A 124,483-nucleotide genomic window follows, 5' to 3' on the forward strand; every position below is an offset into this window, starting at 1 on the left:
GGTGATATAGGATGTTTGAATATTTTAAGAAGTTTAATAACGAATTACGATCATTCATCTATCCAAGCACAATGTTACATTTGTAATTTATGTTTGCGGTGCGTAATTACACATCGCTCCGGCATGAAAGTGTCAATATCGAGCTTTGGATCGGCGACAAAGACTAGATATGCTATTAGGGGGGGGGGGAAAAAATGTTTTGCACACGCACGAGACAGCCGTTTCCATTGTCCAACCATGCAGGGAAGAGGTGTTGTCTTAGCCGTCGCGTGGCAGATATAAAGATTGCTAATGATTACAAACTGCAAAAGATCATCTACTCCTGTTCTGTAGAATGACGTTGAGATGTTGATGGTGTACACGTTACTTTGTGTTGACCTTTTCAAGCTCTTGTATTCAGATATGCACGATTTCGACCCCATCACTAGTCTTAAGCTGTGCAGGAAATGGAGGTTTTATTCCTTCCTTAATCGTCAATCGTTCCGCTCCATATCATTGGATATGATCGTTTCAAACCTATATATAGCAGCCTCGATGTAGTAATCTCATTATGCAGCTTTTCATTAGGTAATATGGATTTTTTGAATAATATCAACAGCATCTTTTTCGTCTTTTACATCGACACGATCAGGGATGAGTTTTGTAAATATGCTGAAAAAAAAAGATTGATCAAAGCGATCCACATAAGACGGGGGAAAATTCTTTGCCTGTGTGTGCTAAGATGAATTTGCAATCACTTAAACTGTAATACACACAATTTTGGTATGCAACAAAGTTTCAATAATTGCACAATTTCGTTTCAAATTTGGTTGATATCAAAAAATAGCACCAGCAAAAAACAAAAACAAAAACAAATAAAAACAGACATACAAACTATATACATATATATATGTATATACATACATATATTTAGAAAGTAGCGTAAAGAACATATTTCTAATGTTATGTTAGAATCCATAGTATTACATATATATATATATATATATATATATATATATATATATATTTATGCAGCTTGGATGGCACCTTGTGGGAGACAATAGGGATGAAATTAATGCAATGTCATATAGTAGACACTAGACCATACGCAGACAACATTGTGTCCTCCTATGGTTTTCAACTATGCTGTATCCCATTCAATCCGTAGTTTACTGGTGACAACATAACAATCTTTTTATACATTGTCTCCGAAAGGTGCAATTTAAAGGTATATACAGTACATAAAGGGTTTATAGCTGCATATATATGTTTATATCATGTAGGGCCTACATGATGTTGAATATGCATAGGTATGCAAATATCATAAATTTAATTTTGTCATCGATTAATACTGATACTTTACGCTACTTACCATTCAGAAAGTCACAAGGGTATTATCTACAAGAGCTTCGCATTATAAGAAAAGATTTCATAGTCATAAAAGTGGGGGATTAGGTATCACCTTGATTTATACGCATCACTTTGACCTACACGTTTTTAACGCAGAGCTTCCTTATTGTACCATGAACGGAGACATTCATTTATTTTCATCTTCATTTTATTTCAACAGGGTAGCCCATTCAGTAAAAAGAAACAAAAACAAAAAACAAAAACAAAAACAAACCAAAAAAACTGCTCTACCAAAGGGGCCCTGAACCAAAAAGGAAAAAATACACAAATACATACATTCAAATACACACAATTACAAGTAAAGCAATATTGCACATAATATAACAAATAACAAAAATAAGCAAGATGTATCAAGGTTATACATTGAATAAGAAATACATCAAGAACAATTATGAATAAGAGAAAATGCAAGTAGTGAGTACAAAAGCGACAACAAATTTTATGAAGTACCAATAATACAGTAACACAGAAATGATATTGCACTAAGCTTTAAAAGATATTTGAATTTAGAAATTGAGATATAGATATCTACTCTTCTATTTAGACACCGCAAAATATGTTAAAAGGATTGTCTAGTTTTGGTTGAGACCTAACTCCAGGGCCCCATTTAAAAAAAGATGTTAGGATGGCAACTCTTGCTGGAATAACAACTTCCGATAGCAACAGCCAATCAGGAAGCTGGATTCTTGTTGTTACTATGAAAATTGTCATTCCACCAAGAGTTGCTATCATATCAACTTTTTATGAAATGGGGCCAAGATTTTTAACATTCTTGGTTGAGGTAATGAGAGACCTCTCATGAAATATGAAAGAGCATGTAAATCCAAGTGGAAATCAACATTTTTTTTAATGAAAATTGGTTTTGAAATTAATGAGGTACCCAAAACAGAGCAATCCTAATAAAAGTGGGAACCCCATTCTGCTATACGATTGCTTTGTTTAAAAATTTTTGATAGCTCAGCCATTCCAAAACCAATTTTCATCAAATAAACTTTGAATTCCTCTTAATATGGCATGCTCTGTACTATTTCACAAGTGTTTTCTTGATATCTCGCAAAAAGTGAAAAGCCCAATCCTCATCTCCACCAGTACTGTACCATCCCTTTAATTGCTTAGTATGATGTTGTTGTTTTTTCCAAGAGCTTTGACCCCTGATAGTGCAATGATTCTTATGATAGTCTGCTGGGTGTGACATTACGAAACACACACACGCACACACAATTATTTTTCTTTAAAGAAAAAACGTAATACTATACTATTTTTTTATTAATTTAAGCATGATGAAATTCTTCAGATATTGTCCCCTTTTGCCGATTGAGTTAGAAGAATATTCTGGATATTGATAAATCAGCACTTTCTTTCGGCAGACATGATAATATATTTTGTAGTTTTTGTATAGTTTCTTAATACCGCACTCTATATCATTCTACACTATATAGATTAAAAACTGTACTCATTATGTAGCACGATTGATGCGTTATAAACATAGACAAAATATTTTGTGGAACATTGTTCTTTAACTGTCTTATGTACCTACTCATTTTAGAAACCTTCGTATACCTTTCCAACGTGCTTGCTCTTTGAAAACATAATCTCCAATTCAGAACTTTAGAACCCATGAGCCTAGTCTGTCGTTTTATTTTTATAATTTACAGTTAACACAGTACAACTAACTTTTTGAATTCACTTCTTAATCGTAAGTCCACCCACGTATCTTCGTAAACTCCGTTCGCAATACAGTAGAAACAATATCTTATATGTCTGTCTTTACAAAAATTGAAATGACAGCATCATCAACATACAAAAACATAATTTTGTACCATTTACATATGAACATATATATAATCTATGAATATTAGATAAAGCAGGGATCCCAATATTGACCTTTGTGGAATATCATTTCGATATTTTTGAATTCTTACAGTATTTCCTGTTGAAAGATACACACTGTTGGCAACCAAAAAATTATTTTTTAACTAATTCGAGAGAACATCATGAAATCGAACCTTAATAATTCATCCAGTATAGGCCTATAATAACAAATGATGTGTGAGAATAAAACAAAAGCACGTTTGAGATCTAAAAAGCAAACATCCTGTCACATTATCTTCATTAATGTACTCATTTATATCCAATAATACAGTTGCTTTTGAAGGTGGTGGGCAAACGCCAGATTGACAATAACTATAAATAGCTTACATGAAGGAGGACAACATTGCTTGTTCACATACATCACATTGCCTTCGCTACATTCCACAGACTGGGACATCAACCTGATATTATTTTCTTGGAGACTGACATTGTTGGGGCGATAGGTGTCATTACGAGCAACGTTTAGAAGAATACATGGTTAAAGTGAATGACAATCATTATGAAGGCGTGAATGTGCTGTTCCAACTTGGTCTACACATAAAGCAATCGAGTAACCACAGCGACTCAGCATATCATGAATGCGTATCTGCTCAAAATCAGTGTACGGACGGTGGAGACGTTGTCAAAAGATGTGGCCTCTTCGTACGTCAACACCATGAATAATTCATACATATTTTCCCCTTTGATTTCTTGCGTCAGTTACCATGCTGACTTTGCTTCGCGGATACATGTACAAAAATAACTTGATTGTTATCAATGGCAATGCAATCTTTGTGTCGCAGTTCTAAGAGGAAACTGGGAAACAGTCCGAATAGCCCCAAACCAGCTTAAAGGAAGGAACCAGCTCTCATACCGGATAAAAACACATTCGCAAACATGAGAATAGACACCCACCAGTCCTATCATCTTCAGGGAAAAAATTCCAGGTTTACGATGATGAGCATAAGGAAGTGAATCAAGCCAACCGTAAAACACAAAAATAATGTCGTTCATATTATACGGATTTCCAACCGTAAAGAACAAAAATACTGTCGTTCAGTAGGATATCGTCACTAAAATGGACAAACGTTATAGCTGTCATTTCTTTGCGACAGAATTAGTCGTTGGCCATGCCGACATTGCATGAAGAGGCTACACACCAAAATCAATCATTGTTAAGGCATAAAATCCAAATTGATAAGTCATGATCTATCAGCCATCACCATAACTCATGTTATCAATTTCTATTCATTTCCATGTCAGAACAACCCAATTTTCCTGCTTAACCTCGTTCAACTGGAAACAGTGTCATGTGAGGGCAATTTGTGAACTGATCTACCTGATGACCTTATCAACCGTTATTTCCATAATGAATACGAATGTATTATTGCGTCAATCTCGTAATAATTGAGATGCATGGAATACAAGATAAGACGTTGGGGAAATACCTTAGTGATGGCCTAATTTGACAAACTCAGTATCAAAACAGATACTGAGAGATGGGGGGGGGGGAGATGGTGAAGATAGACAGACATGATAAAGTTATGTCTTGTAACATGGCTTGTCGCGACGTATAGATCATGGTCATGACAGTGAAATTGTTCTACGGTCAAACCCTCCATCATGCATGATATTTCTCGAACAGCTTTCGGGGCTTCGGAGAATTAGATATGTTGTAGAAAGCAATTTATCAATATCGCATCTTTGAATTGACTTATTTTTATAAAAGTTATGGAATTATGTATTACATCTATTTTTGATCTGTCGATCTTATTATTTGGATTTTGTACTTAGAGACTGCGGTACGGAGGGTGTTACTCCCCCCCCCCCCCCCCCCCCCCCACACACACACACACACTTCCGGCTCTTAAAGTGAAAATCGGCCTCCCCCCTCAAAAAAAAAAAATAAATAAAAATGATAATTTCACAACGAACGCCATGACGTTTCATATGTTCCGCCCTCCCCTCCCTCCCCCCCCCCAACACACAAACACATTCAAATCGGTGGTCCCTTGGTATTAATGATATCACTACATTTATTTCATTCTGATGGGTTTACTCTAAAATGTATGTAAATATACAGAGAGAGGAGAGACAGACAGAGAGGGAGTTGGCTTTTATAATTCGCACTAAATTGCACTAAATCGCACTAAATTGGCAAACAAAGTCACTTGGGGCGATCAGGTAACACTTCATTACGGTTGACTCAGTGTTCATGATACAATCCTTATTCGAACTTTAACTTTACTCATTCTCTCATGCTATATAAAACGCCGCAATTTTTGTGACATTGTTCAGTATAGGTTTTCCCGGCCAATTTCGCACTTTTGTCAGTCCATTTGATAAAAGGTTCATTCAATTTAGCGAAAATCCTCGTCACTGCATATTCTGTCATTCAAAATTGCAAGTTGGTCGTTCAATTTAGCATTTCGATCAAAGAAATTCGCACATGTGCCATTCGAATTCGTAAAACGAGCATTCAAATTGGCACGTGCTCTTCAGTCATTCAAATTCGCCAACACTGGCCGAAAGGGGTATTTCAGTCATTCAATTTCGCGTATGGGCAGTCAAATTCCTAACATGTTCATTCAAATTAACGTCATGTTATTTCTTTTTTTGAAAAAGTGATAAAATCTAAACGTGTATTTCCGTGTGACTTTTTGTTTCATCCACGCACTGTTAAGCAGTAAAAGTATTATATTCTTTACCATATATAACTTGAGTTTGTTGTTCTGTAACGCCCATTTTCTTTCATACATGTCATTTTAGGCCTACATGTACCAATACTACAGATTAACTTCATCTTCTTACAGTCATGACAGCACAAGTTAGATACAGACGTATTTCTCAAGAAGACAGAAAAAGAATTATAGAAACATTTGATGATCATAACCTTGACTTTCTAGAACTGGCCGACACACTCGGAATAAAGCACTCAACGGCCAGATAAGTTGTGGCCACATGATGCACTATATCTTCGGACTGGAAGAATCACTAATCACTAAGCACATTGAAAAAAAAAAAAAAAAACTGTTGCCAAAATCTCTAAAATAAGTACAAAAATATGAAATGTAATGACGCTTGCAAAACAATATCTATGTTGACAAAAAAATAAAAAAAGAACCAAAGCATAAACATGCGTGCTAAATTGACTGCAAAAGATGTTAAATTGGATGCCCAAAAATGAATTTGAATGAACGAGTGCGGCATGTCCGTGATCACGTGACTATATCATTCTAAATTGAATGAACGAATAACGAAATGGTGCTTGTTTTACGAATTTCAATTGAAAAAGTGTTAATTAGAATGAGGCTAAAGGTAATTTGAATGCTCCAAAATTAATTTGAATGAAGAGATCATAAAATTGAACTACCGAACATGTCATCTACGCTAAATTTTGCTAAATTGAATGCAGCAATTAGGAATTGGACTGACAAAAGTGCGATATTGGCCGAGAAAACCTATATTTATTGTCAACATACGCATCGGGAGGATTCTGCACATCAGGATTTCATTATCATTCTTGAAATAAGTCTGAAGTTGGATGCGTTGATTTTCAGGAACAGGAATACGCGAAACTAAAGATCGAAACGAAGTTTCTCTACCCATCTTCATCATAGTCATTAAAGACAGCCAAGTCGTTAGCAGAGCCTTAATAGCTATGGAAGCTCAATAGGATTTAGCACGGTTTATAGGGGATACGCCATACACGTCTTTATTCTGTCTACTCCGGAAGAGATGGAGAGGGAGAGGGAGAGAAAGGGAGAGAGAGCGCGGGAGAGAGGGAGTAGATATAGTCCATGGGCCAGGCCAGATATTGGTACCATCTGAGGTGGCACAACCTTTTTGGTGCCATTTTGTTTGTCGGGCATAGATATGCTTATCAAGCTATGATAGCATTTCCAAATGGGTAGCTTAGTCATCGTAAATGAATTTTTAACCAATTTGGTCTCGTTGTTATATCCCTATACTTCTGAATCGAAACTAACCGCTACACAAAGAAGAGCGCTGTCTTCTGTATGTTCCATAGAGCTGTAAAATGCAGCTCTATGGTATGTTCACAGGTGTTCTATTGTAAACGCGGTGCGCTTAGTCTTTATTCAAGGCAGCGAAGGGAATATCCAAAGGTTATGATGTCCACAGCGCTTAGTCTTTATTCTAGACGGCGAAGGGAATATCAAAAGCGTATGATACAGTGTATATCCTTTTATCTAAAAACAACAACAACAACAAAAGCAATTCTTCGTGAATTTTACCGTATCTTTCAATTATTTATCATTTTCCGGCGAAAACGCTACGGTGAAAACGCTGATACCACGCCAATGTCGCTTTATTTCCCTCCAACAATATAAGATAATGCAAAAACAATGTACCGGTACACAACGATACATTATAATGAATGATATTGTAAATGAACAAAGTGATTTTTGTTTAAAACTGATGTATTTGTTGATAGGTTAGTATAAAAACAGTATAGATAATCCCTTTTATGAGGAACTTTAGATATGATAACGGTACATTGGTCTAAATAAAGACTAGGCGCACCGCGTGACAGCTGTGGACATCATAACCCTTTGGATATTCCCTTCGCTGCCTTGAATAAAGACTAAGCGCACCGCGTTTACAACAGAACACCTGTGGACTTACAGAAGGCAGTGCTCTTCTTTGTATAGCGGTTTAGTTTCGATTCAGAAGTACAGGGATATAAAAACGAGACCAAATTGGTTAAAAATTCATTTATTATGACTAAGCTACTCATTTGGAAATGCTATCATAGCTTGATAAGCATATCTATGCCCGACAAACAAACTGACACCAAAAAGGTTGTGCCACCTCAGATGGTACCAACAACCCATTTTTCGGGTCTTGGCCCATGGACTAATAGAAGAGCTCTACGGGCCCTCAGCTCGGCGTGTCGCATCTATCAGAAGTTCTGCAAAATTTACCCACATAAAGTTTAGTCTTTCTCTGTGGCATCAGAGGTCATGAAATATATATGAGACAAACAACAAAACGCATTTACAAACTTTATGTCCGTTACCTTTTCCTTGACTTCATTTGCATTGCAATGAGCTCCATCTCTTTGAATAGAAAACCCCCACATTAAACGGAAATTAATATTCCGTGACCCAAGTAAGTCAAAAAAAAAACTGTGGCGCCTATCAACCCCCCTCCCCTCATGCACACAGACACAGACACACCTTCAACCTTATTTTTTTTTAATGTCTATTTTCTATCTTGACTCACACAGCTTGGGAGCCAGAACAGTCAAACTTTATTGAAATTTGGGGAATCCCCGTAGATCCCTATAGACAGAAACTCCTATATAGACCCGTCTTCTAGACTATAGGTACCTGCATGTTATTTCACAAGTCAATACTATGATAGCACGAACCTGACAATGTATCAAATACAAAATCAATACGAGGTAATGCCTTGGAATAGGTGCTTTTTCTTGATTCTTCCCAGGACATCTGGGCCCTATTTGATAAAAAGTTGATATAAAAGCAACTCTTGATGCTGAAATGCCAATTGTCATATTAATGACAAGAATCCAGCTTCCTGATTGGCTGTTGCTATGGGAAGTTGCCATTCCAGCAAGAGTTGCTATCCTATCATTTTTGATGAAATGGGACCCTGGTCTGACTTAAGGTCACACCAGACCCAGTGGCGACGAGGAAGCTAGGCCTACACGCTTCTCCTTCACTTCACCCCTGAGGATAAACCCTTCTGGCCCTCTTCCCAGTGACAAGATCGTAACGTGATTTAGAGCATTCCCAAATGTCTGCTATGCGAGGGTGACTACTGGTCGTTTTCCTGTGTCTCGGCGGAAACAGAAGTTGGAGTGGATTCCTATGCAAGATCGCCACGTTGTAATGCCCCAGTCACATAAACATCCCGGATCACCCCGGACCACCCCGGATCTGATCCGGGGAGAGATCCTTGTCGACGCCTTGGACATCCATGGACATCCGTGTATGTCCGTGTAGATCTGGGGACATCTGGGAGGCCAACACGGCAACTTTTGGAGGCCAAAAACATCTGGCGTCATCCGGGAATTGCCGTGTTGGCAGAGCAATCCGGGGTGGTCCGTGTGGCTGCCGTGAAGCTGCCGTGTTGATCCGTGTAGATGCCGTGTTTGTCTGTGTAGACGCCGCGCTCTTCCGGCCTTATCCATGGAGCTGCCGTGTGTTCAGTTATACCAACGCTCGTCGACACTCCATCGAGATCGAAACTATCCCGGGTCTCCCCGGATCTCCCCGGACCTCCCCGGACCTCCCCGGATCACCGTGTAGATCCTTGAGCATCCGTGTTTATATGTGACTGGGGCATTAACAGAAATGGCATGACTTTGGGTAATCCCCTATATCCCCAGTCACATATAAACACCGATGCTCAAGGATCTACACGGCAATCCCCGGATAATGCGTGCGATGATTCGGGGAGATCCGGGATAGATTTGCCCCAATGAAGCACCGACGAGCATTTATGACTGTACACACGGCATCAAAACGGCAGCTACACGGATGAGGCCGGACTAACACGGCATCTATACGGCATCTACACGGCGCTAACACGGACCATGCCGGACAAAGCCGGCATCTACACGGTCCATGCATCCAAGCACGGCGTCTACACGGACCAAGACGGCAGCAACACGGACCAACACGGCAGTCCATTCGTTGGAAATTACGGAAACTCCTTGAATCTTCGTTCTCCAATTCTTTCATCAGCCTTGCATATTGTCCCAGGTCTGGTCTTCTGGCGAGCCATTGACGAACCCACATTAGTCTCTTCTTTCGCACTCTTTTGACTGGTGTATAACCAATAACTCTACCTTTTCGTTTCCTTCTTTCAGCAAGTTTGGCTTTTACAATCAGAATACTGTTCTCAATTTGATTCTTTGCAGTTCAAGTTGGCAGCTCAGCAGCTTCAATCTCATGTCGTCGTCTATGGTGATTCAGCGCCTGTGGCAGCAGAGAGAAGTGAGATGATGTTGAAATTCTATCCCAATTTAAAGGGAAGTCGAGTGGGTCCGTGTGATCTTGATGTGAAAAAAGTGATGGACTGCCAAGGATACTCCTGGCACCTACACGGTCGTTCCACTCAACACGGACCTTCCCGGCATTTACACGGCAGCCACACGGACTACCCCGGATTGCTCTGCCAACACGGAAATCCCCTAATGACGCCGGATGTTTTTGACATCCAAAAGTTGCAGTACTGGCCTCCCAGATGTCCCCGGATATCCAAGGCGTCAACACTGATCTCTCCCCGGATCACTCCGGATCAGATCCGGGTTGGTCCGGGGTGATCCGGGATGTCTATGTGACTGGAAGACGCAAACGCATCGCGTGTACAGTGTATTCATCAATGATGGCGTTGATCTCATGTCAACTGGTCGCATATCAACGACTTGTGAATTGTGGCACTTGCGTCAGGGTAGGCCTATGTCTTTGTTACGAGACGCTCTGTCTTTCCCGCAAATCACGTCAGTTATACCTAAATGGCACTCGACTCAATTCAGAATGATGAACGCTTCAAAACAGCGTACTGGATAAGTGCTGCTACCAATTCCGGAAATTCACTTCTTTTCTGTACCGGAGTAGCTAGTAGCCAGAATTGTCAATACCTTTCCTGTTACGCTTGGCACATAATAAGCAGCAGTCTGATCTTCATCCCAACCCCTAGCAAAGAAAACTACGAGCGTTTTATAGCGTCCCTCAGCACAGTTCCATTACACGATGGAGGCAGAATCACTTTGACTTGCCGGCTTTTCGATTAGTACTAGACTGCTCTAATAGCTGTCTCCCTCCCGAATTGGATCAAACTTTTAATTTTGTTTTCATTTGGTTTCGACGGCTGTCAAGCGCTCCTCGAGTTCGTTTTGGCTTTCTGAATCTTAGCAACAAAACCAAAGCAGTTATATCGGAGTGTATTCACAGACTGATTACCTGCTTAACGACATTCCAAACCCCCCCCCCTTTTTTTTGTCGTCTTTTGGTTATGTCCAAAATATTGTGCTAAGAAACTATAGTAGGCCTACTACTAAAACTGAAGCTGCTGATAACACTGAAAAAATGTTATTCGCATTATTACTAATTCTTCATATTCATCATACACAGTGCCCCTTGTTCATTTCTTAAACGCCTGAAAGCGCTAAGATTTTCTACAAACATTCATAATCATGTACAAGTACACAACCTCCTTGCTTCTTCCTATTCACTTAAACATGAATACCCACTCATACGCAACTCGCCGTTCGTTTAAATTTTACCTTGTGAACCCAAAACTAGTTTAGCCCAGAACTTAATCAACCATTACAAATTCCACGTCTGGAACAACAAACAAGATCAACTCGAATATTGTAGGCTTTACTTCTTTCTTTCTCTTTTGACGCGCAACTGAAATACTTACCGAAATATTAACAAAGCAAAACGAGTCTCCTGATGCAATAGATTTTACAGGTTTTGGTCACTCCTCAACTACGTGTTCAATAGCATGAAATGTTATGTGATTTGAGACATCGTAGTCCGCTTTGTCCTTTATATACAATAATTGCTTGTAAAAATGCAATTTTTGCAAACTTTCATATCCATACAGGCACAAACTTTCTCATACATCGAAGACAAACACATCCAGAACTTAGAATAATATCTCGCTGTCACACTTGCACAAACATATACCTGGTACATTATCACATAAATTCATCGGAACATACACGTAATCGTAACTACATACCCTAACATCTACCTCCACACAAACGTAAACAAGATATCATTGTCCCACAATTTGTAGTTTCACCTTCAGTTGTTTATAATACATTGTTTAGCAACGTAAATGAAAATTGTATAAGATGGGTCTCATCCAGATCAAGCTCTGTTTATTAATGGGATTCTCCTGGGCCACATGCATGAAAGATGTTATGACAGCAACTCATTTCTAGAATAGCAATTTTCCTCAGCAACAGTCAATCAGTAAGCATGATTCTTTTCGTTTCCATGACATTTGCTCCTCCGGCAAGAGTTGCTGTCATAAAGCATTTTCTTTTTTAACGAAATGGGGCCTTGTATCACTTTCTCTCTGCTTGACGTTTGAATAAAGTAACGCAATGATGCCTATAGTTTCCCATATAGGAATAATGTTGTTATGGATTTGGCAGTACTTATATTGATTTGCGTCTTATATTTCCCTCCCTGAACACTTTATATCCAGTTGCTTGTACCTGGAGAGAAAGAGAGAGGGAGAAAAGAAAACCACCCAATCCATCAAACAGACAAAAACAAAAAGTGTGTGCAACAAACGCTACATTTTCAAGCTTCCGAATCTGACGATAGGTCGCGTCCAATATTTGGTTCAACAAGGATGATGCGGACACTGCCAGACGCCGTGCTCGGATTCAAGGCCTCAACGTGTAGATCAGCGATCCCCTGAATGGTCCTTCTGTGATCTGCCGTGCCTGGAAGATGAATTGCAGAAGCAAGTGATAACTCCTTAGCAGAAGTAACCGACAAGCGAGACCGGGACGAAGTCGCTCCTCTTAGAATGTCACCTCCGTGGGAGGTATGTCCAATGCTGCATCCAGCAACGCACTGGGGCTTCGTTTGCGTCACATCTGGCCGCCCACTGGTGATGATATCTGGAGATATTTCATCGAGATTTTCCAAACCTACCCTAGCGAGGTTCTCTGGTCGCATCGAGTCCACCCCATCACAGCCAATGTCGTCTGTGGTTATATTCATGTCGACGCGCTCTCTGCGCTGGTTGAAGGCGATGTTGATGTTCTCGACCCTTGTGTGAGGTCGTGTGGTGACCGGATTCGTTTGCTGGCGTCGACGCCGCCATTCGAGATCACCATTAATACTGAATTTCCACGGAAAGGGCTTCGTCCAAGTTATTTGCGGCCTGGCTTGTGTGAGGCCTCGTCTCTTTCTGAGCGACTCTACAATAAGAAGACGTCTTTGAGCGTGGCTGTTGAGTTCAAGATTTATGGTGACGGTGTAGCATTGACAAGCACAGCAGCAAAGGAAGGAAGAAACTTCATTTCTAAAATTTTTGTTGAAAATGTAGTATATGATCGGACTGTAAATGGACGACGTTTTGGCAAAGAAGGCCGGAATAATGACAAAGCTGTCAGGAATACTTTGGACTTGTTCAAAACTTGCCCACAAAGCGATTATAGTGTAAGGTGTCCACGTTAAGATGAACGCTACGGTGATGGCACATGCTGTCTGTTGGCCAAAAGAAATAAAAACATTCAGATTATCATTCAAGTTCAAGTTCAAGTTCAAATTTATTCGTTTTTCCACAATAAAGTAATATATATATACATAAATCTCACTTTCTTGAGCGACAGAAACAATGCATGTAAATTTGTACAGAGAAAACAATAATAGGAAAAACTAACAGTAGCGATACATCGCAATATAGTATTATTATCATTATTATTATTATTATCATTATTATCATTATTAGCACTATTATGATTACAGAGTAATTATGATTACAAAGTATCTGTATCTGATACAACAGCAACAACAAAAACAAAGTTTAATGTTCATCTGGACCCTGCATGTTCTGCCATGATTTCCTTACTTTTGACTTAATTGTATTTCTTTGGGATAAAAAGTCAGTCACTAGTACTCTGATGATTCACAAGGCAAAAAAGTCCATTGAAATATAAGAGAAGTAACTTTTCCTTGAAACTGTTTGTATGTTGGTAGCTTGTTCCTACCTTTATAAGACGCACTTCCAACACGATGTTGTTCCTGACATTGATGCGCCTATTATGAGCGATCATCCTCCGAGCGATGGCGGCGTAGCAGACAACGATGATGCCGAAAGGTAAGGCAAACGCGAGGATTACGATGACATACGTGTAAGCAAGGCCAGCGGCGCTGGTATCAGCAAAATCTACGGTGCACGAAACTTTGTACGGTTCCAAGACGTATCTAAAAACGCGAAAGATTAACATTTTGAGTGATACACCTTTGAGTCTTTCAAATTACCTTAAATTACCATAACATTATGAAATGTGACACAGCCACAAAGGAATATCAATGAGTATCATGACTCCTGTGTACATGAATTTCACTTTATTTGATAAAATAAATAATGTAGAAAAGGCTGTGTTAATGGAGCTGTGTGTCTAAGCAACTGATTCTCTGATTTTCTTCTTATTGTATGGAGCACTGCTATATTCATGTCAAACCTAATACCTTACCACGACTCATTGGCCTATGACGTATAAAATAGCCTGCCATTTTGTTCTTTTTTTTATTGAAGGGTATGTACCAATTTGATGTTATCATAAATCTCAGCAAGGGGTATTAGGCCTGTTGCAGAACGGAATAACGACGGGCCCAAATCGTCTGTACAAGTTTTTGCCCAAAGGTAAAGTCTGACATGATAAGGTGACGAAATGGGTTCGTCATGATGCTTCATATGTCCAGTTGATTTTTTAACGTTTCTCATCAGAAGACATCCCCTCAGGTCATGAAATCATGAAAATTCAGATACTTTAGACAAACTATGTGAAAGTGATGATGGTACAGTTTTAAACAGTTTCACATGATACAGCTCTGATTTACGCTTTTGCACAAATTTCTGCACAGGATTGACTTTTGTTTCACGTGCTTACATGCCAGTCGTCCATGCATTAAATTTGATATTAGAAAAGCTGATTGTATGCTGAAAATTCATTACCATGACGCTTTGATGCCTAATTGAACATGTTGACTGTTTAAAAACGTTTTGAATCTTTAGTAGAGTTATTGCCGGAAAGATTGAATTCTCATAAAGTAAATGATATTACAAAATTCAAGTCCTTGTCAAAATGGTGCAGCACCAATTTCGTTTTTATTGCCTGACCACTAGGACTATTTCTTCTTTGAAGAAAAAGAAAAACAAACAAACAAACAAACAAACAAAAACGCACATAACACAACGGTACTATACTATACGTCTTTTCTTCACTTCTTCACAAAGCGTTGTAACACAACAATTAATATTTAATACTCGTAAAATGCAACGTAAAACAACCAAAACAAACAAAACGTTAAAGAAAACACAAATTCATGTATCCAGAGTTGACAAAATGATACACAAAGGAGTCATTTACTTCTTGATGCGCCTACCTACTCCAACCCATCAACGGTGGGGTAGTGATGATGATGGCAATGACCCATATTGCCAGTACGGCACGGAGAACGCACTTGCGAGAATTATATTGGTCTGTACAAAGTAGAATATTAGCATAGAATATGAGTCCGACATCGATAAAGTACATTGAAATTCAGGGGCGGACCCAGGAATTTTGTAAAGGGGGGTGCGCAACTAATGTTTCTGTTGCCACTTCCAGGTTTCATTTCATTTTTTTTCTTTTATTCCTTTTGTTTTTAACAAAAAATAAAGGGGGGGGGGCGTGCGCCGCTTGCGCCCCCCTCTGGATCCGCCACTGAAATTCTAACTCAGTTTAAGTCGTCATAATACAAACTTATAGGTGCTATAAACGAGAATGAATACCCTGAGCATAAGACTACGTCACTGAAAATTGAAATAATCGAAACTTTAAAGATAATGTTCAGGGAGAAGGTTGATAATTCCAAAATCAAACTAGAATAAGAGAAAATGCAAGTATTCCAAATAAAAATTGTAAAGAAACATTGTATTATCAATTTATGCACTACCTATTCGCTTGCACACATTCCTATTGAGGTGTTTCTTGTCACTCTGGAAATAGAACCTAAGATATATCATCTCCAGTGTCACAACAATTAATCAAATGACCTTTCTTGACAATCAGAACCTGGCTACGGTATCTATTCATGCATCTTTTTGTTTCAGTCATCGTCTTCTTTTATTTTATTTTTGTTCGTTCTTCTGATAAATACTGATGATTACGTGAGTATATCGTCGCTGGGGCGACAAGACATCATATCTACAAAACGTCAATTGTTCAGGAGAGCTAAAAAACATGGCAGCCAATTTGAAAGCACTACATCAATATAATGGGATAGACCTTCCTTCGACATGCCTTTGTAACTTCATTTTTGGGGTAAGACAGGTAGGATTTGGACAGGACATATCTTAAATAATCATCTGACCATTAATCCAAAAAAGCCATTTTCACAAAAAATTCACATGCAAAGTCTTGTCACCCCAGCAACGATATATATATATATATATATAATCATATCATATCATATCATATCATATTATATTATATTATTTCTGTTTAGTTTTGTTTTGTTTTACCCCCTCCGTCTCTACAGCGGTGTTGAAACCAACCGCTCTGGGAAACAGAGAGTTCGCGATAGCTGCCAATTAGTGGCTTATAACTAAAATACATTTACCGACGTTTTCGCGGCATAGTTTGATGTAACGGAAGATGGCAATGGTTGACAGTGTTCCCATGCTTACGACGCCAAAGAGGAAGCCCGCAAAGCCGTACCACATACAACCAGCATCTCCAAAGTACCACTGTAAGCGGTTAGAAAAAGAAAAAAAGTTACACGTTTTCGTTATTGTCATTATCATGGATGTTTCTTTGGACAAGCTCAATAAAATTCGAGTATCAAAATCATGTGATGGTAAGAAGAAATGACGACAGTCACTCTGTCCAGACTTTTGAAATAATCGTGAGCAAATCTAGATTTTCAGGCAATTACGAGCAAATCATGGAATATGGAAGTGCAACATGACCTTTAGCTCATGAGTCAGTTATGACCATGTATAGCTCTTCATTAGTTTTGGCTGCAAAATGATTACATAGACTGTATGTTTCTGGAAGACATAAAGGTGACTGGGATGAAATAAAATCAATGCGATGTTGGGAGCCTTATATACATTTATTCTTCTAAATGTGTTGAGATTCATTTTATCTTCTTATGTGAACTCACCGCCGCGTACTAGTATATCATACTTAATATTATCTTGGTGCATGCAATAAGCGCCAGATTTATTGATTAATTGATTGAAATTCAACCAAAGAATATATGAGTTACCTACCGGTTTTGAAACTTTCTGCGCACTGACAGTTCTGGCAGTTATGGCTGGAAATTTATCAAAAGTAATGACTGTGGTCTTTGACTTTGAACTTTAAACTTGCACGTATTTTATATAAATGACGAAAATATTTGTCAATTGAATTGTACCCTCAAAGGTCATATTATTTTTGGCATTTGACAACACCTAAGGAGACACTACTAAGAAATGTTATTGTAGCCAATATCAAGCCATCTTTAACATCAAAGGATTTTCCCTAGCTCTGACCTTATACGGGTTGATTCGATAGGCAGCAAGATGTCGGTGACGATAAGTACAATTTTCAAATCGTCATTCTAATGACATACATTGCTATCACTGGCCTTCTCGGCCAAATGATTCAACCGCGTCTTTTTTGTTTAATTCTATAGAAAAAAAAAGAGAAAGCATCAATATAATGCTTGCGATAGTCAGTTAGCGATATCTTGACGAATATCTTCGCAACGTGCTTGCTGGTGGCTGCAACAATAGCATCGTCAGCCATGGCACCTGGGCAACAAATCGCTCCAGTGAAGCTTATCAACGTAAACATGGTAAACCGCAAATCTCCTTGTTCAAAAGCGTCATTAATTTGTCACAAGGCCTGCTGACGTTTTCATTTAGTCCACTCCCCTTTCAGAATTTATGACCATGAATCCACGGTGTGTGCTCATAATTATCATCCTTGCCTTTTTTTTTCATACTGCTCAAAGGAAGATCCATTAAATTAGTAAAGATGATCTGCAACGAGAAAGCATAGACGCCCTGCCAGAGATTTCATTGCTAAAACTCTGAAAACTGTGCGAAAAGAAATTCACAATGGAATCCACTCATCACTGACTGGTACATCGTATCTGCAAACTACTGCACGTCTGAATATTATTGGTAGAGTGATAAGGACGAGAGATGGAAGGTTAAAAGAACACACACACACACACACACACACACACACATACACGCACACACACACACACACTGATGTCTGTTCAGTGTATTGTGGGGAGACATGACGACAGAACCACAGTCGACGCGATACACCTATAAACTGCGGTATGAGTGGATTAGCAATATGAGTTAACGTCACGATAATTCTATATCTTTTTAGATTTACATATAGGCACGTAACTAAAGGGGCGTCCCCCCCCCCCCACACACACACACACTCGAGTAGGATCTGTTTGTGAAACAATGGAACAATCTAGTTTGTTTATTTTTGTTTTTGCAACTTAAATAAACATCGTATATTATCTTTTTTTTTGCTTGAAAATTTTCCAAATATTCTATTCAAAGTTATGTGCACCACATCATTAAATCTCAATTTCAAAAATACAAAAGCTCCCGTATTATTATGAGATGAAGGCGGTCCTCTCCCACATCCTCATCCCTCTTAGTCGCTGCGTTTAGCGAATAGATTTTCAAATAATTTGAGCAGTAAATTAGAAAGTTCTTTACACTTTATTTGAACATAACACATCGACCGTTTACAGACTAAGCAATAAGTAAATGCATGGTTTTTATAGCCCAAACTTCAAAAACTAGTCAGCGTGTTTGATTCCTTTAAAGTTTCTTACTTTCAGCACAGACATCACCTGCGTTAGTTACATCTTTAGATCTTCGGTAGATGATAATCTACTGGATAGAACACTCTTAAAACATCCGAGTCAGAACTGACCCAGAACTGGGTCCGTTGGGGTCACACACCGCTCTGGGTCAAAAATGAATTGGAATTTGGTCATGAAGACCCCGAATGGGGTCACCCTGACCCAATTCATGACTCTGAATGGGTCAAATCTGACCCCATTCCTTGTCATTTCTGACTTGGAACGGTGTGTGACCCCAATAGACCCAGTTCCGGGTCAGTTCTGACTCGGATGTTTTAAGAGTGAATCAACAAAATAATATTTGTCAATTGAGCCTGCTAAAAAAAGAAAATCACAGAAATTACCGACATAGCAATTATTACTAAAGGGGATTCTATAGTATTTGTTGAGGTGAGGATTCAGCTTTTAACTTTTTGCGAGATACTCAGAAAACACTTCATGAAATCTAACGGAACATACAATTCAAAGAGGAATTAAAAGTTTATTTGATGAAAAATCGGTTTTCAAATGGCTGAGCTATCCAAAAACAAAGTTAAACATAACGATCCTAGTGAAAGGTAGGTCTCATCTACTATTAAGATCGCTTGGTTTTGGATAACTCAGTCGTTTTCAACACTAATTTTCATCAAATAAACGTTGCATTTCTTTTAGAATCATTATGCTCTTTCGTATTTCATGAGATGTTTCTCATTATCTCAAAGTTGTCATTGTAAAAACAAAACAACAACAACACGTTGCTTATTAAGTATCTTGAACTGAAATTCTTTGCTTCTTGCATGAATTGACGCTTGCACTATAAGTTTACGTGCTTTACCTAAAATCCTGCTCTGTCATATCAAAATTAGACTGCATTATAAAAGTACTAACAGGCGTTTCATATTTAAATTCCACTAATAAATCATAAAAATGTCTGCTCTTTAATCGGGCACTCAGACGTAAGCGTTCCGGAAGAACGACAATATCTTTTACGTCTTGGTGAAATTCTGCACCGACTGATAAAACCTGTATTTCTGTGTTCTTTTTAACAGCCGACCAAATACCTTGTAACCTCAGATAATCATTACTATAAATACCAAACTCCACTTGTAAAACACGAAAATCTTTAAGATAACCTTCAGGGGTTATAATTTCATGTAGCAGACAGATACCCTTGTGCCACATTCTTCTGTAAAAAAAAAAATCATCTTTTTTTTCAATCTTAATATCGGTATTATTCCAAATTATCTGTGATCTGAAAGCTTGATTTTCCATTGGTATGGACATTGACAGCCATTTCTTCAAAAGAGAGGAGTAAAATCTGGGTATTCATCTAAGTAATATTTAAGGACTTGAAACCATACTTGTGAATTTTCTGGTTTCATCCTATTTATCCAAGTCAACTGTTGTGCATCGATAAAAGATTGTACATCTAACATCTTCAGACCGCCCATGATCAATTCTTGTATCATCACACTACGTTTAATTCGATCTGGGCCATTCCACAAAAAGTCATAAAACACTCTTTCAATCTCCTTTACTATTTTCTAGGGAATGATAATAGATGCAAAAAAAATGAATAAATTTTGAAATTCCAAAGGTTTTAAGAATAACAATTTTTCCGAACAGTGAAAGTTTTCTAATTTTCCATAAACTCAACAATTTTCTCAATCCAGACATCAGTTCGGCCATTTTATCATTTTGAAATCGCTCTGCATTATAACCAACATAAGTTCCCAAGATTTTTATCGTGTCCACAATACGAACTTCATATTTTAACATATTTTCTATCTCATCTTTTTCAACCGATCTTGTTTGCTTAACGATCAAAATCTCTGTCTTTTCTTGGTTACATTTTAAACTGGAGCATTTACGGAATTGATCAAGAATTTTAAATTAACTGTTGATAGATGAGGTATCGCGACAAAACGAACAGAAATCATCAGCATAAAGTGACAATCTAAACTCTTTGTCGTTAATGGTGATGCCGGCTAGATCTTGTGAGGAGCGCAAACGGGTTGCTAATGTCTCTATTACAATGATAAAGAAATAAGGGGACAAGGGATCACCTTGTCTGACACCACGTGTTATCTGGAAATAGCCAGTTGATGTCCCATTATTTAGTACACATCCTTCAATATTTGAATGTAAAGTTTTTGTCCATCTAATGAAAGACGGACCAAATCCAAAAGCGTCTACAAGTAATGCATGGTACATAAACTCATGGTCGATAAAATCGAATGCCTTGTGAAAGTCAATCGATACAATGAAACCATCTTTGTGTTCAGTACGCAGAAAATGAAACATATCATGCACATTACGTATGGATTTCCCTTCCTTTGATGAATGCCTGCTGATCTGAATGAATTATTTCATCTAACACTCGTTTAACCCTCGCAGCCAGTGCCTTAGAACATATTTTTGCATCTACACTTAGAAGTGAAATTGGACGATAATTTTGTAAATCTCTTTGATCTTTATTCTTTTGAGTATCAGGGTAATAACGCTTTGCTTCTGACTAATCGACAGTTCCATATTCTCATAAGAATAATTCAAAGAAGCTAAAAAGAGGTTCTGAAATGGTGTCCCAAAACTGAACATAGACTTCCTTCGTGAGACCATCATTGCCTGGCGATACTTAATAATATATTACCACTAAACTATAAGTTGTTTAAAATGAAGTTAGTATAATTATTCCCCTTTGTGTTCATAATTATGGATGTATTGAGAATGAAACGATTGAACACATTATGTGGAACTGTAAGGTGTCACAAACATTTTGGAGGGAAATAACATCTTTTCTTACGATTATAGATTTGCCATCCCTTGATGTGAAGACGGTATTAATTGGAGTTATAGAGATTGATATAAACAAAACACTGGTAAACCATATCTTACTTATAGGAAAAAGATGTATTTATGCAAGCAGAAGTAACAACACTATTCCCTGTTTGTCCTCTTTTAAGGCTATGTTATCAAAATCATATCGTGAAGAGTGTTATATTGCAAAGAGACAAGGAAAAATCAATATACATAACCGAAAATGGGAACCACTCAGCGGTATAATCGAGCTGAAGATATTGTGGGGATATGCTAATTATGAATGAGACATCAGCAACGGAGGGGCGCCCCCATGTGGCAGGCACCTCTCTGCTTGCTGTTTACAGGTGAGTTGATGGAAATGAGAATGTCGCAAATTACACAAGAATTTCAGTGCTTAGATGTTATGGTGCTGTATTATCACTATTGGTAATTGTTATGAAGAGTTTTAGGGGCCAAATAGGCATATTATGTGGAGGGAGAGTGTTTGTCATAATTTACATGAAGCCATTCTGTGTCTCTGGTTGATGGTGGTCTTGTTCAGTGGCACTGAATGCACGGTAACATATGTATGTACGTGCCTGTGTTAAGTCGGTCTACGGACGTGTGTTGTGTGTACGGGCGTATGTAGTTAATTGCGACTGCCGTAGCCTTGTACGCACGATGTATTCGTAGTGCAGTAGTACAATGCAAGGGCTGCAGGCCTGCGTAGGTTTGTGTACGTGACCAATTACGGTATCGAACAGTGTATTATGTAGCGCTGTGTAACAGTATAGGGCGTTTAGCGTGATCTGTGTACTCTTGTATTACATGGTGCTGTGTAGTACGGGGCGCCTATAATAGTGTGAGAAGATACCTAGTTGATGGTTTTTGATGGAAGCTATTTACCTATACTACATTTTGGTAATGCATTTATGGTGATAGAGTTAAGGAGGATTGAAGTTTAACCGAGGTGTGTAGCGTAGGCACATTATAGGTACAATGTTGCAACATTTGTAATGTGTTTAAGGTGAAAGAGATGATAGGAATCAAAGTTGATCAGAAGAGATGTGCAGCGTAGTAAAGGCACAATGTTGTTCAATAAGGGTTGTACAGTAATTCAGCTGAGGTTTTAATTAATAGAGGGAACCTTTGTATTGCATTCCTTAATGACTCGTGATGGTTGTGTAGGTTGCAGTTATAGTGCTACAGCATAACTTTTGTAGTAGGAGGGTCTCGGTGTAAGAAGTGGTGTGAGTTAATTATTTCGGTTAATTATAGGCTACAATGAGTGGGTTAGAGGTGTGTGTACTTAGTGTCGATGGTAACATTTGAGTTATGTAGAGGCTATGGTAAAGAAGGAGTTTGATAGAGGTGTCCCAGATGAGACATTCTTTCTTTTAGGATTCCAATTGTTGTAGACGTGCATGAATATACTAATTATTGGATTAAGCTAGGGTACATTTGGATATAGTACCATAATTATATATCTGACGTATCATATCATATACTTCTTATGTCATGTGATAATTCTCACAATACATTGCATGCAGTTCGATCCTTAAGGTGGGAGGTTATGAAAGACGAGAAGACTCGGTAGTAATGTTGGGACGTATTTTAATACTGTGCCTCTTTTATGGTACTGTATGCATATGTTTTTGAACAGTTGTGTCTAGTGAAATAACACGATGAGTTTTTAGGTTACATTCAGCTGTTGATGGCAGATGCTTCCATTAGTTATAAGATTATTGTTGATACCCCATTGTGGATTTTTATAGCTACAGAGACAAGAAAACTCACTTGGTATCTGTGTGTTATTATGAATGAGTTGTTTTGGTGTTAAACATGTGCGGATTTGATGATGTGCACATAGTGTTTCAAGGGTTCTCCTAAAGTGCATTTTAGGAGCTGTAATTGTGTTATGACTATATTATAAGTCAATAAAAGAGACCTCTCTGCTTGCTGTTCACAGGACTCCTGTCGAGTGCTTGTCTTTATTGACTGCACGACCTCCCACCCGAACCCACGTGCCGTATAACCATGTCTCCTTCATAGACACACATACCCACACACACCGTCTTCACATCAATCCTGCCTTCTCCATCTCTCTCATCCATCCGCCCCACTTTCGGCCCACCCCCTACAACTGGCGACGAGGATGGGATGGGAGGATACAGCATAGTCAGATGTCACTAGTGAGAGGACTTGGGCTGAGTTAATGCAGCCTGGATGCTCCTAGACGGCTTAGTGAAAGATGCAGCGGGAAGTATGGGACTTAAAGGGGGAGTTCCAGTGGGGTCCTTTCTGAAGATTTGGTGGTGATGTGCTCCAGGGCGTCTAGGACGGGTAGACAGGAAGAGCTGGTGGTGAAGGGGATCTAGAGATGGACAGAAGATGGTTCCAGGTAGCTGCAGGACTGCTTGCGGATGACGAGGTGGTGATGTAGAGGACTCGAAGTTCAGCTGCAGTGGATGAAGTAGCGGCAGACAGGCGATTTCGAGTAGACTGATGTGAACTTGAACTGGTGCAGCCTGACATTATTAGATACTAGAAGGGATGATGTAATAGATATTATCCCTGTTTGAACTGGTAGATAGCCTGTTTAGGTAGTTTTCACCACCTTTCATGGAGAAAGGACATGATGCGATTTGAGGTTGTTGTAACCTGCTGAGGTAGTAGACGTTTTTGTGTGATTTACATACAGTTTTGTCCTATCATGTGTGGATAGAGTTATTACCGGATTTAAGGGCAAGGGGAAATAGGTAATTGGTCGATGGACTCAGTTTTGAAGTGTCAGTCCTGAGATTTAAACTATTTGGGACGGTATTGATGCGGAGTATACAGAGTTTTGCAGACACTGCAAGTATACACAGGGGATTTTTTATGAATGTGGGACTTACTGTAGTGATTATACTGTGAAGGGCTATTGAAGTTAGACCTGTCATGTTTTGGGCAGGTTTGCTATTTTTTGATACATTGTGTATTACTGCAGTAGGTCATGAGGTAGTGTTGTACTGCTTTGATGTGGGTATTTGTGTCTGTATTTAAATGCAATCAGTGATACAAGTGTATTGGAACAGCTTTTTCAAGGTGTATTATTAGTGTCATTTCCATTCAGTGGAGTGTTAATGTTGGACACCACTCATTAGGATTTGGTTATAGAGCTGGTTTCCCTTATTACTGATCCTTCTCAGATAGGACTGTATAATCTTTTGGGAACTTTAATTGTATTTCAGAGATATTTGGCATTTACTTGTATATGCTGACTTCAATAGTGTTTTTGAGGTGTGTTCCTACATACACACTGATGCCTTAGTAGTTTTTTCCCTGCAATGTGAGTGGATATTTGAGACATATTGCTTGCATTGTTTTAGCTTGTGAGCATATGGTTTAAGCAAAAGCTGTCTGGCTTGGGATATTTGTGATACATTGATATTTATTCAGGATATGGCAAAGATGTTATTTTTGCAGATTGAAGACAGCCCAGGGGATGTCACAGAATATCCTTTGGAGAAGGAAGGTCATCTCTTGCTGGAAGTGTTACAAGCGGTACATCCTCGTGCAAATGGCCTGGTCTACATGGCAGAGGATGGAAGGAAGAGAAGGACAGTTGCCATACAGGGACATATCCGGCCGCCACCTGATGGCTGGGATGACAGTGTGGTGTACTCGCCCTCCACTCCAGCGGCAGATCAAAATGGCGTAGACCAGGAGCTGTCGGACCTGAAGACGCAGATCAGGGAACTGACGATGAGGCCCCCCAAACTGGTGATGGCGCCCGAGAAGAAAATGCCAGTGTTCGATGGGAAGGTAGGAGATGCAGAGGAGTTTATTTCCGGCATGAAGTCAGCCTTCACCCGCTATGGGGTACCGGAAGAGGAAAGGGCTTCTTACTTGCTAGACTACATTCGAGGAGTGCCAAAGATGGAGGTGAGAGCCCTGATCAAAGAGGGGAAGAAAGCGGAGGAGATATTGCAATTTCTGAGAGATTCGTACGCAGGTGTGCAAAATCTTGGTGAGCTGCAGCGGCTTTTCCTGGAGCGAAAGCAGAGGAGAGGGGAACCACTTCGTGATTTTGCGGTAGATCTAGAACGAAGGTTCAACAATCTGAGCGGTCGTGAGGCCAAACTATATGCTGACCCCAACGGGATTTTAGTTGAACAGTTCATCGAAGGACTAGAGGACCCTGTCCTGCGAAGTGCTTGCAGGGATCGGTATGAGCGGGATGGTAGCACAAACTTCAGGGTCTTACGTGAGTTTGCCATCCGTAGGTCAGGGCAAGAGGAGTGTCGCACGCAGGGCCATGAGGGTGCACGTCAGGCTGCTGTGCGGGCTCGACAGGGGGAACACCCAGTTCAACCGTCAGACGTCCTCTTGACAATTCAGGAGATGGGTGACAAGATAGTACGAGCCGTCCGAGATGCGATGCCTACTGCCCCCTCTGCACCACCGGCTGCGCGAACGTGGAACCCTCTTGTGAGACAGCAGAGAGGTGCCTGCTTTTCATGTGGGAGTTTAGGACACTTTGCCAGAGACTGTCCCACTAGAGATTACGGTAGAACACAGTTTCAGGCTGCTGATCAAAGTTGGCAGCATGGATTTCCACAGCCTGGTGCGCCTCATTTCAACGAGTTGTACAGGAACAGGAATTACTCTCCCAATCCACATTGGACCAATGGCAGAGTTAGTAGAGGCCAGGATTTTCCCCCGAGAGCAGGAATGACCTACCTCCAGGGAGGACCAGATGGGTATCGGGGTCATCCTGATTTTGCAGAGCAGAGGGGAAGTTCGCAAAGGCAAGACATGCCTGGACATCAACCCGGTTCCAGTAGACAGGAAGTCCCCCAGGCATCCTATACCCCAAATACCCAGAAGAGGGAGAGTCCGCCAGATCATGCAGGTGGTGGAACCACCAGACAAGGGAGTCCCTCCGCAGGGCCACATGGATCAGGTGCCCCGGTTGGACGTATGTCAGAGGTGGAGGTGGTCCCCAACGGTACTAGAGGAGATGATGGGTTCGTGTCCAGGGCCATTGGAGAGTGTTATTCTGTTGACGTTGAGTTTGGGGGTATCACCGTGCCCTGTCTCCTGGATCCCGGCTCCCAAGTAACTACCATAGGAGAGACGTTCTTCAAAGAAAAGTTAGAACCGGCGGGTATCCAGATGAAGGACGTTCCAGTGTCCTTCTCCTTGGTCTCCGCAAGTGGGGATGATATCCCATATGTGGGGTGTTTTGAGGTTGATGTTAGTGTCTTGGGACATCTGATCGCAGCCAGGATTGTCTTGGTCTTGAAAGACGACATGGCCATGAGGCGTGGTCAGAGTTCCGTGCAAGGGATACTAGGAATGAATGTACTGCAGGAGGTTTGGAGTCAGATAGTAGGTGTCGGGCAGGAACACATGAACAAGATACTCTGGCCCACCCCAGAGCCAGTATGGCAAGAGGCACTACAAGCTATTCATACCCGGCAGAGGGAGGAGCAGTGTGGCAAGCTACAAGGCCTTGAAAAGCATCATGATGCCTTTTCTCATGGTGACATGGACTTTGGTTACACTGACCGTATCACTCATCGCATAGAGACTGGTGGTGCACCACTGATCAGGCAGAGACACAGGCCCGGTAAGCAGAACCAAGCTCCTGATGCCCTCTCCCGTCTGGATCCTCTTGAGGGAAAAGGACAGATGATTGTGAGTAGTGACACAATCCGTGCCCAGTTTGACTTAGTTTCTCAAGGAACAGATATACCAGTTGTTTTGAGTACCTGCGTTGAGAGACGTCTAGGTGGAGAAGCGTGCGTGCCTGGGTTCTCAGCTGAGTATCTGCAGGAGGCTCAAGAGAGGGATGAACTTGTCAATCATGTGCGTTCCTTTGTGTCAAGGGGTACACCACCCTCGCGTCAGGAGAAGGGCAGCTGTTTACCGGGAAGTCTGGCTCTCCTGCGAGACTGGAAGAGGCTCGTCATCCGAGATGGTGTTCTTTTGCGGAGAAGGCGCCGCCCGAATGATGGTACAGAGCACCTGCAGGTCATTGCCCCGCAGAGCATTCAAGAGGAGGCTATCACCCGGTTTCATGACGAGGCAGGGCATTTCGGGTTCAGACGTACCTACCGGCTGGTAGGAAACAGGTTCTTCTGGCATGGGATGGAGAAGTCGGTGAAACAATGGTGCGCCAAGTGTAAGCGCTGTACTGTTAGCAAACCTCCTGTTCGGAAGGAATGGACGCTTCCCACGTGATCTGAGCTTAAGCGGGGAAGTGAAGCAGGGAGCTCACCGTGGTGCGCAGTCGTATATTTGACAGCATCAGTCCCGGATGCGAACAGCTTCAAGGGTCGCTCAAAGATGGCAGACTTTGGGGAGGAGTTGATCTCCCTAAGAAGTTTTCCCTTACAAAAAATAACCATGAAATTTACGGTATTACCATGGTAAAACCTCAATTGCCATAGTAAAACCATGGTATCGATGGTATTACTACGAGTACCACAGAAAAACCATGGTGATGCACGGTGATACCACAGAAAAACCATGGTAAAACCTCAATTGCCATAGTAAAACCATGGTATCAATGGTATTGCTACGAGTACCACAGAAAAACCATGGTGATGCACGGTGATACCACAGAAAAACCATGGTAAACTATCAATACCATGACACGACCATGGTACTGATACGTATACTATAGAATAACTGTGAAGTCTATGGTATTTCCATGGTTTTACCATAGGCGACACAAAATAACCATGGTAATAGTATGTTATAATTTTTATACCATAGCACTACCATGGTATTACTACCAGTACCATGGAAAAACCATGCCATCTACTGTATTTGCCTGGTATAACTATACAGGTAAAATAAAATAACTATGGTGATGCCGGGTTATGGCCATCATACCATGGCATCACCACGGTATTACCACTTGTACCATAAAATAACCATGGTATATAAGGAATTTCCCCAGTATCGCTGCACTAATTAACCATGGATATACCATGTAATAACCATCATACCATGGCACGGTTCTGGCACTACTAGGCCTACTTGTACCATAGAATAACCACGGAGATACCATGATAACCATCATACCATGTACTACAACCACAGGGTCTTTAATCGTACCGCAGCATATATAACCATAGTCTTTTTGTCATCTTCTGTATTTCTAAGGGTACACAAAAATAGCCATGGTGATACCATGGTTCAACAACAACATATCAATTATGATATTCTTATAGCTGAAAGGGACTGTACAGTAGGTACTGGTTGAGATGAGGATTCAGATTTACAACTTATTTTTTTCTGTTAGATGATAAACCTCTCATGAAATAAAGTGTATGAAAGAGCATATACAGCTGTAATTTCAAGAAGGATTCAACGTTTTGAAGAAAATTCGTCTTGAAATGGCTGAGATTACCAACCCCCCCCCCCCAAAAAAAAAATCAAAATGAAATTGACAGGCCCCATCTTTCATTAGGAGCTCTTTGTTTTAATTTGTTTTTAGATATCTCAGTCATTTCTCAGCCTGTTTTCATTAAATAAACGTTTGAGTCCTCTTCTGCTCGTTATCATTTCAAAGAGTGGTTTCTAAATATCTCGCAAAATGTTACAAGCTGAATCCTCATCTCATCCAGTACTGTATACTCCTTTTAAATGTCAAATAATGACGAAAAAAGGTACATTCTCTACTGGTATCACAAGGAAAAAATGGTCCCATTATAGCTATCCGTTTGACCCAACTTGTTCAAATAGTTGCAAACTGGAAGTAGGCCGATACTCGTTCACATTACCATGGTGTGAATTACCATACAATTAAAGATGAAAATTAATACCAACTCACGCCATTCCAGCTGACACTAAATTGAATGAGCTGGCACACTCTGAAAAAAAAAAAACCCAATCAATTCCAGCTGAATATTATGGCCTGGCTCTAAATCATTGATTATGAAGTTTTATTTGTACCAACTGGAAAACATGTCGTTCAACTGGCAGACTCACTAGTTGACTCCACTTAGACAAGTTGACTCCAAACTAACATTTCATTCCAACTGACAGACTGAAACAAATGAAATAAACTAGGCAATTGTCTACCAATTAGAATTCATTGACATAACCTACAGATTCACCACTGGATTCCAATTGCAAGAAACGGAATAAAGTGTCGTACTGAAATATCAACTACCCGATTCCTGTATAGATACAATAATTGTATTGAACTTGACTAGACACAACTGGCAGATTTACCAGTTGATTCCACTTGAAAGCGATGGAATGGACTGGTACACTGAGAAAACATAGATGACTCCAGTTTGAACAAATGGATCAAACTGTGATGAGTGAGTTACATGTGTGTAATAACAACATACCTAATAGTAGTAGCATAGTGGAACTGGTGATAATAATGATGATGATAATAATAATAATAATAGTAATAATAATAATAATAATGATAATAATAATAATAATAATAATAATAATGATAATAATAATAATAATAATAATAATAATAAGGTCTTATCCAGGAGAGCCTCTCCAGTGTTGTCGCTGCTCTATACCACAGGGCCCTGCCATACCACTAACAGTTGAACTGTTCTAATGAAAATGACAGATTAAAAAAATTAGATCTATTGTGTAAACTGGAACATTAAAGCCTATTGGTTGATTCCAGTAGGAAGAAATAGACCAAAGTATGCCCTTAGACAAAGTGGGATCAACTGGACACAACAAGCAGATTTTTCAGTTGATGATCCACTTGAAAGAAATTGTGTGAAATGGCATACAACAACCAGTTGATTACAGTAGAAACAATGAGTGCACATTCGAGTTCGACACCCACAAATCATACAGCCAACAAATCAAACAACCCATGAATTTGACACCTAGCGAACAAGGCCCACATGACTGCGACACTAGGTAAATAAGGCCCACGACACTTTTACAATAAGCCCCATGATGCAATGTCGAGCTTGTGGGCCGTATGACTTGTGGGATGACCCCGAAAAAATTGGACCAATTTGGTGCAGGTTGAATCGACTGGACACAACTGGCAGATTTACCAGTAAGAACTGGCATACTAAAACATCAACTCCATGATTCCAGCAGATTCAACTTTTTTGAACCAGGCTCTTGTATACCTGTTGCAAATGACTTGACACAACTGATACATTTATTCAACTTCAAAGCAATGCAGATTTAACCTACATGCACTTTGATAAAGTTTAGGCTGTAACAGTTAGTAGAACCCAGCCGGGTAATGTATCAAACTGGCATGACTGGGGAAGTTCATACCAGTTCATCAAATCTGGCAGTTTTACCAATTGATTCCACTTTTTAAACGATTATAAACGTACCAATACATTACAGTCAAAACTATTGGACCATTATGAGTATACTTGCAACGAATGGGAAAAATCAAAATATATATCAACCGATTCTAAAGGTAAACCCCTTAAACTCTAAGGGACGTGGCAGGAGAGGGAAGGGCGGAATCCACCCTCGATGTTTCGAGTCTGCGATGGAAGAGACCCTGTCATGAGACATTTTCCTGACTTTTTTTCAAGTTCAACTTCAAATTCATTGTTGTTTTTTCCACAGCAAAATAATCTATTTGGTGAACATAAATCTCGCTTTCTTCAATGAAAGTAGAATGCATGTAATTTGTACAGAGAAAGCAATAATTGAAAACCTAAAGTAGGGGTACAATGCAGTGGTTGCTGATGTAACAAAAGTGAAATAAATGAAATATGCATTGTGTGAAAAAAGCAGGGACCCACTAAAAAGACAAAGCTTGTGAAGTACGGTCCCTTCTCCGATTGAAAAAAAAAAATCGACGCAAAGATTGATTGAAAACAGCAACAAAGAAACTCTTTAAAAATCTGACTATTCTTTATCGGAGCAGATCCAGGAATTCCGTAAATGGGGTGGGGGTGGGGATGGGGGAGGGATCTGTCATGGTGCCACTTCCGCAATTAAAGGGGGCAGACACGCCCATTTTCATTTTGTTTTCTTTTTATTTATTTATTTTTATCTTATCAAAAATTAAAGAAGGGGCCCCCTGGAGCTATCACTGCTGTAACATTAATCACTGCGATTGATTGATCTTATGCTAATTATGGTATAAAAGTGGTCAATGAGAATCTCATAAGAAAACAAAGGAAACAATAAAAAAACAAAGAAATACATTTGAAACTCAAAAAAAAATCATATACATGATAAATTGGCTTTTGGAAGTCCTTTAATGTCTGATGCATGGTCTTTAAACATGTAAAAACAGACTTACAAATGATTAAGAAATAGACTCTTAATGCTTTTAATTAGGCTAAAATAAGATGATGGGCCTAATTTGCACAAATAATTAATTGATGAATTAAAATTAGAAATTGACAATAAAAAAAAATATTATAAGATATATAACACATAATTTTGTAGATTACAATGTGGTTGTAACTTGGGCCAAATTTCGCTACGATCGTAATACTAATGGTCGAGATCTTGTGGAGGGGGGGGGGGGGGAGGCGAAATTCCCTCCCAAAATGCAATTTTTAGCATTTATAGCCAAATAAGCCTGGCCCGTTAAAGATAAGCAAAGTTTTGGAACTAATGCACATTGTGTGTTATCTCATACAAATTCCAAGTACGACCCAAAATATTATACCGGTATGTTCATGTAATAAATGTACTACAGCCTGTATTTAGTATATGTGTGAATGTGTGTAGTGTGTGTAGGTGTGTATGTGTGTGCTTGTGTGTGTGGGGGGTGTGGGTGAGTGCAAACACCCGGTTAGTACTAATATATCCATGGTACCAAGAACTGACTTCTTCCCATGCAGTTTAAACCTCATTAACCCAACTGGAAAATGTAACACAAGTTGATTCAAGTTGCACGAACCATGTTTTGACTTGGTTTCTGTATCGCTCATGAATATTCATGAGAGAGCATCTAACATGCAAAAGGTGAGAAAATAGATAAAAGACATAAAAACCCAAAGTATATATTCTGGGTTTAAACTTTGAAGTATGTTGGGAAATTTCTCTTTTGTTACCAACTATTTTAACTTGTGTTATAACAATGCATATTCATATTTTGATAGGACTAATATTATGCATGACATGTAGTTAGTAACCATGCCTTAAACCTTTTCAGATATCAGCCCATATATAAAGAACTGATACACTAGCAATGTATCTAGGAATAGGATACATACTCTAGGTATACAGATAGGTAGACCTGTATAGATTAGGATGTAGGTCTTGTACAATAGTGTAGAAATAGGTGTATGTGATTCGAGGCCAGGTTATGTAGGTAACATACTAGTACTGCATGCTTGTATATACACGACCATTAATGTTATTTTTCTTTTCAAATTGTAAATACCATGGTAATACCAGGGTAATACCATGGTAATACCATGGTAAAATCACCTCAGAAATACCATGGTATTGTACCATGGTACCGGTACCATGGTATTTGGTAAGCACAGTAATACCATGGTAATATACCATGATACATGGTAAGAGCAGTAATACCATGGTATTTTGCCATGGTAATACCATGGTAATGTACCATGGTTTTACCAGGGCAAAATTACCAGGTTTCCATGGTTCATTACCATACCATGGTATTACCATGGTAAAACCATGGTTCTTTTTTGTAAGGGTTATTCGTTTTTGAAGTTTATCCAGTTTGGATAACAGTTAACGCGTAGTTATTGCATTTGTTATGAATTTTGTTGTGGCTGCCGAAGTCCAGAGTGTGGTTAGGACTTATGAATGCAAATTTGTGCGCGTTCAAATTATAGGATCACAGTGGTATACATAAAGTGGGACTCCATGAAACCAGATGGATGTAGTTATTGTGAAAGCTCAAGGTTAAAGCATTTAGCTTATGTTCAGTTGGTTTAACAATGTTCCTTTATTGTAGGATCGAACCAGCATTGTTTTCTTGAAGTGTTGAATATATGAGCTACTTACAAGTGGAGTAACTTTGCGTCCATAGTTATCCCATAAAGTACATGTATGTGTACGTACATATATACTTACATAATATGGTCATCAGGGACGATGACCTCTAAGCGGGGAAGAGTTGTGGGGATATGCTAATTATGAATGAGACATCAGCAACGGAGGGGCGCCCCCATGTGGCAGGCACCTCTCTGCTTGCTGTTTACAGGTGAGTTGATGGAAATGAGAATGTCGCAAATTACACAAGAATTTCAGTGCTTAGATGTTATGGTGCTGTATTATCACTATTGGTAATTGTTATGAAGAGTTTTAGGGGCCAAATAGGCATATTATGTGGAGGGAGAGTGTTTGTCATAATTTACATGAAGCCATTCTGTGTCTCTGGTTGATGGTGGTCTTGTTCAGTGGCACTGAATGCACGGTAACATATGTATGTACGTGCCTGTGTTAAGTCGGTCTACGGACGTGTGTTGTGTGTACGGGCGTATGTAGTTAATTGCGACTGCCGTAGCCTTGTACGCACGATGTATTCGTAGTGCAGTAGTACAATGCAAGGGCTGCAGGCCTGCGTAGGTTTGTGTACGTGACCAATTACGGTATCGAACAGTGTATTATGTAGCGCTGTGTAACAGTATAGGGCGTTTAGCGTGATCTGTGTACTCTTGTATTACATGGTGCTGTGTAGTACGGGGCGCCTATAATAGTGTGAGAAGATACCTAGTTGATGGTTTTTGATGGAAGCTATTTACCTATACTACATTTTGGTAATGCATTTATGGTGATAGAGTTAAGGAGGATTGAAGTTTAACCGAGGTGTGTAGCGTAGGCACATTATAGGTACAATGTTGCAACATTTGTAATGTGTTTAAGGTGAAAGAGATGATAGGAATCAAAGTTGATCAGAAGAGATGTGCAGCGTAGTAAAGGCACAATGTTGTTCAATAAGGGTTGTACAGTAATTCAGCTGAGGTTTTAATTAATAGAGGGAACCTTTGTATTGCATTCCTTAATGACTCGTGATGGTTGTGTAGGTTGCAGTTATAGTGCTACAGCATAACTTTTGTAGTAGGAGGGTCTCGGTGTAAGAAGTGGTGTGAGTTAATTATTTCGGTTAATTATAGGCTACAATGAGTGGGTTAGAGGTGTGTGTACTTAGTGTCGATGGTAACATTTGAGTTATGTAGAGGCTATGGTAAAGAAGGAGTTTGATAGAGGTGTCCCAGATGAGACATTCTTTCTTTTAGGATTCCAATTGTTGTAGACGTGCATGAATATACTAATTATTGGATTAAGCTAGGGTACATTTGGATATAGTACCATAATTATATATCTGACGTATCATATCATATACTTCTTATGTCATGTGATAATTCTCACAATACATTGCATGCAGTTCGATCCTTAAGGTGGGAGGTTATGAAAGACGAGAAGACTCGGTAGTAATGTTGGGACGTATTTTAATACTGTGCCTCTTTTATGGTACTGTATGCATATGTTTTTGAACAGTTGTGTCTAGTGAAATAACACGATGAGTTTTTAGGTTACATTCAGCTGTTGATGGCAGATGCTTCCATTAGTTATAAGATTATTGTTGATACCCCATTGTGGATTTTTATAGCTACAGAGACAAGAAAACTCACTTGGTATCTGTGTGTTATTATGAATGAGTTGTTTTGGTGTTAAACATGTGCGGATTTGATGATGTGCACATAGTGTTTCAAGGGTTCTCCTAAAGTGCATTTTAGGAGCTGTAATTGTGTTATGACTATATTATAAGTCAATAAAAGAGACCTCTCTGCTTGCTGTTCACAGGACTCCTGTCGAGTGCTTGTCTTTATTGACTGCACGACCTCCCACCCGAACCCACGTGCCGTATAACCATGTCTCCTTCATAGACACACATACCCACACTCACCGTCTTCACATCAATCCTGCCTTCTCCATCTCTCTCTCTCATCCCCCACATTTCGGCCCACCCCCTACAATATTTTCACTGAATGTTTACGCCATGGCACTTTTATGTTGTATTTTTTTTCTCTCTCTCTGTCGATATGGCATAGTTTTCAAATAATTAGATTATGTATATGCGCTTACCCAACGGCACTCTGCATGTCGTTGGCAACCTTCCGGCTATGTCAGCTTTTAACATTCCTTTCCGTTATAAACCCACACAGACAAGATGCCTCAAGAGAAAAATGTGCATGTATAATTAAGAAACTGAACAAAATGACATTGTATTCTTTGTCATGTATCTCTCAGCTGTGATTGCTTCAAGAATGTTCTATAATGAGTCCCAAATAAAACATCACTTGGATATATAAAAAAACAACAACAACACGTTGGAAACACGAAGCCGTCTCAATCGTAACTGTACCATCCCTTTAACGTGAACACCCCCTCCCCCCCCCCCCTCAAGCAGCAGCACTTACTTCGTGCTTGAAGCTGGAGACCATGGCGAGTGGGTAGCCCGTCACAGCCACGACCAGGTCGGTGATTGCCAGATTGATGGTAAGGAAGTCCAGGGGCTTCAGTTTGGATCGTTTCCGCACTGAAATGACGACCACCGCTGTGTTTCCAACGATAGAGATGATGACTGCTCGTGGAATAAAACAAAGAAATTTCGGTCAGAGATAGTAATAGTAACCATTTCGCTCTTACTACAGTGACCATACCCATACGCTCTGCAGCAAGGTATATAGCGGAAGGGAGGGCGGGGCACTCTTCCCCCCCCCCCCCTCAAAAAAAAAAAATCCCAAAAGTGTCTTTCTTTCCTTGGATACACGCGCTCTTTCATTTTGTGTCTATGTCCATACTTAGTTAATTTCGTCTTTCCTTCGTTTTTGTTAAATCTCATGAAGGGATTTTCCTTGCTTGGCTTATTCTTTTTCTCTTTTTTTTAACCTCTAATTAGGGAATACGCCAAGCAGAAGAAAAAAAAAGATACAAACAACAAAAAAAAAACCCTAAAAAGTATTGATCGGTATGAAGAGGCACATTTTAGGTCTATGGAGTTTGTTCCCCCCCCCCTTTTTTTTTTAGTGCAAGGACAGGCATAAAGCAAAACGGAGCCCTCTATTTTCCAATAATTATATTTAAGCGGCCCTTAACACTGCTTAAAAAGTCCTAAATTATCACAAGAGATAAAAGGTGTCTTTCCAAATGGAACTATTCAACGCCTCTCTTTTCCATCTATCTCTATCTCTCTTTAACATACACGCGTGTATACATATATAAATATATATATATATATATATATATATATATATATGACTACATGATATTAAAAAAAATTGTATGAATGTATAAATTTCAGGACCTTATTAAGGACCCAAACTCTTTTAAAATAGTTCCACTGTTACAAGGGGATGAAATGACCACTTTTTTATTACAAAAATAAGTTCTTTAGAACTATCACGCTGTCCACACTATAGCAGTTAGAAAGTACCAGCTAGGGCATTGCAGTACTAGTATACCAAACCAATATCTCCAAGGGATTCCATCCCTTCATTGAACTGAAAGAAAAAAATGGTCATTATACCGCATCATGAAGATATTGATGATGATATCATGTTGTCATGACAATCTGCAGTACGTCTTTAGCTCAAATGACGAAGAAGCTGTAGGTGGTGCCGAGGTAGTTAACATTTCCGCCTTCCCTTCATTCCCCTCCCTCTTGCTATATTACAATTGCTGATGGACAGATAATGATCACAGTAGGGCTATTACTAGTATGAATTAAGGCGAAAGTGCAAATTTCAGAGCTCGCTCGCTCTCATTGATATTGTACTAATGTCTATTGTCCAATTACCATGACAACATACCTAAACAGAAACGTGTGTCCAAATCTATATGATAATGGCTTTTCCTGTGCCCCCCCCCCCCCACACACACACAAACACACAATAATGTAATAGAGGGGCAATGTGGTCCCTGGTTAAACATTTTCAAAAATGGTTCAAGTCCCCTTCTTTGGAGGGTGTCTGTATTTGTCAGGAATGCGGTGATTTGGTTTGTCATCTATTCGGTTCGTCATCTATAGATAGCTTGATTTGTGACGTACCAAGACTACTTCAAAATAATTCTGGAACATATCATTTGAATATAATCTGGGTTTTCTTCAGTAGTCAAGCACAAGTCCATTACTATTCATTACAGCCAATATATGAAAACTATATAGGGCCTACACAAGGTGCTATGGATAACTGACACAGGGGAAATCAATTCCCGCCTCTTGGAGTTTCAACCTATCAAAGCAAGAACACGTAACACTTTGTAAACGAAAGAATCCTTCGAATTTGTCTTCATTTCATTTTCTCAATGGTCATTGAATACCTGATTGTCGCTGCATGATACCACAATAATAGCTGTTCATTCATTCATTTTTTCTTATTTATGATCAGATGTACCATTATTGAATAATTCAAAGTACGTGTGGAGAGGGGAATATAAAAATACATTTCTGTCGTGGTTCCAGGGACATCTTCCCTTAAAACCCCCCAAAAAACAAAAAACTAACAAATATATATACATGATTATTATATACATGTACAATATCTCAATTCTGTTAACTATGTATATTACGATCCACTGTATTACAGTCATGTTCGTACGCTAATGGATTATGCATTCTGGCGCTGGACAACGCATATAGGTTACATTACATTGATCAGGGCAATATTGATGAAATTCAACGCATCCCGGAGTGCATGTAATGCTGTATAGAATTCTTTTAACACGTGTGCTATACAACTACATAACTTCATGATCAAATTATTGGAGAGGAAATGTAAAGAATGTAAACAGAACGATGAACAAGATAACGTAGCCATTGCCTCTCCCAAACAAACGCATGGCAACGTCATGCATCATAACATCGATTCTGAGGAAATGAAACAATAATTATTATAGTAATGATAACAATAACGTCATGAATAATTTGCTTAGCGCTTATTGCAAAAATGTTTCTTAGCGCTCAACACTTAAAAATTTACCAACGAATGGCATAGTTTCTCATCTCATTTATGCTATAGATCAGGAACTCTTCAAATCGCACGTACAATGCACCCGTGAAAAGCGATATTCCCATGCAAAAGTACAAATTTTCAGCTCAGAAGACCTAAATTAGCTCTCTTCAAGAGTCCTTAAATGATAATGATAAACAACCACCAGTCAAACAGGTGAATTCCGAAACACACTGCAATTGAGAAAGGATAAGTTGACACGATGTGTTATGAGCAGTGGGTGCTTGAAGTTGTAACAGTCGACCATCAGCTCATACATGATAAGTTATGCAATGATTACGATTACTTGGTTTCATTCACAACCAATCTCAATGCATAAAGAAAATGAATAATCCAGAGGGAATACTTACTGACAAGAAGGAGATATAAACCAGCAAAAATATCCCCACTGGCTGAAAGCGATGAGTGGTAGCTGTCTTCACCCCTGGAGTCATTCCCCTGACCATTCGTTTCGCTTGTAGGCCCCATTCCTAATTGAGAGAGAAAGAGGTAGCTATCAACGTTCCATGTGCATTCTGCAGTGTCCACGCTCCAAGATAAATCTATATTCACCTAAGCCTTTCTGACATTCAGGGCACAAGGTGAGCAAGATCTCAGACACTCTGCAGACAGCTAGGCAAAAATAGGAAATGTTATCTGTGACAACGCGCAGTGACAGAGAAGGCGACATCACGGGCGAAGTGTATCTCAACTAACTGACTGCGATGTAAAATTCGAGCCGAGATGAAAAGCACTAATTTGTTACCGACACAGGGTAGCTATGATCCACACTGCCGGTGACGAGATTAGAGCCATATCTTATAGGGGCAGAAGATGACACAAGGAGTAAATGAATTCTGGCGGCTGCTATTCTTGGAGTTCTTGGAGTTGCTTCTTTTTTTTTTTTCATTGAGCTCCTCCTCCAAGCTTCATGACTGCTTTGCCATGAAGACGCTCCGTGTGAATTCTGCTTGGTTTTTCTGTATTGCCATGACAACGATGAAGCCATACAGTAAAAAAAGGAGAGAGATAGCGAAAAGAATACGAAAATTCTTTCTTCGCCCTAGCAATAACTGAAATTCAGATGAGACGAAGTCAATTCAGATCATGCATTTCTTTCAACTTCTTATTATTGAATCGAAGAGACCAAATAGGATGTTGGTTATAAATAGGAAATACAAGAAATACCAGTAATAAACAGGATGGATATCTATATGGATGTATGACATTGTGTGTTGAATGCATACTTATGCACATGGCAAATACACATATAGAGACGAAATTACGAGATCTCATACCGCAGCTTGCCTTCTAGTCTCCTCGGACCCGAGATATCGAGAAGATAAGATCACGCAACTCGTCTTCTCTCTTTCTCGATTCCGAAGAGGCGGGGAAACCTGCATCTCGGGAATACAAAACAATAAACGACAGTCAGATCTTCGCATGCAGCTGGGTTACTGCATGTGCAGTCGTTGTTTTGACGTAGCCTTCGAGCTCTGACTCTTTTTCGTCACTGCAAAATACCATGTATCGTCTCGATTTAGATTTACCTTGACAGATATTCCTTCTTTTTGTTTACAGCGTAAGCAAATATGAAACTCGGTACCATCACAGTATTTGGAATTGTATGTTTTGTATAATCTTTACATTTTTTGAGCGGGATATTATCACTATGTGTTATGCGCTATATAAGCACTGTCAATTCATTCAATTCAATTCAATCTTTATTCAATCTTTATTTCCGATTCAATATATAATATACAAAAATACATGTGAATATGAGAACATTGTACAAAAAGTGAGTTTAAAAACAATAAAAACGACAACAAAACAAGGCAAGATTATGATAAACACAAAAGAATAAAAAACCACATCGGGAAAACAGATATCACAGGTACATAAAGAACAGAAACTCATTAAAATTGTGTGTTTGGTTGATCGGAAAATGGTATGCGCGTAGAAAGCCATCATAGGCTTGTTATGTTGCACATACCCCGCGTTATAATCATTTAAAAATTACTTAAAAACAAAACAAAACAAAACAAAACAAAACAAAACAAAATTATTTGTCAATTTTTTTTTTTGCTGATGACATGCATTTGTTCAAGCAAATTTTAGGAGCCGTTCCTTAACAGTTAGAATGTAGTTTTCTCCGGAGCGTTGAAAGAGTCGTGTTCAGATTCGCCAGTGATTTGCGATAGTAAAATTGATGAAGTTAACCTAAATTCCATAATTATGGAAGCCAAAGGTATGAATAGTAAGGCCACCCAAAGGTTATATAAGAACAATTTACTTGAGATCAACGATGAAAACTATACAGAGTGAAATAAATATACATATAGACGTCAACATTTTCATGTTTACAAAAAAAGAAAAGTAAAAATGGTTGATTTGTGATCATGTTACAAGAAAAAAAAAACAACTGTGACTTCAACAGCTTTTTAACTTACCAGTAATATCTGCTGACAATCAGATATCAGATATCATGTAGATATGCAAATGAAATGGGGTCATGTCGTCATCACCTACAATTAAGTCTCCCACTGGAGTGCGGGCAGGCGCATAGATTTCCATTACATCATCACCGTGTGTCGAACTGCACAAACTAATGACCGTGCACTGTGAGGTAAACATTGATTGCTGTTTACAATCAGTCGTAGGATTACCAGTTTCAGTTTATTTTATTTAATCACGGCAAATTTGCTTCAGCAAAGCTGTTCTTCTGCAAATCCGTGAACAACATATAAAAGTAGCAGAAATACATACAAACTGCATATATAATAATAAAGAAAGGAACAAGTGTCAGGTAACAACAAAACAACGAATCACTAAATAAAAGTACCAAAAAACAAAAAACAAAAAACGGAGCAAATACATAGAGTCACGTGTTATTTCAACAATATCAAATAGAAAAAAATCCTGGGCAGTTGCTTAGGCTACAGCAGAGATATATCAAGTGCTCGTTTGAAACTGGACAGAGAGAGTTTACTTTTCAAGTCATAAGCTAACTGATTCCAACTCTGGACTCCTTTAAAGGAAAGAGTTCTTTTTCCAACTTCTGTTTTTACCTTACGCAACACAAATTTCTTCGTACTGTTTCTCAGAAAGTAATCTATATGTTCTTCTACCATATACACAGTAAATAACAAATTGCCTCTCCTTACGCTTCAAATAATCTAGATCATTTTTAAACAATTTGTAGTGAAGCATGCTTAGTGTAATGAAAGGTATCTGACAGACTTTATTTTCATGAAGTCGAACACATTACTTTGTGTCTAAATACATTATAATAATTTGAATGTAATCTCAATAAAGATTATAAACAAGACGTGTGTTCTCACCTGACCGATATTTTTGTGTTTGCTTTTCAACTTTTCAACTGAATAGTGTATCCTGTGTGTTTGTGTGTGTGTTTGTGTGTGTGTGTGTGTGTGTGTGTGTGCGTGTGTGTGTGTGTGTGTGTGTGTGTGGGTGGGTGGGTGGGCGGGGGGGGGGTAATCTGAATAGGCGCCTGCATGACCCAAATAAAGACTTAAGCCCCCGTTCCACTATGCCGTTCTCGCTACGATTTGATAATTTTCTCAGGTCGGGAAGGATCGGGTAAAACCTGAGCCGATCTGGACACAGTACGATGTTAGAACGCTCTAGGTACGCTGCAGTTACGACTACCACGTGCTTGCTACGCTCTTACTACGATGATCGGGAATGAGATATTACGATCTCTGCCGCTGCCGGTACGCTTTAGAACGATGTAGCTACGCTGTCAGTGCGATGTTGCCGATGTTATCCGATCGATGCACGCTGTATCTACGCTCTGAACGATCTATACGATCTTATCACGCTGTTACCCCGTTCAGAGAGCTGAAAAGTGCCCGATGTGCCCCGATGTACCCCGATTCGAATGTCGATCTGCAGTCAGTCAACTTATTAGCATGCAGAACCGAAGAAATATACTGTTGACCTCGTAGAGGCTCCTCAACTTACGGTTCTTTTGAAGCAATGCATCGTTATAAACAAAGACGTGCTGATTTTTCCAAGGTTTTTTCTTAATGTCCTTGCTTTTGTAGTTGCAGATGATTTCATATTCTTCAAAATTCTGCTATGTCCTCTTCCTCCTCTTTTAGCATTTCGTGCTGTCTCTCTTTGTTCGCCTTTTGGGTAGCTGCTTCGCTGCTTTCTTCTCTTCTTTTTCTTCATCTCTTCTTCTTCTTCGAAAATTACAGCTAAAATTACTTCCCGTTCTTGGGCCGATGTTACTACGCTCAAAAAGACCTTGTTACGCTCATCCTGCTGCGTTTACGCCGTCACTACGCTCTCCCCGCTGCGTTTACGCTGTCACTACGCTCTCCCCGCTTGCCGTACGATCAAAAATAGGTCAATTTTGATCGGGGAGATCGGGAAGAAATTTTGAACCGGTTCAAAATTTCTTCCCGATCTGAAAAAATGCCCGCTCCAACCCCGACCTCCACACGCTGCTGCTACGATGTTTCCGACCCCCGTACGCTTTTGCCGCTCTCTCCCGATCTGCTAGATCGGGACAGATCGGGGTGCAGATCGTGATAGTGGAACGGGGGCTTCACAGACAGACCAAAAGAGGTTCTAGAGATGGTTTCACAATTGGTTATTCACAACTCATCATTCCCTGTATGAATTAGCCGCCACTCAAAAATATTTGAAGTGCTTGCGCGAAACCTGGATCTGCCTCGCAGATATTCATGTCTCATTACATGACCAACTGATGGTACAGGCCCTAATTACTTTTCGCCATCCTGCTAAAGTTGAGTGATACATAATGGTAAAGACACGGGGATATGCAAACCAATAAAATGCAGTCCACCAAGGGTTTGTTCTCTGATACGCCGTGGGCCTTTGTCATTCCCTCACATCTGCTGCATTTTTTGTACTTTTTTACTTTTTCGTACTATTGTAACAGTCTTTGTATTTTTTGTGCTTTGAAATTGTTTTGTATATATTTTCCGTGTCACGTTCTGTATATGTGTACATTATATGTCTAGGTTTGTGCATTTTTAAGAGATGTGAGATAAATTGAATTGAATTGAAAAAAAAAAATCAGAGACGAAATCAAAATCAAACTTACTTTTAACTGGGCATGTCCGGACAGCGGGCACTAATCTGACACAACAAGGCCCTAATTAAAGATCTAAAAGCATGCTAAGAAGATTTACACATCAGTTTTATTTGTCCGAAAATGAGTTTCGGATTTTTTTTTTCGGAAAAAGTTTTAAATCGGCTTTCCAGGACAAATGCAAACACGTTCACATTACTAGTATACAGCTCTAATTTACACTTTAACACATTTTTTTTTTCGGGCATCATTGACCTTTGTTTTATGTTTTAACATTAGGCCTACATGAAATTTATTTTCATGAATATCATTAACGCGTATAAAACAAGCATAATAAACCCAACGTCATTATCATATATTTCAGAATTCTAAACTTAATCTTCGGATTATTTAGAGAGATGGCGGCTTCAAAACCATCATCAAAAGCACGGATGCATGTGCCTGTGAAATTCTCTTGTCCAGTTATAGAAAACTGACAGACAGAATGTAAAGAGATGTTACCTAATGGAATAATTGTTTAAACGTCCACCCTCCGGCACCTCCAGTTACAACTCCACTGGGAGTATTCAGGAGGATCCCAACCAAGTATACTACCAAGTAAGTCAGAACTCTCGCTCTTGACCCGACCGGACGTTCTTGCCTTATACAATGTATACTGTAGTACATGTACCTACCCACGACGACAAAACGACTCTAAAACGTCAGCCGCACGTACGTGAGGAACGTAAAACGACGCGGACCTTGGATGTGCTCAACAACTAAATTACTCGTGCACGCACGCACATGTATGCCTAACTTGTTAGAAGTTGTTTTGATGGAATAAGTGCTGCTGACGTCGATTTTTTTAGTCTACATAATACGATATAAACATGGCTGAACTGGTTGCAAAGCGATGATGAAGAGAGGACGGTGATCATCTTTCATCCTGTTCTTAAATGAATTACTAGTAGTCCTTACCTACTAGTTACGGCGATATAAAGCGTAAGTTACTCGAGGTATTGCAAGTACGTAGTCCGATACATTTGTATTAGTGTAAGCTCGAATATACCGTTAGGAGAAATCAAGGCAATTGTGCACTTATACCTTGGATATACCTTGGAAGTAGGCATTTAAAGTGAATAACTTATTTGCCTCTCGTTATCATCAGGACGAAGAATCCAGATTAGGACACAAGTCTAGTGGCGCTGTACAGCAGTTGATGAACATGGACAGGCAAAGGACTCTTCTGGGTCAAATTGGTCTTTTCTCGTTTCTTAACGACCAAAATTTTGACAAGTTGGACTTGAAAGTATGGTACTCTCCACCACAGCAGATGGGAGGTTGTTCCATTCATTAATACATCTCTGAGAAAAGGATCCATGTCTAAGCTTTGAGTAAACTCTCTTCTTGGCAATCCTATATCGATGGCCACGAGTTCTACTATCAGTTGGATGGTCAAAGAAGTTAGACTATATTTAGGGCATATTCAAATGAAATCTAATCTATGGTTTGTACAGTAAAGTAAATGGTCGGAGTTTTTTCTGAATGGAGAAGACTTCTATCTTAACAGAATATTATTACACACGGTAAACTACCGTTGTAAATTCACAATGTGTTGTCGACTTGTAGAGTTTAGAAGCTCTAGTCTAGTCTAATGTAATGGGTTACGGGTAAGAACACATTTTCTGCAGTTTATTAACTACCGGTATACTCAGCCCACCAGTCGCTTTGAAAACGCGACAGGGCTGTACAGCGACTGGGCTGTGTATAGTGAGCAGTTTATTATATACACAGAGCCCAGTCGCTGTAAAAACGCAACACCAACAGCAACACAGTAACACTCGACAGCAACACTGACAGTAACACTCAATAGGGCTATCATAGTGACTGGGCTGTGCGTACATCTAGTTGCAGGATGGCCATGGTGCGCAACAACAAAGTGAACACAAAGCATGCCGATCACATTGAGTTTTGATACTTCTATAATTTTTTGTTACCTCAAACTCATTGAAAACAATCTTAGACGTAATTAGACTTCATGTTTATGTTATCAAAATTGACATACGCAATTCACAACTCACCGAAAACAAAGATTATATGCAGCGTGTGCGAACGGTACATCGTCTTTCACTGATGGCCATTTTGATTAATCGGGAGTTCACGTGATCGGAGCTGCACTGATGATTGTTTTGTTATATCAAAATTTCGTTATAACCGAACAAATAAACAATAAAAATACATCACACAGAAAGGAGGTTGCATCTAATTCAAATGTATCTTCAAGCTCAGATGAATTAATTCCTTATGGGCTCTTGTCTTTATTGATCGTGTGCTTGCAACCCTTACCTGACAAAGAGAGATGAAGGTAGCCAGGCAGGCTCAATTGTCATGATGCATGCACAAAGCATAATTTGAGTATTCTTCCATGTTACAGATTCTGGGACGACTGAAATTTCCAATCGGTGGTAACCTGCCAAGAAGTTCAGAATGAGTGCAGGCCAAAGAGGCAAGGGCTTTGCTCCAACAGTGCATCAGATCAGCACTGACTCCTTGACTCAGCTGGGTAGCCGCTACTGGGCACCCAACAGCCCCAAACCCCACCTACCATTTGACCCCAAGGTGAGCAAAATGATAAAATTCTGTGTGTGTATGTGTGTGTGTTTTGTGTCATAAGTATATTGTGAAATGAAAGGCAATCCAAGATTACATCATTCTCCCCCCCCCTTCTTTCCTAAGAAGTGAAACCTGTTGTAATTCAACAAGAAAAATTTGCTCTTTGTTGCTGACTGTTAAATATTTACAAATTTCACATGCTAACTCTTGGACTTGGAAGAGGTGAACCTCTCTAAAAATCATTTACATACATTGTACTCAAAATATAACTGGCACAGTCTAGTCCTGTGAAAATTTTGATTGTAAATATTGCAAAATTAGTGTTTCAAAAGGAGGGCATTACAGACTGGAGATTATTTTCAAAATTATATTTTTAGCTTTAATTTCTTCTTGAAATGTCTCCCAGTAGTAATATTGAGTGGATAGGGTGAAAAAAAAGACACTCATTCATGTACAATGATGAGATGAAAAGCAAGGTATATAGGTCAAAGGTCATTGAACTTTGGCTCTTAAAGGCTATTCCTTGTCAGTCTTTCAACTTGTAGTGGAGTGTGGATTATATGAAGCAAATTAAAAGAATGAAAATATAAAACAATTATTTGCATGAACACAAACGTGGTGGTTGATCGAAGGTGAAGGTCGAAGGTGACTGTACTTTTAGTTGATAATGTAATTTTCCAGCCATGACTTCACCTAGAATGTCCAGCAGTGTCCAATGTCCAATTAGTTGTATGACATGATGGGGGTTAGAGGTCAAGCATCATTTTCTAAGATGACTCGACTTTGTCTTATCTCCTTAATAGTAGGTACCTCCCTTTCTTGAATTACAGTTTGTAGCAGTAAAGAAACAAAATATATGTCATTAATCTAATAAAAAATTAACACTTTATTTGTTTTGCAGGTCATTGAGGACATATATGATAAGGAGCTCTTGCAAAATAGGTAAGAAATGTCTACGTACAATTGTAGTAATGTTCATGTTTACAATTATGTTTTAATGTTTGGAATTTAACCACTATATTTCTGGTTTTCTAACAGATTACTTGGGTGACGATGTATGTTCATATATTGCACATAGCATATTTTCCATTAACATCAAGGGAGACAAGGGTGTCCTGTGAATAACAGATGGCGTGTGATGTCACAACCTGTTTGTAGTGGCCACAGGCCACATTTCATGTTGTCTTTGGGTGGTCATTATGCACAGGTTAGACTGAACATTTGTGTGCAGTCTATAGTGAGTCTATGACCTTCTGATTTCAAGATGATCTTAATTCTATTATGGTACCTGTCACAGCAGATGAATGACAAATAGTGGTATTGATGGCATATAGATACATATCTATGTGTGACCCTGCATCACAAAACAAGAAACTGCCAGACAGGGATTTTTGATAGAGGGCAGATTCTGAAAGAGCAGACTTTCTGCTTTAAAATGATGTATAACTCAATTGAAAGGGACTCTTCTAACCTATCTAAATACTGGAAAGAAAGCACACACTCTGGACAAGTGTATATGTAGGGCATACTGAGAAAAGAAGCTCCAAAGTGAATATGTATAGTGTCTATTCAAGTGCTTGATTGTACCAAGCCATGCTAGCTGTGCGATGAATGGGACAAAAAACAGGATGAAACACAGCACAGCAACAACAGCGAAGGGGATATCAGATTAAGCTGACATTGAGCATGCTGTATTAACACATACCCACTACTAATACCAACTTTCAAAGCAGTAGCATCATCCTTTCAAAAGTTATTAGAGTTGAATGTGAAGAGTGTACACAGGGTTTTTAGGAAATGAAAAGGGGCCTCTGAGACATACCTACATGTAATCATGCTATTCTCCAAGTTAGGTGTTCTAGAAAAACTGCGAAAAATGCAATTTTCAATTCGGTTTATTAAATGCTTCTAAACTTTAGAATAATGGAAAAGAAGAATTTTTTTTTCCAGAAAACATTTTTTAGCTTTTACTTCTGCTAGAAATGTCTTGCAGTATGTAATTGGTTTATAGGGTAAAGATTGACTGACAAAAGTTTGCATAAACATTGTAGTGGTGCTGATGAGTTAAAAGTCTGCTTTCTTTACTTGTTTGTGTGTGTCACAGATTTGATGTTCGAAGGGTGATGCTCCTGGAGTTTAGTCAGTACTTGGAAAACTACCTGTGGCCAAACTATGATCCAGCCAAGGTGAGTAAATGAGAAGCACTCTGGTGGTCACCAAGGTCTGGATATCGCCTCAGCCATGAGAATATGCCGTAGTTTTTGTGAAAGTGATGTAACATTCTGTAAAACGAGGAATATGCGCGTGCATTTTTATATCGCAAATTTCGCGAGAGCCAAGATTCGCGAAGTTAAAATGCACGCAAAAGTTTGTGTCTACACTATATATGCATTGAATGCCAGTGGCAATTTGCGAAAATTTCATGTCGCGAATATATCATGTTTTACAGTAAGTGTGTGAGAATCGTATTTGTGCTAGAGACAGAAATTATTACAGTAAAGAAAAGTATATCACAGACATTTTGAGCATCAAAGCCGTAAATAGATTTCAGTATTTGAGTGACATTGTGTGAATGAGCCATGAACCACATTCATGAAGTTTCCTTTGCTAATTTGTCGGGGTTTATGCTCGTATAGATTAGAAATATAATACTAAATAGGACTTCATTTCATAATTTCAATACAGAGATTATGAAAATAGTAACTTATTTTTTTGGTCTTTTTTTTTTTTGGTCACACATATATGTACTAGTTTGTACAAGTGGTTTAATTTACTGTGTGTCTTTGACTTGAAGACCATATGAGGGATTTTGTTGATAGAACTTGAACTTGGTTTCACTTCATGAGATGTGCGTGCACTACCCTTGGTGATAAGACTGGTGGCATATTCCTTTCATTTTGTGTGAGCTATACATTTACATTATATATCTTCTATTTGCAGGCTTCTGCTAAGCATCTGCTTTCCATTGCTGTCATGGTAAATGAGAAGTTCAGGGAAGGCGTCCCCGCTTGGGAGGTAGGCTTTCAAACACATGAACTTATTGTACTTTGAATTGAATAGGAATTAAGAAATTCTCTATATCATGACAAATTTTAATGTCAATGATATGCTAGTAACATGTATGTGCTTTGTAAAGTTTTTTGCCATTTATCAAATTCTAGCATCTATGGTATTGCTTGAGGCATTGTTGTGCATGATAAATGTATTCACTTTGTCTATTTGTGAGTGCCCCGAGGTGTGATCGTTTCTTGTGACAGCAATAATTGTAGAATAAGAAAAACATGTAGCTTGTGTAGAAATGACCACACCGTGATTGGTTAGTTTGAATCTGGATTACATTTTACTCATGCAGTGCAAGTAAGAGGTCATAAGTTGGGGTTGGAGGCAAGATTATAAAGTGAATGCAGTATTTGTATAACCATGGGGTAAAATCAAGCCTACAATGTTCATTGTTGTACTTGGTATAATGACAGCTTACTATAAGGTTAAGGTCAAAGGTTGAGAATGCTTTGATTAAAGGGTAATTCAAATTTGTGCAATGAATCCAACCTTAGTGAATACATGTACAACTAATACACATAAACGGACAACCCCCCCCCCCCCCCAAAAAAAAGTAGGTGATTCAAGGAATTGCCATAGTATGATAGTACCAGAGATCTGTTGATGTTCACATACATGCAGTACAATAGATTGGCCATACACTTTTGGCAGATATAGTGATTGTTTGAGGAACGTAGACATCCCAGTTGACTGTGGGCAGCAGTGGAATTGATCCAGTATTGTGGATTTTTTCTTTCTTTCTGCTCTCCCTCTTCCTTTTCTTTCATCTTCTATGTGTGTTGCTGAAATCTTCTATGTGTGTGTTTGTTTGTTCATTGTAGGCGTGCAAGTTGAGGCCTGAGCATTTTCCGGCATTCTTTCGCAACGTTCTAGAGCTGATTCTCGGCACACACAAGGATTACACTGCATCCATCCGAGAGCAGACTGTTCTTCTGGTGTTCTTGATCCACTGCTTCAACAGCCTGGTGAGTGAGTCTACAGCTGCCATGGATCTAGATCATAGTGTGTCAAAGTATACAATACTCACATTTACACAGTGTGTGAGATTAACTTTGGCTTGGTATTAGGATTTTGTGAGAAAAGATAGAAAAAAAGGAAGCAGTCATCGGGATGTGACAAGAATGTGCAGGTCAAAGATTGAGGTTAAAGGGGAAAACTTTTGCCCAAAATATCATAAGACAGTTACAATTTCAGCTAGAAATGACCCATGTTCATGTATTATAGATTTGTAGCACAAATAGAAATTAAGAATGAGGGTGAAATGTTTAAATGGTAATTTAAGTAATTCTAATATGTAAAATGGTGAATGTGTGGGTTTCAGCTTTGACATAAAAAAATTGTTTCCCATCAAAGCATAACTCTGATAAAATCACAAACATCAAAGTTGAGGAAACTGCAAATAGAATAATATGTAACTGTGAAATAACATTTCATTTACCAAAGAAGTGAAAGTGGATATATTAACCAAACTTCCAAATTTCAAGATGTTGGAAATGTGAAATTTCTAAGGTATTGGGAAATACTGTAGGTAACTACAGAGTTAAAAATTGATACATATAGTGTGTTTATATCACTAATATCTTGACTGCTTGATTGCTAATGCTTGACTTTGGAGCTTATTTTCTTGTAATCATAATTGTCTTGTTTGCCTGCTCCATTACATTAATTTTCCTTTGTAATTTTTTTTTCTTTCTTTTCAAATGAAATTGCACAATAGCATCTCATTGGGAACGTTGGAGTCTGCAAAATTAAAAACGGAATTGTCCAGTAGGAATGATCAAGGCTTTGTGACTTTATAAGGCTATCATGACAATGTCTAACATTTGTCTTTAGCATCTGACATATTTAGGATTGCCCTTTCCTTTTTGATTTAAGATGTCAGAGCAGTGAAATGATGCAGTGAAGTATCTTTCTTTTTGAACAGGAAGTTGACGTCATCCGGGAGCAGGTGCAGCGACTGGTCTCACTCCCAATGTGGGTGTGTCTCCTGCCGGTATGTCGTTAGTGGACTGAGGGAATTTGATTCATCTGTTTTACTTTTTTTATTCTAAATGAGTGTTGACTAGAATATTTGATTTTATCCAAAAATCTCTTTGTGTGTATTGTTCAACATGATGATTTTGTCGCAGTGAGCCAGCTGTGAAATGTATAAACAAAATCTTTCTTAGACTCTGCTTTCCTTATCGATTCAAATGTTGTATGATCGAGTTTAGACATCAATGTACTATGGACATTTCCGTGCTTTAAGTGTACTACAGGAAAGTATGAAAATGTATTGTATTGTAGTAATTAGTTCTCAGAATGAGCTAAAAACATGAGCCACAGCTTTAATTGTAGCTCAATTTTTGCCCTTCACAAATGCTGCAGCAGAGAAGAATTGATTAAGATTCTTTTAATAGTGCGAGCAGGTCTCATGTTTGTGTGTGTGTTGTGATAATTTTGTGCATTGTCTTACTTTTGTGTATGCTCCAGGGGAGACTTGAAGCTGAATTGAAGTTGTACTCAAAGTACAGGAAATTCTGGAACATCATTAAGAGAAGTGATGCTAAGGCTGATGAAGAGACCAAAGCAAGGCAAGTAAAACTGAGTCCTAGATTTAAATCTAAATTTTTTTCTCAAATTTTGTGACACTAACCAGAATTTGCTGTGTAGGCTCACATGCTGTTGTCTCCTCTGTTTAAAGGAAAAGGCGTAGTTGGGTATGAACCTTTAGCCAAGGGCTCAAGTGACTTATTACCATCGCCTTACATCCACAGTCAGTATTTTATAGGCGTTTGGTGTTTTCATCCTTTTTCAGTGAGATTGGGCACCAAAGGATGGTAGCTATTTGGAATATGCGTGGGGTAATGGTTGAAATAAACACTGTGTTGTTTCCTTTGAAATGCATGGAGTGAATTTAGCCAAACTTGAGAAGAATCATGCTTCTGTGTAGGGGATTCAAAGTACACTGTAGTTAGAGTGTTTGGGTGGCCTGAAAGAGGGTAAGGGCAGGTTTCCCCAGATCAGGCAGTAGCATAGTCAATTCTTATGGCATTTGGATATTCCTAGACTTAGGAATACAGGTCGGTCATGACTGGCAATAATGACCTGTTTGGGCACCTCAGGGGGAAGGGAAGATGTTTGGGTAGCCAAACTTGCCAGGAATCATTCGTGAAGGTAGGGGATATAAAAGTTTAGCAATGGTTCAGGTGGCCTCAAAAGTCACTAGGGATAGGACTTTAAGGGCAGTCAGTGACAGCGGCATATGATCGCATGATTTGGGTGTTCGATGGTAGAATCTTCAACTTTCCTTGCAATGGTGGCTTTCTGCTTCATTCGTGAAATCGAGTCACTCCCTGTGGTGACTCTGTAAAATGTCAAATGGTCACTATAAAATGAATTTTAGTGAAGTGGTCAGCTCAATACAGTGACAGGGAAAATAGCACCATATGATACACTGCTTGAGGCTTTTTTGAGAAATAATTTGATGTATGTACTTGCACTACATCTGTCTACAGAAATGACTTCGAGCGCAGATTCCTGTCAGATCTGATTCAACTCTTCTTCACCATCCTAGACTCCATTCCAGAGGAAGGTATGTCTGAAGCTCAACATTTGTTTTGTTTGTTTACTTGTCTGTTTGTTTGTTTTTTCGGCACATTCTTTGTGTCTTCAGAAATCAAAATTGGTGTGTTAAATCCTTAAAAAAAAAAAAAATCAGAAAGAGATGTACAGAAATCGGCTAATTGAGCTCATCATTTGCTGATTTGAGAATTTGCCAATTTATTTTACTTTGCATTATTAAACAGTTATTAAACAGTTAACATTATTGAAATAAATAAAAATGAAAGGCTGTGACATTGTTTGCTGGAATATTGTACTTATGGATTAAACAAAGACCCTTTTTCTCTCAAGTTTTGTGAGTCAGCTTTCTTCATCTGTGAAATGCAAAGTTACTTTGTATCTTCATTAGGGTTTTTAGGAGAGTGTCTAATGAGCAGATATGAAATATGTGATACTGGATGCTTTAAAGACATAGTTTATGACACCATCATCACATTCACATGACCAAGACAATTCTTTCTTGATGCCCATGGAATGGCAAGCTTGTCATTTTCAATCTTTTGTGTGAGGTATATCAAAAATTCTCAATTCTGAATGGTTGAAATTTGGGGCATAAATTCAGCAACTGCCCCCAGAACACAATCTGCCTCAGAGTACTAAACTGCTTTCTTTTAGTTAGTAGTGGTACGTATGTGCAAATACTGTAAACACTTGGCTTCCATAGCACGAGAGATGACTATCGTTCAATGCAATCCTGATGCAGATGTGTGTGGCAGTGCAGACAACAATTTGTTTACAATGGAGGGATCGGATGGTGTGCAAATTGAGTGGTGTGATTGTGATGAACCGAGTATAATTTGATTGGATTTGATTTGTTTTATAAAACAGATATTAACTGCTATTCTCCAGGGCAATGTTCATATTATTGCCCTGTAAAGTAGTCCATATCCATATATGCATTTTGCACTATGACTCAAAGAAGTAATTCAACTCTGTCAGAACCATCTGCAAATTGTTTACTTACAACACCCATGATGTTTGATATGATGGGGCTGAGGGGGTCAATGAATGCTATTATATCTTTGAAGCATTAATGTCATCCAACAAGATTACAACTCATGTATGTCTCATTCAACAGGTAAAACAGATTCAAACCAAGTGCATTTCTGTGAACGCTTTCTGGAGCTCATGATCGATCTTGAGGTAAGAAGCTAAAGTGCCAACTGTGTGGTTTAGACTCTGATTTAGTGTGAATACATGTAAATCTTGTTTTTAACTTACACGTAGTGTATACAAATGTGTATCTTCATAACCCTTCAAAAATGATATGAAATTTTGACATGTAAACATCAAGATGACAGGAGGATGATTTTATGCATCAGATATTCCCTGTGATGCAAGGAGTACAAAGGTATAGTCAGTGTGTGCCCAGAGAATTCATGTATGGAGAAGAAATGCAAGTCAGTTGTACAAACAAACATCTCGCAATGCAGCCTCCCATGATCTTCCTACCATGTTAAAAACATCCCTATGTGATTAGAAAGCTATGTTAGCTGATGTTGCAATGTCAAATAGTATAATGTAAAATAAATTCTAGTAAAATCTGCCAGCAATGACTGCAGGATCCTGCCAGAGTACTGGAATTCAATACCTAACATTTACTTGATGGCTTGGAACTAAGTATACATTTTACGGGAGATACCCAGGGGAGTTTATGAAGGCCCCCCCTTTCCTTTTCCGAAGAGAAATGTGGTTCTGAGAGATTATCTTGTGTCATTTTTTCATACAAGTTTTGGTCTCAAAGTTCTTCATATTTGCTTCCAATTTATGACTGTGATACTGTCAGACCTGTCTGTGGCGGTCACCCAATGGAGACGAAAAAAGTGGCCATTGTTGACAGGTGGCTGCTATAGACAGAGTTTAACATGGCTTTTCTCTTGGGGGGTGGCTGCTATAGGCGGTGGTCGCTATAGACAGGTTTGACTGTAGTTATTATGACATGGCAGCGGACCATTGCTAACACTCTACTGTCGTGATGTTTTGGTTTGTGTTTTTACCAGGCACAGCTTCCGACCAGACGCTTCTTTAATGCCGTCATGAGTGATGCTCATGTCGTCGTCAAGTGCAGGCTTTCAAACCTTATGAAGAGGAAGGAAGGGAAATTATTCAGTGAGGTGGGATATTACAGAGATATGATCTGTTCATGCATATATGAATTTATCGTAGTATGCACATGTACACACACACACACACACACACACACACACACACACAAATCCATAAAATTAATTACATCACTGTCTGTATTCTCAAGAAATCCCAGAAAAAAAAACTGATGCCACTGCACTTTATGGCAATAATATGTCAAGAGTATTGCTGGCTTGGTGAAATATATAGCTCATCATCATGTAGATTGTTTCATATGTTTACATCTCACGAGTCAAAGAAACGTCTGTTCTAGATTAATTTATGGTAACAATTCACTGTCTTACCATGGTCAAAAGATAATGGACTTTGGTGGCAGAAATATGTTGAGTGTTCTAACCTCAGGGTTTGAAGTGCTTCTTTTGAGAAACTCACAAGTAAAATCAATCGAGGGCTTGGAGAGATGGCTGTTTAAGTTTGGTTTAGTTCACACCAATATTTGGACTTCCCTATTTATACTGAAACAAGTGACAAACCATACCTTTCATGTTTCTCAGATTTTGAAGACTATAACATTAGAAGTTTTTTTTATGATAATGTTAATTGATGTTAGCATCTGCTCCTGCTTGATGTGTCTCTATCCACAGTTGCTGGACATGCTGACATTTTATGCAGGGTTTGAAATCAAGGACTCGACAGGGATAGCGCTGACCGACCACGAGATGACCGATATCCATTACGACAGGATAGGTTCTCTTCAGGTGTGGGCCCTCATGTTGCAATTCGTAGCGCCTATGTTTGTTATTTGGTGTGCTTCAACAAAGCGTGGCCTTTTTCTGTGAGCAAGATTTATGGCCTTGAATTTTAAGACAAATCTTATATAAGTTCCAGATGTTACATGAACAATTCTTGTATCAATATTCACTTGAAGTAGGGAATTTTAAAGCTACTTTTAGACGTGGCAGTAGAAAGTCAAGATCAAATTTTGCCTTGTATACATTGCATTCATTAGAAATTTTTGTTCTTGATTGTATTTGAGTTTTGATCTATGCATCATTTTAGGGCTAAGAATTCCCTCTGACAGATTTTGACCTAGAGTATAGAAATGCTTGTCTGTAGCTTTGTGTGTGTGTGTGTGTGTGTGTGTGTGTGTATTTTTTTTCCTTTTTGGTGGATATGTGACATACATTTTAGCATGCTTACATTTTAGCATGCTTATTTCTCATTATTATGTGTTTTTTTCACTGAATGACAGAGAGCAGCATTCAAGCTCTTCCCGGATCTAAAACAATTTGCCATGTCCAACGTCGCCAGCATCGATACGCGAGAGACACTAACCAAGCACTTCACCAAGCTCAGGTAAGACATTATGCTCGGGTCAGCAAAACATGACAAGGAACCGGTTCAGCTTTGCTCAATTCATCATAACTCCATTGCAGATGCTTCAGCATGTATATGAACAGACATAGAAACGTCTTCCATGAAGTGAAGAAAATACATATGCTTGTGCCAGCATCTATTCCTGATGATTCACAGCACACTGAATAGTCTGAAAATTGTTGCTTTTGCCGTGAAATACATATGTACATTGAAGAGAGATATCATGATATGATTATCCATGCGGCACTGTCTGTATCTTTTTATTCAGTCCCTCTGATCTGCACCGTTTTGCTGCCTTCCTGCATCTTCTTCCTCCTCTCGATGAGGAAGAGGAGACGTCTCTGGACAAATCCTTCCTCCTAGATCTCATGGTAAGACCAGCTGGAGTATTTTGTGTCTACTGTATGCATTGTATCCACGCTGCTGTACACCATCACTCGAGTCATTTCTGATTTGAGGACAGATGCTATACAGGGAATAATTTTCCAACTCAAATTTGACTAGCAATTTCAGCTGTTAAACAATATTTCGAATGGTATTCTGTACACTTTTATGGAAGAAAACTGCTACACAAAAATTAGTTTGGTAGCAGTGGTGTAAAAATACAAAGCAAATTGCGATGCAATACCAGGAAAATTATTCCCTGCTATATCAATCTGTTGTAGTCAATTTCAAGGAATCAATTCCTACATTTTGATGTCTCATTTTCCATACCGAAAATACACGCATAAAGTGCAGTTCCCAAGTTTCTGTACATGCAATACCAGACATTTGTTTCATGGTTTTTAAAGAAAAAGTGATAACAGTAATGATGATAATAATTCCTGACTGTGCGAATGTACAATTCATAATGAATATGCAGAATTTTACTCGTCAGTGCGTAGAAAATTGTGTAATAATGATGCATTAGGACAGTGGTATTTCCCTATTTTTGTGTTGTCTTACATTGTGTATTTTCAAGTCGATCCTTGCTCTACAGTGTATCTATAATCACCATTCAGGAAAGATAGAAAGTGAACTGGGGATAACTGTCATGCCTTTTCAGTACACAGGGTATTAGTATTATCATATTCACTGTATGGAACTGGGGTACCATTCCAAAAAATGTACAAGTATTGACTCACAATCAATAAACATCTGAATTTTGCTATAATTGTGTAACTGTGTACCAGTACTTGCCTGAAAGTCAGTTTCATATGAACATATCGTGATCAAAATAAAGCAGTCATTGCCAAATTGTCCATACCTTTGATAGTGACAATGTATCAATCCAGCTCTTGTTCACCAAATTGATGAGTGAAATACAAGCAGCTATATATGTTTTTGTCATTTAGAAGTGCCCTGCTCAAGGAAATCATACACATACACACCATAGACATGATGTAACCTGAACACAAACACATGTTTAGTGGATGTGTTTTTATAAGCCTGTGCCATTGTTGAGTCAGAATTTTGGTGGCCTGTAATTTGCTTTTACATGTCTACAGAGTGTCCCAATATCTGATTGACAAATGTACTGGACTAAATTTCATCTGTTTTCCTGTATTCATATGCCTGAGAATCATCTTGTCTTGATAGCAATTGCTTAATGCCTTGTGCATGCAGGATGGAAACTCTGATGAAGATGATTTACCTCCTTATGAGCAAGCTTTTGTCATTTCCACTCTTAGCGAGTGTGCTCACTGTCTTTGAATACATGAATCTACAAACTTTGCCATTTCACACTTGCCAAATTGTCCAGACTTTTGTTCACTGAGTGGGCGAATGAACGAAAATAGATTGTGTGTGTGTGTTTATGAATGCTTGACACCTTTCCCAATCTCTCACCCACCCTCTTCCTGCCCTCCCCCCCCCCCCCCCCCCCATCTGTCAGGTATCTCACCATGAGAGAAGGATCTCTCAGATCCAGTCCTTGAATGAAACACCGCTCTACCCGACGGAGGAGATTCTTTGGGATGAGAATGTTGTCCCCACAGAGTACTACTCAGGGGAAGGTGAGGACAGCTATCAAAAGAAAACTATAAAATACATAAGGAATTCATTTTGGTGCCGCAATTTTTCTTTTCACATAAATTCATTTATGATACTACTAAGAACATTTTAAAAAGAAATAGCCCATTTGAAGCTTTATTTAGGGATTAAGAGCTTAAAGGGATTGTACAGTTTTGGTTGAGACCTAATTTAAAGTTTCTAACATTTTTGGGTGAGATGATGAGAAACCTCTTATGAAATATGAAAGAGCATGTAATTCTATGAGGAATTCAACGTTTATTTGATGAAAATTGGTTTTGAAATGGCTGAGATATCAAAAAAAGAGCAATTCCAATAAGTGTGGGACCCACACTTTATTACGATTGCTTTGTTTTACTTTGTTTTTGGATGTTTCAGTCATTCCAAACCCGATTTTCATAAAATAAACTTTGAATTCCTCTTGAAATGGTATGCTCTGTACTATATCATAAGTGTTTTCTTGGTATCTCGAAAAAATTTAAAAGCCCAATTTTCATCTCTACCAATACTGTACTATCCCTTTAAGATCTGACGCACAAAGAATATTATACATGAATCAGCATAATTTAGATAGAATGAATATTTTTTGGGAAAAAGGAATGATTTGTTCTTGGAGATTGCATAATGGGCAACGTGTGTACCAACTTTCTTGCGCAATCAACAGCTGAGATGGGGGGGGGGGGGTGGAGCAAATAAGCAAGTTTTAAAGTTATATAATTTCTTGTGGAATTAGATCAGTTATTAAATATACTTAAACAAACATGGAAGTAATTTATTACAACTCTCACAATGTGTGAGCACGTTTTCTTTTTTTCAGGATGTCTGGCTTTGCCAAAACTGAATCTTCAGATGCTCACTCTCCATGACTATCTGCTGAGAAACTTCCATCTCTTTCGTCTTGAATCAACATGTAAGTCTTATGTTGGAGGTCAGGTGGGGAAATTTAAGTTTTGAGTTTTGATTTATGCAAGATTTACATTTGGGACGAATTCATACAGATTAGTTGCTTTCACTTTTGAAAACAAATTGCCACGTCATGTGAAACCACACAAATGGTACCTTTCTGTGGTTTGACAGCTTACTCAGCTATTCCATCTTTATTCACATGGCTCATCCTGTAGCTCTGAATGTTTGTCCCCAGCAGCCATGGGCATGTTGTAAGCATGAAAGATAACAACCCAGAGCAAGTTTTTGAACAACTCTGATATCTGTGGTGGTTACCACTTCAAGAAGCAATTCCTCCAAAACCTAAATGCCAAAGAATGCAGTTAGCATTATTGACATGGCCAGAAAACTGATGAAAAAGCAGAGTGAGAAAATGCTTGAAAACATTCAACTGAAGTTGCTTTACATGTAAGTAAGCCTGTGCTTAATCACGGTGGTCCACAACTTGAAATCTGAGCATTTTGCAAGCTAGAGCAAAATGTGAGAATACTGCGGAAATTTTGTGTGCACAGAGCGCACATCATGAGCGGGTAGCGCGCAACAATTTATGACACATTTCCCACTATGCTGCCTATATGTTCAATGTACTGTCTCATGTTTGGCACACAAATTATCCAAGTACCAATGGTAGTTTGATGCTTCTCAAGTTTTGCACATGTTTTTCACATGCGTGATCAGTACATTTTATTTTGAGTTTGTTGCAAATTCTTGAGGATGTTGCATAGCATGCTGCTGGCTTTTGAGTATGTTCCACAAGCATTCAAGGATGTAGCAAACCACTCGCTGACCACCCTGCCTTTCCTCATAGGAGACCCCGCAGCAGAAACCTACAAAACGTCACCAGATGATATTTCTCGTTAAACAGCTTACAAATGATATGTAACTTTATTTTGAATGGATGTTCCTAACCTAACCAAAAATGAATAATGGAAAATTGAATATGTAGAAATGCTGCCTCCGAGAAGATGGACTTTGAAGGTCTACTCGAGTGTGTTTAGTCACCCTGTCTTGTGTGTTTACGCAAAGGATTTATGACTCTATGACAGCCATTACGCAGGGATTGTCAAATGAACTTAAACTTATGTATACTGTTCATGGTTATGTCAAAGTATTTGAAGCTACTGTTGACTGTTCTCAAAGGCTCTGAAAGTTTTTTCATGAACGTTTCCACCTACCTTTTAAAGTTGACGAAACCAACTTGCAACGGGCAGAAGGGGTGTACAAAGTGTTCAAAAGACTACTTAACAGGTTTATCTTTGCCAAGTTTGAATTAGATAAAAAGTGATGTGTTAACTCTTCAAGAAAATACCCTAAACTGTGGGTTTTGTAACACAGGGTCACACCGTAAAAACTACATAATGACATGTGATGTAAGGGATATGGATTTGTTTGGAAACCATACATTTGAATTTGCCCACACACTCTAGACCTTAGTTAGTCCCCCTACAGTTCTGTTTTCTCTTTAAGTGTAAGCAAGGGTGTTTTGCATTGATTGTACAAATTGTATGGCTTTAGTCATAAGAGCTCGGGACATCAATGGCTGCATCAGTAGTTTGTCATTCAGGTACAAGCATGAATACTGAGCTTGAAAAAAAGAAAAGAAAGGGGGTGGAGTATTGACAGTCACGTTCGTTTAATGATGACAGATGAGATCCGTCAAGATGTTGAGGATTCCGTGCGTAGGATGAAACCCTGGAAGGCTGAAGATGGAAGTGGCTTCTTTGGAGGGTGGGCCAGGATGGCACAGGTACGTCACACCTACTCAAGGTCATTCCTCGAGCGAGTGCTGTAACAAACTTTAGGCCCAATTTTGTAATGGATTTGTCAAGTCAGTGTAGAAATACTTTTATACTATAGTCCACACAGGATTTGCTGTTGCAGTGCGCAAACATTACCATGGTAAATGAGCTGTCATGCCACCGTAAGTTGTAATTTCTGAAGAAGGCTTATGAAAACCAAATGAAAAGTGGACTTCATTGTGTGATTGACACAATGTGCAGGACATGATTGCGAGGAAGACATGAATTGAATTACCTCATTCAGGTGTATCAACACCGATTACACATGGTTCAAATGCCAATGCACAACATGTGTTTGTACTTGCTTTTTACAGCCTGAGTATTAATTATGTTTATAGATTATTTGCATATTCTTTTATTTCCTTTATTCATGTCATGCATTTAAATTTACACTTAAAGTCATAATAATCATACTCTATTTTTTCATAAGAAAGAAAAATCTAAGGTCTCAGAGAAACCCTTTGTTTTCTCAAAATGTCTGTATAAGCATACTGTTTGGAAAGATATGTGTAGTCCCTCTACATGTTCTTAGCCTTTGCATGTTGACTATGTTTCTTGTAAGCTACAAATTTACCATGCTTTGTATGTTCCGATTCATGACTCGTATGCATTATACATAGGGTGCTAATTGGACACTTCAGGAACTTTGAGTAACCACAGTCACTATGTCATGTTATTTTACATGTCAGAATTTACTAGCACTTTTATCCGTATCCAGGCAATTACCCCCAGAGGGTTATGATTAGGTTCAGGATTAGGATTAGGGCCAAAGGAAGGGTTCGGGGTAATTGCCCAGATGGTAATTGCCCGAGACCCCTTTTATCATGATATGTAACTCTTTGCAACCTGCTTCTCTCATTTTGTCTTGCAGCCTGTCACATCCTTCTCAATAGCAGAGGTATGTATCAGTCCTTGTGAATCATTTTCCCGTTGCTGTGAGAAAGTCATACATGGGTAGTCTCATGATGCTTTTGAATTTACCTTTATTAGTATTTTCACTTTAGACAAATCTTGAATTGTAGAACGGGGTGAATCCACACAAACTACATGAATGCATCTCGATCTGGATTGTACATGTTCGTTCATTTACCAGGTTTCCAGGCCCAACATTGGTGAGAATCACCCAGCCACCGTCAGAGCTGACGTCACTCTGACCCTTAACCTCCGCGAGTCCATCAAAGCTGAATGGGAAGGTCAGTTGAATGTCAGATTCTGCACATAGAATGGGAATGATAAGAATAGATTCAGGACATCGAGCCTGTAGATGTAGAGTTTGTGAACGCTGCTTCATGATCATTTATAAGTGTCTGCCATATCAAGTGAGACTATCCTTGTGTCTGCTACAAGATGGCTATCAGATTTTTTTTAAAATAAAACGATGCAAAAGGTAATCTGTGCATGTGGTGGTTTGTGCAACATGCATAGAAGCACAGAAAAATGATAGAGATACATTAGGCATGCTTCTGAATGAGTTTAACTTGTATTTGGAAAACAAGAAAAAAATTGCAATTTGAGTTTGAAGGAAAAAAGAATATTTGCTTTGTTGTGTACTGTAAGGAGGGTTTTTGAGTACAGTATGCAGTATACTGTAAAACCAGAAACATTCATGGCATGAAAATGTCACGAATTGGAGCTGATGGCCTTTTTTGTGGCATGAAACTTTTTTGAATTGCCTCTGGCATTCAATGCACTGTGTAGAAAAATACTTTCTCATGTATTTTGCTTTCACGAGTCTTTGGTCCTTGTAAAATTCGTGAAAGTTTCATGCACACAAAAGTTTCTTGTTTTACTACACTCTTTTGATTGTATGTGACGTGAGATTCAAATAACATTCTTTGTTTTAGAGTGATCTGTCAGCACACAGAGCAATCTCTATCGTGCAGAAGCTGATATTTGGACATTCTAATTCTTTTAATTTCTGCTCATTCAGCTCTGAGGAAGCACGATGTGGCCTTCCTGGTCACGGTGAGACCAACGAAAAGGATTGGGACTCCCTTTAACCCAAAGGAGCACTTCATCGACCAAGTGGGGCTGGCGTACGTCAGGGGCTGTGAGATCGAGGGACTCCTCAATGAAAATGGGGAGGTGATCGAGGAAGGTGCGTATCCTAGTCTAGGATATAAAAGAGAATGAGACAGAGTGAAAGGCAGGGAATCCCATTTGCATGCCTCAAATGAAGAGTTGTACAAATACAATGGTATGTTGAAGAGAGTATCATTTTAGAAACTCCCATAAAGTATTGAAAGTGGAGGGTAACATTTAGTACACTTTTATTGACCGTTAGATTTTGAATTGAATTTTTTTCGGGGCTCACCGTAAATTCCAGTACATTACTAGGCTACCTTTGCAGACCCATGCACTGCATGTGTGTCCATCCTGTATATTTTGCGAAGAAAGTTCATAAAAACTTACAAAAATTTCTATATACATTCTTGCCACACACTCTATATGTTATTACATCAGCTCTTATACTTTTAGATTTGTGTTTATAGATAAAAAATACAGAAGACTGCAACAAAAAGGCTTAAGTGTGGCTGACACAAAGAACTACTGAGTAGTTGAGTTTTGTGCATTATTCAAATTGTAGATAACTGCTGACTTCCAAATTTCTCAGCAGTGGCCTAAACAAGTCCCCTGAGGTTCATATTTAATGTTGTGCTGCATTTTGGGAGGTCTGTAAAAGGTATCCCCTACCTTTACAGGACAAGTTCACCTTCCTAGACATGTGGATTGAGTGAATGTAGCAATATTAGTAGAACTCATCAGTGAGAGTTTGAGGAAAATCGGACAATCTGTTGAAAAGTTATGAATTTTTGAAGTTTCTGCTCAGTCACTGCTGGATGAGAAGAGTACTACAGCTGATGATGTCACATGAGTACAACGATATAAAGAAAATATAAAGAAAGTTCAACATATTTTCTCGCATAATAAGAGAATGCTTGACTTCCCTCTTTCAGAAGGCAGGGAGAATAATATTACCCTTAACATACGTCAGTGACAAGTCGAGGAAATGTGCACTTTTTTCAAAAAGTAACATTTTGTGAAATTCTCTTTATGGTTTCCTTATACTGTTGTACGCATGTGACATCATCAGCTGTAGTAGTCTTCTCATCCAGCAGTGACTGAGCAGACACTTCAAAAGTTCATAACTTTTCAACGGATTGTCCGATTTTCCTCAAACTTTCACTGATATGTTCTACTAATATTGCTGCATTCACTCAATCCACATGTGTATGAAGGTGAACTTGTCCTTTAAAGAGAGTGACATTAGAGGCATTAGAGGCGTTAAAAAGGAATTAAGTTCAGATTTGAAGTCAGCCATTAATAAGATGATGACACCATTGCCACTGCAACTTGTAGTGAAAATGTCAAGATGCTTCTAGAACGTTCTTATTGTTCATTTGCGTGCAATGAGACTTGTTATAGTTTCATGTGATAAACCTGGTTAGTATCTGCATGGACGTGGAACACAGTGTGCCTGTGGCTTCACTGTGGACAGCATTCAAGTCCTTCAGTACACACAGAGCAAGGGGCACACATTGAAAGCTCATTTTTTTTTAAGATTATGCTCGTCATTTTTGTGGTATCATATGGTGAAGCCAGTAGTGCTTTGACGAGCACATTTGACCTAAAAAAGACACTGTAAGCAAGCCGTTCTACTCTTGGACTTTTGCTCCCTCAAGGACCAGAACCACGGCCTGATCTGCCGGGCATGAAGAGGACATACCGTGTGTGGCTGGACCCCAACCAGTACCAGAAGGACATGTCCAGGACTGCAGCGACTGATGCAGAGGACGTCTATGAAAGCTTCAATGTCATGATGAGAAGAAAGCCAAAGGAGAACAACTTCAAGGTTTGTGAAGCGTTGAATTTTCTTGGTAACTTCATATGCACTTTGTGATTGAATTGTGAATGATGTGCCGTGATTATTTTACACACTTGTTATTGGTATGCCTCCCCCAAAATGGGGCTGGATGTATTGTGTTTTTGCAGCTGGTCCATAATATATGTTCATCTCCCGTATATCTCATTACTGCGATTTGATAGATGAAAGGTTTATTTTGTTTTTATCATGCACACATGTGCTACTGGAGATGTAGATTCGCTTATTGGATTTTCGACAAAATTCTCATGGTCAAAGGTCAAAAGTCACTACACTTTGGGTGAACATACCCTTTTCCAACCATAGTTTCAATCAGGAGTGCAAGATCATGATATATTGTGCTATTCAGGATAAAATTAATATACAAGCATTTGTATGATGCAAGGTCACAACCATTTGTATGATGCAAGGTCACATGTGAGGTTAGAGGTTGCTCAACTCAAGCAAAACAGTGTAATTTTTCAGCTGTAACTTCAGGTTGGAATTTCCAGTGGTGAAACAAATAAAATGGGGAGAATATATGAATACACAAGTATAATGACGAAATGATAGGGGTGAAAGGTCGAATGTCAGGGACAAAGGTCACAAAATTTTGTTTTAAATGTCACCTCCCGGCCATTATTTTACCAAGTGGTTTGTATTCTCAAGAAGGTTGGAAGTAGATGGCATTAATGGTTAGTCCCTTAAGGTTGAATGTCATGGTCATCGACTCTTGTTGTAATGTAGGACCGTACTCTCAGTGGAATTTAGTGATCATTTGAGGAGGCAGAGACTTTCCAGTCAAGTTGCCAGATGACATTGGTGAAAATGACAAGAGGTTAATAGGAAGAGTAATTAATTAACCCATGAATAAATTTCTTCTGATGCTTTGTCAGGCTGTGTTGGAAACCATCCGAGACCTGATGAACACTGAGTGTGTGGTGCCAGACTGGCTGCATGATATCCTGCTGGGCTACGGTGATCCCGGGGCCGCCCATTACTCCAAGTAAGACGCCCGAAGATGGATTGGCTTCATGCCAAATGATCACACTCCATCAAAGTGGCCATATCGATCTCAAGTTTAACAGCAGGTCCATTTACACACCCCCCTCCCCCTAAAAAGAATCAAAACCAATTTTTGCATCATGACACAAAAAAAAAAAGAAAAAAGGAGAAAAGTTGATTCAAAGCATGTGACCATGGCATTATGATGCAAGATTAAGTCCATCTTGATTTTTTTGTTGTTGAACCTTTGCAATAATTTACCGTACATAATGGCTAAATTTTAATTCTTTAATCCCTTGATTCATCTCGCTACATATGAACCCGGATAAGAGTGCCCGGCTCATGATCCGGTCAGGCTGTAGACATTTGGGCAGCTTAGATTTTATGGTGTTTTACTTGCAGCAGATCTTTTGTTTGTGTTATTTCATATTTTCCAGATGCCTGAACAGTGAAAACTGAAATAAGTTTTTGCATAGCAGTAGAAATACCAATAATTCTTGCGTGTGAATTGACCTAACTAGAACCTCAATAGTTCAGTAGCTTTGTTTTTACCCAGTATTAAAGTGCAAATGAGCAGCATATTTGATCTTCGATTATGCCTTTTTTTTCTACACGCACCTGTAAGGATGGAGAAACTGATTCCAACTCTGGACTGGAATGACACCTTTCTGGACATTGCCCACTTGAGGGCCAGCTTCCCTGACCACTCGGTCAAGATGGTGACAGATGACCCGACAAAACTGGTCCCGCCATTCAGGTTTGTGTTCTTGGTTGAGATCAACTGGAGCAGTCCAAAGTTGCCAAAGAAATCTCGTATAGTCAAGCAGATTTTTTTATTTTTTTAAAAACTCGTTTAGGCCGAGTCCTGAGTATACTCGGACAAGTTTGTATGGGAAATGCGTGTTACAGCAAAATCAGTCTGTCCTCAACGGGTCTATACTGCTATATGAGAGTTGTATGTATTTCTCTCAAAAGCATTTGGTTGAAACAAATGATACCAGGGCCCCGTTTTATCAAAAGATATGATCGATTGTAAATTCCCGTACCACACAGGCTGCCATAGACTTGTGATAGAAATCTATCAATCATAACTCTTCACAAAACAGGACCCAGATCTCATTATATGTATTGATTCATTTTTTTTTTCTTCTTATGAACAGTACAGTATTGCCCTTATAGTAAATAGTGATTCATAACTTGCTCTGATGTTGATTGGATTAGTACCATGTTCATGCTTTCATTGAAGCCCATGGTTTAGTATGCTGTATTTCTTGACTCCTAAGGCCAGAATAAAGTAAAGCTGCGCTTGTGCTGATTGCACATGCAGAGTGCCTATGATCTAGCTTAGCACTTTCAAGTTTGTGCATAATCAATAACAAAAGCCTACCAAAGAAATGATGTATATGTTTACATACATATTGAACATTGCCTGACTGGCCATGTATGAAGTGCATGCCAAATTGTGAGCTTCAAAGTCAGTACTAGTATTTGTCTGACCTCGTGTCGCAGGATAACGTTTCCAGAGTCTCAGCAGCACCAGTCGTCGGGGAAGAAACGGAAGCACGAGAGCAGCTTACCACCTGCAGCTAAGGAGATCATTGTGGAGCCTCACATCATCCCAAACAGGGGACCTTACCCCTACAACCAACCCAAGAAGTAGGTTCATGGTGGACGTGCAATCCACAAGGGGTGGAAGAAGAAAAACGCTCATCTTACTAATCTATTTCGGGCGCATATATTTGACTCGGCACTTTGTAATGACTGAGTTGACTTGTGGAAATTTTTTTTTCTCAACAATGTAGAACGTAACAAGAATCATATGATCTTTGAAGGTTTGCGTGGTGGTGAGGATAGCATTCTGAAGTAGTTCTTCAATTTAAGCTTTTTTTATGGGATTCGTATTATTCATTGTAAGTTGCAACATCAGATTTCAAATATAATTTCTTCATTCTTACAGTTCTGTAATTGAAAAAAAACCCAAAAAACTGATGTGTGAAACAAGGTCTGATGAATACAAATAGAAATTGTAAGTCCAAAGTCCAGTTTTGGAATATATTTCAAGAATCTATGTGAGACATTACGAAATGGGAAGTGTGTATAGAATGCAAGAACCTTTCTTACGAGTCGCCATGCCCACCAGTACACCGCCGTCCTAATGAGATTCTGGTTTGTAGATAAAGACAAAAAAGTTTTTATTACCCTTGAATTATTGCTTTTTGCCTACTGTTGTTTGTTAAATGATTTGATATAGGTCTTTCCTCCCTTGTTACCCAAATCATTTTCCCTTTTGGTGCTCCTGTTGTGCTCAAGCTAATTTGATCATGTGAAGTGATGTTTGGGAGGACTGGTATGGCCTGCTAACTTCACATCTCATCTTGTACCTGTACAGGAATGCCATCAAATTCACACCCACCCAGGTCGAAGCAATCCGTGCTGGTATGCAACCTGGCTTGACAATGGTGAGTGAAAACTTACACAACTTTTTTTCACTTGTATTTTGAAGGTTACATGTTTAGATGTTTGCAAGTGATAAGTAATACATAAGCTCTATGTCAATAGAGTTGAATGTGTTAAAAGTAAAATGTAGTTGACTGAAATTTCTGTTTGATTTTTAGTGGTTACTTGGTTTTTGTATTCAATTAAATACATGACTGTATATTCATGAGTAATTAGGTTCTGGCAGATCTACTGTTAAACCAGAAATGTTCTTGTGCATTTTGATTTCACAAAGTTTGTAAAGGCCAAGATTTGCAAAATTAAAATGCATGTTCATGTTTTTGTATTCAATTAAATACATGACTGTATATTCATGAGTAATTAGGTTCTGGCAGATCTACTGTTAAACCAGAAATGTTCTTGTGCATTTTGATTTCACAAAGTTTGTAAAGGCCAAGATTTGCAAAATTAAAATGCATGTTCATGTTTACATTATATGGATTGAATGCCAGTGGCAATTCTTGAAAATTTCATGCCCTGAAAAAGGCCATAGGCTCCAATTCACAATAATCTTATGCTGCAAAAATATTTCTTTACAGTTTGAGAATTTGTGAATTGTCGGTGAAAAGTGCAGCTTATTTTTCCTAATGTTTGATTAATTGCGGGATTCATGCATGATGGTTGATGTATGATTCAAGCATTGATGATTAATGTTTGATTCAAGCATGATAATTTCATCTATTAAAGAAATTTGATTACCTGTTGTTTGAAGGTTGTTGGACCCCCTGGTACAGGCAAGACAGATGTGGCTGTGCAGATCATCTCCAATATCTACCACAACTTTCCAGAACAGAGAACTCTCATTGTGACCCACTCCAATCAGGTAATAGAAAATATAGGTTGTTCTCTTTCATGCAACTACTTCTTGGTGGATATGTGCATCTCTTTGATGTAAACTTCATTCTAAAGAGTACAACAGTCAAGCGGAACTGTTTCATGATATTTAGTAATGCTTTATTTTGATCATTTTTTTGTATTGGTTCATATTTGGGTTGGGGTTGGGAGAGGGGAAGTTCAGTATCCTGGGCAGTCTAGTGCCTTGAAAAAAAAAAAAAAAAAACATGTACCATGTCCTTTTAATGAAATCTTGACACAATGTTTGTCCCATTTAAATGTTCTAATTCAAATGTCCTTGCGGTCTATGCATGGTTTCTGGCAGGCCTTGAATCAACTGTTTGAGAAGATTATGGCCCTAGACATTGATGAGAGGCATCTCCTTCGTCTTGGACACGGTGAGGAGTCCTTGGAAACAGAGAAGGACTTTAGCAGGTGAGAACAAATTCATTGAGACAATAAGAAAAATCTGTCTAGTTGCCATCTTTCTTTTCAATGAAATGAAAGATGGCTCTAATCCTTTTTAGTTGATTGATGATTTTATTGTTCACTGCTAGTATTTCATAAGGTAGCATTAAAAGCAAAAAAAATCTCTTTCATTTGAATCCCTATTTTGGTCATATCCCGTAGTCAATATCAGTTGCAGAAGTATCAGTATTCTCTAAATTGTGAGATTTGTAACTGATCCTTAAATCTGCACACATGTAAAATGGTTAAGGTCCATGTTTCTGTCTCAAACTGGCAACTTTTTTTTTGGGGGGGGGGGGTTAGTCTGATTTTGTGCAAATTTAATGAGCTTAATTTGTGCCATCTCATCTTTTATCCAGTATGATAATGAGGTATATTTGTAAAATATTGTAAAATTCAGATTTATTGATTTGATAGGTCTGGAAGATAATTTCTGTAGTAACATACACCGTTTGTGGTAAGCTTTTCTTCTTTGTGCATGACTTTTTCCATAGTTGTGTGTTTGTTCATGCAGTCACTTTCATACACAGGTCTCTCTGCCATCTGTAACAGCAATGGCTGCACTTATTTCCCTTTCATTCTTGCCAATCCTTCATCCCCTATCTGTTGGGCATTTTTACCTGTGATTCCTTCACCAGGTATGGGCGAGTGAACTATGTGCTGGGGAGACGCCTGGAACTCCTGAAGGAGGTGGAACGGCTCCAAGAGAGCCTTGGGGTGCCTGGAGACGTGGCCTACACATGCGAGACAGCCGGTCACTTTTTCCTCTATCAGGTAATGACGGCTCAGGGTGTGATAACAGGTATCAACAGAGTCATTATGGTGGTAAATACACCAATTGAGTGGTAGTGAAGAGTGCAAGACAGTAAATTTCACTTGTGATGTACAAGCTCATTCATGTATGTGGTACTTATAAGACATTGTTCAATTTGTTTATGATTTTTCTTTTTACCTTTGATCTCAGTTTAGACTTGGCATGCTGGTGTTTCTTGGTGTGGTACAAATGCACATAGATCCTTGTATAGCAAAAGATTTATATGCCAATAGCCCTACATTTTGGTTTCTTCGAACTTGAGTTGATGTAGATGAAATTATTTACATAGTAGACAAATTTAAGTACTTCACATTACAACAACAGCTTTTACCACTTCTATTGCTTCTCCTGCTACTACTACTGCTACTACTGCTACTACTACTACTGCTACTACTACTACTACTACTACTACTACTACTACTACTACTACTACTACTATTACTATTACTACTACTACTACTACTACTACTACTACTACTACTACTACTACTACTACTACTACTACTACTACTACTACTTCTACTCCTAACTACTACTGTTACTGTTGTGCTGCCCTCCTCCAAAGTGTCTGGTCTTTTGCAATGTTTACCATTATTTTTTGTTAATGGCTTGGCATTCTTGGCATTTACATGAAAATTTATCAAAAGCGTTGGCAGTGTTAAGAAGCTGTAGGTCTTCAAAGAATGAACAGGAACCGAAATCAGTACTCTATTTCTCTGAGTGAAAGTGTGATAGACTCTGATGTGGATTTACAACAGTAGACACTAAATACCTGTCAGATATCTGATTTGTTGATAGTACTGACAATGTTTCAGAAGCGGTTCGCTGTCTTTACAGTATCTCTCTTATGGTCTGATTTCTAGGTTGTTGCTCGGTGGGAGAAATTCCTGAGCAAGGCGAAACCCAAAGGAAACAAGCCAGGTTCGGTGGAAGATATCCCGACACACTTCCCTTTTCACAAGTACTTTGAGAATGCCCCTCAGCCTGTCTTCAAGGGGAGAAAGTTTGAGGAGGACATGGACATTGCTGAGGTAGGATCATCCAAGTCCTGCCGTGACCGCTGATTTCTTGCTCTTTGATATAGATTTAGATTGACAGTGTTGAAACTCAGTTAATATACAGTATAACAAGATTAGCTGTAGTGAGATACCACATGCTATGAAGTGTTTGCTGCAGAAGAAACTTTTTTACCTGCAGACTCCCCTGTAGTAATGCTACTCACAAAATCAGAAGGCATGAATATCTTTTTTTTTAGTTTTCATGTCAGCTGTACAAAAATTATCTCGTGCCCTTAGGACATGCTGTATTTGCCATATGATATTTTGCATATATTGGGACTTGCAAGACAATTTTATTAAGGGTTGAATTTACAATGTAGACTTCATTGATGAAATGAGAAAGATGTATTATCACTTGTCAAGAGAAGTACAAGTGATTTCACACCTTGAAATGATATGTAATGCAGTAGTGCTTCAGGAAACAATGTTTTCTTGAGTTTTGAATTTCATGAATATTAGTTAATTTGTGAAATCTATGAATATGAACTGTACTGCAGATGCAATATACAAAAAAAAAAAAAGCTTATGTGAACAGTAGATAGCAAGAAACTACTTCCTCACTTGATATCATTTTTGTCCTATATGCAGTTATTTGCCCTGTTTGATTAAATCAGTAAATCACTTAGTAGGAGTTGAGGTGAATTATTTGCAACCTGTCAGTGTTGAATATGTGAAACTTGAGTGCATATCTGCACATTATACAATGTTGGGGGTAATTATAATGGCAGGGTCCACTGGTAGAGCAATACTGATGCTAAAGAGGCTACCCTGGAATGCAACCTAGAAATCACTGACAAATTTAAAAACATATCTGAGATAGATTTTGTGTTCAGTTGCCCCAGACTTGGCGGTCTGTCTGTCTGACTTACCTTTGTTCTATCTTTCAACTTCATGCAGGGTTGCTATCGACACATCAAGAAGATTTTTCAGCAGTTGGAGGTGGGTACCAGCTGTCTGATAGTAGGATACAGTACAGAGAATAGAATAATTGTTGACTTTAGTAGTTACAACATAATCTTGATGTTTATGCTTTTATATGCCTTCCCATTCAAATAAAAAAAAAAAACACTTACGTAATTTTGTAATTATGAGAAATCAAATTACTTTTTGATTACTTCTTACAAACTTATGCTTACAAAAAAAAATTGAATATATGAATAATCTTGTTTCATAAAAGTTTGCATTATGATAATAGATTAGTTTGTAATCAGCTGCCATATCAATACTGGAAGTGTTAGTTCTGTATATTTTGATAACCAACATGTATGTATTTGTTTCAACAAATATATAACTCTAAAGATCAAAAATATAACACCCTTGTCATGCATCCTAGTGCATGGAATGAGGCAGCTATATCATTTGTGGACAGACGTATACTATAGATGGCAATGATTTTTGTTCCCAATGCATACATAGAATTGGCTAGCAATACAGTATGTAGATCCAAGAGGCAGATTTTCCTCCATGTTTCAAAGTCTGTCTCATTTTTAGACACATGTGTATCAGAGATGTTAGGCAAAAGAACTGTTTATTCTTTTAAAACCAGGAATTCCGAGCCTTTGAGTTGCTGCGGAGTGGGAAGGATCGCTCAAAGTACCTGCTGATCAAGGAAGCAAAGATCATCGCTATGACATGTACCCATGCTGCTCTCAAGCGGCGAGATCTTGTGGATGTCAGTTTCCAGGTGTGTAGAGATTTTTTTTTTGATAGAAAATGATATAAAATATAGAGGAAACAAAAAATGATGCAAAAAGCATGGAAAATTCACCTCATATCCTTTTGTTTTCATCATTCAGCAAGTTTATTTCATAATTTTGCATTGAGACTGGATTAAAAAGAAGCTGTTCACACATCACAGTGATATCGTGATATTATTGTTACTGTATTTCCTCTTTTGACCTTACAAGCTGTCTGGAGGACCAGCATAAATGATAACAGATTGATTATTCTTTTATGAGGAGAGATGATACATCTGAATATGCTGCCATGAAGTGATATGTGACCCTGCACCACAAAACACACAAAAAGTTGCCAGATATGGATTTTTAGTTAAGGTAAGATTCTGAAAGAGCAGACCCTAAGCTTTACAATGATGTATAGCTCAATTGAAATGGACTCCCCTAACCTATTTAAATATCGGAAAGAAAGAGCACACTCTGGAAAAGTGTGAACCGAGAAAAGAGACTCTGAAGTACAGGGTCTATCTGTCTATTCAAGCGCTTAATCTTTACCAAACCGTGCTAGCTGTGCAATGAATGTGACAAAAAAACAGGGCTTAAACCACTGGAGCAACAACAATGAAGGGATTATCAGATTAAGTTGCAATTAAGCATGCTCTATTAACACATTTTGTACATGATTACTGCTAACTTTCAAAGCAGTAGCATTATCACTTCAAAAGTTATCAGACTTGAAAGTGAAGAGTGTGCAAAGGATTATAAAGTAATGAAAAGGGGCCTCTAAGACATACCAGATCTCACTACTTCACAAAAAAAAGGGTTGCAGAAAAACTGCTAAAAATGCACTTTCCCAATCATTTTATGGTCCCAAACTTAAGTATAATATAGAATAAGGGTAGCTGTTTCAGATAATATGAAAAACTTAATATTGACTTGGTTGACCCATTTCACCTTTTTTGAGTCCTCACTTAAAATCAAGGGGTGCGACTTTTTGTTCGTTTTGTGGTGCACGGTCACATATCATAAAAACTTCATACTGAGGAAAATATTCTGAAAATGTTCTACCAGTTCTTTCTGTTCTGAAATGTAGGTTTGATGATGAAGATAGTCTCTGAGGTATATTTTTGAAATTATTTTCTTGTAATGAAAGTCTCCACCTGAAGTATTATGTAGAATGTTAAGTATTGTGTTTTTATGCCGCCGCCACGAAGTGTCGCCGGAGGCATTATTAACTTGGTAACTCTATTTCTCCTCCTCCCCCATTTTTCTGCATCTCATTTGTACAGTATGATAACATCATGATGGAGGAGTCTGCCCAGATCCTGGAGATTGAGACCTTTATCCCTCTTCTACTACAGGTATGATTTACGGGATAAGATTGCTTTCCATCCATACATATATGAACACACTTTACCTTTTGTGCGTGTGTTTGTGTGTGTTGTGTTCTGTGTTAGCTGTACCAACAGCCTGTGTTTCAGTCACAAAACCTACCCATTGTTGGTAATCTTCTTCTTCTTTCGTATGATGCAATACAATGGGATGGGTGAGGGGTTATAGCCTATAGGTTGATATCTAAGCTGCGGATTCAGTTAAGGGCAGCATCACTTGCTTGAGCAAGTTCTTCAAGCCTGCCTAGTAATCAAGCCAAACGTCTGAAAATTTCTTGATGTTTAACTGGTATTGGCTTTAACAGCACCCTTTCACCCACGATTGATGACTTGCTGGCCAGTCAGTCAAGCTTAGAAAGGAACTTGGATGAGTTTTTAAACTGTTCTAATGAGAAATCATGTGCAAGTCCATTTGACAAGATTTCAAGATTATTAAGATTAATTTATAATATTTCAAATCAGAAAGGTGATTTTTTTTCTTTCTTTTTTGATACTGTCACTACATGCTTGAAGTAAAAGCAGAGTACATATGATATACGTATTATTTCCTTGGTCTGTCAAGGCTGTAACAGTGAACTGGAGATTAAAATGGATAAGAGAATGCGTCTGTATATTGCTCATACCCTTTTGCTTTGATTTTCCAATCGAATCAGAACCCAGAGGATGGCTTCAACCGGCTCAAGCGCTGGATCATGATTGGTGACCACCATCAGCTCCCGCCGGTCATCAAGAACATGGCCTTCCAGAAGTTCTCCAACATGGAGCAGTCCCTCTTCACCCGCCTGGTCCGACTTGGTGTGCCCACGGTGGACTTGGATGCACAGGGAAGAGCAAGACCCAGGTGAGGGCTCTCTCATAAAAGTGAGGTCTGCAAAAAAAAAAAATCCTGTCAATAAGGGTCTTGAGCTCAGAAAATATTTTGCAGATTGTCCTTCTGATTTCAGAGTTCAGATTGCCCTTCTGAGTCCTTCAGTGGAACAAATTTGGTAACTGTCTGTGGATATGTTCTAATGGCTAACTGTCATACTCGGGTTGTGCAAGACCTATTGGTCTCATGATTTGAATTTTTTGTTTTATAACCTGTTGATGAAAGCACAGTAACTTAAAATTCCCTTTCTTGTGGTCCATTCCTCCTCTTCCCAGTATTGCCACCCTGTACAACTGGAGGTACCGTAACCTCGGCAATCTCCCCCACGTCAACATGACTAGAGAGTTCCAACTTGCCAACGCTGGCTTTGCCTTCGACTTCCAGCTCATCAATGTGGAGGACTTCAATGGTGTGGGAGAATCAGAACCCAACCCATACTTCTACCAGGTAATGTGTGTGTTAAACAATCCTGTATCGTTATCATGCAAAGCTTCCTGCAGTGACTAGGTCTGACTGATAAGGGAGTAAGACGGATTTAGGGCAATGTCATCATTCTTACAATAAAAGACAGAAAGTTGATGATGATATTATTTCTATTTTATTTTCATAAAACAAACATATGTTTATCTGGTTGAGATTGAAATGATATGTCAACAAATGTTCTTGAATAAATATTTCTTTGTGTATGTCAAAAAGACTTACCATTTTGGTACATATAACAATAAAAGTCTTTATTTAGGTCCCAAATTCATGCATGGGTGTCATAGATTGTTATTTAATTTGAGGTCAGATTGGAATTTCCTTTCCACAAATATGTAAAGTCATATGCATGTGCCAAAAGTCGTGAGTAACTTTGTGCAATACTTGGAAGGCTGCACGTGGAAGCTCAAGGTCATGTGTAAGTTACTGTGTAGCATTGTCACTGTGCAAAATGGCACCCAGTGCAGAGAGGTGGTGGAGGCATTTCTTGGCAAGAAAAAAGAGCAATCCTGGTATGACCTCTACAACTAGATGCCATTAGTGCAACCTTGCAAGAGTGCATTTCTCTTTCTGATTCAGTGCCGTAGTGTGTATGTTTTATACCTTTAGAGCATATGTAATAAGGAAACAAAATGAATGATTACATCCTGATTATCCACAGAACCTTGCTGAGGCTGAGTACGTGGTTGCCACTTTCATGTACATGAGGCTTCTTGGGTATCCGGCTGAAAAGATCAGCATCCTCTCCACATACAATGGCCAGAAGCACCTCATCAGGGACGTCATCAACAAACGATGTGCCGACAACCCCATGATTGGACTACCGCACAAGGTAAATAAGTTTTCATTTAATTAAGCTGTAACTTGTGATTAGAATGTTCCAAATTCAAAATGCATTGGCTCTCATTAAAAGGCATTTCTGAGTGGAAGAACTCAAATGCATGTCTAACCTTTTCCTTTTCGTTGTGTGATGGAGGATGAATCTGACCTTTGACCTTGTAGGTGACAGCACAGTAATGACATTGTTTCCATAATGTCCTTGCTCTCAGACCTGTATGTGAGCTCCAGTTGTGTCTTCGAAACCTCAATTCCATTGGAATAATGGTAGTCATTACAGAACAGTCAAGCAATTGAAGAAAACCATAAAATCTCATGAATAATGAATAGGGTGCACTCATGTGTATGGCATGTCTCTTAGTTCTAATTCTAAAAGAAACAAAAACATGGGTTTCCACGGAGTTGTAAAAGAGGTTGCGGCTCAAACAAAAGATTTGTCCAGTATCTGTGTTGGCTCTTTCTTCTTCTTCTTCTTCTTCTTCTTTACACCTTTCCTGCTTGTGCTTTTCTATTGAATTTTGTGTGATCTGTTTGGCATTAATTTTCATTTTATTTCTGCATTTCTTATCTTATGAAATTGATCAGGTGACGACAGTTGATCGTTTCCAAGGACAGCAGAATGACTACATCCTCCTTTCCCTCGTGAGGACCAGAGCTGTCGGCCACATACGGTATTGACAAAATATTGCTCCACTATCAGAATACAATGAATTATATCTGCATGTCACAAACAGAGGCTTGATACAAAGTTATAAATCATGATCATTTATCAGAGAAAAGAAAAAACCCAACAACCTAGATATTGCGGTACTGTAAAAGTGGATATTTTCGCGTGACTAATTTTTCGCGCTCGGCGGTGTAAGAAGAGCTTTGTGTGTTTTTAATTGCGCGGAATCAAGGCATCAACTACTGGAACATATGGGAAGCAAAAATATTTGCGTGCTTTTATTTTCACGCTAGTTTCGGGTTTGCGTGAAATGCGCGAAAATTTCAACACCGCGAAAATTTCCACTTTTACAGTATGTGGCTGTGTGGCAGTAGTGACAGTGCGACGTGCTACACAAGTGGCTCATTAATCTCCACACAGGTCTCCCACCAAATTCCCTGCTTTGAAATCTTTACAAAAGAGACTTGTGTCCTTCATATCAAGTTATTGTGCTGTATCAACCAGCAATGAAAATCTGTTTTAGGGGAGGAGGGGAAGGAGAAGTAGGAGGAGGAGGAGGAGGAGGAGGGGGGGGGGGGGGGTTAAAAGGGGTAGTACCTGCTGAATCTTCAACCACATTACTTTTGTATGATTGTTGTATTCAAACCAATTACGGGTTTATAGGGCAATGACATCATCACTTCATCATACTTTCACATATCTATCATATGTCTGGTTAAGTTTTAGATGATAACACAAACTTGCATGCAGAAGCAATAAAATGACTACAAATGGGTTAGGTGAACATCCCATGTCAAGTGACTTGTGTGCCTGTTCACAGGAAGTACTCTGTAAGACTTTGTTTGATATGAACTTTGTTTTTGTTCTTCCTTTTCCTTTTGACAGGGACGTGCGGAGGCTGGTAGTGGCCATGTCAAGAGCCCGCCTGGGTCTCTATGTCTTCGCTAGGGTCTCCCTCTTCCAGAACTGCTTTGAGTTGTCACCGGCATTCGAGAAAGTAAGTAGCCTCTCAGTCACGGTTAAAGTACTCATTCCAATACACCATCTTTAAGTTGTCAAAATTTGACAGATGTGTCAAGGATGTGGCTGATGGACAGGTGATGGTGCACAGATGAATTCATTGAGTTGTTTGACAATTGTCACATTGCAAACTGTTTGAGCTGTTTTGCATTTGCATTGTACGCAATGCAATTCAGTAACCTCTACCCTATTGTCAAGGCAGTTTTTAATGTTGAATTTCATATTTGATAAATCATAGAATAATGATATGGTCCTCTGAGAAGACAGTGTTTACACTGAAGAAGTTGCCTGGGATTATTAAGACTTCAAAAGGAAACACTCAGTCTCAAAATGTCCCGAGTATACTCTGGCAAGTGTCTATGGGAAATGCATGTTGTAGCAAAATCAGTCCGTCCTCAACGGGTTAAAGGGCATGAAAGGGTTGTTCTTTTAGAGGGAGTTGTGTGCAGCAATTCTTGTGCCTTTTTCAAGAAACAGGTAGATGCAACATTTACTGTGTAGGGTAACAATGTTATGATCAGATATGGCAAAGTTGTTGTGTGGATATATCACATATACTTTGCAAGTATTTCACGTGCTCTTCCCACTTCAAAATATTGATTTGACTATCCATTAAAATGTGTGTTTGTGTTACTGACTACACTAAATTGGGACTGAAAACACTGAAAGTTACTCAGGAATCTTTTTCTGTTTGCAGTGTTCCCATATTAGTCTAAAGTATGTAAATACTCTTCAACCCATTGAGGATGGACTGATTTTGCTATAACATACATTTCCCATAAACAACTGTGCGAGTATACTTGGGACTTGTCTTCAACGGGTTAAACTTTTTTGAATGAAGCAGTCGAGGATAAATCAATACTTTTTCTGTATGTTCTGTTGTGATGTAATTTGTTGTAATGTTTGTAGTTATTCTGATGTTATTCCAATATGTACCAGCGTATTTTGTTTACATTAATGTGATTTGCTCTGCGCTTTTGAGGCATCATTTTTGTTGCTTATGGAGAGAAATCCTTTAATGCCTGCAACCTTGTGCTCTCCACAGCTTCTTTCCAGGCCAGCACATCTTCACCTGGCTCCAGCAGAAGCATATCCCCCTCAGAGAAAGGTAAAGCACAATACTTCCAGTGGTAGGCCAACCCAGGTTTGAGGAGGCCGAAGAAATGAAGAGAAAAACTGGTGTACCACCAGTTTCTATTTGTCCTTTTTGTGTACATTTGTTAGTTTCGTTCAACAAGAGAATTTTGAATTGTGTTAGTTATTTTTAGTAGCTCATACTGACACGTTTGCGTATTCATATCATTGTAGCTTTTACTTATAAAAGAAAAGATGGAAAAATGTATCACAGATCTCTACTTAATTTTCATGTGAGAAAACTCACAAAAAGCTTTGTGTTGAGGTAATTCCTGGAAAAAGAGACCAATCATGTCAACTGCATCCATGAGCTCAAATGCTAAGTTCTGTCGAGACAAATGTTAGTGTGTCCAATGTGTACACTTCAGTTTATTATGTTATTCAGTACACAAAGTTTTCTGAATCCAAAGATACTTCAGATAAAATGCAATGAAATTAATAGTGCCATGAAATTGCAATGAAGTATGGAGTTTGCCTTCAAATTCTCATTCATCTTTGAGGGCACATGCCCTATGTTTAGGCAAATATAGCTCATTAGCCAGCTGCGTAGCATACGCTGGTGCTTACTTTTCACAGTACATAAAGCCTTTGTACTCACCTAAGTATGAAACTGGCACTCACACTGTGAGACCATAGTCAAATCGGGCCAAGTATGCCATGGAAAATTCTAAAAGGTTCCACTCTTACAGAATTTTTTTTCTTTAAGAATTCAGTTAATGATGTACAAAACTCTTGGAATTCAAAGGATCAGGAAAACCTTTTATTGAGATCTTTTTCTTGTTAGCTGTATTAAAACCTAGGTTTTCTCCAATACTTGTGGCTTATCGTGCTGTGCTAGGTCACAGAAGGTATTTGCCTTCCTCATTTTTTGTCGAGCCCACCGGAGGTGAGGGGAGACAAAGGGATCGCCTGCGGCGTCTGTCCGTCCATCCGTCGTCTGTCCGTAATGCTACAAAAACTTCAATAACTCTTTACTCTGGGCTTCAATTGCAATCAAACTTCGAGGGAAGAGAAGACATACAAAGTTTCACATTTTACCATATAGGAAGGTCACCTCAAGGTCAAAGCTCACAGGGAGGGGTCAATGAAGTTTTAGAGCCCAATGTTAAGTTTTTATGGCACGTTTCTATTATGGGTCATAACTTTTGATCCGTAGGTCCGTTTGTGACTAAACTTGGATGGTAGATGTCCCTTGGGGAGTGGATGATCACCACAAGGTCAAAGGTCACAAGCAGGGGTCAACAAACTTTTAGAGCCCAATGTTAAGTTTTTATGGCGCGTTTCTATTATGGGTCTTAACTTTTGATCCATAGGTCCGTTTGTGACTAAACTTGGATGGTAGATGTCCCTTGAGGAGTGGATGGTCACCACAAGGTCAATGGTCACAAGCATGGGTCAATGAACTTTTAGATCCCGATGTTAAGTTTTTATGGCGTGTTTCTATTATGGGTCATCACTTTTGATCCATAGGTCCGTTTGTGACCAAACTTGGATGGTAGATGTCCCTTGGTGAGTGGATGGTCACCACAAGGTCAAAGGTCACAGGCAGGGGTCAATGAACTTTAAGGGCCTAATGTGAAATTTTTATGGCATGTTTCCTTTTTGCCATAAATTTTTACCCTTTTATATTTCTTGCTACCTGTTATATCTCTTTTTTTATGTGTTATATCCCATTCGCATACAATTTCTGGTATGCGAATGGGCGAGACACATTATGGCACTTGCCTTGTTTTTCTTTGTCGTCTTCGATCCTTCAATCTTCAATCTGTGTGATCTTACTGTTATACTTATTTCTGATTTGTCCTTCAGGCTATCCAAGCACCGTTTGGCAGAGTCATAGTGATCGAGGACATGCCCCACATGGCACAATTTGTGTTTGATTTCTACAACGACAGGATGCAGCATATGCAGAGACAAATTGGGGTGAGCCACAGACTAAATCCTCTTTGCAGGACTTTTGCACACACAGCTCAATTTTTGTAATTTCAACTCTTATTGTCCCCGCCGAACGAGTTCGAGCAGGGGACTATGAAACGGGCTCCGTACGTGTGTGTGTCCGTGTGTCCGTCCGTGTGTCCGTCCGTGTGTCCGTCCGTCGTAGCGTCCGTGTGTCCGTCCGTGTGTGCGTCCGTGTGTGATCAAAATGTTCAAAATGCTACTCCTTCGCCATTTCTAACCCGATTTTGATTCTGTTTGCTTTATATGATAGCACTACATGGGAGCTTTGAAACTTCTATACAGAATTTCAGTTGTGACCTTTGACCTTGACCTTTGACCTATATTGTACATTTTGCTTCAAAATGCTACTCCTTCGCCATTTCTAACCCGATTTTGATTCCGTTTGCTTTATATGATGGCACTAGGTGAGGGCTTCAAAAATTCTACACAGAATTTTGACCTTTGACTTCTTTGACCTTTGACCTTGATTTTTGACCTATATTGTACATTTTGCTACAAAATGCTACTCCTTCGCCATTTGTAACCCGATTTCAATTCCGTTTGCTTTAAGTGATGGTACTAGGTGAGGGCTTCAAAACTTCTACACAGAATTTTGACCTTTGACTTCTTTGACCTTTGACCTTGATTTTTGACCTGTATTGTACATTTTGCTACCAAATGCTACTCCTTCGCCATTTCTAACCCGATTTCGATTCCGTTTGCTTTATGTGATGGCACTAGGTGAGGGCTTCAAAACTTCTACACAGAATTTTGACCTTTGACTTCTTTGACCTTTGACCTTGATTTTTTTACCTATATTGTACATTGGCTACAAAATGCTACTCCTTCGCCATTTCTAACCCAATTTCGATTCCGTTTGCTTTATGTGATGGCACTACACTGTAGGTGAGGGCTTCAAAACTTCTACATAGAATTTTGACCTTTGACCTTCATCTTTTTACCTATATTGTACATTTTGCTACTAAATGCTACTTCCGGCGGGGACATATATTACGCACCGCGTAATTTCTACTTTTCCTTGTTTTTTCTTCTTTTGATTAATTTGCAGAATTTGTGGTCGTTTGCCGATGCAGTCCTGTATTGACTTTAAAAACTTCCACTACAGTATTCCAGTCATGAATTCGATATCGACTGTGATGACTTTTTTATTTTGAGAAATGCATCAATAAGTTGTAACTTGTGTATCTGAATATTTATGATGAAATACTTCTAATATGTAGCTTTGTTCTGTCAGAGGAAGATTGATATGCTTAATGTTTTTTCCTTTATTGTGCCTTTCTGGAGAAGAGAAAACTTATTCTTGAAAAAAAAAAAAACGCACACACCAGATATATGAAGTAACATTAGAACAGATTAATCCTTCTCCCCCCCCCCCCCCCCCCCATCTCCACCTTCATTTATAATGTATGCATGTCATTCATAACTTTCATTGTGCCCTTCATGAATGGCACTTGCCATTCAGGGGCAATGACTATGACTGCGACCTGATCATACACAGCTATCATATGACTTTGTAGATTAACTGCTATCATTCTGCTGTGATTTCTGTATCAGCATCAACAGAGAAGGGCCCAGCTAGCAAGACCACCTGTGTCCCGCAAACCTCCGTCGGCTAAAGAGGAAAAGTCTGCCAGCGATACAGTGACCAAGTCCAAGGCCAGTGAAGAGTCAGCGATGCAAGAGAAAGAAGCGGATCATTCAAAGATGCCGGAACATCCAGGAGAAAGCAGCAGCGAATCGGAAGGGGACGACGCTGAGGAGAAGAAGATGGATGACGCTGAGGAGAAGAAAATGGATGATGCGGAGGAAAAGAAGATGGACGATGCTGAGGAGAAGATGGATGGTGTTCAAGATGAGGAAGCTCGTAAAGTGGAAGAAAAGGAGACAAGTTGAGAACAGGAACCAGGCAAATAGAGCATGTTTGGACTTAATTTTTTGAGAATATCTTCCATATCCCAACCCTGCTTTGTGTATGTCAATGGGTAGCCAGATTTTGATTCTGTATAAAATGCACAAAGTTTCATTGTACATTAATTTTTGTGCCTTTCGCGCTACTTTTGGTGAGCACAAATTCTAAAACCTGCGAAAATATCTTTGCAATTTTCTCTGTACATTTTGATTAAGTTGATAATCGTGCAGCACGAATTCAAGAACTCGCGATTATGTTTTTGAGCCGCCTAGTGCGAAAAATCAAAATATAATCGTTCGAAAATATTGACGTTTACAGTACAGAATTAGAAATGACTGTCATTGTTAATATCAAGTGTTAAGGTGATCATAGGTGAATCATTGACATGAATTGCAGACTTCTTCATTCTTTGTATCGATATGCAGTAAATTTGTGTGAAAGTGATTTACATTTTCGTCAGGGCTGGCCTTGTTTTCAATAATATGGCTCGCTGTGTGATAGCTCATCTGACTTATAGAAAACAGCAGACCATAGTATTTTATCTCTTCTACTGCAGGGAATACACTTCCAAAATATCAGATTTCGACACTGATATGAAGAGACCACATATGCATCAAACTGGTCAAAATTTATCATATTTATCACAATTAAATTATATTCCTCTCAATATTTTGAGTCTCACTGAACCATTGTGTTATCTTCTTTGAAAGTGCAGTCACTATAAAGTGTCATGGTGTCTGTTTGTATCTTTGTGAATCCGCTGTAGCCATCTTCTGTTGCCAAGTTAATATGATACAACCTTTGCCAATTGCTGATAGAAATCTTTTTATAATATCTTTGCCACATAGTGTGGTGTAGACATTGTTCTGGGTTGTCCATTTGGCAAAAATTTTTTTTTTTCCAGCTGTTACTGTATACGCCATATATTTCGCGAGTCTAAATTTTCGCGAATCGGGACTTCCCAACGATTTCGCGAGTGGTTAAATTCGTGATCGTGGAGTCCTGTACTAAACGGAGAAGTGTACACGCATACGTCACATTCACATCGGGATCAGAGTCAATATTTTCGCGTGTCTTTAATTTCGTGAATAGCACCTGACTCGCGAAATTTGCGAAAATAAAAACCTCGCGAAATATTCGCCGTATACAGTACTTCATGATCATCGTGGAATGACCAGTAAGATTTGATACCAAGTGTAGAAATAAATGGTGATTAACATGAACTTCAATTTTACTTCAGTTAGGAATGTCAAATGGTGATGCTAGATGATGGACAGAGTAAAAATAAATCAACAATTATTGCGTGAACATGCTCTGTGATGAAATTCAAGGTCAAAGGTCAATGTCCTATGGTGTAGAATGTAATTTTCCAGCCATAACTTCCACTAGGATCATCCAGTGGTGAGATTAAAAATTAATAAAGAATTAGGTGCCTGAAGTGATAGGAGTGAAATTGCAAAGATGCAAGTCATAGGCCACCAAAATCACCAGTGGTAAGTTAATTCACCATTATTAGAGGGGTTCAAGGTCAGTCATTAGTCACTGGTCAAAATCTACAAACTTCATCAAAATGTAGAGAAGTACCATGTACTTTATATCACATACAGTGAAATGTATGAGAAATTTAGGCATCACAGTTAACAGGCGGCAGTGGAATTGCTCTTGTCGTGAGCATGTTTTCAAGTCGAGGAGTTACATTCATTTCAGCAAACATTAGACAAGAATGTGTCCTAGTGATGCAAGTATAATTTTGATTGTGTATGATTATGATGCCTCTGCCAGATGTAGCAACTGTTGTTTGTTTGTTTGCTTGTTTTCTCATTTAGAATGCTAAAGCTAATTTTCATTACTGTTTAGATGGACTTGCTATTCTGTTGCCTTGAATTTTGTTCCTTGGTACATGAACACAGTAGTTTTAAGATAATGCGATCATTCCAACGGAAAGCTTGGGATGAATTACATATTATTTCCAAGGCTGAGTCTGTCAACTGGTTCAGTTTATACCTGGTGGTACTCAGTATCCTAAGTGAATTGTATATACGGAAATTCAACTGTCCAGTTCAATATGTTGATGGACTTTCCTCTTTGTTGATGCATAAAACTGTGATGATTTTATTGTTTTGTTGTGTGTAATTTTTATACATTCATTAAACTCTGCCTCATGGGCAGAACTGACTAGCATAAAAAGTCAGCTACTAGTCATTTATCTTGTTTCTGTCATCTGAAAAGTAGTGTCAAACTAGAAAAGCACTTGGAGAGTGCAGACCTAAGCCAAGCAGCTCATTTCCACCCATATACACATGATATGCTGGAGGTAGAATGCTGATGAATGATTGATGAATGTCAGCTGGTACTGTTGAGTAACAATGATGAGGGATACGAAATGTGATTTTGTGTTTGTGCATGTGTGTGTGTGTGTGTGTGTGTGTGTGTTGACGCCAGAACCAAGTCATTGGAAATGTCTGTGATGAGAATTGGAGTCATGAGACATCAATGTGCATGAACCAAAGAGAGAAATTTGTTTATGATGATGTAGGTCCACAGGATGATGGAAGGGTAATAAAGGATGAGCATTTGATTGTGTAACCTCCTTGATGCAAAGAACTGGTCCTTCCTGTAGGACCTTGCCTTTTGCTCAGTCCAACCCAATGGCTCAAATATGCAAATCTTAGTTATTTATCATTCATTCATTCATGCATGCATCCGTCCGTCCATCCATCTGTTTGTTTGTTCGTTCTTTCATTCATTCATTGTTAGGGTAGCCCATTCACCAGTTATTAGGCCTAGTGGTCTTCCATGGGGCCCTGAATGATATTGATGAACATACGGTATACATTGTATGTACATTGAATAGCAAGATGTATACAGAAGAAAACATAGGGAATGTACATTGCAAAGTAACATAAAAAATACAGTATTTTGTTATGCCACGACATAAGTTCACTGGAATGCCAAAATATCAATTAAGCTGCTTTTTTTCAGGAACGATTAGATATCATAGAATGAATTTGGTTGTATTACTTACAAATAACAACTTAGATAATGTTAGTTCTGTTATCATTCATTAGGTTCTACTGTGCTTTTCATGCAAGTGTTTTGGACAAAGTCATATATAAGAGAGAGGGGGAGGGATGAAGACAGGGAGAGGAGAGAGGGAGAAAGAGAGACATTGAGAGTATACATGTATGTATGCATACTTTATGACAGTAGAAATAAACAGATAATATAAATATTGTAATAGGACCTATATACATGTATTAAAAATATGTTTGATAAAATTGCTGAATTGAGGCAATTGCAAAGCGATGTCATATACATAGAGCAAAGATCACATCAAACATTGAGGAATTATAGGTATATGGGGGCAAGATATTCCAAGTGTAAACAAAAAATACTCAAATCAAACAAAGCTGAAAAATATGGCAGGGTTTCAAGGTGTGTACAACAATGGTCACCAAATAGCAAATGCCTCAATCAAATCAAAATTTTCTTTTATATAATTGTCTGTATTCTTTTAACACAATTTTGCTGTATATAATAGATACATGTATTCGCAGATATTTATAGGGCGAAAAATTGCTAATTTTTCTTTATCTTATTTTATTCTATTTATTCATCTATTTATTTTTTGTTTGTTTGTTTTTATAGAGATGAAGTGATCGGACTGGATGCGCGCGCTTGAGCACTGAGCTTGAAATCTTATCTCCGATTTATAGTCTAGTCCCATTCGTAGGGTTTCTTGTTTTGGTAATTATATGCAGCCAAACATGCAGAGCTCCAAGATAATCGAAGAAGCACCAGACCATCGTGTCGAAAGCTTTGGGCCATCTTTACCTGTTTTGATAACAGAAGTTTTGCTACAAGCTGATCGTAAGTTTGAAGCCATTAGCTGGACTTTTGTTGAGTTACTTTGGTAGGAATCCGTATCCTACACTAGCAGTCGTCATTTACTGCACGTGCAAATCGTGCGGTGCTCAGTCCCACTCCTTATAATATGTGTGGAGATACTAGTAATTTATCATAGTCCGATAAACTAATTTAACATGTAAAGTTATAATTAGATGGTCTAGATGTTTTCATTTGCAGTTCTGACCTGTGTATGTATTATAGAATAGCTTACTTGTATGTCGCCAATTATGCAAAAGCACAATCGCACTTAGGCTAAAATAAAGCGTTATTGATTACTATAGTAGATACAACGTCTTGTTTCATTTCCCTCCGTAGAGGCGAGGCCAAAGGCAAAGGCAAGCCATTTCTGAACGTGGCATGGAGGGGAATTGACTCCATTAAGTTAAATGAGTCTGTGTACTTTTCACTGGCTCCTCAACTTAAGATCTTCAGTTCTACTAAACTTACTACTAACTAGAGGTTAGTGGTCTAGACTAGAATATAGACCTAGGCCTAGAGTAAAATATCCCGTTTGCGGCAGTTTAAGCATTATTAAGGGTTTTTCCAACTTGTAAACAAATCAAGCAAATTATTTTCAACCATTTCATATATCATAGACAAGATTATTCATTAACGCAATTGTTTTCATAAAAGAAATTTACCATTGACCAACGCAGTTTTCATGATTTACCAGGGCAAAACCCGGCACAATTTTCGCCGATAAGGGCGATATGCGACGTAGTATTTCTGCTTGCGGCACGATGTACAATCCCTATGCAATACGCGCGTGCTCCGCGATCTTTAGCTGAACGCCTTCACATGTCTCGCGAACATTGCGTAAGCGCCAATTCCCATTGCGAAAGCACGTGAAAATAGCGGGCGCACATGCATTGGCCGCAAACAAGATCGCAATTCTGGCGGTGTTGTTGATGTCTTTCTCGTGTTTTTCTAATTTTTTTCGATGGTAACATCCACTTTCCGAAAAAAATGGCGGCCCACATCGGCTCGCGAAAGTTCTATTTTACGTGAGGATATGTTTTCAAAATCCATGAACATCTAGAAAACGACAAAAAATCCAGTTTCTTGGACCATTGTTTCTTAACTGTTATGTTAAGAAGTATCGAAAATTTAATTTTGAATGCGATATGTTGTCATTTAGGTGAGAAAATTTCACTTTCGTCAGAGATCGTGCCCATTTTATCGGTTGGTTTTTGTTGCTTGCTAGTGTGTTAGTATATGTGTAGTGTGCATGTAACAGTGCAGTGCTGTATTTAGCGGTATATTAGCGTGTATGTTGTACCTGCCGCGAACGGCTGCACGGCCGCGTACTGCCGCAGTTACTCTATGTCATTTGAAACTTTAAAAAAATATAAAAAATAAATTTAATTGGGAACTCAAAATGAGGCATGTGGAAATACTCCAAATAGATTAATCGTTGCTGTTATGTTATTGGCTTTGTTGTACATTTTTTTTTGTACACATGTAGAATTTCTACATTTGTACAAAAATGTACAACAAAGCCAATAAACATAACAGTAATGATTAATCTGTTTCCACATGCCTCATTTTGAGTTCACAATTAAATTTATTTTATATGAGGTGTAGAAGGTCTAGATGCTACATAGAAATCTACACACTTTACAGGTGCCAGGTATAATTCCTCTATGGGCTCTTGCTGAAATGTCATGATTGATGATTGATGTCAGTTAACCTCATCTTGTGTTATTAATGATGAAAGGGCAACATTTTGATGGAACATAGTTTTGGTTTGAGGATTTGGAGGCATCTCAGTTGACTGTACACAACAGTCAAATATTTTTCAAGTTTCTTTCAACAATTGATTAATTTTTTTTTTTTTAATTTCAGGTTCTGCCAATATCAGTGTGAAGATAGATGAGTCTGGATGGGCATGCCTTGTATGCGACAGAAGACTCTTCATCTGGCGTTACAAGCAGACACATTCAACAAGGGTAGGTGTTGCTATGCATTTGGACCAAAAAAAAAAATGCATTATTTATATGTTCATCTGTGGAGAATGGCATCTACAAGTTCTTAAACAATCATTTTGTATTCAAAGAGATAGTTGATACAATTCAAGCACATTTCCTCATGTTATATCCTATGCAATGGCCTATTGTGATATGGTATTCGTGCATTTTTCAGAATCAAGTGATTGTGAATGATAGACTTTTTTCAAAATATTCTTGAGAATCAGATGTAGGATAATCATATTGTATTACATTGAGATTCTCATAGAGGTAAGAAAAGAAAAGTCAAATTTGCCTCACACATGACTGTAAGCCTTATTGGGGCAGGAGATAAAAACTTATTCAAATCATTCATTTAGCCCCTGTAGGGGCCTTGGAGCATTGCCCCAAATGCCCAAAATTTAGTAGAAAGTGAGTAAATTGAGCCATTTAAGGAGTTGCAATTCATTTGTTTTTTACACTTGAATGCATATAATAGATGAAGGAAGTCTAAAGTTCCAACATATTCTTATGCAGCCTGGACAATGCTACCAATTAGCCCTCCCAGCCACAGAGCTGTGCCACAGGGCAGAGTTGATCTGTCTCATACCTGCTGCCGGTAGCGGCGGTGAGATGGACAGCCAGGTGATAGGTGCTCTAGCCGTCTCACCAGAAGGTGTCATCCGCTATTGGCCAACAGCTCACCACGAGATCGCCTACTCTGAGCGCAGCCTGGAGCTGGCGGGGCAGGAGTGCTTCTCTCTCACAGCATTTGGAGTAAGTCATACTTTGATACTGTTTGCCACATGTTCACAGAAACTGGCATTGTCAACATAAATCTCAGTGATGGGATGCAGAAAAATGTGTCTCTTTGAATTTTCTTCTGGCTGTAAGTCCTTGAACTGTTTGTTCTTTATAAGGAGTAACCAATACAGTGGAATTGAGTGTTAGTACTCTGTAAATTTTTACCATCATCTTCTCCAGGTAATTTTTTTTAAGGCCAAGAAAGAAAATCGCTTCTAACCATGACCTTGTAGCCAAATAAAGCCAATGGTGTTACAGGGGATGTAGTAGATTTTGGACAGTGGTTCATTGAAATTTTTTAGCTCAAGTGAACAATTATGATTTCTTTCATTCGTCTGGCATTTTCCATTTTCCAGAAACTCCATGTGATGGATTAAGGAAACAGTGGTGTGTTGGGTTTATTAATATGTTTGTTTTTGTTTTTTTTAACTGACCTGAGCTTGCAGAGGAACAATATTAAGAAATGGAGGGCAAACTCTGGCAATTTTGCTTTTATTGTCTATTTGTTATCATCAAGTCTGAATGTGCCATTTGTTTAGCTCTAATTGTAAAAGACAAGACATAATTTTGAGATCAAACCTATCAGAAAAACATCACTGTCATTTACTCTGACCAGGGATTTGCACAATAGTCATGTAATATGTATAATTTCCTTTATTTCAGAAGCATCGCTGTGTGTTAGCTACAACAACAAACCAGCTTATGTTGCTGTCGGTTTCACCCTCTACCATGCAGGTAATGGTAATAAGAGTTATGCCAGTGTGTTGCTTTACAGTGGAACTGTTTCTGCTGAGAAAAATCAGAAAAAAAAGACATGTCATGATTTCATGTAGTTTATTTTTCAGCCCACTTTGTGTGGAAATATGCTTTCCATGAGCAATTTGCATTATTTATATCCACTCTTGTAAAGAGGATTAATGGTCAATCCTCAAGGTCAGATTTCAAGATCAGTAAACTTTATTAAGATGAAATAAATGGCTGTACTTTTGGCAGAATTAGTGATCACATGAGAAGGTGAAGGCATTTCACTCAACTGTGCATTGTAGCCCTGTTTTATTCTAGTTTTGTTCAGTGAAGTTGCTGCTTTCTGCTTTTTCTTTTTTTTTTTGCAGATTGAACATAAAAAGACAGTTTTACATCAAAGTTGAGGCATTCAGAATCTGTATATAAATATGAGTACAATACTTTTGTAGCTCTATATTAAATATTAATGTGTGTTCTGCAGAAAATCAAATACTGACAGTGGTACCTATTTAGGAAAGAGTTCCTTATGTCCCACCTCCCCCCCCCCCACCCCACCAACTTGCACAAAATAAACAAACCACTATTCCCCCTTACTAATTATAAACTAAGTAAAGGTTATTTAAAGTCTTCCCATAAATGTTATGACCTTTATTTAGTCCATTATTAGTAAAAAAAATAGCAATCTATCCATTTTGCGCAAACTAGTGGGGGGGGGGACATAAGGAACTCTTTCCCCTATTTAGAATATATTTTCATTTTGATTTTCCCTTTTTTTTTCTTCTTTCTTTTTTCTTTTTTGTTAGTCTCAAGTGGAAGTTCACACTTTGAAGACAAACCAAGGCTTGTTTGTGAGGATGTCATCTTTTCTCTTTGGAGGACAGAAGGAAGAAACTTCAGTGAGTGAAATCAAAATGCCCCTTTTTGTGATGTTATGTATTTTCTTTATGTGCAACAATTGCTAAGCCAGGGACAATTTGTTTTCAGGTTGTCAGTTCAACTACCTCATATTGTGTTTGTTTATTTGGCTTTTTCTTGACACTTCAAGGTGTTTATTTTTTGTTACCGTGGTAACTTGCTGTCCAATTCTGCATCATGATCAATTTGGTCTTTACGGTTTATATGAAATGTCATTCATACAAATTTCCTTGTTTGTTGCATGTCAACAACAACAACAACAAAGATATGGAAGAAAATGAGTAAAGATTTGTGTAGATGAATGGGAGATGTGAGATCTCATAATATCATCATCTCATGTAACTTGTGGAGATGGTTGCTACTTCAGATCACTAGTTTGGAAAAATGCATGAAATGTTCAATTCTGTTGACTGTTTTTTTGTTTTTGTTTTTGTCCAATGTCAAATTTTTAGCCACTGTGCCCATCCAGTTGATTTTTTTGTTTTTTTGATATATGACAACATTACTGTGGTGTAGCATTGCACTTTCAACATTAATTTAGACAATTTTTTTTTTTGCTATGTTTTTTCCATGGGGCATATTCATAATCAATACACATTATATTTCAAAGTGTTAGTATTTTTGTCAATTTCTTGAGTTCACCGATATTTGTGATATTGACCCCTTGAGGACAAATCCCAAGTAAACTGGGGCAAGTGCCTATGGGAAATGCATGTTGTAGCAAAAATCAGCCCGTCCTCAACAGGTTAGGAACACTAAAAAAATGTCTACATTTTCCTGTTTGCTTCAATTTATCAATATATTTCTCCTCTTCTTTTTTTCTTTTTTCTTTTTTTTTGTTGCGATAATGTCTGTGATGTGTCACATGTGTAGATTCTATTGCACCTTCGAAAATAGTATATTTCACAAAAATTCTGGAATGCAAAAATGTAAGTCATTTTTACTGCAGTGCATTAGGCCATTATCTAATTTCTTTTACTGCTGCAGGGTCTGAGGCGAGTACTGGCAGGATGTCTAGGAAGAGAGAGTAATGCCCTGTTTGTACTTCAGGACTCAGTCATACAGAAATGGTCCATAATGGGTCCAGGACAGGAGAAGGTCAGAGTTTGTGTTTGGAAGCCAGTTTATACCATATTCATTTTTGAGGACAGTAAAGATTCCTGTTCAGCTGCACATCAAATGAGTATGCGTATGCTCAAGTCTGTCCATATGTTCTCAGCCAATGCTAAATCCATGCCGTGATTATTTTAGTACCGGTACTTTAACTCTCTCGAGGTGCAAGCACAATTCAGCTTATTAGATTTCTTTGTGTCCATCAACTTTCATCAATTGCTTGTCGTCCATCATCTGTCACCCATAAACTCTGTTTCTTTTCCTATATGGCCTATGGAACCAGACAACTTAGAGCATGATCACTGTATCATGAAAAGTATTGTTTTTCCATCCAGTTTTAGTAAAGACAAGTTGATACCCTTATACTTCAAGCTTAATACTTGCTTGAAGGGTCCCCAGAAGAGGTACAGGATTTAGTTAATGACATACCTTTCAAGGGACAATACAGGGAATTCACGTCACATACAAACTTATCTTGAAACTCAGAATAGCATCAAACCCTTAAAGTTCTACTTGTGTTTGTCAGACATGTTTGCCTGTATTTGTTTATCCTTTTCAGTTTGCATTATGGTAATAGGTTAATGATGTTGCTATGATATCAATACACGAAGTGATGCCCCCTTTTTTTTTCGAAAAGAATTCATAACTTGAGCTTTGATGTTACATTCTACAGCTCATATATGAAAAGCAGCTGGACGTTCTCTTCAAACAACACTTCCAGAGAGAAATGGTGAGATAAGCTGTGACCATATTGCAATATGGCATTTGTAAAGATATTTCTTGCCAGGGGAATCCCTGGAGTTGACCCCTGAAGAAATAGCTGGATGGAGTATGAGAGTAGCAAATTTTCCTTGATTATAGTCGTCTATGTTCTTGTGGTAGATGTAGTAATGTTTATCAACCTTTAGTGGAATGAGTATTACTGTGTGCAGTAAATGTAGTGATATTATCCAATGATGTAATAATATTATATTTGTATATATTAATTTGTCAGAGCGCAATTCCATACCATGTCCAAATCTCCTTTAGAAGGAAGGGGGAATATTGTTACCCTTTAATGTCAGTATTACAAGACAAAGGATAGTGTATTGTTATTAAAAATTGAAATTTGGTTGAATTTTCTGTATATCATTATATTATTATGCCATGTATTGTTGTAGCCTTTCCATTCAAATGATAACAACACATCAATTTAACCAAAACTAAAAATTCATAACTTTTGAGAAAAAAAAAAATCTAGTTTCCCCTCAAATTCATCGTTGTGCTCTAATATTTATCAGAGCTATATCATTGTTATTTCGCTCCCACTGAATCCACATGTATGTTTGGGGAAGATTCCCTTTAAGCAGCATTTGCTGAATGTGTACAAATATACAACCTTTCAGCCATGCAGGTAGGTTCTTTGCCCACAAGATATCAATTCAAATGAGCACAGAAATGATCTGAATATTCTTCATCCCCCTCCCCCTCACAGGGTGCCACTTCCATGGACAACTTGAGGATTTGGCTATTGGATATGCAGCTCATCTCAAAGTAAGTTCACATTCTGAAACTATTTGACCATGCTACCAATTTATATGCTCCTTACAGTGCTACCCAAGGTAGATATATTTTCCCTTCCATTCTTTTTCTTTTTTCTTTCTTCTTTTTGGTGGATATACAGTTTATAACGCACTGCTATAGTGAACAATAGCCCTCCAAACATACGGTTTCAGATAGCCAATCATTGGTTTACTGCCATTCAACTAAATTTTAATATCTCGTACAATGCAGGACTCCCACTCAAAAGGGGACTAACATTTTATATGAATATCATGAAAACAACTGCACTCACAAAACACACCATACCCTTGGCAAGGCTAACTCATGATATCACCGTTTTAAATTATAGTTTCTATACAGATTATTAATGAATTTACTCTGTCTTGAAATGTCGCTTGCATTGTGCTGATTTTCACACTTTGTAATTAGCTTCTGTCTCTATTCATCTGTCTCTATCCATTAGTATTTCTGTGTTGTTGGCCGCAGCAGTGAACACATCAGCATCTAATCCGAAAGTCATCTTTGCTGTAGGTAAGAGACAACCTGTTTTGTTGAAGTATAGTATTAATCATGTCACTTGAAGTCATTGGCAATAAGTCATCTGTATGCAATGACATTATGAAATACTATTAGTTACCCCCTGCTTGTTCAAGGAATACAGAAAATATCTTCAACTTCTGGGAATATGGAATGAACTATAACAGCCATTTCTTGTATTTCATAAGGACAACCAGGGGCAACAAATTTATCTCTTCGTGTAATCTTACTTGTAAATTTTTGATTAAAACATAGACCCCTAATTCATATTTCAGAAACTTTGGTCTACCCCACCTCTTGTGCTTCCTAGTCCAAAAGTTATATATCCAAAACAAAGCAAAACAAAGTGGTCCTACTAAGATTTAGGTCCCACCCATTATTATGACCTCTTTGTAATTAGATATGTCTGTCATTTCAACACCAATTTACAACATAAAAGAGTCTTGAGTCTCCATAGAGCAGATGATGAGATATTGATATTTATATATCTCCTGAAGAGATCCTTATCATTTGATTTGTTGTTTGACATTGATCATTCGTCCCATTTCACTATGACGTCATCATCCGTGCAATTCTCCCTATCGCATATAGCTCTCCGAATCTGAACGCGTGTGGCGCTCCAATTTTTTTACCTTTAATTCTTGGGATATAAACTTCTGGTTATGAACACGCGATGTGTAAATGTACGCTTTTATGCACATTGAAGGCTGAAGTACCAGTATTCACAGTTCGTATTAAATTCTGTCTTATAATCTGTCGAATAATAGAGTTATTGTCTAATCTGTAACTTTGCATTTTGATGAATGGGATTCTTCTGCAAAGCGGCCCATGAATGCTGGGCCAATGATGCAAAACAACAAAATTATGGAAAATATCTATAGATGAAGGACGTGACGTGGGTTAACCGCAAAAACGGAAGTGTACATCCCAAGAGCGATCGATCAGATATCGGTATTGCGAGGTGATATCGCTTGATATTGGCTATATGCGATAGGGAGAATTGTGGCTCCATTTACTGTGCAATTTTGGATCCATACGATATGCTCCATTGCACGCTCGCTCAGAGTCCGGTACACTACGTGTGTATAAAAACATTCGCGTTTGCAGTGTGTGTATGCAATAGCGCGATAGCGTAAAGCTCTCAGTGAGCACTTTCTCAATCTCAAATTCTCTTTAGTTTCTAAATTAATAAAACATCAAATGACAAGGATCGATTTTAGGCATTAATAAATGTTTTCATTCGTGCAATGGACAGAATATTTCATTCGGTTAAAGATGAAATGTTTGATCCATTCAACTCGGCTGCACCTCGTTGAATGGATCATTTCATCTTTCACCTCATGAAATATTCTGTCCATTGCACTCATAAACATTCATTGTTTGTATAATATTATACTGACATTCAAGGAAGCTTGGCAGTTCAAAGGAATTAGTAAATGACTGTTGAATTCTTATCTACATTGATCTAATGCCTGATGTTCAACCTTCCTTATATAATGTTTCTTACATATTTTTCTTTTGCTTTCGTTTTCTTAATCAACATTCTTCTGTGACAACTACAATCCAGCCACCCTCAAGGATCAGATGAGTACGGATGCACCAACCACACTGGAAACCTTCTGGATTTCTCCAACCTCATTTTCTTTCAAGGTACTAGATATTTTTATGTGTGTCAGATGGAAATGGGTTCAACAGAAGCTGTTGTGAGTGGATGCAGTTAAGACATGTGAGATATTTTCTTCATCACTGTTATTTTAAGTGGATGTTTTGATGGATAGGTTTTTTCCAGTAATAATCATTCAAATGACTGATGATATCATCAATTATGACTTCTGCCAAACAAACAAAAAAAGTGGCATTTTCAAATTCTATCCCCATGCTCCTTTTTGCCTAAATAATTAAAGTAATACACCGCCAAATATTTACATCGGGAGATGGGTTTGTCCATAATTTAACCTGTTGAAGACAAGTCCTGAGTATACTCGGGCAAGTTTCTATGAGAAATGCCTGTTGCAGCAAAATCAGCCCATCCTCGATGGGTTAAAATGTTTATTTATGTCAGAACAACATAAATGGACAGCAAAGCCCCCATTAAAGCCAAACAACCAGAGAAAGTTTACAGAACCACACCCCCTGCCTCCCCCCAGGGTTCTGAGAAAGACATCCTTGACAGACGCCTGCTTCTGGCAGACCCAGGAGGCTCCATGTGCCATATCTACTCACAGCACTCCATCACCTGCTGCTCCGGTGAGATTTCTTGTTTGTTTGTTGTTTTTTCTTCTGTTGAGTCTGTCATTATTCACCTCAACAGACTATGATGTAGCTAAATTACAGGAAGAGTAAACAGCATATGATGCCATTTCATCATTTATAAAGTACTGCGAGAGAATTTTAATAGTCCTTTATAAACTGTGAGCCTCGATGGTTTGGAAAAAAAAAAAGAAGAAATTTCTTGAGCTTGAAATTTGCAAATCAACCAAAAAAAGAATTATAATAATGATAACCTTGTTTTCTAGATCCAGAACTGATCCACAACGTGCCCTATTTGTGTTGCATGTCAGTTTCTTGGTGGGTTATGAATAATGATTGTTCATGTGTTGTCAACAGATGGCCCCTGTTTACCTCACCTGAGCAAAGAGTCTGTGTGAGTCATCTCATAAACCCTTGCTATTTCATGGGGACTGATTTACACTCTTCTAGTGAAATATCACTGAGTAATATGTGATAAGGTAACTGTTTATGAAGGTATATAATTCTCATAAAGAGTCATCTATCACACAGATATTAAAAAAAAAAAAGATTATACCATCCTGCAATATTACAAACAGGCTTACAAACAGACAATTTGGTCTGGTTCGGTTGCAGGTGTACTTGATCACACAGCTTCCTTTCAAGATGTTAGTTTCTCCAAGTCTGGGGATGCTATTTGGGGTGCAGGTAAGTCATTGAAGATTGCTACTTGTCATTTATGCGAATGAAAAAAATCTTTAAATTATGCATTTGGAATTTATAGAGTCCTTGTTTGTGTTTTGGCTATTATTCAGTGTGTGATTTTATTTCAGGGACCCCATTTGCAATTTAAAAATATTCACCTTTGGTAATTGGTGTAAATTATGTGACTAAAGAATGAAATTGAAAGGGTGTGTGTTTCATGTACAACATGATGTGCATGTCAAATATATCATTATACCCTGTATCCACATGTTGTATTTAATGTGAAAAGCAGAAATGAGAATGAAAATCTGTTACTTTGGTTTGATAGCAATTCATCATTATGATGAAGGGTCTGGTGTTCTATCTAGATTATATCAAAGCATCATCCACTTCAGAATGACATATTTCTCAACATTATGTATAAGATTCATATTTTTGGGTCCAGAAATCACATCATCTGAATGTAAGTGTGAAACCCCGTTATTCTATCTAGGTACCATAGATGGCCAGGCGATCTTCTTTTCCAACAATCATGGACTCATCACCATCAAGTCAATGAAGTCAGATCTAACAAGGTAAGAAGGCTGCACTTATTCAAAAGAAGTACATGCATACCTATTTCCATTTTAGAAATTTAAGCAATCTGAATTTTTTGATGGTTACTACTTTAACCTGTTGAGGATGAGTCCCGAGTATACTTGGGCAGGGGTCTATGGGAAATGCGTGTTGTAGCAAAATCAGTCCATCCTCAACGGGTTAAATAAACATATAAAAATGGACATAAATTGAGATAGTCATGGGAGCAAAGGGGAACATGGGGAATAGAGAGCAGATTTATTTTTGTGATGTTGGTTAAATTAAAGAGTTGCAGATGGTAATAGTTCTTGCTTTTCTGTGAATCAGCAGCATTTTACATAGTGTCCATATATGGTTACCCACAGATAGTTGCACCCTTGAATATGTATGAAATCACATTTTATATGTCAGAGTGCATTTGTACAGCATTGTCCCATGCTTTTCACTAGCTTTAAGAAGCAGTGTAATGAAGATTTCATTTAGTAATTCATTATGAATAGGCTAATACAGACCTCCCAACTGTGTCTGAATTTGGAGGAAAAAAATCTGAATTTTGACCACTCCAAGTTCTTGTTTCTTTAGGAGTTTCCTATTTTTCTGATGATTTTACTACACACTCCTATGGGAACTGCTCTTCCCTTCCTACCTTTGAGCCAAATCATCCCTATTTAACTGTCAGGAATGTTAGAAGGTCTGCGAATTTACAGTAATATGTACTTCGGTTGTGCATTGTTACTTTCACACATTTTTCATTTGAACCGTAGTGCCAGCTTCAGCATGGATGAGAGCAGACTGGGAGGTAGTTCATCGCTGCATGAGGTAAATAAAACTTGCACCACTTCATACATGCATTAGCTGTATTGATCAAAATTGTACATGTAGAGTGATTATGCATTGTTATCATTATATTTGTACAGTTATTAGTGTGACTATGATGGTGATGATGATGACGATGATGACGATGATGACGATGATGACGATGATGACGATGATGACGATGATGATGATGATGATGATGATGCTCATCATCATCATCATCATCATCAATCATCAGTTCTTTGACAATCTCCTAGTCTGATGGGGTTGTGAAAACTCAACTGAGTGACTCTGACTTGTAGACCTCATCACCACCCCTATATGTCAGCCAGCTTTTGTGTGTTTTAACCACTTCTTTGGCACTTCTCCCAGCCCTACGGTTCTCAAAATGAAGTGTAATCTTGCTACGAAGATTTTAGGCTATTGCTGCTTCATAGCAGTAGAACAGATTCCGCTGTCGTAACACCTCAGTATATGCTTTCTGCAGCAGTCTTTGCACCAGAGCTTACTTGCCGCACACTCGGCACGAGACCGGCTGTTCCACCCAGCTGCAGTGTCCCAGGCAGTGCACCAAGAGCACCTCCTTCTGGAGGGGTCCAGTGTGGAAGACAAGGATAAAGCTAATGGGCTGAAGATGGCATTCCTCCATTCCTGCAAGCATGATATGGTAAGATCTCACTGCCAAGTTTCATTTCCTCCCCCAAACATCATTCCTTATCTCATTACCTTGCCCTGGTCGTTAGTACGATTCCACAGAGAACTGCTCACTCGGGTCAAATCAGGAGAGTTTAATGTGAGGTCTAGACAGTCTTAATACTTGTATCAAGTGAAGGAGAATGTGAATGAACAATTTCACTAGAGATACATGAAAAAAGCACCATTAGCATAATTTTCATGGCCTTGTTAATGATACTGGAACACAGAAGAACAGAAAATGTATTAGTAGTGTGTTTACTTTATTAGCTATGGACACAGTATGCCACTAGAATCTCTTCTTGTCTACCGTGTGTCGATGGCAAATTTTGTGCATTTCATTCTTCTGTTTCAAAACATTTCGTCCAATTCCAACCAAATTTGGCACAAATCATTCATAGGGGTGAGGGATGAAAAATTGTCCAAATGATTTGTATTACCCTATGGAAGCGTAGGAGCATAGCTGAAGAGACCTAACAGAATATGCATTTCTGGCATCTCCCAGAAAACCAGAAGTAGTACAACCATGTGGTATTGCATTTAGCAACCTTCAGAAAAAACAAAAAACAAAACAAAACAAAACAAAACATGTTTTTGAGCAATTTTGGGGTTGACGAAAATTTTTTGAAGGGGCGTGGCTTCGGAACGGTATGCCCGGGTGCGACAAATTTGGTCTCAAAAGTTGCGCGAGACTTGAAAGTAAAAAGTCAGCGAGCGGCGCGGTCAAAAAATTTTGCGCGCCGGAATGGTCGCGGAATTTGTCGAGGGGGGGGGGGCATTATGGCCCCCCCCCCCCCCCCCCCCCCCCCAGGTAAGTTAGGGTTAAGTATTGTTGTCCTGTAATGTGATATCCCTGATTGATGACATGTGTTCACACAGAGTAAGGCTGAGAACCTAGTCCAAGACCTGTTCCTTCAAGACACTCTTGAGCGAGGCAAGACCAACTCTTCCTTGGACCAAGCTGTAGCCACACTCAGTCAGGAGCTGATTGATGACTTCCCTGCCTCGGACCCAAGATGGGCGGAGTCTGTTCCCCAAGGTAGGACCTAGTAGTCTGCATCGTAATCTGTGAATCCACAGAGAGAGTATTTTTATCGATGTATTGTATGCTTGTACCTCTTACTCTGTATACATCGTATATTTAGTGAGTCTAATTCTTCACCAATCAGGATATCCCAACAATTTTGCGAGTGGTGAAATTCACACTTGCGGAGTACAGTACTGTATGGAGAAATTTCCACATGCACTTCACATTTATATCATATGTGAGAACTCATATTTTCTTGTGTTTTTAACTTCAAGAATAGCACCCAACTGTTGAAATTGACCACAAAAAAAAAGCCAACAACAAAAAACCTTTGGAAATATACTGTGTATACAGAAATTTTGGCTAGTTACCTCTACTACGAGTATACCTTTGCAGATTGATGCTTGAATGGCGATTGAAAAGCTTACCAAGAAGAAGTTTGTCGGTGTGTCGGGTCTATTTTACGTAAGGATAGATGATTTAGGTTAATTGTTTATTCAGGATTTTTTCAATTATGACGCTTCCAGATTCCATGGCTTCAACAGGATCCCTCATCCTTCTACACCAGCTGGAAGACAAAATGAAGGCTCATGAACATCTGATCAAGTTCATCAAGGATGTTGGAATATGGGATATGGTAAGGCTATTCAGTGTTTTGCATGTAGTTTGTGCTAGCCACACTAGATTATATCTATGATGTTTTGACAGATAGAGCTAGTCAAATGCAGCAGTGTCCTGAAGAAAAAAAAGTGTTTCCCCCATATCTCTCACAAAGTTTTCTAGATGTGTCTTCTTCCCAGATCCAGAGTTATTTGAACAAGTTTTACCACATATTAATACTCTTGTAAAGAAAGTAAATTATTCATGACAGTGGAAGTGGGAGCCCTATTTGGTACAAAACAGGGGTATTGGGTTTGGGTGGGTCTCAGGGGATCCAATTGATTCTTCCAGCTGCTTCGTATTGTGTGGTTGCATTTTATCAGACTTCCGGCAGGAATCATTCTTAATGGTAGGGAAACAGATTTGTCCATATGGTTCAGGTGGTTCCAATGGGATGGACAGAAAAGTGTGCCTGTGTGTGTTTTGGGGAGGCAGCATGTTCGGATGTGTCCAAGAGTTTTAACTGATCATCTTCCATACAATGCATGATATGACTTTCTCCAAATTTTGGAGGAATCATCCGTTTGGTGGGGAATACAAAGCTGTCTGCTTATTTCAGTTGGCCCTCCTGAGGATTCAGGGGCTGATCAAGAGATACTGCTTGCAGCACAATAATTAAACTGTATTTTGTGAGTTGTTGATTTGTGAATAAAATGATTATAGTTACACCCCAGTATGCCGTAGTATCACTGTATCACATGTGATGAGTTCGAGCATCTGATCTTCATGTTTCTTCTCCTCAGCTTCACTCTGTCGCGGTGAGAGACACCCCTCAGACCACCCACAGTCTCCTGAGTGAGCATGCAGAGAAGTTGGGTGCGGCAAGGATGCTGTGCAACCAACCAGCAAAGTGAGTCTATACCTTCATGTCTATTTTACTAGCTTAGTGCAGTGTAATAGAAACAGGTATGGGTCATTTGTGAGGGAGCAGCAGTTCATTTGACAATATAATATTCTCTGAGGAAAATGTCGAGGAAATGCAAGCCCACTCCACATCTATGTTGACTGTGATAGAGTAAGGTCACACAAACTAAATGGTAGAAATTGCATTCGAATAGGACAATAGAATAAGAAAATTCCGGAGTTTTACATTCATGGGAAACAGTTTTAATTCTCATATTCACATTGGAGGAAGTAATGATGAGAGTACTGTAAAAGTGGATATTTTTGCGCGACTAATTTTTCGCGCTTTGCCGGTTGAGAAGAGATTCCCATGTTTTTAATTCCGCGTAATCAAGACATCGACCACTGGAACATATGGCATGCAAAAATATTCGCATGCTTTTATATTCACGCTAGTTTCTGGTTGCGCAAAATACGCAAAAAATGTCAACACCGCGAAAATTTCCACTTTTACAGTATCACTTCACAAGGCTCCTACACATAAGTCTCCACAAAATCGTGTTATTTCTGCAATGAAACAATAATTAACAAGTCATACTGTTCACATGAAATAAGTGCAATGTTGTAGTAACTGGATAATGCTGACTGTTCAGGGTTAGGAGGCGGGGAAGGTGTTGTAAGTGCTTAATGTTGTAAGCAAAAAATATGATTTTGAAACACATTTTGAATGCAGACCACTGGATAATTTTATGGCAAGGACATCATCATCCCTTGTGAAATGTATATGTTGTGGTTGTAACAGGTACTACTGCTTTGTGGAAAAAATATACATCCAATTCTTAGTTAAAGTCATTTCTTTGTGTGTGGCTACTCTAACTCTTTTCTTTAATCGTAAAGTAATATGATTTACAGGTTGAACATACTATACTTGGAAGGTTTTATAATTTGGATGCAAACTTGTTCCCTGAAAACTTATTGGACTGTTGTTTGATGCTCATAGGTTCCAGGGTCTCATTGATGCAGCGATCTCTAGAGCTCTAAGGAGGAGGAAGCAGGACCAGGTCCCATCAGGGTTGACACAGAGAGACATATTTTTTAGACAGGTACAACTAATCAGACAACATTTAACCTTTATACCAAGGCAAGACAGGATTCTCAGTGAAAAAAAAAAAAAATGGATTTCCATCAGTATTGCTGTAAACAGCTGTAGAAAAAGGATCATACTATACCACATGATTGAATCCAAAGCTTTCATCTGGAGACACTGTTGATGTTGTGGTAGCTTAATTTCAGAATGTCTCAAACTTTATGGAATTACTGTAGATGTCAAATACTGTATGTGACATACATTTAGTGAGGTCTACTTTTTTTGCAAATTGGGACTTCCCAACATTTCGGGAATGGTTAAATTTGTGATTGTGGGGTACAGCGGCGGATGGAGAAATGCACACATGCACGTTGCATTCATGTGAGGATCAGATGATTTGTTTTGTGCAATGTTAAATTGCAAAGAGCAGGTTTTATATTTCGTTATAAGAAAATAGTGCGCATGGTTGAAATTGTGCTGGTGATGTCAATATTGTACTACTTGCATGCACTGAGCATATAGACGTGTATGTGCACATAGTAGGCTAGGCATCTGGGTGCAGCTGTTGCTTGCCTGTATTGCATGTACATGAACAATTCAAGGTACTTTGCTCTTCATTGTGTAAAATAACGACTTATGAAAATGTGACGTTCTGCAAAATGATGAAAAATCATGTCCAATTCTTGAATTTAAGATGCTACGTATTGAAAAGGTGTTTTTGTTTGCAATGTCACAGGTGTCAAAGATTGAGGATTTTGTCAGTGCCTTGTTGGAAGAAGAGCAGGATCTCCTGTCTAATGAACTCACTCCTCAAGATACAGTCAATATCATTTCCAATGTCAACACAATAATCCACGTAAGTAGTGAAAGGAATATTTGAGAGTCATTATCATTTGATATTATTATTTGATAGGTCATACGTGTCTTTCCCGTCATTAACTGTAATATCGTATCATAAATTGTGTTTTAGAGCTGAGGCGCACTGGTGGGCAGAGAAGCCAGCCACTGAAGTGTGAACTGTATTGACTTGATAATAATGCATAAGGCTCATTCACGTTATGCTTGAATGCTATTCTATGCCCTGCTTGATTTCACATTAATTAGGTTGACTTGAAGATGTACTAAAGACATCTATTGTGCAATACATTTTAACAATCAGACATGTTACAAGGGGACTGCCCTAAGTTTTTGGTAGTATTTGAAGGCTTAATGGAGACTGTTGAACAAGTCAGGCAACTTGAAGCCTACTTGATGTGCCAAATAGTCAAGTGAGCTATTTTACTCACTGTTTGTCCATTGTCTTTTGCCAGATGCTTTTTACATTTTCATTTTCTATATAACACATGATCTGATTTTAATCAAACTTGGCTCGAGTCTTAGGAGTAGGGGATAAGACTTTGTTCAAATGGTTTTAAGGTTACTACAAGGGAGGGCAGATTGGATTGGGGGCAGGGGAGGCCCAAAGGCCAGTAAATTGACCCATCTTTTCCAGATATACAGAAGTACAACCAACATAGATTGAGATAGTATTTAGATATGTGAAGTCATTTTTTATAGAGGCAGAGGTGGATTGAGTAGTATTTAGATATGTGAAGTCATTTTTTATAGAGGCAGAGGTGGATTGAGTGGACACCCATCAACTTTACAGCATTGTTCCTTGAAAGAAGTTTAAAGAAGTTCCATGACAAAAGAAAACAGAAATTAGTATATTCTCAATACTCTTGAATATGATAATACATATTCTGAGTTTTAGATTACAACAAGAGTGTATGTAGCTGTAATGTTTGTACCCTTTCAGTTTTCAGTGTCTGCAGTATTCTATGAACATTCAGACCTATTTTGCACCCATTGTGACCTGACATGAGATACTACCCTACACTAGAAATAATAGCATGATGTAAGAGTACTTGCCCTGCAGTACACATCAGTGTGTTGGTCATGTCCATGTTTGGGGTAGGCTAATCTGGTAATTTGTTTTTGCTCACAGAGTGTCCTCCAAGAGGCTTGGCACCTCCACCAATCCAGGAGTCTCGTCTTCCAGCCCCACAACATGGCGGCTACTGTCTCCTTGCCCTTTATCTCGTGGATCGGTAAGCTGCCATATACTTCCATTCTTCTCGTCCCAGGTCACTTCACCGAGTTTTAAACAATTGCAGTTCAGTGTCATTGCACCTGAAGCAGTTTACTGAAAAACCTTGGATTGTTTAACTCCGACAAGAATAAACATGTCTGTAGTTTCCTCCAAAGGAAATGAAAAGGTCAGACTTGTGGCCAAATAAAGTGATTTTAAGAGGAGGAGGCATCCTAGTTGACTGTTTGCATTGGGCAATTTCCTGCAAGAAATAGTTCTATTTCAAGCAAAAATGATCAAGTAACAAACTTTACAATGTTGCGTCATGCACTGATAGTTGTTACAAATCCTGTGCATTGGTCAAATAATGTGTCAATTTGAATTTTTTGTTTAATGGCTATTTCATCTGTAAAATGACATGTATGTAGAATCCTTGTATGAGAGTCTGCTTGAAAATCTGCCACGGCCCTTCCCTTTGATTCACATTGCTAATAGAGAACAGTCCTTGTATACGAAATGCAGCCCATCTTGGATACCCAGGTAATTCATAATTTTTATAACACACATATGTAATCCTTTCTCTTCCAGCTGCATCTGGACCAAAGGGCATGAGAGCACTACTTGTACAGCAGGTAATATATCATAAAGCACCAGTTATTGTAGGGAGGAGACAACCTCTTCAGATGTCTTCTGTCATTAAACCATGGCTAAAATCTTTTTCTTGTCATGATATAGGTTGTTGAAGCCCCGACAATGGATGATAGGAGTATAACTAGAGAAAAAGAAAAAAAAAAGGAGGGAAAATTTGATATTACTTTCGTAGAGTAATGTCATTTGTATATACCTTATCATGTTTACACTTTCCAGTTTGGTGGTACTACCATACTCAATGCTGTCAGACCAACAGGTAGTATGCTGTTGAGAAGACTCTGTATGTGTGACAATGTCAATAGTCTGCAAAGATTAGTCAAAGTGTGCATGCATTCACTCTTCACTTCACACAATTCCATTGTTTTGTTGTGTTTTACTGATTTCCAACTGAGCCAGTATCAACCTTCAGACACTACCATTACAGGACAGAATTACTGCCATTCATCAAGATGAGTTGAAATTTGCTGAAGTTTCATGAAGTGCAAGACCACTATGCCAATGACATCGAACTCCAAAGAATAGAAGAATGGCAATCTATTAAATGCATTCATGAGTCTTAATTCTAATCAGCAAGAACAACCATTTCATAACACTCAGGTACTGGGACACACAAAGTGTCAATATACACTCTTATTTTATTATGAATAGTCACATCGAACGGAAAGATTTTATGAGCAAAATAACTCCCACCTTGGAAGGGAAAAATTTAGCTGGAACAGAATCAGCAATTGTTATTCTGCCACAGGCTTAACATACACTCAACTGAACTTGCTACCAGCTACTCTGCCAGCCAATATCCTCTAACAACATAAGACTCTTCAGTGTTCTAAGTCTTGGGCTGTGCAGCACTCACTGAATTCTTCAACCTTCATGACTGCCATAAAAATATTGAAATTGAATGTCAAAATTGTTTTGCTGTTGAGTCTCTTTCAACCAACTGTGTCTTTTCAAGAGCTGTACTTTTTGGGAGTGCCCAAGTTTCAATGATGATCTATGTTCTATAATCGTTTCAGTGTCGCTGGTATTGTCAACTAGGCAGAGGCATCGTTTCAGACCATTCTCTTGGAAGTTATATTTTTTTTAATTTCTGTGTATATCATGGCACTTTTCATATGCATTGAATTTCAAAAAAATTGCACTGAATAGGGAGAAGTGTCTGAAGGGAATCAAGTAAAGTCTGACTTGATTCAAAGCATTTGGTACTTGTATTGGGAAATTATGCCCTCTCACCACCAAGTATGTCCAATAACAATGTTTATTGAATACTTGTATCCATTCTTCCACCCCCTCCTCCTCCCCCCCCCCCCCTCCCCTTAAAATAAAACCCTCAATAACAAACTAAAACAAAAAATACTTGCACACACTCTCACCACAGCACAACCTGACAGTGAGCCGTGCCGTAGGCTGCGCAGAGGATGCCCAGTCGAGGTCTGGTCTGTTCAGACAACTCCAGGCCTTGACTGACCTCCTTCTGGAGGGGTATGTAGCCCAGCTGGAGTCCACCATGCTGGCCGAAGGAGAAGATAGTCTCGCCTACGCTGAGCTTGAACAGCGCTACACTCAGGAGAGGTCAGCCTTCATCCATCCATTCCGTGAGTGTCATTTTTCCACTGATCATTGTCCCAGAGATGTCGACTGTTTCTCCTTGTTTTTCAGTGTTTAGTACTGTTTTTACCCCCAAATACTGCAGGTTTCGTAGAAAATACTGTTTTTCCAAATGCTGTTAATACACATTTATGTTGCAGGAAAGATGAAAACAATGTTTGTTTTTTTCCACCAAAAATAAGCTTTTCATCCACGGATCAGAATACTGTGGTGCTGTTTACAAGATTGGCACCCCTGTGGTCCCATCGTAAAGCCTGCTGTACTGATGTAATGTATTCATGATCGAGTGGTACCAGTCAGAAGAATCATAACGTGGGCAGACTGTGTATGCTCTGCAAGTGACAGTTTTTCAGAATACAATTATCTCAATTTGAAGTCCTCATAGACATATTACTATTGAAAAATATTTATGAAGTTTTTCACCACTGTTCTAAAATCCTGTTTAGTATTTAGCCTTGAAAGCTGGGACTTTGGGCAAGCATTGTTTTAGGAAAACAGTTTTGTGATATGCATATCAGATTGAAGATGTCTTGAAAGTTTTTATGTATGAAATCATACTCTGAATCAGCTCCATAATTATTCTCCATTTTTGGAGGCTGTTATATTGGGCAGGTGGACAAGTGTTCTTTGCTCACCTGAGCCATGAACTCAGATAAACTTTTGCAATCACCTTTTGTTCGTATTAGCCATCATGCTCTGTCGATGAAACAGCATTGTGTACTTTTGTCTTTTTTTTTAAAATCCATTGTCACCTTTTTTTCCTAAATTTGGCAACAATCATTCCCAGGGGAAGGGATACACAATTGCTAAGGTCTTTCATGTAGCCCCCGTAGCCCCAGGGATGTACCCAAAAGTGAATAGATATGTTGGCTATTTTCATATTTTTACTCATTCGCTCCCTATGAGAACATGGTTTTGTTGTTGACGGTTTTAGAGCTGAATGAATCAGGCTCTGCAATACACTGTATACAAATGCACTTTGTAAGTATGGGATTCTGCCTAAAACTGTTTTACCAGGCCACATGCGGTTGTGAGACAAGCATAACTTTCCTGTTCCTTGCGATGTTTACATGATTTGTATTACAGAACTTTTACTTTAATGTTTTAAAAGCAAATTAAAAGAGAGAAGAAGGAACAGGATCGTAGTGATCTATCATTATATTTGCTTCATAACAGAGGAGGCTTTGAAGCTTTGTAGCGTAAATGATTTTGAGGTTGCTCTATTTATGTGATTTGGCAACCAGTGGAGTTTGGCCAGTACGAGAGGGCAGCAGTGCTGGCAGAGAAGTACTGTGACTTTGGTATCCTTGTGGAGCTATGTAAGACAGGACCAGGAAGCAGGGACAGGCTCCACTACTATATGGACCAGTTCTCCAACAAGGTGAGCCTTCTCCCACCCCCAAAACTTTGCCCCCATTCTCACTCACACTTGGTTCCATTTTGTCCAGTTTGCCCTGTGTTGCATGGAATTTAAACCTTGGCTACAGATGATCAACTCTAATGTCGCGTATCGTGCTAAGTTATACGATTAAAATCATTCTACCTCCTTGTGTAATAATAAAGGTACCAAAATGAAAGATAGATGTCAGAATGAATGTTCTAGTGAGATACCTGTGATGATGGATGTCTAATGAAGGTAAATATCTTGAACATTTTAATAGCCCACATTTTGTGAGAAGAGACAGAATGTTATAATGCAGCCAAGTCAAAGAGATGTACAGTACAGGAGTGGATCATTACAACACTCAAGTAAGGGATTTATTTTGTATTTATATTTATTTTTCATCACAGAATTCGTTTTGTGTTTATATTTACTTTTCATCACAGAATTTGTTTTGTGTTTATATTTACTTTTCATCATAGAAAAACTCAAAACTATCATTACTGTGAGATATCAAGATTGATGTCAAAACATGAAATTGTTAAAAACAGTACTGACGTTTTTTTTTTTAATCAATCTAAATCTCTTTTCCTTTAGATGAAAATCTGCCTAGTAACAAAATATTTTGATATTGTTAAAAAAGGAAAAAAAGTGCAGACAGGATACAGATATTTCTGATCCTGCTCTGAGGAGATTTCCATTGTGAAAGATGTGCTTCATGCACATCTTTGACTGTTAAATGTTGACATTGAAATAAATATTTTTCTTTCTGTTGAACAGGGATTTTCTGACTTTGTGTTCAAGTACTACATTGACAGGGGTAAGTACAAAGCAGCTTTGGCATTGTTTCCCATTCAAAAGTATGCTCTGTCTTTGCTTTTACAAGAGTGACATGTTGCATTTTTCCACGGCTTTTATTTCTTTTGGTTATATATGTCTTTTTTTGTTGATACATGTATCAATCATTACCTGATCTGAAATCAGAAAAAGATTTGCTGAAACAGTAGATTGCATGCTCTCTAGGAGATAATCAGACATAATCCTTGGTACATTCAGCAGGAACACATGACAGATGCTTTGAATAATGTATCCTCATCCATATTGCTCAATTATCCCTTAGTTTGCTGAGAATATGTTATGTCTGCAGATTGCTTTCACATTTTATTGATGGAAAAGCTCAATGGAAAATTGCCTCAGATTGTGCAGTGCCTTATTTGCCATGACTTACCCAAGAGTCTTTCTTTTCTCTAATTTTTGTATAATTATGTTATCAGTTTAATGTTGAAACACAATATTTTGAACACCTCATTTTTAAGGCACACTAAGACCTACCAGTGCTACTTTCATGATGCTAACATGAAAAGACTCGAGTTATTAAGAGCTATTTGTATGTATGATGTGTCATAATGCGTGTGAAACATTTCGTTGGTATTAGATGGAATAAATTTACAATTGTTAAGAGATTCATTCAAAAGATTCCCCAGGACAATGGACTGGCAAAATGAAAGAACAAGAAATGGATAGCAAACCATCACAGTGATTTTCTGTGGATTTTGTTTCATGACACAGTCAATTTTAACTTAATTGATTTAAGGTATTTCTAGATGTAGAGGGCATGATGTGGTGAATCACTCATCTAAGTAAAGCTGAGACATTTCACATTTGCTCATAGTTTCTACTTTTTCCTGATGGGTCGCAAAATGTCACAGTAATCACTTTGCTAAATCTAAGCTATTGATCATGCTCTTATATGAGAGTAGTCCTTTTTTTTTTCTTTTTTTTAGACAAGGTAGCTTATTTGATGTTTTGACTTATTTTTGTGAGTATTATGTATTCAAGAATATTGGTTGTAGATGACTTACAAAAAGCATTGAATCCATCCAATTGGGATACAGTTTCTCTGATGTAGACTTCTTAAATTGTATGATTAAATACAGTCAACTTGTAAGCGTAGAAAAAAGACTTTTAGTATTATGTTTGTTTCACTATTACATGGTATGAATTCTTTTTTGGTCAGAGATAGTTGGACTATTATTCCTCACATAAAATCTGTGCCCTATTACAGGTCAACGAGGGAAGCTACTGACTGACTTTGCTCACAGACCTGAGCTGGAAGAGTATTTACAACCCCATGACCATCTCGGCTGGCTGCAAGATCTCCACACTAACAGCTATTCACAGGTGAACCAGTAGAATTTGATGGGTTTTTTAAATGTGTAAATGTCAGAAATGTGTGGTTTTTTCATGATTAGAATTTCTTCTTAAGAAAAAAAAAAAATCCTAAGAGATTTTACAGTTGACAAATTTTAGGAATGTCCAGGCCACATTTTGCTCATATTTATTGCTCTTTTCAAGCAGTTAATTAAAAAAAATGCAAAGTTTCTTTTACTATGATGATTGATGAAGTATGTGTCTGATATAGCAACCAGTGTCTCATCATGTTCAAGCAATAACATGGTGTGCAATGGAATTGGTGATGTGATATTGTCTTAATATTAGAAATAACATTCCCATTTAATTAGTCTAAATTAAAGGGCAATGTCACTGCATTTTAAAGTTGACTTAATGAGATCAATAGCAAACAACCAGGATGGTAGAAGTCTGATCATATTTCCCGTAAAGTAAGAAACTTTCCTTTGTTTTCACTAAACAGTAATATTTGTGGCAATCACATGATTATGCATATAAAGAGGCAATGACGTCACACTTCCACTTCATAACTCTGCCATTGGAGGGAAGTACAAAAAAAGATATTGTATTTAGAATCTTAAAATGACAATGTAATGGTATATTCTAACCAAACTTCACATGAGTGGTCAAGACTTTACAAATTATTGCTGAAGATAGTCCTGTTTGTAGTTCATTTTGCCAACTGTATGGGGCAGTGCTCCAAGGGTTAATCTGCCACTATCAGATGCTGCCAAAAATATTTTGCCAATTTGAGGATGAGTCAGATATTTATCAAATAGAGGCTTTTGATGATTGTGCAACCAAAATGTATCACAGGATATGACTAAGACAGAGTTCGTATGAAAGAGAAGTTTTTATTCTACCTTCATGATATACCAGCAATGAACGATGCACATTCTTATGAAAAGACACAGCACCAAAACACAGAAATGTTGTTTCTAAGACTTGATGGGTTTCTACATTAACTCAGAGAATAATTTCGTATTCATCCTAGCATTGCATATACTGTAACAGTAATAGTGATATTCTCTGAACAACTACTAGTATTCTGCACTGTTTCACACCTTGCAGGCACAAGCCACCCTGACAAAGCTTGCCATGAGAGAATCACTCTCCATTTCCAAAAAGAAGGTATGTAGCCAATCCTTCATGGAGATCCTATATACTGTACATGATAAGAGTGGAATTACCAGGTATGAAGTCATGTAATATAGAATTGGAATTTTAAAGGACAAGGTCACCTTCATTGACATATGGGTTGAGTGAATGCAGCAATATTAGTAGAACACATCAGCAAGAGTTTGAGGAAAATAGGACAATCTGTTCAAAAGTTATGAATTTTTTAAGTTTCTGCTCACTCAAGGCTGGATGAAAAGACTACTATAGTTTGTGATGTCACATGTTTACAACGATATAAAGAAAGAATAAAGAAAATTCAACATATTTTCACTTTTCTCGCATAACAAAAGAACACTTGACTTCTCTCTTTCAGAAGGCGAAGGGAATAATATTACCCCTAACATATGTCAGTAACAGGCCAAAGAAATGTTCACTTTATTCAAAAAGTGAAGTTTTGTGAAAATTCTCCTTTTATTTTCTTTATATCGTAGTACGCACATGACATCATACACTGTAGTAGTCTTCTCATCCAGCAGTGACTACGCAGATACTTTAAAAATTGATAACTTCTGAACGGATTGTCCAATTTTCTCCAAACTTTCACTGATGTGTTCTACTAACATTGTTGCATTCACTCAATCCACATGTATATGAAGGTGGACTTGTCCTTTAAAGTGGATTTCCTGTGTTGTATCTTTGACCCGTTGAGGATGAGTCTTGAGTATACTTGGGCAAGTGTATACGGGAAATGCGTGTTGTAGCAAAGTCAGCCCATCCTCAACGGGTTAAAGTGTACATTCTCCATGAGTCTATAATCAGTATAATAGTGAAAACAGCTGAAATACGTTTCTTGAAGTAAATATGTTAAGCATTGTAGTACAAGTGTGGTATTCCATCTGTAAAGTTTGCAACTATGATTTAAGGAGACATCTGAATGAGTTTGGATTGTACATTTGATTTACGCCTTTGTTTGTACCTGTTTAAAAGTTAGTCACAATGAAGGTTTAATGAAAGAATGCTAGTGAGTCATGGGTCTGAAAACATGTGGCAATCCCTATGAAAGTTTTCCATGAAGAGCCCAGAAGCCAGCCTTTAGACAACCCCCACCGTTTGTTCTGCTTTCAGTGGAATATTGTCGGGATTTTGAGTTCCAGGTGTTTGAAGATATGTTATGAGGATTACAAATGATCTGTGTATCTATAGTGCAAACGTCTGCATGAAGTGCTTGAAAATGCTCATAAAGTAAGAGTCAAGATAGCTTTCTTGGAATGAAAACTTCTAGATATCGATGTCACATTTTGACCTTGAATTGAATATCAAGGCATTTAAACGATCAAAGTGTTTTATGCTATTAGAGATTATTTCTGCTTGAGACCCCTAGGAAATGTATTCAAGTAAATGAATGCTAGGTACTTCAGAGCCAATTTATTTACTGTATTTTTGATATAAACTATTCAACCTGCCATGTATAGTTGTGGAATGAATAAAGAATGTGTTTTCACTACCTAAATAGTGTGGCCTTGTAAACTCTTCCCAGATAAATGTTTGCAGTGTAGTTGAGTTTTAAATCATATGACTTCCTTGGTGGATTGCAGAAATGTAATATAGCATAGCTGGTTTTAGTAACTATTCTTGCCTTCTTTTATTTTCTTATTTTTAGACACTCCTGAGCCTTGGAAAGTTAGCAGCACTAGCATCAAACGACAGGCATGGAGAAGAGATCAGGGGTAAGGGTAGACATGTTGCAACTTTTTGAAAATAACAATGTAATAAGGTCAACTTGCTGGCATTTTCAGTTAAGATTCAATCAACTGTATTTATAAAATCAGGATGGTAAGCTGTTATTAAACAAACTGGGAGTAATTTGATGTTACATTGCTTCATGTTTCACTAATACAGACTGGTGCTTTTGTTCAGTTTGTGTATGGATGGGGTTGTTGTTGTTTTTTCTCTTCTTTTTTTTTCTGTCACATGCCGAAAATGTGTGAATAGGGATCTTGAGCCGATTCTCCCAGAGTAGCTTGGTCTTATGAAAGAATAGAATTGTAACACCTGAATTTATTGTATTTTCTGCAGGTACAAGTATGTGTAAGTTTATACTAAGGGTAAGATAATGAGGAATCAACTAGTCTTAGTAGTACAATGTTACTTTTTTTTACGTGTTTCAGAATTTTCTCAGATTTCCAAAAATCACCGCTCTTCAGCTGGTCCCTGTTGTAGTAATTAAAGACTTTCAAGTCAGAGGGTGTTAATACAGTGTATCCTGTACATTGCTGACTCCTTTGCATTCAACAACAAAAGTAACCAGCTGACAGTTTTAAATGAGGGCATGCAGAAGTCAATCATGATAAATGATTTCCTGTTGCTGCGTCAGTAGTTGTATTAATTGCAGGAATGTAGGGGCAGATATTTCAGACAAAAGAACAGCTGAGGGGGAGAAACCTTTATTTTCATCGCTGGGGCGACAAGACCTCGTATCTACAAAATGTCAAATGTTCAGGAGAGCCAAAATACATGGTGGCTAAAGCACTGTGGCGAATGGGATAGCCTTTCCTTTGACATGCCGTGGTGGCTTCATTTTTAGAGTAAGACAGTTAGGATTTGGACAGAACATCACTTAACCCATTATTTGACCATTGATCCAAAAAAGTAATTTTCACCAAAATTGCAGATACAAGGTCTTGTCACCCCAGCGACGAATTATATTTACTGGTATAAAAATCATGCTTTCATTCACATCACCAAGTGTTTCATGACTGAATCTGAGCAATGTTTGGTCAACCGAGCACCTAGCAGAGTCTTTATCTCTCTGTTGACTATTACAGAGATTGATGCTGAGCTGGACATTGTCATACACCATGAGCAACTACCACGGGAGCTCATCCACGTGAGTTTAAAACCCTTTGTATGCCCAGGCTCTTGGCCGTTATTTACCATATGTTTTTCATCAGCATTTTATAGTAAATTTCCTGGAAACTTGACCTAATCATCTTCAAGTTTGCCAGACCTCTCAGGTTGTAAACAGTGTGGCCTCAGTCCGACAGGAAGGCCGTAGTGATGCAATAGGAAATTAGTGGGATTAGGTAATCTCTATTCATGTGGCAGCTAGTATCTAGACACCTGTGCCAATTGGTGAAGAAAGCACTCCTGGGACATGCCAATTGGGAATAGAGTGCAGCAAGGGTTAATGACCAAAGGTAAATGAAATGAGTGACTCATACAGTGCAAGCAAATGACCTTTCTATCTGACTTTCTGATTACAGTAAAAGTTACCTTGTAGAGAAAGTTGTGTGGAGCATAGACTGTCTAAAAAAAAAGAGATATTTGTAATTATGGAAATGACTCGGATAAAATTAGCATGAAAGCATTTGAATGTCAGTAAATCACAAAACATGCTCTCCCGGGGTGATGGATCCAGGAATTCCATAAAGGGGAGTCGTTTTTGTAAAATTAAAGGGGGCGCACGCACCACCCCCATCTTTTCCTTTTTATTTCTTTCGTTTTAACAATAAATAGAGAGGAGGGCGCTGTGTGTGCCCCCCTCTGGATCCACCACTGCTCTCCTGTCATAGTATGTGCAAAATAGGACAGTCATAGAAAGTCTTGTATTTTCTGGAGAAAAAAAAAATCAAACCTCATTAGTCTCGGGTCTGTAAAAATGTTTTGTTTTTGCTCCAATATGTATGGAAGGGTTATCGGTGGAATAGCATCGTAAAAAGGTCAAAATAGTGCTTATAGTGCTTATTGAGAGTTACTCAGTTGTATTGTTTTCATTTTAGGTCACAACCAGATTTACAGCAAGTATTAATCAGTATGTGTATCTGTCTTCTTGTAACTTCTGTTTCTAATTCATTCCTAAGGCAGTTGTGGTGATGTGCCTAAATTGCGCAGTACAAATTCATATCGATAACATTTTCTCGACGCCAATTTCTATTTCAGAACTTGAATCTGAATGAAGATGATCTACCTTGCATGACTCCACAGCAGCTTATTGAGGTAAGATGGTAAAATATGACTTCAAATATTTTTGTTTTAGTCCACAAAGGTAAAAATATACTACACCATTAGTCAAGATGCAAATTACTCATAATGTATAATATACACAAGATGTGCATTAGAAATGCCGTTGGAAATACCTGGAAAGAAAGAAATTGTGTAGAAATGACATGAATGTAACAGTTTAGAGGCAATTTGGAGACATCATTGTCAGGTAGCATCACTCCTTTTTCAGCTGTCCTAATTATTTAGCAATATCCATATCAAATTTATTGTTTATGTAGTTAGGCGTAGAGGAGAAACTAACTTTTTGTAAATTGTATGGAGTAGCTTAGCAGGTGGATTAAACAAAACAGTATAGTGAATGGATGATGCACTGAGTTGGAAAAAAAAACATACTTTATTTTGATACAATGTATCATTATTACTGATCATCATTTAAAGAAAAAAACTACCATCCTAACAGACAGGAAATTACTTCCTTTCATATGTAGAACAAGAAAATGAAAGTGGGATTTTGTTGTTGTTTTTTTTCCTTTTATGACGTTATACCTGTACAGGAAAAATCAATCCATGATAAGTTATTTTTAATGAAAGCCGTGGCGTGAAAACAGTGATCATGTGGGTACCACCGCGAGGTTGCTCTCGTGGACATGCTACATTACATGAGTGAGAAATGATTTCTTTCATATTCAATTCTCTCTTCATCAGATGTATGTGTGTGACAAGAACACTTCCTCCAATGAGTATGATTTCAAGAAGGCTCTGGATTTACTACTCTACATCCAAAAGGTCAGTCTTCATCCAATCTTTACCAGTAATGAATGATGCAGGGGTTCTTTTTTTTTTTTTTTTTTTTTTGCTTTTTGTTTTTTGTTTGTTTGTTTGTTTTTGTTTTGTTTTGTTGTTGGTTTTTTTTTTTTGGGGGGGGCAGCTGTTGTTGTTTGTGTTTACATAAATATATTCAAATATCATTGTTTTGCCATCTACACAGTTGTGGTAGTAGACTATTAATTTGATCAGGAAAGAAGCATGCCACAGGCTGCCATGTGTTTACAAGTGCCAATGTAAACCTCCAAATTTCTGCTATTAATTCACTAATTCAGAATAGAAATGCAGATGAAATTTGAATGCATTCAAAATTTGGGATCATAAATAACCTTTAGTGTAGACACAATCAGCCTTGTGTAGTTTCAATTATCTAAAGCCACTTTTGTAGGTATCTTTCATCTTAGACTTTAGAATTAGAGAATATTTTGATATAGTTCATAAGTTATTTGTATGCATGCATTCAGGGTAGGCACCCCTGTGGTAATGTAGAGAAAAGCATTGAAAAAGATATTCTATTTTTATAAAGTTTATCCAGTATTGCTTTCTTTTCTCCAACAGGGCAGTCTAATCTACAATAATTTGAAATTGAAGATCTGGTCCAGAGCAATATTAAAAGACAGGTAGGTACTCCAACCGAGGAGGGGGCTTAGGATTAATAGGCCCATGAGGCCAAGTATTTATGGAGTCTTATACATTACTGCTGCGATCTACATAGATTGTACAAATTGCCGTCTGCAAAGTCTGGACTATTTTCATTGCGATTGCATGATATTGCACAGACAAGGTTTGTGTGCCTTTCACTGCTTGGGCGCTGTATGTGATGTGAAGGCAAAGCACAGCTTGTTTACAAACAGTACATGCACACCTCCGTGTACATCTGGGTACTTGGGATAGAGGGTAGTTTGGATGCAATAGGGGTCACTTGGATGCTATGAGGGCAACTTGGATGCCACGAAGCTCTGCGCAGTGCGACAGCCATCGTTAAATTTAGACTCGTGACTTCCCTTATCAGATAACAATCATTCATCAAATGATTTATATAATAGAACATATTGCTGTGTGTATCATAGGATAACACATGTTAATCCCCTGGAAGTTATATTTTTCCCTCAAGAGGTTATAGGAAAAGATCATTTCTTGGGCAAAAATATGATTCCCACAAAGATGTCAAGTGTTATATTACACCTCTTAAAAGGCAATATCTGTAAAAATGTTCAACTGAGTTGAGTGCAGTGATCATTTACTAATCATGACCATGCTATGTGACTTGTCTCCATATTGTCTAGCTGGAATGAGATGCAAGGAGTTGACCCGTGGAACTTCATCAAGAACTCAGTCTTCTTCAAGACAGTTTTGTTGGCATACAGAGAAGGTAAGGGAAGACCCAGAAAAGCTCCAAAGCTAACTTTTGTCTAGATAGAAAAATTAGAAAGGGAGCCTGTAAAGCAGGCTAGTTCACTGAGTTAAGGATCCTACATTGCAGGAAACCTGCTTCCCAAATCTTGATAGGCATTACAGTTTTGCCAGATACTCATACAAAATGGACATTTGGTTTAAAATTCATCTTACTGAAGGAAGAAAAATGAAAGAATAGAGGACAAAATGTTGCTATAAGTATTACAAAATATTTTACCAGTCATTGAACCTATATGATTCGAGGAGCACTCAACATTTTCCTGACAATGTTTTACATCCACTGGCATGCACAGCATAGGCTAGCCCTTTCCTTTGTTTGCCACTTAAAGGGGCATAGTCCCGGTAGTGTAGAGGGCGCTGTTGATGATACTGCCGATCACCGTTAGCATTGATACGAAGATTACCAAAGTTGAGCTGTCATCAAGAGTAAAGTGCGTAGCTGTTGCTAAGTAACGTTGCCTTCGTTGTCTTCACTGCACATCGCGCAGTCTGTAGTAATGCCAGGGTGCGTGCATATGTGCTTGTTATTATGACATCACAAAAGAAGTTTGCTAAAGCTGTCATCCCCCTCAGCCGAATCATGAGCCGAACTGTGATCAAACCACTGACCACAGTGAATCGGACCTCTTCGGACTCGGGGAAGTGGGCCAAAGTGTAAGCGCTAAAGAGGAGTCGATAGCGTGGGTCTCTATAGGAAACTTGCGCTGTGCGCCCACGTACGCATTTGACTAAAACACGGGGACCATGCACCTTTAATGGCGTGCACTCCATAGCTCGTGCAGTGGCTGTATGGTGAAGCAAAATGCTCAAGTAAGGTTTAGTGTATCAAGTACGGTAACACCAGTAACTGATGCAATGAAAAATGAATAATCTATTACAGGTTGTTACTATCATCAGTTTTGCAGTGGATGAAATGTGCTTTTCTCTGTTTTTAAATGTGTACGTTCCAATGGCTGCCACAAGTTAACTTAATTCAGTTTATACAAGATGCCTGCAAAACTGAAGTCAAGCTTGTATTAAATCAATGTTTAGAAACACATTCATGTATGTAATCTGAGCCTGTGAATGATCATAAAGTTCATGTAAGTCATGGTGTAATGTGTAGGCCCATATATTGAACTTAGTGTAGTATGTGGAAGATTCAATCTTTGACCTCGGTCAATCTGGCAGAATGACAAAGGTCACTGCTGTTTAGCCAAAAAATACCCCAAACACCCCCAAATTTTGATTTTGTATTGCTAACGTTTGCAACAATCAAAATACTGTAGTTCCATGTATTCAGTCTTACTTAAACCCACCTCCTTCCCCCCTCTTTTTGTTTGTTTATGTTTTGTGTTTTATTCTTGTTTTGTATCTTCAGATTCCATGAGGACATTTGAAATTTCAGTGTATTGCCACAAATTATTAAAATTTATGCTCACATACTTGAATGTCTCTTCTGCTTGTGACAGGCCTGGATCTCTCAGAGTGCCTGTCAGACCCTGACTCATTGCTCCAGGACCAAGAGCTTTCTGAAATCAGGGACAGTGTCCAGTTCCAGTACCTGCTGCAGACTGGATTTGAGCAGATAGGTCGGATGCTCGATGCCAAATGATGGTCTTCATGGAAAACCTGTATGACATTTCACATGCACTGTTAGTGTGCCTAAAACCATCTTAACACATACAAGTGTAATATAAAAGTGCATGGTGAATATGCATGCGGATTTAAGAATCGTGTCCCTATGTTTTCGTTGTCAGATTCTGAACACAGACCATTGCAAAGTCACAAAATGTGCCTCTATCTTCTACAGTATGTCGGAGGTATGACTGCAGAAGAGAGTTTGAAACCTGCTGACCTCCATGACCTGTTGATATTTGTTGATGCATGTCACCCTGGGTTCTTGTTTTCTGTGTTTGTAATACTCACTGCTTTCCTGCCATTCTCTATGACTTGTTTTATGTTTGCTTCCATATTCTGGAAGTTTTCAGTCACGTGTGACAGTCTGACATTCTCTTTTGCTCCTCCCAACTGATTTAAAGAACACATCTTGTCTGCTTCTTACCACTAAGTATCCCACTGGATACTTATTTAAAGGGATTGTACAGTTCTGGTTGAGACCTAATTTCAGCTTTCTAACATGTTTAGGTGAGATAATGAGAAATCTTATATGAAATATGAAAGAGCATGCAATTTTATGAGGAATTCAATGTTTATTTGATAAAAATTGGTTTTGAAATGGCCAAGATATCCAAAAAAGAATGATTTTAGTAAAGTGTGGGACCCACACTTTGCAACGATCGCTTTGTTTTACTTTGTTTTTGGATGTTTCAGTTATTCCAAACCCGATTTTCATCAAATAAACTTTGAATTCCTCTTAAAACGGTAGGCTCTGTACTATATCATAAGTGTTTTCTTGGTATCTTGCAAAAATTTAAAAGCCTAATTCTCATCTCAACCAAAACTGTACTATCCCTTTAATCAGTTATGGGTTCAAAATTGTGAGATTTGCTCACTGCACATAGCAAATAGAAAAAGCTTGTGAAAAAGATGGAAACATTTCACTGAAGATTTCAAGCTGTTACCCCTGTTTGCCAGTAGTCCAGATGAGCCTTGCTTCTCATCAGTCAAAAGTGCACTGAAGCTCTTGATACAAGCCTGCAAAAAGAATCTAATGGCATGTTTCACTCTGACCTGCTGCTTACTATCGTGTATTTCAAAATAGGAAAGAACACCTTGCTAAGAAATATTTCCTCATCATAGACTGACATAAGTGAATAACAGTGGAAAAATCCGCTATTCAAATTTTCTATATTCACCACAACACAGTCCACATTGCTGGTGAATGTTAGGTGATAGAATGAATAAATCAAGTGCTGTGAATATGTTTTCATTGCTGAGTGATTGGGGATATATGAGATTATATTTTTGTCTATAGTAGACAATTGATCCAATGAGGTCATTGAAGCTCTATAGTTTAGGACTTTAGATACATCAGGGCCCTGTCTTATGAGGAGTTATAATTATATAGTTGATTTCTATCATAAGTCTACTATGGCAGCCTGTGTGTTAAGGAAATTTAGAGTCGATTACATCTTTTGATAAAACTGGGCCCGTATAAGTTCATTCTCTCTGCAAAGCTTGGGATATAGGTCAATCTGTATTAAGCTAAAAGACCTTTCCATTTTTGTATATGATTTGATGGTATTTTAAGCTGCTTAAAAGAGTGCAGGGAAGCTCAATTATCCCATTACATATTATCAAACATTCCTCTGCTCTTGGATGTTACATGTGAGATATATACTGCTAAAGCTGAGCAATAGAATATGACATGGACAATGATCCCTATGAAAGAGACCCCAGACACTTCAGATAAGGGCATTCTACATTCTACTTGTATGTGAGTGTCTTTTCGCAAGGCTTCTGTTGGGGAAACAAAATCTCTGCCACGTGAGATACTGCTAAATCCGAGCATTAGAATATGACATGGACATATCTTCCACATGCACAATGTAGGTATGCGTTTTCTGGGTTTCCTGTGAAACGAAATCAAAGAGAAAATGATTCTTTTGCATCAAAGTTGCACTGGATCAATATTGTAGTTTGATACAAGCTTCTTGAGGGAGGAGTGAAATACACAGACTTCCCAACCATTCTGGAGGAAAGACTGAAGTTTGACCATTCCCAGCTCTTGTTTCAAGAGGAGTTACGTATTTTTCATGATAATTATACCCCCGCCAAACGAAGTTTGAAGGGGGTATATAGGAATCAGCGGACAGTCGGGCGGTCGGGCGGTCGGGCGGTCGGGCGGTCGGTCCGTTGCAAATCTTGCGTCGCGAACTACTTCCTCAGTTTTCAACCGATTCCCATAAAACTTGGCACAGATGTGTGCCTTGGGTTGTAGATGTGCAAGACGTATTTTTTGACAGTACCCAAAAGTACGTTGCCATGGTAACGGCATATTATGGGCAAAAATGGGTACAAATCTTGCGTCGCGAACTCCTCCCACAGTTTTTGATCAATTTTTATGAAATTAGGTACAGATGTTCATCTGAATATGTTAATGTGCAAGACACATATTTCCGCAGTGGCAAAAAGTGCGTTGCCATGGTAACGGCATGTTATTGGTAAAATATAGGGCAAAATGCTTCATGGCAAAACTGCTTCATCAGTGTTCTTCCAATTCTCATGGAATTCATATTGAATGTTTGTCTTAGGATATAGGTCAGCATGACACATTTCTTGATAGTGACAAAAAGTATGTTGCCATGGTAACAGCTCACATATTATGAGCCAAAATGATGGAAAATTTTGTGTTGCAAACTACTTCCTCAGTTTTTGCCCAATTTCCACGAAACTTGGTACAGATGTGTGCCTTTGGTTGTAGATGTGCAAGACGCATTTTTTGACAGTACCCGAAAGTACGTTGCCATGGTAACGGCATATTAATGGCAGAAGATCAAGGAAAGATCTTGCGGATTTAACTACTTCCTCAGTTTTTTGACCAAAGCTTATGAAATGTTGTTTTGACCAAAGCTTATGAAATGTTGTTTGGCGGGGGTATAACCAGTCGCTGTAGCGACATTTCTAGTTTTACTACTCACTCTGATGGGAACTACACTTCCTTTCCTACTTTTGAGCCAGATCATCCCTATTTTTCAGTCCAAGGTTGGGAGGTCTGAATACACTCTACGGTTTGTTTAGCAAATTGTCATTATTTGTTGTAACTATATACAGCCCTGTTTGCTGAACTAGGTCGTGGCACTGCGTCTGGTCAGGCTATATTTGTTGGTAATGCATAAATAACAATTGCCAGGACTTTCCACTATGGGGCACAATGTCTTCTATTTGAATGTGCTGAAAACATACAGGTGTATTAAGGTGAGAGATAAAGGAACTGCCCAGCTTGTAAATTTGTATAGTTTGCAAAACCTTCATTAATCTCCCCTTGTAAAACCTCTGATACAGATTGTACCATGTCCACTGAAACATTTAAACCTGTTTTTGCAGATATACATGTACATTGTATATGCTTTGTCCTTGGCTTCCTCGTGAATAAATGTGAATGTGTAAAACATTTTCTTTCATATAAATGCCTAGTATGTATCTTTTTATAAGTCTTCTGGTAGAAAAATAATACCACTACCATGTGCGTACAGGGGAATCAAGTAAAGATGTGTATTTGCGCAAGGGTAGAATAGTCCGATTTTGGAGAATTTCATGTATAACGTTTTTGTTGCATTTTTGTTTTGTCTTTTTTAATAGCAAGATCCTGAAGGTCTAGATACACTGTACCTGCATGACAATCAATGCGCACCCACTAATGTGCTTTCATGTACTAGTACCGTATGTATTATATTTCTTACAGCTCAAGATCATGCTCAAGGGAAATTCTAAACCATTTTCTACTTATGTTGACCAATATATTCAGCATGTACATGTCAAGTATCTGATGTAAACTAAT

At 38.5% G+C, this 124,483-nt stretch overlaps 3 protein-coding genes across 3 annotated transcripts; 2 read left to right on the forward strand and 1 right to left on the reverse strand.

Annotated features, from left to right (window-relative positions):
- Positions 1-12,554: 12,554 nt before the first annotated feature.
- LOC139743130 (opsin-5-like) lies at positions 12,555-39,085 on the reverse strand. Its single transcript, XM_071653639.1, has 6 exons — positions 38,968-39,085; positions 36,026-36,189; positions 16,596-16,722; positions 15,378-15,474; positions 13,976-14,192; positions 12,555-13,472 (listed from the first exon to the last, which is right to left on the reverse strand). The coding sequence occupies exons 1-6, from the start codon at positions 39,083-39,085 to the stop codon at positions 12,555-12,557; spliced, it is 1,641 nt and encodes a 546-aa protein (XP_071509740.1).
- A 5,423-nt stretch (positions 39,086-44,508) lies between these two features.
- Positions 44,509-83,618, forward strand: LOC139743131 (RNA helicase aquarius-like). The gene is made up of 40 exons (XM_071653640.1): positions 44,509-44,663; positions 46,096-46,280; positions 47,176-47,216; positions 48,379-48,460; positions 49,215-49,289; positions 50,156-50,299; positions 51,259-51,327; positions 51,807-51,907; positions 52,832-52,908; positions 54,016-54,080; positions 54,938-55,051; positions 55,670-55,783; positions 56,278-56,381; positions 56,671-56,773; positions 58,276-58,396; positions 59,230-59,322; positions 61,004-61,104; positions 62,028-62,054; positions 62,250-62,349; positions 63,087-63,254; positions 64,840-65,009; positions 65,915-66,024; positions 66,649-66,780; positions 67,533-67,679; positions 68,413-68,482; positions 69,232-69,342; positions 69,679-69,788; positions 70,460-70,595; positions 71,499-71,666; positions 72,591-72,632; positions 73,240-73,377; positions 74,659-74,730; positions 75,414-75,601; positions 75,904-76,075; positions 76,770-76,940; positions 77,531-77,616; positions 78,498-78,609; positions 79,678-79,740; positions 81,576-81,689; positions 83,280-83,618. The coding sequence occupies exons 2-40, from the start codon at positions 46,149-46,151 to the stop codon at positions 83,616-83,618; spliced, it is 4,482 nt and encodes a 1,493-aa protein (XP_071509741.1). The 5' UTR covers positions 44,509-44,663; positions 46,096-46,148.
- Positions 83,619-87,401: 3,783 nt separating this feature from the next.
- Positions 87,402-120,634, forward strand: LOC139743132 (nuclear pore complex protein Nup133-like). Its single transcript, XM_071653641.1, has 34 exons — positions 87,402-87,504; positions 89,389-89,492; positions 90,027-90,266; positions 90,957-91,028; positions 91,841-91,933; positions 92,940-93,050; positions 93,739-93,795; positions 94,540-94,598; positions 95,071-95,138; positions 96,712-96,764; positions 97,259-97,391; positions 98,010-98,081; positions 98,572-98,653; positions 99,419-99,473; positions 99,958-100,137; positions 101,043-101,202; positions 101,718-101,827; positions 102,594-102,700; positions 103,694-103,796; positions 104,517-104,636; positions 105,768-105,870; positions 106,440-106,483; positions 107,878-108,094; positions 109,352-109,488; positions 110,269-110,308; positions 111,554-111,669; positions 112,750-112,809; positions 114,458-114,524; positions 115,623-115,684; positions 116,737-116,793; positions 117,505-117,585; positions 118,183-118,244; positions 118,911-118,996; positions 120,492-120,634. The coding sequence occupies exons 1-34, from the start codon at positions 87,402-87,404 to the stop codon at positions 120,632-120,634; spliced, it is 3,357 nt and encodes a 1,118-aa protein (XP_071509742.1).
- The last annotated feature ends 3,849 nt before the right edge of the window (positions 120,635-124,483 follow it).

This window comes from Diadema antillarum, unplaced genomic scaffold (genome assembly GCF_040938485.1).
Source record: "Diadema antillarum isolate AM-2024a unplaced genomic scaffold, OU_Dant_1.0 seq00001051_RagTag, whole genome shotgun sequence".
Taxonomy (NCBI): Eukaryota; Metazoa; Echinodermata; class Echinoidea; order Diadematoida; family Diadematidae; genus Diadema; species Diadema antillarum.

What these genes read in the sequence shown, in the direction of transcription:
- LOC139743131 (XM_071653640.1), top strand. Translation starts at nt 46,149, where the DNA reads ATGAGTGCAGGCCAAAGAGGCAAGGGCTTTGCTCCAACAGTGCATCAG. An exon ending in ACCTACCATTTGACCCCAAG is followed by an intron (nt 46,281 to 47,175) that starts GTGAGCAAAATG and finishes TTTGTTTTGCAG; the next exon opens with GTCATTGAGGACATATATGA. An exon ending in TGGGGAGGTGATCGAGGAAG is followed by an intron (nt 63,255 to 64,839) that starts GTGCGTATCCTA and finishes TGCTCCCTCAAG; the next exon opens with GACCAGAACCACGGCCTGAT.
- LOC139743130 (XM_071653639.1), bottom strand. Translation starts at nt 39,085, where the DNA reads ATGGGGCCTACAAGCGAAACGAATGGTCAGGGGAATGACTCCAGGGGT. An exon ending in TTTATATCTCCTTCTTGTCA is followed by an intron (nt 36,190 to 38,967) that starts GTAAGTATTCCC and finishes TTCCACGAGCAG; the next exon opens with TCATCATCTCTATCGTTGGA. An exon ending in TGGAAGTGCGTCTTATAAAG is followed by an intron (nt 13,473 to 13,975) that starts GTAGGAACAAGC and finishes TTTGGCCAACAG; the next exon opens with ACAGCATGTGCCATCACCGT.
- LOC139743132 (XM_071653641.1), top strand. Translation starts at nt 87,402, where the DNA reads ATGCAGAGCTCCAAGATAATCGAAGAAGCACCAGACCATCGTGTCGAA. An exon ending in TCTCTCTCACAGCATTTGGA is followed by an intron (nt 90,267 to 90,956) that starts GTAAGTCATACT and finishes CCTTTATTTCAG; the next exon opens with AAGCATCGCTGTGTGTTAGC. An exon ending in AGCCTTCATCCATCCATTCC is followed by an intron (nt 108,095 to 109,351) that starts GTGAGTGTCATT and finishes TTTGGCAACCAG; the next exon opens with TGGAGTTTGGCCAGTACGAG.